The 142824-nt window shown below is 51.5% G+C and overlaps 2 protein-coding genes and 1 long non-coding RNA gene across 4 annotated transcripts; 1 reads left to right on the top strand and 2 right to left on the bottom strand.

The window, feature by feature from the left end:
* Positions 1–6511: 6511 nt before the first annotated feature.
* NCS1 (neuronal calcium sensor 1) lies at positions 6512–62175 on the bottom strand. Of its 2 annotated transcripts, none has more exons than XM_024999591.2 (8): positions 61829–62175; positions 35426–35450; positions 25535–25673; positions 24138–24216; positions 20651–20739; positions 20091–20168; positions 17473–17590; positions 6512–10162 (listed from the first exon to the last, which is right to left on the bottom strand). In XM_024999591.2, the coding sequence occupies exons 1-7, from the start codon at positions 61890–61892 to the stop codon at positions 17492–17494; spliced, it is 573 nt and encodes a 190-aa protein (XP_024855359.1). In that variant the 5' UTR covers positions 61893–62175; the 3' UTR covers positions 6512–10162; positions 17473–17491. The 2 variants fall into 2 exon arrangements, with proteins under 2 accessions (XP_024855359.1, XP_010808810.1); XM_010810508.4 differs by lacking the exon at positions 61829–62175 and adding an exon at positions 54415–54465.
* Positions 62176–77980: 15805 nt separating this feature from the next.
* LOC132346642 (uncharacterized) lies at positions 77981–79075 on the top strand. Its single transcript, XR_009496564.1, has 2 exons — positions 77981–78173; positions 78439–79075. It is a non-coding gene; the product is annotated as an uncharacterized lncRNA (long non-coding RNA).
* Positions 79076–89721: 10646 nt separating this feature from the next.
* Positions 89722–141948, bottom strand: GPR107 (G protein-coupled receptor 107; the record flags this gene model as incomplete). The annotated part of the gene is given in 18 exon segments (NM_001099164.1): positions 89722–89814; positions 93499–93620; positions 94557–94640; positions 96664–96713; positions 109837–109880; positions 113284–113414; positions 115561–115678; positions 116069–116142; positions 117719–117794; positions 122018–122151; positions 122663–122773; positions 125360–125416; positions 126878–126915; positions 128504–128643; positions 129821–129900; positions 130143–130193; positions 130512–130634; positions 141781–141948. Coding segments are annotated over 18 exon segments (1667 nt in total), but the record flags the coding sequence as incomplete, so codon positions are not given.
* Positions 141949–142824: the final 876 nt, after the last annotated feature.

Below are 142824 nucleotides of genomic sequence, written 5' to 3'. Positions count from 1 at the left end.
ATCTGATGCTTCACTGACACGGAAGCAGTGGCCACTAGGTCCACGCGCCTTCTTCCCTTCCCCTGTGTGGCTGTCTCCTATAATCCTACCTCTGCAAATTCACACCTGCTGTTTCCTGCCTGGGGCACCCCTCCCTCACCTCCTCCCCACTTCAGTTCAGCCGCTCAGTCGTGTCTGACTCTTTGCGACCCCATGGACAGCAGCGCGCCAGGCCTCCCTGTCCATCACCAACTCCCAGAACTTGCTCAAACTCGTGTCCATCAAGTCGGTGATGCCACCCAACCATCTCATCCTCTGTTGCCCCCTTCTCCTCCTGCCTTCAATCTTTCCCAGCATCGGGGTCTTTTCCAATGAGTCAGTTCTCCGCGTCGGATGGCGAAAGTATCGGAGCTTCAGCTTCAGCATCAGTCCTTCCAATGAATATTCAAAACTGATTTCCTTTAGGATGGACTGGTTTGATCTTCTTGCAGTTTCCCCATCTAGATCCTGCCATTCCTGAAGGCCAGCCCTGCCCCTCCTCCTGCAGGAGGCCCCCGGGTGACTGCAAGTGGGGAGAAGGGCTCGACCCCACCCCATGGTGAGGTCCTTGGTTGACATCACCCATTTGCAGCTGAAGTTTATGACCCTCTGGGGTGTGTCCTGCTTTTGAGGCCTGAATTTGTGGCTGGACAGTATACACATATGAGCCTCGGTTCATCCCTGCAGAAGCCGGACAAAGACTTCAGTCAGCCTGAGGCTGCTGCCTGGAAATCTCTCAGAAAACAGCCAGCGCTGGGTGAGTTGGTTTGAGGTATGCGCTTTGGTGTAGAATTCAGATCTCAGAGTGGACTGGAGGTTTTCCCTGACAAGGAAGATGGTTCCTGCCTGGTGATGGAGAGCCTCTCCCTTCTCCTCCCAGGCCAGGCCATTGCCCCTTCACCCCAGGTCCCGGCTCTGGCTCTGACATTGCACAAATCTCCTCCTAAAGCAAGAAGGTTTTTGGATGCTTAACATATTAATTGAGTCCTCAGGATCCTCAAAAATCAAAGCATTCCTTCCACAATATGGCAGAGACCTCCCCTCACCTCTGGGGCAACCAACATTCCAAAGATTAAAAGAAGACACCCTCGCCAGATGGCAATTCTCCACTATTCTTTCCTGGTCTCTAAACAAAGCTGTTTTAGTTGTTTATTTTTATTTATTTTTTTTGGCTGCGCCTCACTGGCTTTTGGGATCTTAGTTCCCTGACAGGGTATTAAACCCAGGCCCCAGCTTTGAAAGGGCAGAATCCTAACCACTGGACTGCCAGGGAATTCCCTAAAGCTGTTTTCATCACATCTGTTACCTCAAAGATCTGCTTATGTGATGGCTTCATTTCAGGTATCTAGGGAAAGGGAGGTGGGGGTTTAAATGGACTGTGAGCTCTGGTGCCCCCCCCAGTCTTGAAGCCCCTGGCAAGGTCCTTCCAGTGCCCAGTGTGAGGCCAGCCTGCATAGTACCCACCCTCACTGAGGTTTTCCAGGGAAATCCCAACTAATGAAGTCTTACAGGGCCTCCTGGCCCAGGCAGGGCTCTGCCCCACCCCCTAACTCCCTAGTCCTTCAGCAAAAGAAGGCACTTCTCCCAAGAGTCCTTCCCACTGGGACCCCCAGCCTCCTGAACTTGTGGAGGGGAGCACATCAGGAAAGGAAGAAGGGAAAGGAAGAGGGGGCTGGGAAGACACGAGTCAGAAGAGGCTGCATGGGGAACGTACGGCACTGCTGCTTTTTTACTAAATCGCTTTGGCAAACATTGAGAGTTTAGATGCAAACATTTGTAGGTGGGATCAGCTCATTTAAAATGACCCAGAGAATCACTCGGTGTATGAAGGTTGAATTAAAATGTTAAAATGTGGTTGTTGACACAAAGACCCTGGATGGCTTAATCATGTTGGAAGTGTGTTTATTTAGCTTGTAACAATCCCAGTGTAAATGACCCAGGGCTGGTGCAGCCCCTCCATGGGATCAGGGGCCCAGGCACCAAGAAATCTGTTTTGGAATTCAAAGTCCAGCCAGAGGTAAGGGAGGGGAAGGAAAGGAGGTTGTATTCATTGCTTTCTTTCCATTGGTCAGAACTGAGTCACATGGTCACATTCAGCTCCAAGGGAGGCTGGGAAATGTAGTTCTTTTGTCCATGCAGCCCAGGGCACAGCTAAACATAGGTGGCGGCGGGGGTTGGGGTGGAAAGGGGCCGGTAAAGGCTACAGGAATAAGCAGAAGTCTCTACCATACCTATGTGAGCTCACTTTTCCTAAACTCAGGAGGCCTTCAAAGCCTTTTTCCATGCCACTTCCCTGACCAGGCTTCCCTAGACCAGGGGACTAGAGGATATACAATTTCTATTCCTGGATGTGAAACACTCAAGGCAGGTCTGGCTCAGTCTCCTGTGGCATCACTGCTCCTTTCTCCTGAGTCCTGGTGTGCACAAGGTTTTGTTTGTGCCCTCCAAGAGTCTGTTTTCCCGGTCCTGGGGAAGTGCCTATCTGGGCCACCTGGTTTGCCAGGATGGCTCATACGCCAGGCCAGTATACTGGAGTGGGCTGCCACGCCCTTCTCCAGGGGATCTTCCCAACCAAGGGATCGAACCCAGGTCTCCCACATTGCAGATGGAGTCTTTACCGGCTGAGCCACCAGGGAAGCCCAAGAATACTGGACTGGGTTGCCATGCCCTCCTTCGGGGAATCTTCCCGACCCAGGGATCAACCCAGGTCTCTCACACTGCAGGAGGATTCTGTACTGACTGAGCCACCAGGGAAGCCCGGATGTGAAGCAGGCACTGTCATAGTGGGATGGGTACCAGTGACAGGCAGACTGCAGGGGGCACCCCCCCCCAGGAGGGTGGCAGGGAGGGGGCAGCCACATCAGGGCAGGGGTCTGCATTGCATTCTCCACCCTCCATCCCACCGCCCGCTCTTTTTCTCTCCTCTTCATGCCTAGTGATACCCGGAGCTCAGCTCTGGGAAGTAAGATTTAGGGAGATGACTCTGACTCATTTCTGTCATGCAGACATGAGTTTGGGGTTTACAGAGGGCATGGGGAATGGGGTGGGAAAAATCAGCCCATCTTGGGGGGTTCACCTATGCTAGTCTGAGCCAGCAGCTAGTCTGAGCCATCCTGGTAAACCAGGTGGCCCAGATAGGAAGGAGTTGGCCAGATCTGGACCTCTTTTGGGCCTCAACCCACAGGAAGTTGCCCAAGGTAGGCTGGGCCAGGGGGAGGTCAGTGCAGACTTCAGCATGACCCAGAACAAGAGATTATGACCCACCATGTGTCTTCAGAAGCAGAGGCTCTGAACCTTGTCCCTGTAGACACTTCCTAAGGTTACCTGGAAAAGACCAGAGCCAGCGACAGCTTACACTCACTGAGAGCTCACCATACTCTGGCATCATTGCCCCAGTTGCTTTCACACCAGGCCTTTGAACCAGATCCTGGGCTTCCCTGAGAGAGGGTGCTCTCGTGCACACCCTTACTTTCAGTGCTTCCGTGGAATTGTGGAATCGGAGCATGTGTGCAGGTGTCAATCACCTCCAGTCCCCACCCCAAAGACAGTCCCTTAGGATTTGAAACACCCCGCTTAGGAATCTGCTCTCCAGAAGGGGTCATATTAGCATTTTAAATATGTACTACTATTAAAACCTATACCCCAGAGTTGATTCATTAACAAAAGGATGCTAGAAATCATTTTTTGTAGGAGAAATATGAGGTGATAGAAATTAATGATTGATAGAAAGATCCCCAGAACTCTGCATCTCTGTACCAACTGGGAAGAGAACCCAAAGCCAGAGACTGTACTCTGGGGTCACTGGGGTCCTGAGTCCCCCAACTCCCTGGACAGACAAATGTTTTTAACCTTTCGCACCTGCTTGCTAGTACATATTTGGACATTTGGCAGAATTTGACCTAAAACTTGTTTTTGTTGTAACATTTCATCTGGTGGGAAGACTGCTGGGAAAGGGCTGTGGGGTCATCACCTACATCTAATTAGAGCCCACATTTTTACCAGAAGACCCTGTTAGTTACAACTTGTGCCCAATGTCAAACGGTGGCTGAGAACCAGGGCTAATTCTAGAACCTGCACCCCTAACCACCACCCCACACTGCCTTCACATGCTGCCTTTGATTCACTCCCCTAGGTCTGGAGGACGGCTTCCCAGGTGGCGCTAGTGGTAAAGAACCCACCTGCCAATGCAGGAGACATAAGCGATGGGGGTTCAATCCCTGGGTCGGGAAAGATGCCCTGGAGGAGGGCACGGCAACCCACTCCAGTACTCTTACCTGGAGAATCCCGTGGACAGAGGAGCCTGGCGGGCTACAGGCCATGGGTTCGCAAAGAGTCGGACGCACCTGAAGCGACTGCGCATGTGTCTGAAGGAGCGCTAGTGTCTTGAGCGAGGCTGGATGCTGGGTGCGCGGTGCGGCCACGGAGAGCGCCATCTTTGTACCCTCTTCTCTGCGGCTGCTTCAGCCTCCAAGTGGGAGTTACGTCGGGCCGTCCTCCAGCTTTGTCCCCCAGGTGGTGTTGGTCTGACGATTCCTTTCACAAAACCAACTCGGAACCACAACCTGTTTTTGCAGGTGGCGGCTCGTTCTAATGCTGGCAGCTTGATCTCGTCAGCCTACACGTGGGCATGTCTTTCAGGAGCCTAGAGCCCAGAGCGATAACGTATTTCTAACCAGCAGTTATGCTCTTAATGTGACATTGCCTTTTATCGTCCTCCTAATTAATGCTTCCGCAGCAAACTCCAGAAAGCAAAGACTGTCCTCTCCTCTGATCCCTCCTCCCCCAAACACCCGGCACATGAAGGGACCACGCTGTGTGTGTCCAGCAAACATTTGGTTACTTAACTAGAGGGGAAAGAGGGGTTCCTCCAAGATCCCAGGTTCCGGGCAGAGGGCAGCCATGCCGACCGCCAAGCCCTGGGGTGCCTTTCTGAGAGCCCCCATCAGGGCTACTTAGCTACCTACCTCCCCTCCCAGAACACTCCTCCACTCAATAAGTGACAAGTCTTTGGGCCCTTGTGCCTGACAAATGACAGGTGCAAAAGTTACACACAGGTGAATATTTAGCCTGAATCCCTGGCAAACGGAGGCTGGACTCCTCTTTAGAATCCAGTTGGGGAGTTCCCTGGTGGTCCAGTGGTTAGGACTCAGCACTTTCACTATCAAGAGCCTGGGTTCAATCCCTGGTCAGAGAACTAGGACCCCACGAGCCACATGACGTGGCCAAAAAAATAAAACAGAACTCAGCTGGTTGTCCCCCAGTGTCAACAGCTCCCCAGGGGTTCCAGCGTGTGATCCCAGACCAGCAGCACCAGCAGGGTCTGAGAACTTGTTAGAAGTACATTCCTAAGCCCCAGCTCAAACCCAGTTAATCAGAAACTCTGGTGGTGAGGCTGGCATCCTGGGTTTCCACAAGCTCCCAGGTGATTCTGACAACACTCAGTCCTGAGCATCATTTGTCCGGGCCCACGTTTTCAAACATTGTTAAACCCTGTCGAGACCTGCAAGAGATGAAACAGGTGGGAACGGAAACACTGGGAGTGACTTGTGGGGTGGGCTCGAGGTTCATGCTGCTGAACCCATGCCTTCCACAGAAACTCTCCTGGAAACACTCTGGTTTGCTCACCATACCCAAGGTTCTCACTCTGCACATTCTTTCTCTCGGGGCAACTGGGTGGACAGCACCCAAAGCAAGAGAAACGGTGTCACAGGAGGAAGAAGAAACCTACAGTGAAACGAAAAAGAAACAGACAAAGCAACAGGTCCACACAAGGGAAGCAAAGACAAGTCAGGAAGCGTGTTTAATTGGCGTGACACGGACAACATACAACGGGAGCAGGAGAGGAGGCCTGGGCATGCTACGTGGCTTCTGTCCACCCCGGGGTCACCCCACCCCCCAGGCGCACCACCAGGGCAAGGGCCTGCCCCTCCCCCAGAGACACCCACCAGCAGATTCAGACAGGACAGCACCCCGAAAGAAGTCCAGAGGGACTGGGGAGGCAAACAAAGGAAATCACCACCCAGGAAACATTCCTTTTCTTTTTTTTTCTTTTTTGGTAAGAGTTGTCCAAATGCCTTTCCAAAGTCACAGGCTCTGGGGGGGGGCACCATGACCATTCACATCTCCACTGGCCTTTCACCTTGACCAAAGGCTCTAATTGTTCCACTCATGGCTGCTCCCCACAACGGCCCTGTGATAGGGCTTGAACAGAGACTCGCTCCCATCTGACGGATGGAGAAACTGAGTCCCAGCAAGCAGCAGAGACTTGCCCAGAGTCCTGGAGAAAGCTGATCGCTGAATCAGACTGGGAGCTTGTGGCCCTCCCTGGGGCCGCCGGCTGTGGCAAAGGCACAGGGAGCACAGGATGCACAGCTTGGGTGGAGGGTGGGGGTCAGGGGTGGGTGCGTGGGAAGGATTCTGAGTTCGTCCCAATCCCGGGGAGCAGACAAAGCCTGAGATGCCTAGATGCCAAGACAGAAGCTGGGACCAGCTGTTTATTCAACAAAAGCCTTTTTATTCATTCAAAAATCAACCATTGGGTTTATTCCGCAGATATTAAAAAAGAAGGGGGTGGGGGGCAAGGCTTCCCATCACAGTGCCCTTATGCTAATTCACTTGCTACCCCTGGGGTGGACCTAGAAGAGGGGCGTGTGGGACACATGCTGCCAATGAGGTGGGGCTGGAAGCCCAGGCCTGGGTGAGATCTTGGCCCCCCTCCTCAAATCCCCATCTGCAGCCTCCTTCTCAAACCATCCCTTTGGCTGAGCAAGTCCCCCAAATGTCTTTACTGCTCATCACCACCAGGGGGCGCTCCCTGCATTCCCCTCAATCAATATTTAGACGCTGAAATCACTGGGAACCCTGTAGCTGTCACCTTGAACAGTGAAGCTGCCACTTCCCAGGAGACCCAGGACTCCCACCCACCACCACCCCCCAAACCCCGAGCGAAGAGACAATGTCCTCGAAAACCCAGGTGCATCCGTCATCTAGGAAGTGTCTGTCAAAATGAAAAAACATTTCAGGGGATGGAGAGGACACACGTTTGCCTTGACCTTACTCTAAACATTGCTTGGTTGAATACTGGAAACGCATGGCGTTCTAAGTACCATCAACGCGGAGCGGGGAGCGGACACTATGAGGAAGGAGCCAGGGCTGCTGCAGACGCGCTGCCCGAGGCTGATTCCTGCTCCTGGGCCGGGGAGCAGGGGGTGGGAGGGGGTGGGGGGAGGCGAAGAGCCTGGCTTCCAGCCAGTCTGGAAGCCCCGGAGAGCAGCAGCTGATGGGGTTGGGCCTCGGGTGGGAAACGGTGGCAAGGAGACAGGCCCACGGACTGCTCGGGGTTCCAGGGTGCCGAGGCTGGAGGCCTGATGAGAGGAGGCGACAGGCTTGTTGCTGTCCACAACCTCGGGCAAAAACGGCCAGTGTCCAGCACTCCCTGAACGGTCTCCAGGCAAGGACCCAAGGTGTCCTTGGGGCATGGGTCCACAGTACCTCCTGCTAAGCCACACCTGTGGCTCCACACTAAAGGCCAAAGGTGAGAAGGTGGGAGGAAAGTCTGGCACTCAGATCTCCCCAGACACCTGGGTATCAATGCCTCAGCTGGTGGGACCCACATGCTGAACCCTGGAGAATTCTCAGCCACAAGCCCTTTCCGTGATGCCCTCGGGACAGTTGCACAACCGCTCCTGACCCCTGGACGAGAGACACAGATCGAGTCTCAGAAGTCATCTGACCTCCAGTCCCAAGTCACCAAGCTCACCTCCCACCCTAGGCCCCCAGGTCAGAGCCAGGACGAAGAACTGCAGGACTTGGTGATGAATCCCAGGGCCTCCTGAGTCAGTGGCCTGAGCAGGAAGGGGACTGCAGGATCCCCAAAGAGCCCAGGTTTCAAAGTTCCCCTTGAAAACGGAACTACCGATCCCACTCATGCAGGGTCTGTCTGGGGGGCTTCCAGGGGAGGCGGAGGGTCCGCGAACGTCAGGAGGGAGAGGTGGGAGCTGGCTGAGTGGTCCAGCCTAGGGAGTGGACGTGCAAGGCCCACGCTGGCAGAGCTGCTCTCTGGCAGAGCGTCTGGTGGCTGAGGACTAAGGAGCAAGGGAATCTCTGGCCTCCTGGGAAAGTGAAAAGTAGAGGGTGAGGGCAATTCCCAGTGGGGGCTGAGCGCCAGCTCCTCATCTCCTGCGGCCAGGATAAGCAAGGAAGGGGTCAGCTGCTGACTGTGCAAAAAAGAAGCCGGGATTCTAGACTCCAGCCTGGCCCTACCACAGGCTGGGAGGCTGCTTCTGGCCCCCGAAGCCTTCCCTGGGGGAGGACAAATTCTGAGCCTGGAAGCTGGCTCAAGAGCCCAGGAGGACCAGGAAACTCTGCAGGGAGGGACAAGGCGTGTCATCGGACCCCACGCAACGCCACCAGGGGCTGCCGTGTCCCTGAAGAAATGTGCCAAGAGATGAGATGGTGGCTCAGACGGTCCCCGTGTCTGCTGGGGTCTGGAAACTTAGCCGCGACCACAGAGTCACAACAGCCGGAGACCCGGGCTTAGAATTAGACGGTGTCGGCAGGGATGGAGAAAAGCCTTCATATCCTCCAGCCCAGCCCCACCCCCGGGTCTGCAGCGACGGTGGAAGCTGGGGCCCAGAGAGGGCAAGGGGGTGCCCTCGATCACAGAGCAAGGGCCAGCCTTGGGCTCCCAGCCTCTGCTCCAAAGTCATCTGACTCTGGGGTTGCTCTGTCTCAGTGGCAGGCAGAGCTAGAAACTTCCGTGAGCACAGGCAGGTCACAGCTGGAGATGCCACCTGAATGGGATTGCCTGCAGCTCATCTCTCCCTGCCCCCTCCACCCTTCCTGGCTTTTCAGCTAAAGGAGGGAAGGGTACCGTGGTCCTCTGGACGAGGCAGACAGGGAGGCAGGAAAGCAGAGTGATCGGCGATTCTCAAAGCCCACCGAAGAGACAGAGTACCAGCCCTTAAACGCTGGCTCACTCCCTCATCACCTCTCCCAGCTTTGCGGTCTACCCCCCTCCCCCACCGGCCCACCTTCCTGGCTCCCAGTCTCAGCACAAACCTCGCAGCAGCAAACACCAGAGCGAGAACCAAGAAGCTCAGAGCTGTCCCCTGTCTGTCCTCAGAAAAGATGGGATGGACCCCGAGGAGGATACAGGACAGAGAGGTGTGAACTGGGAGCAGAGAATAGAGATCCAGAGAGGAGGCATTCGGGCAGAGGAAACAGTGCATTAGCCGTTGAAGAAGCCCACCTTTCCCCTCTCCAAACATCAAGCAAGCACAGTATCTAAATTTTAAAATTAAAAAAAAAAAAAAAAGATTTTTGGCTTCTCGGCCGCTGCAGGCCACCATCCTCCCAAGCGTGTGGGCAGGTGGGCGAGGGGTGCACACATGTAAACGGTGGGCCCCGCATCCCTGGGACCGTTGGACACACAGAAGCAGCAGCAACAGTTAACAACCAATAAATAAAAGATATCAATTATATATGTATATATATATATAAAAAAAAACCTCACTTTCCCCACCAAAAGCACAATACTGTTATCACAGAAAATCAGCATCATCGTAATTAACCATCCTAGCCAAGCAGGCGGTCTTGCTGCCCGAGGAAGGGGGGCGGCAACATCACATTACCCCCCACGCCCTGAGGCCCCGCAGCCGAGGCCAGGACTCCCGGGGCCTCTCTGGCTGCAAAGGTCAAGGTGGGAGGCAGGGTTCTCCGAGGCCTTCTCCCCATCTGTCAGTCGGAATCTTCTAGAACAGAAGGTAGTTTTGTTTTGTTGTTTTCTTTTTCAATGTCTGTTTGAAATAAAAAAAAAAAAAAAAAAAAGCACACACGCAAGGAGGGCAGGAGAGACCGAGAGGCCCCTCCTGCGAAGCAGACGAGTCCTGGGTTCTGCAGAGGGCCGGAGCCTTTCCCATCCGTGTGGTCGATTTCCGGACAAGCAGAGATTGTTGGCGATCGGAGCCGGTGGCTTCAGGCGGCAGGTGGGTGCGGGGAGGGGGGGAGCCGGCCTCGCGATTCCAGGGCAGCTCGGCTGGGCGTGGATGTGGAGGAAGGCTCGGTGGACATGGGAGTCGGGGGCGGGGGAGTCAGGGCGGAGGTGGCCTCATGGCACGGGAGGAGGTGAGTGGTTCCCAGGCATCTGGAAGACACAGGAGGCGGGGCGGGCTCAGTGCTGGCTGCCAGGGGCACAGAGCGGGCGGGAGTCAACTGGAGGGGCCGTCCCCAACCCTGTTGGCACCAGGAACCGGTTTCATGGAAAACAGCTGCTCACTACATGCTGTGCAGCCCGGTTCCTAACAGGCCACCGACCAGTACCAGTCCATGGCCCAGGGACTGGGGACCCTGGAACTAGAGAATGAGGTGACGAGTCCTAAAAACGTGCACGCCCTCCGATCCCCACATTTGGTGCTAAAGTATGTGTGCTTAAGAAATAAACGCGATGCTTATGACAGTATCACCTGTAACAACAAAATTAAACAGGAGAGAACAAACAGTGTCCACGAGGGAGGGACGGGTTGGATCAATAAAGACAGAACCATGCGATCGCAACCGTTAAGAACAAAGTGAGCAGGGGCCAATAAGCACAGGAAAAGATGCTCGACAGAATCAGCCATCAAGGAAAAGCAAACCAGAACCACAAGGAGGAACTGCCCTGGTGGTCCAGTGGTTAAGACTTTGTATTTCCAGTGCAAGGGGCCACAGGTTTGATCCCTGATCAGGGAACAAAGATCCCCACGCCTTGAGAAGAGGGGAAAAAAAAGAGAGAGAGAGAGAGAAAGAAACACCACTTCACAAATACTAGGATAAAACCTAAAACTAACAAGCGTTGGTGAGGGTGTGGAAAAATTGGAACCCTTGATCATCACTGGCAGGAACATAAAATGATGCAGATACTGTGGAAAAGTTTGGCAGTTCCCCCCCCACCCCAAAATAAACTCATCAAATGCATTTAAATCCCTAAACTCATAATTACACATATTGTTTTTATAAAACATCACTGGTCACTTCTAAAGGATGTGGGAAATCCAAATTGTTTTGAAAACTGATAAAGAATCGAGTATCCATCCTGCCCTCCCTGTGAACACTATACCCTGGGGATAACCCACGAGTGGATGAGGGGACATCTCCCTTTATAGAAGTGACGCAGCCAGCCATGAAGGAAAGACACCGGTAGGACATCACCATTTTGCACGACCTGATGAATGGATGCGGGTGGCAGTCAGCAAGAACTGCTGATGTCACCGACATCACGGGTGCCTGCTGGACACACACAACCCCAGACACGAGACGGTCTCACCAAAAGTGGACCAAATCCAGTGGGAAGATCAACTGCCGTTTCCAGGAAGAACAGGAAACAGGAGTCTGTAAGCAGCACGCCGGGGCACCGTTAGCAAACCCCAGACTGTGGGGACCCAACAGAATGCGCTTCTCAACAAACAGTGAGATGGAAAGGGATGGGGGAAAACTTAGAGATGAAAATAAACTTAAGAGGGGGCTTCCCTGGTGGTCCAGTGGTTAAGACTTTGCCTTCCAGTGCAGGGGCTGCAGGTTCCATCCCTGGTCAGGAAGCTAAGATCCCACATGCCTCTCAGCGAAAACAAAAACAAAACCCATGAAACAGAAGTGATATTGTAACAAATTCAGTAAAGAATTTTAAAATGTTCCACATAAAAAAATCTTTAATAAAAAAGATAAATAAAAGAGACCTACCAACCAATTGCCATCTGTAGCTTTTATTCCAATTCTGACTCCAATAATCAAAGTAAGAAAAAAACTGTGAAATAATGGGAAACTGGAATTTAAATGCTGATGGGAGTGTATTAAGGAATTACTTTTTTCTTGGTATTATGGATTTTTTTAAAGAATAATTATGTTTTAGAAATACATTTTGAAATATTTATGTATTAAATGATATGATGTCTTGAATTTTCTTCAAAACAACCCAGCTTGAGTGGTGTGTGGGGAGGGAATAGATGGTCAAGATTGCTATGAATTGGTGATTCTGAAGCTGGGTCAGCCCTGGGTATTCATTGGAGGGACTGATGCTGAAGCTGAAACGCCAATACTTTGGCCACCTGATGAGAAGAGCTGACTCATTTGAAAAGACCCTGATGCTGGGAAAGAGGAGAAGGGGACAACAGAGGATGAGATGGTTGGATGGCATCACTGACTCAATGGACATGCTTTTGGGTGGACTCCGGGAGTTGGTGACGGACAGGGGGGCCTGGCATGCTGTGGTTCATGGGGTCACAAAGAGTCAGACACGACTGAGCAACTGAACTGATTGATAGGTACATGGAGTTACATATTCTCCACTGTTGCCTGAGAATGTTTCCATAATTAAAATGGTTTTAATTCATCCTCAAATTTCCAACAACCTAAGTCTCCCATACCACAACACTGGTTAAAGTATGGTCCAGCCATAAATGGAATACTATGCAGCTATTAAAAAGGATGATCTCGAGCAAGATTTAGTGATGCAGAAAATATGCATGATCTCAGTTCCTGAATAATTCAATGAATTATATAACAGTAATTTATCTAAGAATTATGATACATCAGGAATCTCAGAAGGCAAATAAATCACAAAAATGACAGAACACAAGTTGGATGTAATTACAATCAGACAGGATCTGGGAAAGCCTGAGAAGAAATAGGAAGGGCAATTTTCGAGAAGAGCTTTAGAAAAGTGAAACTTGTCACCCTGAAAAGCTTGTCACGGAAATAAAGTTACACTGTCTTGGCCAACGCGGGAGGGTGAGGGTAAGATATATGGCTACGTAAATTGTGTTAAGGAAAGCCAGTGCAGACAAGCTGGATAAAACACGTTACAAACCTCTTGGTGTTGAGTCTCTAAAAGAAAAAATAAGTGTTTCCTACAAGTTGTTCTTTGAAAACACAAAACAAAAAAAAGAGAAAAACAGCCAACAGCATATGGCTATGCACTCATTGTTGTTGAGGAAATATGTATATATATATATATTCATAGAAAACTGTGAGGCAAAAACAAATAAGGTAATTCAAAAATAATCACACGCTTTAAAGAAATGAATTACACTGTACAACTTGTCCTTGGCGGGGAATACATCAAAACCCATGTTTGCGCCACTTTTCCATGGTCTGGAGGAAGTGAAGCAGTTGTTAGGTGGCAGTTGCTAAGAAGGCCTCTGGTGGTAATTCACAAAAAGGGACTGTGGAAATTAGACAACAGATCAGGATGTGCTCCAGGACCCAGAGCTGCATACTGAGCGTCTCTAAGATTACAGAAATATCTGTCACAGTTCCTTTACAAATTGGTTTGATTATTATGTTCCTATGTGACCTAGTTACTGAGCATTAAGTTTCTGTAAGTGTTCAATTCTTTCTGAATCATTCTAGACACAAAATGTTCACAGTGGTTATTTCTGGGCTATATGTGTGTATGTTCAGTCACTCAGTCGTGTCCAACTCTTTGCAACCCTTTGGACTGTAGCCCGCCAGGCTCCATTGTCCATGGGATTTTTCAGGCAAGAATACTGGAGTGGGCTTCCATTTCCTCCTCCAGGGGAATCTTCCCGACCCAGGGATCAAACCTGCATGGCCTATGTCTTCTGCATTGCAGGTGGAGCCCCCACTCACTGAGCCATCAGGGTTATATATGAAGGTTTTTTTTTTTAATAATAATTTTTAATGGAGGTTTTCTTTTTAAACATATTTTCTAATGTCCCTTCAATGAAAAAGGATTTAGTATGCAAAATAACATTAGAAGTTTCAAAACAGGCCTCCTAAACAAAATATCAGCAAATCAAATCTGATGATACATAAAAGCTTATCATGAGTGGCTTAGCATGCAAAAATCGATTGGTGTTAAGTCAGAAGGGCCATCGTCACAAAATCCACAAGCAATAAAAGATGGAGAGGGCATGGAGAGAAGGGAACCCTCCTACGCTGTTGGTGGGAAAGTAAATTGGTACAGCTGCTCTGGAGGACAGTATGGAGGTTCCTTAAAAAACTAAAAATAGAGCTACCGTATGATCCTACAATCCCACTCCTGGGCATATATCCAGAGAAAAACATGGTTCCAAGGGATACATGCACCCCAGTGTTCATTGCAGCACTGTTGAAAACATCCATCAACAAATGAATGGATAAAGATGTGGTGCATACACACAATGGAACATTACTCAGCCGTTAAAAAGAACGGAATAAGGCCATTTGCCGCAACATGGATGAACCCAGAGATTGACTGAGTGAAGAAAGTCAGACAGAGAAAGACAAATATCATGTGGCCTCACTTATATGTAAAACTGGAAAAAAATTATACAACTGAATTTATTTACAAAATAGAAACAGACTCAGAGACTTAGAGAATGAACTTTCGGTTACCCGGGGGTAAGGCTGGAAGGGAGAGACAGTTAGGGAGTTTGGGGTTGACATGCACACGTTTCTATATTTAAAACAGGTAACCAAAAAGACCTACTGTATAGCACAGGGAACTCTGTTCAATATTATATAGCAACCTAAATGGGAAAAGAATTTGAAAAAGAACAGAAAAAAAAAAAAACATAGACTATCTAAAAAACATAGAATATTTAAATAGGCAGGACTCCATGGATGAGCCACACAATATATTCACACACACACACACACACCCATCACCTGGTGCAATTCATCGTCTTAACAACAAAGAAAGACAGAAAAGTCATATACGAATATTGATAAATGCAGAAAATTTTGATAAAATTCAACTCCACTAATGATTAAAAAAAAAAAAAAAACTCCTAGAAGAAGAAAACTTCCTAAATCTGATCAAATCTATCTAACAACCTAACTAATAACAAATAACCTAACTAATGGGAAACCACTGAAAGCTTTCCCCCGACAGTTAGACCTTCATCACTCCTGTGTGACGGGAGGGCCCAACCAGCAAGGAAGCAGGAGAAAGGAACAAAGGCAGAGAGATGGGAAAGGAAGAAAGAGAATGGAAACAATCCAGAAGAATCTAAGGCAGAACCTAAGATTTAATAAATGAAGTTAGCAGGACCATGGTTATAGGATCAGTTAAAAAAAAAAATCACCTGAATTTCAATAAACCAGAAACAAATGGAAAATACAATTAAAATTACTACTTAAAACACCGTCAAAAACATCAAATACCTAGGGATAAATCTATTAGAGATGTGAAAGACCTTTTAGCTAAAAAGAGCAAAATGCTACGAAGACAAAAATTCAAAGGATGGCATCACCAACTCAATGGATGTGAGTTTGAATAAACTCTGGAAGTTGGTGATGGACAGGGAGGCCTAGCGTGCTGCAGTCCATGGGGCTGCAAAGAGTCGGACACGACTGAGCGACTGAACTGAACTGCACAGAAACAGACAGATATACCATCTTCATGGATTGGAACACCCATCATTATAAAGCTGCCAATTTTCCCCCAAGTTAAACAGTAGATTCAACTCTTGTATGCATGCTAAGTCACTTCAGTCATGTCCAACTCTTTGCAAGCTTATGGATGTAGCCTGCCAGGCTGCTCTGTACATGGGATTCTCCAGGCAAGAATATTGGAGTGGGTTGCCATGGCCTCCTCCAGAGGATCTTCCCGACCCAGGGATTGAACCCAAGTCTCTTACATCCCCTGCATTGGCAGGCAGGTTCTTTACCACTAGCAACACCTGGGAAGCTGAGATTCAACTCAGTCCCAATCAAAATCCAAGTACGTGTGTGTGTGTGTGCACATAGGCATTTATAAGTTGATTCTAAAATGTATATAGAAATACAAATAGCTTAAAGTAGTGAAGGCATTCTTGAGGAAGAAGCAATGGGATCTTGCTTCTCAAGATCGGGTTATAAAAAGACTGTGCTTTCACCTTGGGTTCTCTCCCTCCCAGAAATCTCACCCTCAGGGAAGCCAGTCACCATGCTGTTAGGCAGCCTTGTGCAGAGGGGCACGTGGTGAGGCTGCCAAGCCAAGTGAGTGAGCTTAGAAGTGGGTCAGCCCCAGCCACACCTTCAGATGAGACCACAGCCCTGGCCAACAGGGAGTGATCACTCTGGTTTACCTAACACAGAGGGGTTTCCCAGGACATAGGGCTTTCAGTGCTAAATTCAGGATTCTCTTGGGCCAACTGCGATGGGTTATCACCCTCCTGACAGCTCGGCTGTATCCTCATGACACACTTTGATCCGAAGGCACCAAAAAAAGCTGTATCCAAATTCCTGACATTTATTCTTTCCGGCTGCTGTTTTGCAAGATCTCAGTATGCAGCAACAGACGACTAAGACAGCACTGCAAATAAGGTGATGGAAAAATGGAGGATGCACGCATAAGCTTCCCAGGTAGCTCAGCTGGTAAAGAATCTGCTTGCAATGCAAGAGACGCTGGTTCGATTTCTGGGTCGGGAAGATCCCCTGGAGAAGGGATAAGCTACCCACTCCAGTATTCTTGGGCTTCCCTGCTCAGATGGTAAAGAAGCTGCCTGCAATGCGGGAGACCTGGGTTCAATCCCTGGGTTGGGAAGATCCCCTGGAGAAGGGAACGGCAACCCATTCCAGTACTCTTGCCTGGAGAATTCCGTGGACAGGGGAGCCTGGCAGGCCCAGTCCATGGGATCACAAGGAGTCTGACATGACTGAGCGATTTTCACTTTCACTTTCACATATGCCAATGTGCCCAACTTAAGCACTCATCAGAGACATGCAGAGAAAGATTACAACAAGCTATCACTACAGGCTCACCAAAATGGCTGAAATTTAAGAAGACAGAGAAGATCCAAGGCTGGCCAGGAAGTGGAGCACTAGGAGCACCCATACAGCACGAGTGGGAGTAGGGGATGGTACAACCACGTTGGAAAACTGTCTGGTAGTACCAACTAAAGCTAAATATATACACACATTCTATGTTCCAGCAATTCTACTCTTAGGTCTGTACCGACAGAACGCATCATCCAGGAGAGACGTACAAGAGTGCTAACAGCTGGACAAGACGTGGGGGTCAGTTCTCTGCCAGCAACAGAAGCCTCTGCAGGCTATCATCCAGCACTAAGAGAAACAAACCAAAAGCTTATGGGTTAAAAATAATAAGAAACCATGTCTGAGCTACTGATCAAGAGAGTCAGAAGCTGAGGTCTTCAGCCACCCTGACCGAGAAGGGAGGAGAAACTTCTATTCTCCTAGGCCCCTGGCCTTGACTGGGAACTGGGATGCTATTTCAAAGTGTTTTCAACCCAGGGAAATTTCTACTCAAGTCAAGTCTCTGGCTGAATCTAGGTATATAAAAACGACAAAAACAGGGGAGCCCTGGCTGATCTGAAGGCCCTGCCTCCTGGGCCTCCCCCTACTAGCTGTGTTTCACCTGGGCAGACCCCAAGGGCCCCTGAGAAACCCAGGCACTTATCTGCCAAACCCAGGTGTGCTCTGGCTGGGTGTGCCCCCTTGCCCCCACCCCACCCCCAGGCCCCCTCCACTCACCCCAGCTCTGGGCCTTGGACTATACCAGCCCATCATAGAGGGACAGTGCCTGCACGATGGACGGGTCCGCCTTGGATCCTTCCTGGAACTCCTGCAGCGTCAGCTTCCCATCGGCGTTCTGCAAGCAGAGAGGTGGGTAGAGGGGAGGGGGTGGCCAGCCTCCTAGGACAGGGGCCTTTGGCCCGGACCCTAAACACGCGCTCCCAAGCCCAGGCCAGGGCTGGTCCCCAGAGTGCTTCCCAAGTTAGGTCAGGAGGGAGGCAACGCCGCTCATTAGGTGGGAGGAGCTGGGCACAGACAGACCCGGGCACTTCCTGGCTGCCTCACCTTGGGTGGGCGACCCACCTCTCAGGGCTCCTGTTTTCGCATCTGGGGAGTGGAGAGAACTGCCCTGCTTCTTCGGGGCACTGGGTGAGCCATCCTTGGGCTCAAGCTGTTGTAAAGGGCTTGGCTGACTGGCAGCGCCCCTTAGGGCCATGGTTATCATCCTTGCTGCTGTTTGTCCCCACAAAGGGTGTAAATCCCACAAGGCTGAGGGCCTGATGCGTGTCTCTGGGGTCACCCTTGGAAGGGTGTTTAAGCCGTTCCCTGGGACCCAGAGATCGGCGAGGAGGCTGGGTGGGACCCACGTAAGAGGGCTTTGGTGGATCTCTTGTGGGAGGAAATGACTGGGGCCAGAACTCCTTCCCCTGAAGCATCTTTCAGGGAAACACGTGAGGGCAAAGGAGAAAGGCCTTGGAGGCACCCCCGACCCTGCCACGTCCTACACCCAGAGAGGGGAGGCGTGATGAGGGTTCCACAGACTCAGCAGGCAGAGCTCGAGGGGTGCCCACTGTGGGTCCCACTCATGCTACATGGGTGCTTGATCTAAGAAGAGGGGCTGGTCTTATCACCATCTTACCGGTGAGGATGCTAAAGCTCGTCACTGCCCAGGGCCCCCTGGCTGCTAACTGGGGAAGCCGGGTTTGCACCCAATCTGACCCCAGCGTGTGCTTTGCTTCCCAAAATAAGGGAGGCCTGACTGGGGGCGACGGAGGGGGATTTAACACCTTGCTGTTGAATAGCGCTGAACCTCTCCGCAAGAAACTAGGATTCTCAGCCCACGCTCTGTGGACGCGTCTTTTGATTGTCACCAGGAGCCCAGCGCCGACTGAGCCTCCGTGTCCGAGCCTCTCTGACATGAGCTGATCTCACTTTTTTAATTAAGGAAGTCAGGCCTCAGGCTCAAAGCTTTCAGGACAACTACCTGCACCCAACCAGGATGTAATCACAAGCCCAAGGTCACTCTCATTCGTACTCTTTTTTGAAGGCAAGCAGTCCTGGGTTTCCGTACCATCCTGCTATCCAATTACTATTTAAAAACAATGCTATTTCCGCTTTTAAAACTTTGGTATAAAGAAGGGTTTCTTATATGATATTGCTTATATGCAGAAGCTTAAAAAACTGATACAGATGAACTTATCTACAAAATAGAAACAGACTCACAGACTTAGAGAACGAATTTATGATTACCAGCAGGGGAAGGGTCGGGCAGCAATAGACTGGGAGTTTGGAATTGACACATATGCACTGCTACACTTAAAATGGATAACCAACGAGGACCTGCTGTATAGCTCAGGGGAGTCTGCTCAGTGTCATGTGGCAGCCTGGATGGGAGGGGAGTTTGGGGGAGAATGGTTACGTGCTGAGTCTCTTTGTTGTCCACCTGAAACCATCACAACATTGTCAATCGGCTATACCCCAATACAAAATAAAAAGTTAAAAAAAAAGGATAAGAATGAACTTATTTACAAAACAGACTCACAGACTGAGAAATGAATTTATTCCCCCAGTGACCAGCTGGGGGGTAGAGTGAGGGCTAGACTGGGAGTTTGGGATTGCCAAGGACACACTGCTAATATTTAAAATAGATAACCAACAAGGGCCTACTGTAAAAAATAATAATAAAAATAACAAACTCATTTTAAAAAGAAGGGTTTCTTAAACTGGGGTCTGTGGACAGAATTCAGCAGGTCTGTGAACTAAAATGGGAAAAAATGAGGCCATCCTTTTTGCTAACTTCTAACTGAAATTGAGCCCTTCCTTCCATAATGAATCTAGGTGACGATCCCCCACGGGACCGGAAGTACCTGTGACTTTGTCAACCGTGGGGATCTCGGCATTTTCATGACACATCACAGCTGCTGCAGGACCACCCGTACGTATCGCCCCGATTCGGTATTACCGGATGCTTAAACCCACCTCTGTATCTTATTATCCAACGTATTCATAAAGAAGCTCACATCACAAATTCTTTTTTAAAAAAGGTCTTGCCAGCTGTATTCCAAATAGCTCCCTTTGTAACCCTGTGGGTTTTATCTAATGCACTTAAAAATCATTATTCTGAGGAGTCCACAGCCAACTTGTCCAGAATGCCAACATCTCTGGTCCATGGCAAAAAATTTACAAGGTTGAGAATCTTAGTGGATCAAAGAGAAAGAGCTGGACAAATTTATTTAAAACGCTTGATGTTCAAAGGGGATGGCTGCCAGCCAGACCAGTGGACATCACACCAGTCATGACGCCTGCCTGGAGCTGGACCCCTAAGTGGTCAGTGGAGCCTATGTGAGGGGTCTCACCTTGTCCATCATGGCAAAGATCCGGTCCACCCTCTTCTCCGGGGTGTTCTCCTCCTCAGGGAGCTCCACAGTGTTCCCCTGCCAGGGACAGATGAGGTAGGGACTGGCCCCTGCCACACCTGACCTGGGGCCCCTTGTTCAAAAATACGCCCTCTCCCCCACCCCAAGACTTCCCACATGGTCCAGTGGTTAAGACTTCACGCTTCCAGTGCAGAGGGTGAGGGTTCGATCCCTACTCAGGGAACTAAGATCCCACATGACCTGGGGCATAGCCAAAAAAAAAAATATGCCCCCCAGACCAGGGCAGTTCCAGATGAGGCCTGCCTCTCCCTCCCTCCGATTCCCTACAATGCCCCCGCCATCTGTAATTCTGCTCCAGAACATCCCCTCCACCCCAGCCCCCATCTGCACAGAGCAACCCCGGGCAGTGACCCTCATCGGCCATCTCTTACCCCTGGCAGGAGAGCTGCCCCAGGGGGTGCTTCCTCTGGGCCAGGGCCAGTCACTAAATGTCATGTCCCTACGGCCTCCCCCCACCCCATACGACCCAAGCTTCTCACCACCATCTGGTAAATGGCGTCCACAATGTCCAGCATCTCATTCCTGGTGATGTAGCCGTCGTTGTCCAAGTCGTAGAGTTTGAAGGCCCCTGCAATCAGCCAGCCAGGACGGAATCACCCCTGGCCCGGGGCAGGGGAGCCATCCCACCCTGCATCTCAGCATGCAGTCCAGCCAAGAGCCCCATCACTCATCCAGTCAATGAATATCTGTTGTTTATTCGCTCAGACGTCTCTGACTCTGTGCGACCCCACGGACTGTAGCCCACCAGGCTCCTCCGTCCACGCAATTCCCCAGACAAAAATATTGGAGTGGGTTGCCATTTCCTACTCCAGGGGCTCTTCCCCACCCAGGGATCAATCTCACATCTCCTGCATTAGCAGGCAGATGCTTTACTGCTAAGCCACCTGGGAAGCCCATTGAATATTTACATTAACACAGATGGGAGGAGACAGAGAGACACACACACCAAAGGGACACAGGCACCATTTCAACCAGAGTTATTGAAGATATATATATGCAAAGGAGACACCAGGTCTGCAAGAGCCGAGGCCCCAGGAGGATCTCCCAAACCACCGCTCTCCCTCCCCACCCACCAGCCTCTGCCTGCTCTCAGTCACTCCCTCTCCACACTGATGCTGTATCCTGCTAGGGTCACCTTAGAAAATAAAATCATATGCCTGGGAGACAGGGAGGAGCTTCTGCATAAATAAAATCCTCTTTTATTCCTAAAAGAAACCGCTGCATTTTATTGGTGCCGATGCAAAGCGGTGAAGATGTCTCAGTGAGAAGTGGTGTTTAGTCACTCAGTTGTGTCTGATTCTTTGTGACCTCATGGACTGCAGCATGCCAGGCTTCTCTGTCCTTCCCATCTCCCAGAGCTTGCTCAAACTCATGTCCATTGAGTCGGTGATGCCATCCAACCATCTCATCTTCTGTCATCCGCTTCCCCTCCTGCCCTCAATCTTTCCCAGCATCAGGGTCTTTTCTAATGAGTCGACTCCTCGCATTAGGTGGCTAAAGTATTGGAGCTTCAGGTTCAGCATCAGTCTTTCCAAAGAATATTCAGGACTGATTTCCTTTAGGATGGACCAGGTGGATCTCCTTGCAGTCCCAGGGACTCTCAAGAGTCTTCTCCAACACTACAGTTCAAAAGCATCAATTCTTCAGCGCTCAGCCTTCTTTATGATCTAACTCTCACATCCATACATGACCACTGGAAAAACCATAGCTTTGACTAGACAGACCTTTGTTGGTAAAGTAATGCCTCTACTTTTTAAATACGCTGTCTAAGTTTATTATAGTTTTTCTTCCAAAGAGCAAGCGTCTTTTAGTTTCATGGCTGCAGTCACCATCTGCGGTGATTCTGGAGCCCGAGAAAATAAAGCTTGTCACTGTTTCATTGTTTCCCCATCTATTTGCCATGAAGTGATGGGAGCCGATGCCATGATCTTAGTTTTCTGAATGTTGAGTTTTAAGCCAGCTTTTTCATTTTCCTCTTTCACTTTCATCAAGAGATTCTTTAGTTCCTCTTCATAAGGGTAGTACCATAAGGGTGGTGTCATCTGCATATCTGAGGTTATTGATATTTCTCCCAGCAATCTTGATTCCAGCATGTGCTTCATCCAGCCCAGCATTTCACATGATGTACTCTGCATAAAAGTTAAATAAGCAGGGTGACAATAGACAGCCTTAACACACTCCTTTCCCAATTTGGAACCAGTCTGTTGTTCCATGTCCAGTTCTAACTGTTGCTTCTTGACCTGCATACAGGTTTCTCAGGAGGCAGGCAAGTTGGTCTGGCATTTCCATCTCTTTAAGAATTTCCCACAGTTTGTTGTGATCCACAGAGTCAAAGGCTTTTGTGTAGACAATGAAGCAGAAGTGGATGTTTTCCTGGAATTCTCTTGCTTTTTTCTATGATCCAACGGATATTGGCAATTTGATCTCTGGTTCTTCTGCCTTTTCTAAATCCTGCTTGAACATCTGGAAGTTCTTGGTTCACATACTGTTGAAGCCTAGCTTGGAGAAAGCGTGTGAGATGACTGCAATTGTGCGGTAGTTTGAGCATTCTTTGGCATTGCCTTTCTTTGGGAGTGGAATGAACACTGACCTTTTCCAGTCCTGTGGCCACTGCTGAGTTTTCCAAATGTGCTGGCATATTGAGTCCAGCACTTTCACAACATCATCTTTCAGGATTTGAAATAACTCAGCTGGAATTCCATCACCTCCACTAGCTTTGTTCATAGTGATGCTTCCTAAGGCCCACTTGACTTCACATTCCAGGATATCTGGTTCTAGGTAAGTGATCACACCATCGTGGTTATCTGGGTCAAGAAGACCTTTTTTGTACAGTTCTTCTGTGTATTCTTGCCACTTCTTCTTAATATCTTCTGCTTCTGTTAGGTCCAAACCATTTCTGTCCTTTATTGTGCCCATCTTCGCATGAAATGTTCCCTTGGTATCTCTAATTTTCTTGAAAATCTCTCTCGTCTTCTCTCTCGTCTTTTCTGTTCTATTGTTTTCCTCTTTCTTTGCATCGATCACTGAGGAAGGCTTTCTTATCTCTCCTTGCTATTCTTGGGAACTCTGCATTCAGGGAGGAGTGAGTTCTAGCCCATGGCCTTTATCTTCTCTCCAGAGTCCCTCACTCTCTGCTCTGAATCCTTCTCTTGACCCTCTTCAGGGCCTCGCACATGCTGTTGCCCTGCCACGAGCGCTCTTCCCTCCAATCTCTCCCAGCTCAGCTCCCAGCACACAGCAGGGTCAGTTCCTATCCAGTCAGCTCACATCTCGCGCTTCCTGTCTCGGCTGCAGTTTTCTGGGACCTTATGGATAACGCCCCCATGCTAGACTGACAGCCACTAAGGCTGTCAGGCACCTGCCTGTCTATCTGATGCTCCAGTGGGTCCCGGTCTCTGTCCAGTACTGACACGTGGCCATGTTTGGTCAGTATCTGTTGGCTGAACCAGTACATAAGTGAATGAATTAGATCTGTCATCAAAACAGCCTCCAAAGCAGTGGGTCCAGCCCTGGAAGTGGAGCTCTTAGCTCCTCGCTGTCTTGCCTGAGGTCCCATGTCTGTGTGTGTTAGCCGCTCAGTCATGTCCGTCTCTTTGTGACCCCATGGACTATAGCCTGCCAGGCTCCTCTGTCCATGGAATTCTCCAGGCAAGAACACTGGAGTGGGTTGCCATTTCGTCCTCCAGGGGGCCTTCCCAACCCAGGGATCAAACCCAGGTCAGATTGCAGGCAGATTCCTTTACCACTGAACCTCGCATGTCAGCACCTGCTCAAATGTCCCTCTGCTCCTGCCCCATCTGTCCACCCGCCTAAAGAAGCCACGTTCCTCCTGCCTGGGCACCCCTGGGAAACCGCCTCTGACCTGGAAGGACAGGACATCTGTGCCACTGTCAGCCCCGGGCAGATGGCCTGGGCCCGGGTGTTTGGCCTCCCTCCAGCCTGGGACCTCCAGAGAGCGAGACTTACACCGCAGCTTCTCATCCAGGGTTCCCCTCGAGGTCACCGACAGCGCCTGGATGAACTCGGAGAACTCGATCCGCCCATCCTGCAGGAGAGAGAGGGGCGGGCGTGGCCTCAGTTAGTGGTGGTCAGGCCCCTCCTCCGACGGGTGGTGATGGACGGACGGCAGCAGGTACCAGACGCCCAAGTGCAGAGCATGGGAGGGAAGGGATGAGGTTCGGAGAAGATGGGGAGGGGGAGGGGAGGACTAGAAATGGGACAGGCCAGTAGGAGGGACAGTGCCAGGGCAAGCCAGGGGGAGAGCCTGACTCCACAGCTGGTGGAAGGAACAGCCAGTGGCTCCATCAGCACAGCACATGGACCGCCAGGACCCCCTTCTCCTCAGCCTAGAACCACAGGCTCAGAGGCTTGAGAAGAAGGCGGGGCTCCGGACTGTCCGATCCTATTTGGTTTGCAGCTGAGGACACTGAGACCCCGGAGAGGCCACCGGAGCTCTTCCCAGGGCCAGGCAGCCTGCGGAGAAAGCCAGGGCAGGAAAGAGCAGAAACAAGCCTGAGTGCCCGACAGCGTGGAGCGTGGAAATAAGTGATGGGACATCCACCGCGAACACGGGGGAAGCCAGGACACATGCCGGCGTGGGACGGAGTCCAGAGGGCTGCAGACGCCCCGGCGGTGGGTACATGCCGACTGCCGGGCGGCCATCGCCTGGGGCGCAGGGGTGGACACCTACAACACGGATAAGCCTTGAAAATGTCATGCTCAGTGAAAGAAGCCAGGCACAAAGAATCTCATGGTATATGATTGTCAGTTTCCTCATCTGCTAAATGGGGGTAATTAAAAGGCATCCTTTACTGGTAGTCGATTGTAAGGTCTCAGTAAAAACAATGCACGTAAAGGGCTTAGTACATAGTAAAGGTTCAGTAAATGCCTGTTATGATTACAACTCCTATTATCATCCCTGGAGGCATTTGCCTTTCGTCCTTGTAAGAAAAGGGTCACAGCAGATGTATATGCGAGCATGTGTGTATACACACGTCTGTGCGGACGGTATGTGCGTGCCTACGTGGATCTCTGCGGGTGCCTTGTGCACACTGGAGCTCATGCAACGTATGCACGTGCATCATCTGTGTGCAATACGAGTGCACGTGTTAGTGTGTATATGCGTGCGTGTGTGCGCGTTTGTGTATAGGCGTGTGTGGGCTGCATGAAGCGAGTGCATTTGTGTGTATGTATATGTGTTTCTTCTCCAAAGGGAACATCAGCGGGTAAGCGTGGATGTGGAGACACCTCAGGAAGGAGGGGACTCTGGGCTGGTTGTGGAGGGTGGAGGGGACTCCAGGCTGGTTTTGAGGGGGTGGGAGGGGACTCCGGGCTGGTGTAGGACCCGTCAATCACCAGCTCACCTTGTTCTCATCAAAGACATTGAAAACAAATGTGGCGAACTTGGTGGGGTCCCCAAATGGGAAGAACTGCTTGTAGATCTTCTGGAAGCCCGCCGCATCCAGCTGCCCGCTGGGGCAGTCTTTGATGAAGCCCTTGTACCTGGAGGTAGAGACCAGGCGAGAGACGGTGAAGGAGACTCCAGCACCACCACCTGCTGGGAGCTCCTGCCCAGCGCCCTGGAAGCCGGAGGCCCTGTCCTGGGAAACTGTCACATGGGGTCGTGAGCACAGACCTGGGCATCACAGGCCTGGGCTCATCCCACCCCTGCCTCTCGTTAGCTGTGTGACTGGCAAAAGGTGGCCACATCTCTCTGAGCCTCATCTCTCCCAGTGGGTGAGAGTCACGTGTCCACCTAACACCAAACTCACACAAACAACCTCCTCGAAGCCTCACTCTTGCGCAAGGCACTCCCGCCTCCCCTACTTTCTCCACTGAGCCCCTCCTAGAGCCGGGAAGGCTGGCAGCGCTGGTGGGCAGAGCCACCATCTGGGGCCTAGCAGCTGGCTCCTCCCACATGCCTGCACCCCCTCCGGTGTGCACACACCCGCTCCCCTGCCTCTGTTCCCAGGAAACTGGGTAAACAACGCAGGAGGAGCCCAGCAATCTCCCAGGGCACCTCGGGGGTTTCCAACTGGATCTGTCCCCCTGCATTCCCAGGGCCCAGCACGGGACCCTCCAGACAGCCGGCCAGCTGATGGCAACGTGGCTTCGCAGCCCGCATCCTGGCTCTGCCATTTGCGGGCTGTGCATCCTCGGGCAAGCGGCTTCACTTCTCTGAGCCTAACTTGCTCCTCTACGAACAGGCACAGGTGTCACATCCGCCATGCAGGGACTGTGCGAGATGCTGACATAGCATCCTTGGCACAGGGGTGGACATAGAAAATAATCGATGGCAGGCTCTTTAGTATCATGACCTCAGTGCTCTTTTAAATCAGTTCACCAGCTGGCTCCTGCATGGAGCTTGGCAACTCCAGCCAGGACATACCTTCCTCTGAGAAGGATTCCCAGCACAAATGAGGGTAGAGAGACGGATCAGCTTTTATCGGCTACCAGCTGTTACCTCCGCTCAGCCACTGTCTGCTGGGAGCTTTGCAAACCTGATTCTCTTGGGACACCCAAACAGGCCCACGAGCAAGGTGTCATGAATTTGGCCCTCCCACCATTTCTTTTTTATGGTGTGGCATGTGGGATTTCAGTTCCCCGACCAGGGATTGAATCCCAGCCCTTGGCGGTGAAAGTGCAGAGTCCTAACCCCTGGACTGCCAAGGAATTCGCAAGGCCAGTTTAAAAATGAGGAAACTGAGGCTCCATCATGGAGAGATTTGCACGCAGCCTAGACTGGAGCTGAGGCAGGGTATGAAGTATCCACTGAGAGGGTCAGCTGCTCAGAGACACCAGCCCTGAAGATGTCCCCAGCTGCCCCACCCTTCTCCAGTCTTCTGGGGCCACTCTCCGATCAGGCCCTGGGAAAGTTACTGGAGACGTGTGACTGGGGGCCAACCAGGAGCCTGTGGGGAAGCCACAGTGCCCCCAGCCTTGGAGAACAATCTGAGGGGCTTGGGCTGGGGGAAGGGACGTGCAAGGCATAGGAAGGAGGGGGGCCTTGGCAATCGTGAAAGTGTTAGTCGTTCAGGTGTGTCTGACTCTTTGCGACCCCATGGAGTGTAGCCTGCCAGGCTCCTCTGTCCATGGGGTTCTCCAGGCAAGAGTACTGGAGTGGGTTGCCATTCCCTTCTTCAGGGGATCTTCCCCATCCAGTGACCGAACCTGGGTCTCCTGCACTGCAGGCGGATTCCTTACCATCTGAGCCACCAGGGAAGCCTGGGACCTAAGTGATTGAGGTCAGACATCAGAAAGAAAGCAAGACTCTTGCTAACATGTCAGTGTTCCTTCATGGGTGAAGGAGAGGCCGGGAGGAAGCCAGGAGATGGAGTAGGGCTCGGAATCCAGCTGGTGTGAGTTCTCATCATTGGCAGTGCCCATCACAAGCAAAGGGTCATAAAGGAGGCTGGGCCTCCATGTGCCCTCCCACCCACCCCCTGGGGCACCTCGAGGGGCCAGAGGCCCAGGGAGGCGTTCCAGGCTCAGTTGCCCTGTCTCATTACCTTTGACAACAGCCCCATGCTGCGCACTGGGCTAAGCCTTCGTGGACATTTCCTCCTGCAATCGCCACTCAGCCCTGCTCAGTGGGTTCAGTGACCCCACTTCACAGATGAAGGCACTGAGGCCAGGGCCCCTCCCACAGCAGGGACCAGGAAAGGGCTGGTCCCCCCCACAAAGCATCCTTCCCAGGTGTGTGTTCCAGGCACAAATCTCCACGCCTGGGCCAGGATGAAGAGCCAGGGAGGAGCATTTCGGAGCCGAGACCTGGTCTGTGACCCTCAGCTCTGGGTCAGGATGGGTCCCTGGGCATGAGGAGGGGGCAGGCCTGGCGCCAGGACGTGATGACCCACATCGGGGCACAGCAGGCCCTGGAGACCCAGATGGGGGCCACACTTCCCCTGGTGTCCCCCAGCGCTTCCCATTCCCCCCCAGGGGGCTGTGTGTTACTTGAGTGATTCTAAACGATTATTAAAAACAATAGAGGGAGACCTGAAGGTGCCCAAAGCCTTCTCCTGGCCGGGTCCCTGTGGCTGCCTGGCCCCTGGGAGAGGAAGGCGGGGCGGTGGGCAGGGAGCTGGCAGTGCTGTGTTTGCCTGCAGGGGGCGCTGGCAGCGGGGGCCCTGCAGCTTTCCTGGGGGTGCAGGGAGGCTGGCCTCAGTAGGGAACCTTGGGCTTGGGGGCGGGTGTCTAGTTTCCCTGGCAGAGACTGTCCCTGTCCCTGTGGGGCCCAGCCTCCTTGGTGCCATCAGCAGCAGCCCCACCCCAACCTGATGGCCCAGCCTCTCCTGCCCACTGTCCCCCCAAGGCCCATATTCCACACCCTGCGGCACTTTCCAGAGTTGTCCATGCCAGCCACCCCCCCGGTCTTCAGACCTGCAGGTTCCTGGGCCTGCAAAACACCTCCTTCTCCTCCTCTTCACCTGGCTAACGCACTCATCCACCAGGTCCCAGCTTCCCTCCAGGAAGTCTGCCCAGGCCCCCCCAGGGGCTGCATTGCTCATCTGCTCCCCCAGCCCTGGAAAGACCCCAGAGCAGCAGGACCGACACCGTACCTCGCATACCTTCAGGCTGTGTCCCCCATCCGACTGCGAACCTGACGCCACAGTGCCCCCGTGCCTGGCCCAGGGCCTGCACGTAACGGGGGCTCAGTAAATGTCCACTGAGCTCAATGAATGAATGAATGAATGAATAAACACAAATAAAATTAATAAAAAGAGCCGAGGTGTCGCGGGCATTCTTCCTGAGCCCCGGAGACCCTCGTCGGAATCTGAGAACTCCAGGCAGATGGTTAGAGAACTACAGGTACACTCCCACCCCGCCATGGATCGATGTGAAACTGGGGGCCCAGAGAGGGAGAGAGACGGGCCCAAGGTCACACAGCAGACACTGGGCTCCGTCCCGGGACTCCTGCTTCCCAGGCTTGCTCTTCATCCGCCTCTCCTGCGAGCCAAGCTGCATGAAAGGCAAGTGCTTGCTCTCCAAATACTGTAACCCCATCATCAGAAGATGGGGGCACCCCATCTCACTGAAGCAGAGAGGAGTCTGGGCCCAGACGCTCCAGTGGCCCCCAGGGCCCTGAATTTGCTCTTCAAGCCCTCATGGCTCTGAGACCAGGACTTCCTGCCAAGGTCCGGTTCTGAGGTGCAGCTCAGCACCCCTGGCTGGCAGAGCCGGGACACACACCCCAGGCACACACCCCCTCCCCACCGCGGGCACGCAAGGGAGCCGCTGCTTAATAACTGAGTTCCTGCCCAGGAATTCCATCCCAGGATAACAAGAGACATACGTGACTGCACCCCCATCCTCAGCCCTGGCTCAGGTTCCAACAGGCCCAGGGCCTCCTCCCTCTCCCCCCACCACCCCTCTCTCTCTGCTCAGACACACAGCTGCCTGGAAACCTGCTCCGGAGCCCGCCCTGTGCTCCAGTCCTGGCTCATCGTGTCTCACTGTAAGAGGGGCCCGAGGAAAGCCCTTTCCCGCAATCTCCCACAGTTTCTCTGCTGGTAAAATAAATGGCTTAGACTAGATCAGGGTTTTCCACCAACACTATTGACATCTGGAGTCAGATGACTCTCGGTCGTGGGGGCCTGTCCAATGAGATAGAATATTTGACGGCCTCCCTGGCCTCCCCCTGCTAGATGCCAGAAGCATCCCCACCCCAAGTTATGACAACCCAAGGTGTCTCCAGACAATGCCAACATCCCCCCTGGGGCAGAGCCACTCCAGGGGAGGACCAGAGGACTAGAAGGTCTCCGGGGAGCCCCACAGAGCAGAGAGAGGATCTTCCCCAGTGTCTGCTTTCCAGTGGTCCAGGATTCCTAACAACAGGGACCTGGGCTTCCCTGGCGGCTCAGTAGTAAAAGAATCCGCCTGCAATGCAGGAACCACAGGAGATGCAGATTTGATTCCTGGAAGATTTCCCGGAGGAGGGCATGACAACCCACTCCAGTATTCTTGTGTGGGGAGTCCCATGGACAGAGGAGCCTGGCAGGTTACAGTCCATAGGGCGGCAAAGAGTTGGACATGACTGGAGTGACTTAGCACGCATGCACAGACATGAGGCTATGTGATTTCCAGGCACCATTTCACCAAATCGTCCCAACAAACCCAGGAAGTGGGGACTATTACACCCATTGTATAGATGGGGAAACTGAGGCTGGGAATGGTTACATTTCCTCTTGGCTCAGGGCCGCCACATGGCATTTCTTCAGCCCAGCAGACTCCTTCCCTCCTCCTTCCCTCTTTTGTTCTTAGCTTCAGTGCATCTCCCCTAGAGAAGCCCTCTCTGCCCACCCCAGACAGAGCCAGGCTCCAGCACACACACTCACAGCACCCTGTCCCTGGCCTGGGCCTCGCAGTGGTGCCCGGAGCCTCTGTGATGACAGGCCAGTGAGTGCATCACAGAGTCTATCGAGGCAGGAACCCCACATCTTCTAGTTCACCCTGAATCTGCAGGGTGTTCTGACACACAGCAAAAAAATAAATATAGCGTTGTCATGTCCGACTCTCACGATCCCACAAACTGCAGGCCGTTAGCGTCCATGGGATTCTGCAGGCAAGAATACTGGAGTGGGTTGCCGTTTCTTCTCCAGGGGATCTTTCCAACCCAGGAACTGAACCCAGGTCTTCTGTATTGCAGGCAGATGCTTTACCGACTCAGCTACACAGGAAGCCCAAGACACACAGCAGGGGCTCAGTAAACGCCTAGCGAGTCGCACAGTGGGCAAACGGGGGGACCAAAGTGGAGCCCCACCACCACCTCTGTGTGCGGCCAGTCACCAGCCGTGGCCCCAAACCTCCACGGCCTGTTTTCCTGGGCGCCTTCTGCCTGGTTCCAGCCCAGTGGCGGAAGCGACAGAAGCCCTGGCGTTGATGCTGGTGAAGGTCAGGCCGGGGGAGGGGAGAGGCACAAAGCGTCCTCACACAACCTTGTCTCAGAGCAGGGGTCTTAGCTCCCTTTAGGAATCGGAGGAGAAGCCATGGAGCCGAATCCGGGACACAGCCCTGACCCGGAGCTCCGCACACGCGACTTCCAGCCACCAGAGCACAGGTGTCTGACGAGGCTGACTGTGCCTGAGAGTCAGCTCTCCACGACAGGGTGGAGACGAGCGAAGAAAAGCCTAGATTCGACAACTGCCTTCTGACGCCTCTTTAAGAGGGAAAGGGAAGGAAGAGAAATCTGTCATTTCATAAAAACACCGCAGGCTGAATACCACTTACAAAACACTCCTTCCTGTGTGCCTCCCACCATGGCACCAGCCTGTGTCTGCCCCCCACTGCGCCAGCCTGGGCCCCCGGGAGATTCCAGCGCCTCGTCTCCCCCAGCCCCTACTGCCTCTGGTGCTGGGAAGGTGCCTGGCACAGAGTAGGTGCTCAGTAAAGATTTATTGAATGAATGGACCAACAGATGAATGAATGAATGAGGGAGTGAAGGAAAGGGGGAGTGGGTGAATGAATGAAGGAACAAGGAAGTAAATGAATGAAAGTGAGCCAATGAATGAGAGTAGGGCATGGATGAGTGAATGAGAGAGTGGGCAAATGAACGAAGGTATAAGGGAGTGAATGAGAGTGAATTAATGAATGAACGAGTGGGTGAAGGAATGAGGGAGGGAGGGAGTGAATGAATGAGGGATGGTGAATGAATGAGTGAATGAGGGTGTGAATTAATGAATGAATGAGCGATGAGGGAATGAATGAACACCGGCCATGACCCGCGGGTCTGATTCCAACTCAGCTTCCCATTTTCTGCAGGCCCCGCGGCCCCAAGGCCACCAGGGCCTCATTCCCCAAGGCCCGGCCTTCCAGGCCTTCCTGGGATTCACTGCTCTCAGATCCCACAGAGCCTTGTTCTCTAGGACCCAGCTTGAAGCGAGTCCTGCCATACTCACCCACCTCCCTGCCAAGGGTTAAGTGTGGCGGACGCTGCCTTCTGCAGTGTGAAAAGCAGGAAATAAATAGGTGGAGGAAGAAGAAAGCATAACCCCCAGCTGCAATCAGCCAAACACAGCTGGGGCTGCCTACCGCAGCATCCCTGGCAAACGGTTCCCCATTATCTTTTCAAACACCTCCTTTCCCATGGCATTCCCCTCCCAGCTCCCTGGAGACCAGCCTTCAGACGATCCGGAGGAGGGGCTCAAAGACTTCCCTGTGGCTGGGGCCTCTTCCCTGCACCTCTCCCCTCCCCCTCCTAAGTCCTCCCACCCTCCCACCCTCCGCAGCCCTCAGCTTTGTAAGATTTGCCAAAGCCAGAGCCGGCAGGGCTGAGCCCCTGTACCCCTGGCCACGTAGGCCAGCAATCTGGACCCAGACTCCACACACACACCCACACACAGAGCTGGGTGACCCAGGCAAGTGTCTCAGAGCCTCAGTTTCTTCATCTGTAAAATGGGCTGCTCCTAACCTGACCTCACGGGATTGTTCTAAGCACCTGGCCCACAGGAGGCGCCCACAGATGTTAAGGAGAGGCAGCCTCCTGACCCAGGGCTGTGACTGCGGACAAGGATCCAGGATTGACAGCTGGCCCTTTCGAGCTGGCTGCAGAATTCTTCCTGCCTCGCCCACTGTCTCTGTCACAATGCCATCGGGCTATTTGGTTATCATAAACATAATAAAAAGCGTTACGGAAAACTTATAAAATAGAAAATGTGAGAGAAAGAAAATACCCATAATCCGTGAGGCCACCACCCCCAACACACCCACTACCAGCCTCTGGCCAGTTTCCTCCCCATCTGCTGTTCCCTCCGCACATTCTTCATCACAAAACTGTGTTGGGGGCACTATTTATGCCCTGTTGCTCCCATTCGGGATCATGTTCCCTTCACTCTCCAGGTGACCACGATGTCACAATCGATTGTAAGGCCTGGGGCCTGCTATGGCAGGGGTCCCCAACCTCTAGGCTGCAGATCGGTACCTCTGGTCTGGTCAGCGGCAGCATCAGATTAGAAATACAGCGCATGATAAATGGAATGTGCTTGAATCATCCCCAAACCATCCCCCTGCTTCCTGGTCCATGGGAAAACTGTCTCCCGCGAAATGGGTCCCTGGGGCCAAAAAGGTTGGGGACCACTGTCTGCGGTTTCCTATTCAGCCCCCATCGAGGTCTTCAATCTTCCATTGTGATGAATGGAGCTCAGGGCAGGAAATGAGATGGTCACGATGGTCAAGGGGATGGCTGTGGACCCAGACCTCACACCAGCCCCACCTCCCTGAGCCCCCAGCCTCCCTCTCTGAGAATACAGAGCTGGGGGCAGCCGAAGGGGCGACCAGCATGAAGCCATGTGGGTGGCGAGAGCCCACATGGCCCAGCCCAGCCTCGCATCACTGTGGCCTGGTTTGTGCTCCTGACCACCTGGGACCCAGGCCTGCCCGGGGGGACCTGGCACCTGCCCAGCTCTGCTTCTGCTCACTGCGTGGCCCAGGACCAGTCACAGAGTCACAGAAGACCCTGGGCCTGGCTCCTCTTCTGTGGAGCAGCTAGTGAAAGTCAGCCCCAGACAAGACCACCCTGGGACGGGCTGGAGAGACAGGGAGGGTGGTCAGTGTGACCTCTCCCACAAGGTGACGCTGCAGCAAAGATGCCAAGATCTGGGGCTGAGGGAACAGCAGGAATGGAGGCCCTGAGGCAGGAAGGAGCCTGGTATGGCTGGTGCCTGGTAAACCAGCAGATGAGGCCGGAGACTTCGGGGAGCCTTGAGGGCCAGGCAAGGGGTTGGGCCTTTATGTTAAGTGCAGTAAGAAGCCATGAGGGGCTTTTTAATATATATATATTCATTTGTTTGTTTGGCTGCCCCGGGTCTTAGTCGAGGCATGCAGGATCTTTGCTCTTCATTGTCGCATGTGGGATCTAGTTCTTTGACCAAGGATGGAACCCCCTGCCTTGGGAGCTCGGAGTCTCAGCCACTGGACCACCGGGGAAGTCCCCACAAAGGGGCTTTAAGCAAAAGAAAAACACAGCAGGAAGGCGGGGTGAGGCGATCCAGGAGGGTGAGCCTGGAGGATAACGACCTAGAAGCAGGAGTATTTCTGGAACGCCCACCTGGGGGAGTGGCGAAGTGGAAAATGAGGTCAGAGGTGGGTCAGGCCCACCTGTCAGGGCGGAGGACATGGGGAAGGAAGGAAGAGGCGGCATTGCTCCCGCCCACTCTCCATCCCTGCAGTCAGTTCACCGCCCAGGGGCTGCCCACCTGGCCGGGGTCTCTGGCAAGGGGTCAGCTGAGCTGGGCAGGGCAGCCACAGCTCTCCCCCTCTGCCGCCTGGACTCAGGGTCAGGGAGGTGTAGGCAGGGCTCCCCCAGGAGTCTCGGGGCCTGCGGCCTTCCCAGGTGTGGCCTCCGCGGCCTGCTGTGATGGAGTGCACGTCTGAACAGTGGACGGAAGACCACCGTCAACGGCTGTCAGCCCTTGGGCCCTGTGCTGTGACCTTTACAGGGACTACCACTGCAATCCCTCATTATTCCTACACAGAGAAACAGGCTCAGAGGCCAAAGAGATGGGAAGAGGCAAGGTTGGGACTCTAGAGTCCATTTCTAAGCCACCAAACTTTCTAGAAGGTCTCCAAGCTCCCCTCCTTGCTCACCTATCCACCCCCAACTCAGGTTCACCTAACAGTGAGCCTCCCCTGGGGGCTTCAGATTCACCATTCTCCCCTCCTCGCCCTGGGGCAGGCATCGCTAATCCATCACAGACCTCACTGATGCCTCACTGCAATACTTTCCATTTGCTCCATGATGTACGGCCTCAGAATCCTCCTTAACACACCACTCCAGGCAGCTACTGTGGACTGATCAGAGCTGGCATTCAAGAAAAAAACTATCTACCATCCTTGATCCAATCTATTCAATCACTTTACTAGAGAGAGTGGATGAACCCCAGAGAGGGGAAGAGATTTCTCAAGACCATGTGATAATCTAGTGACAAAGCTGGGCCTGGGATCCAGTCTCCTGACTTTTTTCTGGTTCAAACCCCTCCCTCGGGTGAGCAGCGTCTGAAATTAACACTGGTGGTCCTCAGAGATGCCATGGGGTCACCACCAACCCACCACCATCCCCAACCACAGTTCAACTGGATCTAAGTTAGTTCCTTGTGAACAAAGGAATCTGAACCCAAGGCTGCCTGGACCTGTTTGTGGATAAGCCCCTCTCAGAGGGCCCTCCATGTGCCCCTGACCTGGGCAGCTGGGCTGCCAGCCCATCAGCACGAAGCCAACACTCCCAACCCACCCAACAGTTTTGGGAAAATGCGGCTACTCACCACTGCTGAACTTCCTTCTCAGTAACTGCAAGAGAAAAGAGAAAAGTGGCCTTTTAGCTTAGGGAGGTGTCCTAGAGGACAGACAGACACAGGGGAGCCTCCTTCCTGCCCTCCCCGCCCCCACCCACGGCCATGCTGCCCATGTCTGGACATTTCTGGACACCAGCCAGCTCTGAACAAGAAGATGCCTGCAGCCCCCTGCTCCCAGCTGGTGAGCAGTCTTAGTCTGATCATCCTGACCCCAGGGGGTGACCATGGCCCATCCCTCCCAGATGTCCACTGAGCTGCTGGGAGGACTGTCAAGATCAGCTTCTTGCAGGCAGGGGCTGGCCTCTCCCTGCTGTCCTGGGCAGGGCAGGCAGGACTGCGCGCCTGGGCCAACACGGAGGATTAGTTGTCCCCATCTGGCATCCCTGGGGACAGGATGGTCAGAGAAGTCACTGGTGTCCCCAGGCACTCAGCCGCCCTGCCAGCACATGGAGGGCCAGGGCAGAAAACCTGAACCCCCTCCTCCGCCCTGGAAGCACCCAGCACCCTCCCCTCCTCCACCCAGCCCTCCAGCCCCTCAAAGCATTCAGCCCCAGGTTCTTTTTACAGGCAAGGCAAGAACGGAGCCATGAACAAAAAGCTAGAACGAGCCATATAAAGTAGCAGAACCTCCAGCCGAGCCCAAATAGTCATTCTTTACTGAACCGTGAAATAAACAACAAAAAAAAAGTTTTTTTCTGAAAAGTACTGAATCAGTTCAGGTTGGAACAAAACCAGTAATTTCTCTAAAGTCACTGAACAAGAACATCTAACCACCTCTAAGGCCTCACTCATTCCCAGGGTGGGGGGTTGACCTTGGGAGAACACCTCCAGCACTCTGCGCCTCAGTTTTCCTGTTTGTAAATGGGAATAACAATTACAGTGCCTGCCACACTAGCTGTCCTGGGAATTCAATCAGAACAGGTGTGAATACTCCTGAGCCCCCAGCACAGGGCCTGGCACTCGGATGTGCTCAGTACAGACTTGGAGAATGAATGGATGAGTGAACAGACAGGAAGGTGGGTGTTGGGTGCAGGTCAGGTGAGTAAAAGAACTGAAATCCCTTCCCAGCGATGTGGGAAGGGAGGCCCAAGGGGGTCCACCTCACCATGTGTGCCTGATCAGACTCGATCGAGGTCACTTTTCAAGAAACCATTCAGAGCAAGCTCGTAACAGCTGCCAAGTCCCGAGCGCCCACCACGAGCCTCGATCTGGAGCAGGGCGGGCCTCTGTGCTTCGGTTCAGCCGCCCTGACGATGCTCCCAGGGAAGCCGCCACTCTGTCCTGGTTGCTGATGGGGAAACTGAGGCACAAAGGGAGGCAGGACGTGCCGCGGGAGGGCGAGGGTCTGCATTCGAGTCTGTCGCTCAGCCACCCGCCCACAGCCGGACCCTGGTGGTTAGACTCCTGGGGCAGGTGGCAAGACTCCGTCAAGCCCCTCTGGTCAGCACTCTCCTCCCACAAGAGGCTGGAGGAGATGCCCTGTCCACGGGCACAACGCTGAGTCTGCCATACAGAGTCAGGAAAACGAATGTCATATATTAACACACACATGTGGAATCCAGAGAAATGGCACTGGTGAGCCTATTTACAGGGCAGGAATAGAGACGCAGACAGGAGAGAACGGACTTGACACGGAGAAGGAAAGGGAGGGACGAACCAAGAGAGCGGCGTTCACATATATCCACGACCGTGTGTCAAACAGACAGCTAGCGGGAAGCTGCCATGTACATAATGCAGGGAGCTCAGCTCAAGGCTCTGTGACGACCTAGAGGGATGGGATGGGGTGGGGGAGGGAGGTTCAAGGAGGAGGGGATACATGGACACAAATAGCTAATTCTCGATGTTGTGCAGCAGAAACCAACATAGCACTGTAAAGCAATTACACTCCAATTTAAAAAGAGACAGACAGCAAGGCAACAGTGAGAGTGTAGGTTACCAGGAACAGCCAGACCTGGTGTAAGAGAATGCAGTTTTCCAAGAGTTTTGGCAGAGGGTAGAGAGTCCCTTGGACAGCAAGGAGATCAAACCAGTCCATCCTAAAGGAAATCAACCCTGAATATTCACTGGAAGGACTGATGCTGAAGCTGAAGCTCCAATACTTTGGCCACCTGATGCAAACAGCCAACTCGTTAGAAAAGACCCTTATGCTGGGAAAGATTGAGGGCAGGAGGAGAAGGGGACGACAGAGGATGAGATGGTTGGATGGCATCATCGACTCAGTGGACATGAGGCTGAGCAAACTCCAGGAGATAGTGAAGGACAGGGAGTGCTGCAGTTCATGGGGTCGCAAAGGGTCTAACATGACTGAGTGACTGAACAACAGGAGAGTGGGAAGGGAATCAGGCAGGAGGGTGGCGAGGGAAATCGTCCCTGGTCTAACAGAGACTGGGCAGCCCTACACTCACCACCCATACTTGGTAGAGAAGGGCAGCGGGAGCCAAGGGACTGATCCTTAAATATTCAACCTGGAGACACAGGAGATCCATCATAGCATAGCCAGGAGCTTAGGGTCTCATACTCTGGAGCCAGAATGGACAGCCCGAGTTTAAACCTAGCTCCGCAGCTTACTAGCTGTGTGTCCCCTGGGTGAAGTACTTCCCCCCACTCGAGCCTCAGTTTCTTCTTCTGTCAAATGGGCTAACTGTGAAGATTAAAGTGCTTGGTGCTCTTCATAGGCATAAAATCCCATAGATAGGTGTGATCCTGTTTTCCCAATGAGGAGATTGAGGCTCAGGCAGACCTGCTTACTTGGCTGAGTTACCTGAGGTGGCTGGGTGGGGCCAGGGGCAAGGGCTATGCCTTCAGCGCCCAGGACGGATGCCCAAGTGTACGCCTCCCACTACTTCGAGTCATCCAATGAGCTGTGTGACCTTGTGTGACCTTGGCATCATATGATATAAACAGGAGGAGCAGGGTAGCAAGCGCTGGGGTGCTGGTCCACTGCTGACCTTAGGCGAGGCCCCCCTCAAGGTCAAAGGAGAAGACTTCCCTGGAATCTCCCAGCTCAGAAGTCCCGACCCTCTCCTGACCATACCCCCTGCCCATTCCCCAGCAGCAGCCCCACCCCAGGGCCTCTCAGCCTCCACCTCCTCCCCCGTGCCCTTCACCAGCCCCCGTACCCAATAAGCCCTCAAGACACAGACACAGTTGGCTGCCCTTTCCCCATTACAAGGGCCCCCAAAACAGAGCGCAGAGTGCTTAGCAGGCGGCCAAGCTCTGTGGGCTGTGAGCTGGGAAGGGGGAGACAGGCCCTGCCCCTGCTTTATGCAGCTAATTAACCAGGAAACAGGTATCCCCTGGCCCCATGCCAGGCCCGGCAGCTGCCACTGCTTCACTGCCTATAGCCCTGGGGTCTGTTGCAGGGCGGGTGAGCAGCAGGCAGATCTCAGAGGGGCTTGGCCACCTGCCCCCGCTCCACAAAGGTCAGGCAGGCCTGGCTCCAAATTCCAGCTCCCAGTCTAATCATGAAGATACAACCGGACAAATGCAGAATGTGGGACATTCGACAAGACAACTGTCCAGGATACTTAAATGTTGGTGCGAAAACGTAGAAAACAAGGCAGGGGATTGTTCCAGATTAAACAAAAAAAAAAGATTAAAGAGACAAGGCCATCAAATGCAACTCAAAATGCCTGGCTTGTGTCCTGAATCTGGAGTCAAAGACCAGCTACTCTGGGTGCAGATGACACCACCCTCATGGCAGAAAGCAAAGAGGAACCAAAGAGCCTCCTGACGAAGGTGAAAGAGGAGAGTGAAAAAGCTGGCTTAAAATGCAACATTCAAAAAATGAAGATCATGGCATCCGGTCCTATCACTTCATGGCAAATAGAAGGGGAAAAAATGGAAACTGGCAGATTTTCTTTTCTTGGGCTCCAAAATCACTGTGTACAGTGACTGCAGCCATGAAATTAAAAGACGCTTGCTCCTTGGAAGAAAAGCTATGACTAACCTAGACAGTATATTAAAAAGTGGAGACATCACTTTGCCGACAAAGGTCCATCTAGTCAGTTTTTCCAATAGTCATGTATGGACGTGAGAGTTGGAACATAAAGAACGCTGAGCACTGAAGAACTGATGCTTTCCAACTGTGGTGTTGGAGAAGACTCTTGAGAGTCTCTTGCACTGCAAGGAGATCCAACCAGTCCATCCTAAAGGAAATCAGTCCTGAATATTCATTGGAAGGACTGATGCTGAAGCTGAAACTCCAATATTTTGGCCACCTGATGCGAAGAGCCAACTCATTAGAAAAGACTCTGATGCTGGGAAAGACTGAGGGCAGGAGGAGGAGGGGACGACAGAGGATGAGATGGTTGGATGGCATCACGGACTCAACGAACCTGAGTTTGAGCAAACTCCAGGAGATAGTGAAGGAAAAGGAACCTTGGCGTGCTGAAGTCCATGGGGTCACAGAGTCGGACACGACTGAGCGACTGAACCACAACAACTGTGGGTGTGAGAGATATGATGGGGATGGTGGGGGAAGCTGCCCACAGGCAGGCACTCAGATGCCCGGACAGACTCACTGCTCGTTTCGTTAGGAGCAGCTACAGTACGGAGGTGAGTGTGGGACCGTGTCCTCTTCCCCTGGGATGTGCCCTGAAGTATTTAGGGGTGACAGTCAGGATGCCTGCAGCCTCCCTCGAGAGGTTCAGAAATACACATGCACATATTTAGAAAGAGACAGGAAGCAAACGTGGCAAATGCTGACAGCTGGCGCATCGAGACGACGGACACACAGGTGCTCACGGCCCCAGAGCCGCGCTTGAGCTTTCAAGACAAAAAGCTGGGGGGAAGCTGTGGCCTCATCAGCCCACCGCCTGTGTGCACCCCCTCACAGCGCCAGAAGAGCTGAGGGTCCTGCTGGGGGGCCACGCCCCGGGCAGCTCCAAGGACCACAGGCAGTAGGAGGGAGGAGAGGGCGAGGGGACAGTCATGGGGCCCCTCCGTCTTCGCTCTCTGCCCGGATACTAGAGAGACATTCCCAGGCTCAGGCTCCCTGCTTGGTCCCATCCCCCCATCCCTCCGAGTCTCCATTCAAGTGTGAAATTAACATGCGTCCACCGTGAACTCCGCAGGTCCGTGCTCAGGGCTCAGGGCCCAGGATGCATGAAGGTCATTTTCAGGGCGACCAACCCCCGGCCCCTGCCCGCCCCAGTCCTGTGACGCCCTCAAGCTTCTCTCATCGGTCCCACCTCCAGGCCTTTGCACCCGCTGCTCCTTCTGCCCAGAACCCTCGCCCTCACCTCTGTCACCTGGGTAACCTCTACAACACTTTTCAAGTCCCATCTAGGAAGTCCCCTCTTTGGGAACCCCCTTTGTGTGTGGAAAGCGCAGTTTACATGGAGTCTTGTCTTTCCATCAACTGTACAACAGAGGCTCAGACAGGGCGCTGCAGACAGGGCCACGCCAGGGAGAAGGGGTTACAGGACATTGGAAAAATAGGGCAGACCGCACAGAAGGCTCTGGCCGTGTGCCCCTGGGCGAATGAACTCACATCTCTGAGCCTTGGTTTGCTCATCTGCGAACGTTAAAGTGTTAGTCGCTTACTTGCGTCGGACTCTTTGCAACCCCATAGACTGTAGCCTGCAAGGCTCCTCTGTCCTTGAAATTTTCCAAGCAAGAATATGGGAGTGGGTAGCCATTCCCTTCTCTGGGGATCTTCCTGACCCAGGGGTCAAACCCGGATCTCCTGCACTGCACGGGGCAGTCTGAGCCACCGACGGGAGAGCAGCCTCTCTCTGAGAGAAGGGGTGAAGTTAGAGTGCTCGGTGTGACGCCTGGCACCCAGCAAGGGCTCATGAGAAGCCCTTTTCCCCCTCATTTTCCCAGATGGATGCTAAGCCCCCAGTGGTCAAACGCTTCTCCTAGCATCACCCTCAAAGCCCAGCCCCAGTGTCCCGACGTGGGAGGCAGAGAATAGACCCTGTTGATTCCCACCTCGTCACCACACCACTCGGCTGGGTTGGGAACGTGTCCTAAAACATATTTCTCACAACGTGTTTACCTTCACCATTACGACTGGCTCCGGCCAGTTTTAAAAACAAGCTTCCTTTCTCCAGCTTGCTCCCACCTCCAGGCTCATTAGGGAAACCGGTATTTTAAGACCACACGGCCCAAACTTGGAGAGGCTCTGGGTCAGCAGCCTGTCTCAACTGCTGGTAGACTGGCTGGCTCCAAAGCAAGTGACTTATCCTCTCTGAGCCTCGGGGTCCTCATCCGAAGGATGGGTACAGATGCCTAGCAGGCAGAGCCATCGGGAGGATTCTGGATAGAAAATTCCCAGCTTAGAAGACAGCTGGGTGTCCACTGGACTCCCTCCCGCTGACCTGCCCTGAGCACCGGGAGCAGCGGAGCTAGAACGGGCTGCTGGGGGCTCAGTGTGGAAGGCAGGGCCTAGCCCCTGCCCCCCAATCCAGTCTTCATCCCTGGCTGTGGTGGGGGTCCGCCCAGGCCCCCTGCTCCCCTCCCACGCCCAGAGCCATGTTCCCGGGCACTCCTCCTCCCTTGCCCACAGCTCTGTCTGCTGGGAAAGAACATGAGAGCCGGTCCCTGGAGTCCAGGATAAATGTTGAGTCTGATTTTGATTTCCCTAAAGCAAAATACCTCTCTCCTGATGGAAGCTCAGCTCAAACACGGTGGGAACAGACAGCAGGGGCTGCAGCCCCCACAGAGGCGCTTGGAGGACCCCCTGCGGGTGGCCTCCCCGGGCCGTTCTGCAGGGGTCCCTTTCCATCTGCAGGGACAAAGGCTGCAAGAATGTCGGTCATGCCTCCCCCGCCCCCACGGCGGCTGAAGGAAAACCCTTCAGCAAAGGGGCCTCCGTTTTGATTCACACAAACAGAGAACATGGGGGCCGTTTGGACCTGGCCACCCGCAACCCCTCATCACAGAATCCCACCCTCTGACATCACAGATCCTGCTCCTTCCGGAAGTGCACCCCACCCCAAAGCTCCCCCCCAGGCCCCGGGCCTCCTTCTTTGCTAGGCCTCCAAATATTGGGGTTATCCAAGTCCCCGCCTAGAGCCGTCCTCTGTGCTCTCTGGGGGGGTGGCAGCACATGCACCCCACACCCCTCCCTCCAGACTTCTAGCTCCTCTTGACAACCCAGGGACCCCTCATGGACCACATGGCCCAAATGTACCCCCATCCCAGACCAGACCTCCCCTCCTGGGTCCCCAACCTGTAAGCACTCCTTCTTCTTGCCTTACCAGGCAGTCCCACCCATCCTGGCTCCCTGAAGAACACAAGAACACCCCCACCATCCAGGGCCGACCCGGAGACCCCAACCCCAGCCCAGGGCTGTGCCAACCTTTTCCCATCCTCCCATCTGGGCCCCACCCGGCAGTGGCCAGAGGCCCTAATTTGGTCATATCCCTCCCCTCCCTGCAAAGCTTCTTCAGAGAAGGGAGGGAACGTGCTAGTGGGCCAGGTTGCAGCCCCCTGCACCGCCGCAGCCTGGCCCCCCCAGCCCAGGGTCACGGACGCCCACCCTCCCCCAAGGGGCAGTTGCCCGTAGGGAGGATGGTGGCCTTGGGACATTGTGGATTTCAGGGCTCTGCGGCTCCCTTCCTGAGTGACCTGTCACTTCCCAGGTCTGGGCCTCAGTTTTCCTGCCCCTCCTGCTGCTCACGGCAGCGTCACCTGCTGTGCCAAGTGTGAAGGGTGGCACCAGGGGTATGGGAAGACAAGAAAGAGCGTTCGATAAGGCCTCCGAGGTTTCCCACCGGAAGGGGCTGGCCGCCCGAGGGCTGTGTGAGCAGGGCTCTCTCTGATCCCCCAGGAACCACAAGCTCCCCGAGCCCCAATCACTCCCCACCTGAGCTGTCCCAGACCGATGGGTCACATACAGGTCCTGGGGTGAGCCCGCATAGACCCCATGGGCACATCCCGGTGCTCCAGAGAGGAGCAGACGAATTGTGGCTGCCCCCAACCTGGGGCCACCTGTGGCTTCCCCTCTGCGGGGGCAGGGGCGGGGGGGTGCTCCTGAGACCTCCACGCCTCCACGAGTCAATGACCATGGAGGCTCACAGGCCCCCAGGCAGGAGGCCCCATGGGGGAACACCAGGAGGGGGCTGAGAGGAGACTGCAGGGTGAGCACCCGCCCTGGAGCAGATGACCTGGTGACCTTGGCCAGGGGTGGCAGGCGGGCTCATCCGTGACACGGACCCTCCAGCAGAGCCGCCGCTAGAGGAGAGGTAAGGCGTGCCTCCCACTGCCATAGCCCTGCAATGAGATCGGACCGTGCCTCTACCGAGCTGGGCACAGAGAGGACCGGGTGCCCTCCAGCCCGCCCTGCACCTATTTTCCATAAATGCCCAGATGCAGGGGAGCTGGGCTCCAGGGCCAGCCTGAGTTTCATCAGGAAGGAGGCCTGGCCTCCTGCCCAGGCCTCCCGCCCAGCACTCCCGGGCGCTCCGGGAGCCCCTTGCCCTCACCCAGAAGGAGCCAGTCTCCCAGAGCCCAGCCCGCTCAGACCTCCCCAAGGGTGGGGGGCAGCGGCCCGGCCCCCATGGCTATTTCCACCCTCATTGGCTGAGCTCCGGCTGGTGGGGGCCCACGGCTCCCTGCAGGGCCCCCCTCCCCCGCCTGCCTCACCACCCTGCACCCTCTGTGCAGGCTCGCTGAGGGGGAGGACCCAGGGCCTCAGACTGTCAGCCCTGGGGAGATAAAGACCAGAGCCGTGAGCCACTATTACAGCCACCGGCCCTGCACCCTGCCCTCCACGTGGGACTCCGGAGACCCTCACAGAACCCCAGGCTCCTGGGGTGTGCAGGGAGCCACGTTTATAGTCACCCATGAGCTGACCCAGCTCTGACCGCTCCTGGCCCCTGCTCCTTACCCGCTCACGGTGCCCCCATCCTCCACACTAAGAGGGATCAGGGTGCCGGGTGGCAGGATGACTGAGCAGTCCTGGGGCTGCTTCGTCTGCCAAAGGGCCCACTGGGGGGTCTGGGGAGAGCGCCGGGGCCCCCTGACTTCAGGAACCCGGAGTAAATGTCAGTTCCCTGACCACAGAGGGTGGGTTCGGGCGGGGAGGGGCCCAGCCAGGCCCCAGGCTCCCAGACCTGTTCTTTGCTACCCTGAACTCAGGCCTGGAGGACCCTGACCGTGGCCCCAAAGAAGCTGGGCTCTCTCCCACTGCGGGGACGGGTCCACCCACTATGTGTGACCCCGGTCAGTGCAGTCCCCTCTCTGAGCTGTGGTTTCTTCCTCCATCACAGGGCTGCTACTGCAGCCAACAAGAAGAGGTTGAAGGCACTGAGCCCAGCAAGTGATGAGTGCTCCACATGGAGCCATGGACTCGCGTGCCAACAGTCACGGTATCGGCAGAAAAGTCAGGGGTCTCACTGCGGTTGTGGCAGGATGGCACAAGTGGCTAGCGGAGCCAGGCGGTGGGGCCTGGGCTAAGACTGGACGCAGAGAGGAGAAGCCCTCAAGGGAACCCAGGCCTGAGAGGCTGCTCAGGCCACTCAGATCCCAGTTCAGAGGCCCCTGATCCCACGTGGCCCCTCAGGTTCCTCCCTGAGCTCCAGACCACCCCACTGGCTGAGTTCTCGGGCTGTACCAGCCCTTATGCTGAGAGGTGAAGGGTCCCCAACAGCCCAGGCTTCACAAGAGGCAAAGGCCCTCGTCCCAGGTCATGTTCATGGTCAGTAGTGGAGGAGTGGAGGTGGGAGGTCAGGTCGACGTGACTCCAGAGCCCAAAGGTAAGAAGGCTTTAGCCTGGAGATGGTCATCTCCAAGAAGAGAGCCACCCACCCTGTGCCCCCAGGCCACAGCAAGCCTCCTGCAAGCACCTATTGAGGGCCAGGCACTGGGGTGCATGAGACTTGGAGAGCAGCAGCTCCTGCCCATCAAAGTGCCCCTTACCTCTCCTGGAGACTAAGGCCCCCAAACCCCATCTTTCTCCTGGATGTTGTAATCTTTCTGGCTTTCAGATTTCCCAAAGAGCTTGAATCTTTGTGATTCATTTCCCACTCCAAGCCTCAGTTTTCTCCTCTGACAAATGGAACAGGAATGTTCACTCGGACCCACTCACAGGTAGGTTTCCAAGGTCTCCCCAAAGGTGCCCTCCCCAGATCCCTTAAGGGAACAGGGCCAGGGCCCCCCACCCCAGGAGAGAGGGGCAGGGTCCAGGAAATCACCGAAAAAAGGTGTATCTCAAGTCATGTGTTTTAGTTCAAATTTTTCTTAGTTCAAACAGATTTTGCAGTCTATTTCATCATTTACAGATGTTTGTTTTGCTTTAAAATTAAAGTTTCAAAATGCACTGATTTTAATTTCTATGTAAGTTGAATAACTGTTCCCAAAATGTTCTCAAGTCAAACTGCAGGAAGATGTCATTTGTCTCGTGGCTTCCAGGAATAGCAAGATGAAAGAGCTGCCATATATCAGGCATGACTGTGTGTGTGTCCTAGACAAGGAACGTCTCATGCCTGAAGCTCATCCAGTGCCCAAATGATGCTGTGCGGCAAGGATTCTGAATATCCCCATTATACTGATCAGGAAACTGAGACCCCAGGGGAAAAGCCATTTGCCCAAGGACCAAAGTTAGCCTGCAGTGGAGCCGGAGCCAGAACCAGGGTCTGAGTGACAGCAGAGTTTGTCCGGAAGTGCGGTGTTTGAAACATTACACAGATGTATTCTGAGAATAACCTTGCTTAACATGCTGCCTGATTCCTGCACTTCACCATCTGTCCCCCTGAATCTTTGGCTTCTCTGAATCCCCAGAAAAGGGCCACCAGGGCTGGGAAGCAGAAGTCCATAGTATCTGCTGATCTGTTAATGACTTGCTTTGATGAGGGAACCAGACCAAGGCACACTGACACAGGTTCAAATCCCGGCTCTCCCGCGTCCCAGCTGTGCATCCTTGAATGAGTCGGTTAACCTCTCTGAACCTCATCTGAAAACTGAGCGTGCTAAAACCTACATACATAGCGAAGAGGCTAGAAGGAACTGGCAAAAGTGTTCACAACAGTGACATCAGAGAAACGGTACAAGGAATGCCTGTATCTTCCAAGTTTGTCCTTCCCCAGCGGCTGAAGCTGTGGGCAGGATCTGGGTCTGCCCACATCACAAGCATAGAACAGCATCCGACACACAGTGCACGCTCTGCGCGTGTTCGTCCTTGTAGAAGGCATGTGTTATGCTTGATTTAGGTGGGTAAGTTGGAAAGTAGACATGCCTACCTTTAGTGTCTGAAACTCAGTTATTTCTGGCCAATAATGGACTGACCTTGGTGACTACACATGTGTTCGCTCACTCTCTCACACACGCACACACACACCAAGGTAAGACTCCAATGACTCCCTGGTTCAAGTCCTCTCTACTGACAGACTCTGAATCTTCCAGAAGAGTGGTTGATCCTGAGGGATGCGAACCACACCTTCTGCTTCCTTTGAGACCTTGAGGAAAGGCTGACATGCGAGATTTTCTCAGGACTCCTGGGGGAGAACCTCTCAAACATTTCAGAGCAGAGTGGAGTGCTCAGGGATTTGGTGCAGCCCAATTTCACGAATATTTTCCAAGCACCTGCCAAGGTCAGGGGCTTCCCTTGTGGCTCAGCTGGTAGGGAATTTGCCTGCAATGCAGGAGACCTGGGTTTGAGGTCAGAGGCTGCAGGAGGGACTGAAGCACCTGGCCAACAGGAAGGGTCTATTTCTGAGTCGAGTAATTCATTCTTTAGCTCCTATGTGACCTTGAGAAACTGAGTTCACCTCTCTGAGCCTCAGTCTCCTCACCTGTAAAATGGGGATAGTGGTGGTGGTGCCAAAACCTTCCTTCCAGGGTGGTTAGAAGGAGCAAACAGGATTTCTCACCCCTTCGTTCATCCAGCAATTAATTTCTGAGCACTCATATGGGAACGCAACAGTGACCTAGACACCAGTCCTTGTCCTCCAAGGCCCTGAGGGAACTGTAGATTCCGACCTACAGCAGGGGACTACAGGGCTGTCTAATTATCTGTCATGTAAAGCAGGAAACTGACCCAAGTAGGGGTCAGGGTGTGCTCCCCAAGGACGGGGCCCTTACACTGACCTATAAAGGCAATCAGACCTCAGCAGGCAGAGAGAAAGGGCTTGCCAGCACTGGGGCTGCTGATGTCCAAAGTTCAGAGCATGGTGAGATCTGGGGACCACCAGAAGGGGCCAGGGAACATTCAAGAGGAACAAAGCACTAAGCCAGAAGAAGCACCATGGGACACACCTGGCGGTCCAGTGGCGAACACTCTGCACTCCCAATGCAGAGGGCCCAGGTTCGATCCCTGGTCAGGGAACGAGATCCCACTTGCCGCAACAAAGATTGAAGATCCCACGTGCCACAACTAAGACTCAATGCGGCCAACTAAATATTTAAAAGGAGAAGCCTATGATCCAGGCAGATGGAGCACAGCAAAGACTCCAAAATGTTAGCAATTGCTACTATCATTAATAAAGATGTCACAACACACAAAGGCAGGGCAGAACCAGGGCTGGTAACATGAGCGCCTGGGAGGGGAGGGGGCAACAAGAGCCACGGATAGCCACCCTCCGCCTATCCACCCTGTCCTGGGGCACATGGTCTCTGCCTCCTCTGACCCATAGCCCCCACTTACTTGCTTTGTCCCTAGTCCTGGGAAAGGGAGGGACATGCGGGCTGGCCTTCATCACAGGGGCCCCCAAGGGTTCCAGGGCACACATCCCAGGGCCTGCGAGGGTGGAGCCCCAGGAGCCCAGGGTTCGCGGCCCTGAGGATTCCGACTCCAGCTCTGGCCCTTTAAGAGCTATGAGTGGGTCATTCATTGTCCTGGACTCCGAGAAAGTCACACCCGCACACCCACCAGCCTGACCAGAACCCACCAGAGGCAGGACCATGCCCCTGAGCACCCGCTGCTGCCTCCTCGGCCAAGGCGGGCCCCCTTTCTCCTGCCCTGCACCCCGTGTCCTCACCGGTTCCCAAGGCTGGCCCCGCCAGTGTGGCCTCTGGGTGGAGCCCTGCCTGCTGGTCAGCTGCTTCCCGGAAGGGCTCCCCGATCGGCCTCTGGCTCCGGGGCACCCCCTCTATACTCCCACCCCTGCTCCTTCGGGTTTCCAGGGCCTCCAAGTTGCCACAGCTTGATGCCTCCGGACCCAGAACACACTGTTCCTTCTCTGTGAAACACTCCCAGCATCTCCCATAAACCACCCCTCCCCCCAGATCTCCCGTGGCTTCTCAGCTCCTACGTCTCCCTCGGGTCACACTGCCAAAGTGAGCAAATCAAAATTTAGATTTCACATAAACAACAAATAACCGTTTAGCATATCTGGCAACCCTCCCCTTGCTGTTCTTCCGTTGCTAAGTCCTGTCCGACTCTTTGCGACCCCCCGGACTGCAGCACGCCAGGCTTCTCTGACCTTCACCATCTCCCGGAGCTTGCTTAGATTCACGTCCACTGTGTCGGTGATGCCATCCAACCGTTTCATCCTCTGTTGCCCCTTCTCCTTGGCCCTCAATCTTTCCCGGAATCAGGGTCTTTTCCAATGAGTCAGCTCTTCGCATCAGGTGGCCAAAGTATTGGAGCTTCAGCATCTGTCCTTCCAATGAATATCCAGGGTTGATTTCCTATAGGATTGACTGGTTTGATCCTGCTGTCCAAGGGACTCTCAAGTGTCTTCTCCAGCACCGCAGTTCGAAAGCATCAATTCTTTGGTGCTCAGCCTTCTTTATGGTTCAACTCTCGCATCCGTACGTGGTAACCGTCCCTCCTAAAACACTGCCTCCTCCAGGAAGCCCTCCCAGGTGCACCCTAGACCCGGTGGACTCGCGTTGCATCGCACAACACTCTATCTTGTTTCCCTGCCAAACTGAATACCAGGAGGGCCAGAAATCCATCCATCCAATCTACCCTATGTCTTGGCACTCCCATGACTTTCTGGATTGGGGAGTGAGAGGTAGCATAGTGGCCCAGGGATGCCCTTGGCCAGATTCGCCCACAGGGGCACCCAGGGCCTCCACCCGTTCTCGCACGGCGGGCTGGCCCTCCTTCTCAGAGATGTGCCCAGAATGCTTCTCATGACCACCCAGCCCCCTCCACGGAGCCAGGGCAGAGGAAACACGAATCAAGGTGGGAGCAGCTAGCAGGCTCCTCTCCTTTATTTTGACGACTACTGTTGGTTTTAATTAAGATCCCATTCCGCTCAGGCCTAGCAAGGAAACAATAGCTGCCCAACGTGGCCATGTGGGCTAGCGAGCCATGGAGAGTGGCAGGGCCACAGGGGCCTGGGGCAGGACCCCCTCCCTGCCAGCAGAGGCTTTGAGCTCCGCCAAGCTCTCCGCCTGCCCAGCACACACACCATATATTTTTGAACAGAAGGGAAGCATTCGTTTTTTTTTCCCCCACAGTGCCAAAAATAGCCCCATCTCCTGCCTTTGAACAGGAATCTTGTGGTTCCTACAAAGAGACAGGGGCAGGAGGGGCCTCAAAGGAGGGGCTGAGCTGATTGGCTGGACCCCCTCCTTGTTTCCCCAGCCCCAGCAGGAGAGAGGGGCTGGGGTCCTCGCTAGGCCTGACCTGCTGAGGCCCAGCCTCCCAGCACCTACCTTCTGAGGCCCACCTCTCCCCAAGATGTGGCAAGCCCCCTATCACCCAGGCCAGGAGGTGGGAGGAGGCCAGGCAAAGGAATAGCGAAGACGAAGATGGATGAGAAGAAACGTCCCTCATCCACTAGCGTGTGAGCTGATGGGTTTGTTTCCTTCCTTTTGACAAACGTATTCCAGGCTCTGTCCAAGGACCAGGGATAGAGCAGTGAACTGTGAGACCAGACGCGGTCGCATCCACAAGGTGCCCACAGCCCGATGGAAGTAGGGTGGGTTACACGTGTTCTCATTGCCAGATCTGGGGCAGGCACTGGCTGGGCGCAGGGCACCTGTGTGGAGGGGACTTGGGCGCTGGTTTAAGCCGAGTGTGGGCGGGGGTGGGGGGTCCTGGGGTCAGAGGAACGAGACAAATGGAAGGGTCAGATGAAAAGCTGTCCTAGTGGGCACTCATCCCTGGCGAGGACCCTCATGTCACCTGGCTGCAGGCCCGCAGTGGGGGCCGTTTTCCCATTTTACGCGTGAGGCCCCCAGGACTCAGAGAAGGGTTTTCGAGTCTAGGATGTCCAGGCCCTCTGGCCAATGTTTTCCACCTTCATTTCATCCACCACCCCGGGAGGCGGGGCTATCGTCACCGGCCCATTTTACAGATGAAGTGAGGAGGCTCCATAAGAAAGGGCTTGGCCCAGATCGCAAAGCTGACGAGAGGAGCTGGGAGTTGTACCCAGGCCTGGCTGGTCCCTGAGGGGGAACTCCTGACACTACTGACAAGCCATCTCAAATCCTGTCCCCTCCCCCACCTCCACCAGGTCACTGGATCTCAGATCCTATTTCCTCCCCCACCCCTAGAAGAGAAAGCAGGTGCCAAGGTGTGAAGACCACAGGCCTGGGAAATGGAGTTGTCGTTGTCCAGTCGCTAAGTTGTGTCTGACTCTTTGCGACCCCATGGACTGCAGCACATCAGGCTTCCCTGTCCTTCACTACCGCCCACAGTTGGCTCAAACTCATGTCCATCGAGTCGGTGATGCCATCCAGCCACCTCATCCTCTGTCACCCCCTTCTCCTCCTGCCCTCAATCTTTCCCAGCATCAGGGTCTTTTTCAATGGAAACAGAGAACCGGGGATGTAAACCCAACCAACTCTGCCTTCCTCCAAATCCAGGGTCCTTTCTGGTTCCCACAGCAGCTTCCCAGTTTAAAAAAAAAAAAAAAAAGAGGCCACTTTTTGCCCCCGAAGGCTAGAGCAGTCGGGGAGCCAGAGGCTGAAGAAAGAGAGAATGGCACTCTGAGCCCACTTCCTAGCTGAAAACCCAAGCTTGGAATGAAAAAAAAAAAAAGCAGAGTGCTATTTCTGCCTTGGGTTAAACATTCCTCAAAGCCACATTCCTCTGCCCTCCTCCTCCTCCCCTGCCAGGGAGTCCAGAGCTCAGTGTGGCCCGGACGCCCCGCCAGCTTCCGGGGCCACCTCGTGAGAGCAGGACTGCCGGAGCCAGCAGCTGGCCCGCACCCGTCCCGAGCACCCCGCTGGGCTCCCGAGGTAGGGAGCACGGCCTCCTTGGGGGCACGGTCAGTCAGGCTTCCCTGCCGCTGAGAAAAGGCCCATCTTACTGAGAGTGCAACAGATGGGGAATGGAGACCCTGAGAAGCGCCACCCAAGGCCACGGCAAGTCATGGGCTGGAACGGGGATCCCAGACTCTGACTCCCTGGCAACTCCCCGCCCCCATCAGATGGCAGGGCTGGGGCACAGATGGGTCCCACCCGGGTCATCGGAGGAACAAAACAAAGCAACACGTGGACAAGCACGTTGGGAAAACCAAGCTTTCTCCAGAAGCACACACAGGCCTGCACTGTGCTCCAGGCTGGGCACTGAGCAAAGCCCTAAATCCACCAGATGTGTCCCAGCTCTCAAGTCGCAGACGGTGACCCAGGGCCCTGCGACCTGGCCTCCAGACCCCACGGTCCTCTGTGTCACTGTGCCTGTGAGCCCCCGTGAGGACTCCGCGTCTTCCTTGGTCCAACAGACACTTCCCAACGCACCCCACCCATGCCAGGCAGGGGCAGGGCAGGGCAGGGTGACCGGGGCACTCTGGGCCTCCACGGCCTCACCTTGGGCTGCCCCTCCTCAGGCTGCCCCCGATCAGCTTCCCAGCCCCCAGTCTGTAGGCTCCCTGAAAGCAGGGGACACTGCACAGTGGGGTGCTCTGCTCCAGAGCTCACAGGCTGGGAGGCTTCCCTGAGGTCAGCACAGGGTCCACACAGGTCAGAACCCAAGGGCCCCCCCATGGATGGGGCAGAGCTAAGAAAGCCTCAGAGACGGGGGTGCGGCTCTGCCCACTGCATGCACGCTCCTGGTGGGGCTCCCTGGACTCGTCCCAGCCCTTCTCCTGCCACCTGCCTGCAGGTCTCAGCTCTGCCCCAGAGGAAGCCAAGCGCAGCTGCCTCCAGTCCCCTGCAGAAATCAGAACAGCAAGACCAGTGGGGCTGGGAATTCCCTGGCGGCCCGGTACTTTGGACTCCACACTTTCACTGCCAAGGGCATGAGTTCAATCCCTGGTGGAGAAACTAAGATCCTGCAAGCCACACGGCACCATCAAAAATAAATAAGATCAGTAGGGCTGTGTGTGTTTCCAGCTGGAAGGATGCTACCACCACCCCACCATCCAACCTCCCATCCGGCCCAGGCATCCAGGAACACCTTGCAATGTCTGATACTCTGGCAGTTGCTTGAATGCCTCCACTGATGGGACGCTCACTACCTTCGGCAGCAGCTCCAAGGTTATAAGGCTCACAGAGATGGGATGCTGGCCCGGGGTGGGCAGGGCATGGCGTTGGCAAGACAAAGGTCTAAGTCTAAGCCTGAGCCCCATCTTGGCCGCTGACTGGCTGGGCGGTCTTAGGCATGTCCCTGAACCTGCCTGGGCCTTGTTTCCCTCATCAGTAAAATGGACACAATAGTTCTCACTGCAGTGAGAACACAGGAGGGAATTCTGTACTCAGCATGCTTGGCACTGAGTGCCCACTTGGTAAACAGGATGCATCCTTACTCTCATTCCTCCCAGTGACATTTCCCCACGGCTCGAGGGCAGGGGGCTCCCAGAGACCAAAGCCTGGAGGCCAGGGCAGGAAGGGAGAGACGTGGCAGCCACGTCACCTGGCCCTGGGGCAGGCAGTTGAGCAATGAGTTCTGGCCCAGCCCCAGCCTGTCTCTGCCTCCCACCCAAGTGCCCCCACCCCCACTCTCCTTGCACACCTACATCACAACCTGCTCAGACCTGCCTTCACACACACCGACATGCCGCTCACCCACTCCTGACACACGCCACGACCCCATCACTCACACTCGGTGCGTGCCCACGTGAGCCAGGGCTGAACACCCACTCCCAGCACCCACAGTCACTCACGCTCACCCACACCCGTGCCCTTAGCGTCTCGGCGCACCCCCACCCCCAGCCGCACAGGACCCCTCCTCCAGGCCCAGAGTCAATTTCCCCCACACCCCCCGCCTGCATCACTCACCAGGTGTGTGCCCTGGGCCAGCTGCAGTCCCCTCTGAGCCTCAGTTTCCTCATCTGTAAAGCGGGGACCACGTAGAGCTCCCAGGAGGAGTGGGTGACAAACATGTGAACCCTAAGCTGGGCCTGCATCCCACAGACGTGATTTAAGGCCCAACTCTTGCCGTGGCGACAGCTTCTGATCCCCACGAGTCACTGCTCACGGGCCCCCCGTCACCAGTGACGCACTCAGAGGGAGCACCGAGTGAGCCACCAAACTGTGTCTCTGCCATGTCTGACCTCACACACAACACCCTGTGTTATGGGGGGCTTATGATCCCCTGGTGGCTCAGAGGTTAAAGCGTCTGCCTAGAATGCGGGAGACTAGGGTTCGAACCCTGGGTCGGGAAGATCCCCTGGAGAACGAAATGGCAACCCACTCCAGTACTCTTGCCTGGAGAATCCCATGGAGGGAGGAGCCTGGTAGGCTACAGTCCATGGGGTCGCAAAGAGTCGGACATGACTGAGCAACTTCACTTCACTTTCACTTATGATCCCCAGCTCACAGATGAGAAAACGGAGGCATCAGTAGAGGAAGGACGTGCCTGTGGCCAAGCCAAGTCATCAGACGCCGGAGCCCAAGCACATCCCATCCCTGGGGTCCAGGATGGGGATGGGAGGCACTTCCCCAAAGCAAGTCCCACCATCCGGCAACCTGAACACCGTACAGAAAGGGAAACCAAGGCCCAGAAGGGGCTAGCGACTCCAGTCGCTGTCCAGGCTGCAGCGGTTCTGGGACAGAACCCCAGGCAGATGTGTCTCCAGTCCCCCCAGGCCCACGTCCACGCAGGATCCTAAAACCCAGCCTTCAGGAGCCGGCCTACCCTCCCGACCTCCCAGAACAATCTAGCCACCAACCTGCCAGGCCAAACACGGAAGTCTTCTGCATTTGCCACTTACTCCCAATTCAGTCAAGGGCCCGTGACACTCTACCCCGTAACCTCCCAGGGGGGTGGCCATGAACTGTCCCCTGATTCTGATGGCCAATCAGCTTCCATCCCGTGAGGTCAATTACTGGCACTTACTGGCATCAATTCCTGTGCCTGCTGATGGGCACACACCAGGCACCCAGAGCTCAGAGATACATGGGGAAACACAGCCAACACACGCTTGAGCCCTCACCACTCTGCTGTCCCATCCCTGGCTGGGAATCTGACCCCAATTTCACATTATCTAGAAATTTGAAGTGTTAATTTATGATGATCTCTGCCCCGGCTTCCCTTGTGGCTCAGATGGTAAAGAATCTGCCTGCAAAGCAGGAGACCCAGGTTTGATCCCTGGGTCGGGAAGATCCCATGGAGAAGGGAATGGTAATCCACTCCAATACTCTTGCCTGGAGAATTTCACGGACAGAGGAGCCTGGCGGGCTACAGTCCATAGGGTCGCAAAGAGTCAGACACAACTGAGCGACTAACACTCTCACTTTCTTCCCTGGTAGATAGGCCACATGCAATACCAACTATTTCATCTCATAAGGACAGTAAGAAGGAATCTCTTTTTAATTTCTGTTTGTTTGTTTTTCCTTACCTGAGAGCAAGAGAGATTTAGGACAAGATGAACCCCATCAAATTCAATGACATCCTCATCTCTACCCCAAAGGCCAACTCATCATGGCACCGTGGGAGGGACCCGACGGGAATGAGCCATCCTAGGTTCCTGCCCTGTGTATTTGCCACGTGGCCTTGGGAGAGATATTTCACCTCTCAGGTACCCGACTGGTCCGCTAGTAAAATGAGAACATTGAACTGCCTGACCCCAAAGTCTCCTCTAGCTCAAAGATTCCAGGATTTTATTTTATAGTAATCAAAGAAATGAATATTGAAATAGCGAGCTACTTTTTTCTTCATCAAGTTGGCAATTATTAAGAAAAGAATAATACTCGGTGCTGGCAAGAATACAGTGAAATAGGCACTCCCTCATCCACTTTTGCTGAAAATATAAATGGGAACATATTGATACTTTGTGGAGAGCAACTGAACAATTTTTCAATCAAAAGCCTTTTAAGATGTTCCCAGCCTGTAATGCCACAACTTCATTTGGGGAAATTTATCTTCAAGAAGAGACACGTGCAAAAATTTACTACAGAGATGTTTATGCCAAGATTTGGTACAAAGATGGTTGTCACAGCACTGTTTACACTGGGGAGAAAAGAGCAATCTACCTGTCCAGCGGCCTGGGATTAAATAAAATATGCTGCACTTATATGATGCATCATTTAAAAATCATGTTTTAGAAGAGCAGTTAATGATGTGGGCAAACATTCACAATTGTCAGATTTTTAAAAGTTAAAGAGTATATAATCTCAAATTCACAAGGTAATGAAACCTATGTACCAAGTCCTATTGAGTCTTCCTCCTAAATATATGTAGGATCTGTTTTAACACCACCTCCTCTGATGAACCCCCAGTCTATCACCACAATCACACGACTTTGATTGCAACCCTCTTCTCCAATCCACTCACTGATAAAAGGTAAAGATGCTTGCTCAGTAGCATCTGACTCTGCGATCTCATGGACTGTAGCCCACCAGGCTCCTTTGTCCATGGAATTTTCCAGGCAAGAGTAGTGGAGTGGGTTGCCATCTCCTTTCTAGTGGGTCTTACCGACCCAGAGATCGAACCCTCGTCTCTTGCATCTTCTGCATTAGAAGGCGGATTCTTTACCACTGAGCCACCTGGGAAGCCCTCCATTCATTGGACTATGTGCTAAAACCATATCTAAACCCAAATCTAATGTCTCCACCACCTCCATCCATGGACTCCCATCCCACCCATCTCAGAAAATGTCCAAGTCCCTTCCTATGGTCTTTGGATGAGGGATGGCACGAGCCCCATGCACTGGCCGGCTATGTCGGCCCCAGAGGGGCTCAGGCCTGGCCTTGGGAGCAGAGGAGGCTGGGTCCAGTCCCGAGGCTGCCACCAGGAGAAAGAGCTTTCCCTGACACTGTGAGATGTGAGATGCCAGAACTCTCTGGGGTGGGGGTGGCGCCAGATGGAGCTGGAGGAGGCAGAAAGCCGGAAGAGGTGTTTGGAGGTGGCCCGGGCCCTAGGGGCATCCCTGCCCCTCCCTGGCCTCTGTTTCTCTCATCAAGGGACAGAATGTAAACCAGTGAGACTGTCCCGCTCAGGAGGACAAGGACTTGCCTCCAAGGACCAGCTGCGTCCGGGAGAGGCTTAAAGGGTCCCCCCCAGAACCAGGCAGCGTGCTAAACCCTCTGACTCTGGGGCCCCTGTGATGTCTGTTTTTGAGAGGAAAGTGAGGCCCCAGGACATGAGGCTTGCCCAAGGAAAGGACCAGAACCACAGCACATCCGGCCCCTGGGGTCTACGGCCCTCTCGGAGACTCTGTGGCTAAACACCCCCCACTCCCCTCCAGCCCACGCTTGGACCTCAAAGCCCTCTCCCCTTTAGACCCACAGAGTCACTTGGGCAGATATTGCAGATGAGCAAACTGGGCTCAGAGAGGGTGAGCGACTCGCCCAAGGTCACAGAGCGTGAATGAGGACCCGGCCCCATTCTCCAGAATACGGAGTTTACAACGGACTTGATATTTCTTGCCCAAAGGCCCAGCCCAGCATTAAGAGTCTAACCTCGATTCCTCCTGCTGGTGCTCTGTTTAGTTTTCAGTGGAGTCAGGGAGCAGCCTCCTGGGTCTTACCCGCATGCACACAGGATGCAGAGGGTTTGCAGAAGCCACCTTCCTCCCTAAGGGCCTTCCTTGTCCTGAGTGGCTTATCCTTTGCCTGGTGGTGGGGCCCTCCACACCCCGACTCGCTCATTTATCTTAGATCCTGCCTTCCCCACGGCAATGTCTTGCTCTCTCTGGCCAAGCAGATTGGGAGGGGGAAGTGACCCTCAGAGAGTATCCCTTACCCTGTAGGAAGGGACCCTCTTGGATCCTTCCCAAAGCCAGAGAGACTGGTGACAACCAGCATCTCTCAACCAGACCTGGGATCCCCTTCTCTGCTCTGGGTCGCAGAGGCCTTAGCTGCTGGCTCCCCCAAAAGCCCAGCCAGCTGCTCCTCCCTCCACATTCTGGGCATCAGGGAAAAGGCCAAAGAGACTCCAGGCTGGCGACCAAGAATGGAGGGAGAGGTGACCTCCTTTGAGTCTTGGAAAGAGGGTCCATGGGGAGAGCAGTGAGCACCGTGAGGAGAGAATAAAGGGGGAGAGAGGTGGAGCTTTCTGCCTCTTGGAACCGGCTGGCCTGGGTCCAGAAGCCTTTAAATGGAGGCAGCTCAGATCACAACAAATGGCTGAGTCCCACAAGCTCAGATTTCCGGATGACCTGCCTGGTTTCCACCTGAGGGCAGGAATTACATCTCTCTCATTCACATTTCCATCTCTGGGCCTGGCACAGAGTGAGCATTCAGGGAATGGTAGATCAGGGCAGCCTCAAAATTAACAAGTGCTGGGGATGGGGGCAGGGAGACTGCTGCGGGTACAAGAACCTGCTAAGACTCAGGCCAACCAAAAGTCTCATCATTCTATGCCCCCTGAGTGCCAGGCACAAAGACCAGGGTCATGGAAGATTCCTCTGCAGAGAGATGAGAGGTACTTTGCCCACAAGATATATCTGCGACCAGTTCAGGATGAAGCTGAACTGTATAGTCAAAACAATGCATTAATTATGATCACTAACATGTATCCTTAAATCCTTGACAAGTGTGTGTCACATGTTAAGGAGCCAGGTGGCTCAGAGTTAAAGAATCCACCTGCCAACGCAGGAGACATAAAAGATGCGGGTTCGATCCCTGGGTCAGGAAGATCCCCTGTAGAAGGAAATGGCAACCCACTCCAGTATTCTTGCCTGGGAAATCCGATGGACAGAGGAGACTAGCGGGCTAGAGTCCATGAGGTCACAAAACAGTCAGACACAACTGAGCGATTAAATAGCAACAACCATTCACCTTGTATCATATTGTGTGTAAATTATCTTGTTGCCTTGTCACATACCCTCGGAATCAGGTACCATGAGCACACCCATTTTGCAGATGAGGAAACTGAGGCTCAGTTAGGTGAAGAGCGGGCCTGTCCCATAGCCTGGGCACACAGGGTTGACAACAGCCTTAACAACAAGCTGGACACGAGCAGGCCAGACCTCATAGAAACCAGGCCACTGGCCACACTGAGCACTGTTCGATGAGTCCCAGCTGGGCAGGGCCTGCACCTCCCGCAAACCCCCTGCTGCCCCTGGATGTGAACTGTGCCGGAAAGGGGTGAGGATTGGGTTACGGGGTGCTGATGACTTACAAATTCTTATATGCAGGGGAGGAAAAAAGTCTGCTTTGCAGTGTCAAGGCTGAATGATGAAGCGGTTCAGCTAGGCTGAATCCAGATGTGCCTAGGGAGGGCCGCATAGTGGGAGCTTCAAGACTGCCTCCTGCTTACACACATACATACACACAGACACACAGACACACACACACACACACACACACACCACCACCACCAAGATCGTCTCTTCCAAAAACAGGAGACTCCCCACCAAGGATGGCAGCTGGCACTGAGGCATGAACATCTGGGGATCCCCTGGGGGTCCCCTGTAGCCTTTGGCAGCGGGTTGTGGGTCACCCAAGGTGGTGACCTAGGCCACCAGGTGATGCTGACACATGCGGGGACCCCCAGAACCAGCTGTGGGTCTTGAGCCCGGAATCCTCGGAACCAAGGTCTGCATGACAGACACTCGTCAAGGAGACAAATGCCTGGGCCCAGCTCAGACTCTGAGAATCGGAAATCTGGGAAGCAACCAGATCCGGGCACCTTGGTATTTAACTGGGGCTCTCCAGGAGATTCTGACATTTGAGAGTCCTCCCTAAGTGCTCCTCTCTGGACCTGTACAAAACACAGAATCCCTTGAACAAAGAGCAGATGGCTCCACGCCCTGTCACCAGGAGGCCCAGCTGGGGGCTTTAGAACCAGCTGGAGGCTTTCTCTGCTGTTCCTGCTGGGAGGTTCTTCATTCAATAGAGACCTGTGGCCCTACTAAGTGCCAGCACAATCAGAGAAGGAAGGGCCTGCCCTAGGGGAGCGGACACCGGCAAGGGAGACAGACAAAAGGCCCGTGAGCCCACCACCATCTCCGTCAGCCCAAACCCAGTAAGAGATCCTGAGAAAAAGTACCCAGCTCATTCACTCCCTCAGCGAAACTGTTCCAGGTCTCCAAAGGCCTTTAAAAATAGCCCGGCCCGGCCCAGCACCACGGGGCTGGTTCCCAACAAGGCCTTGTTGACTCAACTTCTTCCGAACTTGCTAGATCTGCCCAGAGAGAGGGGAGTGGACAAAATGACCTCCCCAGGAACCTTCCCATCTGAGTCTACCAACATGAGCTTAGAAACCAGAAAGAGGAGAAGCGTCTCTGGATTTCTCAGGGTGAGTTTTGAGGTCTCTCGAAGGGCATAACTTGGGAGCTGGACAGCCCTGGGTTTGAGTCCTGGCATCGCCTGGTGACAGGGGTGCTGTGGGATCTTGGGTCCTGGGACCACTGTGAAGACAATGCATTAGCAAAGCAAGGAGCGTGCCGCGTGATGCGCTCCAGGGGCAGGAACCTGGGCTTCACTCAGCTCACAGGACCTCCCCGCTCCCCTTCATGACGGAGACACCCTGGAGCACCCAAGCCCACCCCTCCTTTGAAGCCCACTGTGCTCTCTGCCTGGAAAGACCCTCCATGCAGCCTGCCTGCTGACAGCTATGGGTCACATCCAGACGGAGCCTGCAGGAAGGCCCAGCAAACCTCACAAAACCGCAGCCGAACTGGAAAGGACCACCTGCCCAGCTCGGAAAGAGGATGAGAGGAATAAGGATGGAGTCCTCCAAGCCTCACTCCCTTTGAGGAGCAGCTGCTGGGATGTGAGCACTGTGCTGCAGAATTCCACTGGAGAAGAGCCAGTACCTCTAGCGGACGAGCTCCCACTCAGGAAAGCCCCCTTCATTCCAAGCACATGGGGACCAAGGGGCACGGACTGGAAGTGTGGGCTCCGGCAGACCTGCAAACGTGCTCAGAAGATCAACGGAATGGGGTTGGGGGGCGGGGAGCAGAGGTTGTGCAATGCACCACCAGAAGCGGAGCCTCCATCAACGGTGCAGCTGGTGGTCAGTCTGCCACCTCCAGGGACGGCGCAGAGCTGCCGGATCCACACAGCTGCCCAGGTACGGGTTCTGAATTCCAACCCAAGCCCAGAATCTCTGCCCCCTTCCCAGTCAGATCCAGGCAGAAGCCCTTCCCCACCCCTCAGCAGTCTTTCTTGAAAGCCCCCAAAAGAGAACCTCTGTGGGTCAGGACCCAGCGCCATTAACCCTTGGCGTGCCAGGGGTATCTCCCAGAGGCTTGCAGGGAAGGGAGAAGTCTAGGATGGAGAAACTGGAGATGTGAGTGAACTGGAGAGGTGTGGAGTCGGACAAGTGGAGAGAGACACACTGGGACAGACCTAGCAACATCTGAGATGGGCAGACCCTCCTCTCAGGGGTGCCCCAGATGGTTACAGGATGCGTCGGACCAGATCACCTGGGGCTGCAGAAACCCACTTCCCAGTCTGGCAAGTAGAGGTGGAAGCCAGGAAGATGAGACCAGGGCCAGAGGAGAGATCAGCGCCAGAGGAGAGATCAGCCTGGAAGTCCTGCAGCCAAGAGTGCGCCCAGGACCCTTCGCTGCCGCCACCTCTCTGGCAAGTCTCGCCCCTCCCCAACACCCCCCTAACACACGATCAGGGCCAGGGAGGGGGCGACAGGCCAACCTCGCAGCAGTGATAGCGGCAGTAGCAGCAGCGGCATCATGATGCATGAATCACCCGCCCCGCCGCCAGTCGGCTCAGCGCAGCCGGAGCCACCTCGCTAGCGGGCGCCCCCTCCGCGGCCCACCGCCCCTCGCTCGTGCCCATCCCTGCCCTTCTGGACAGCTCTGCTGGGAGGGGGCCGCGAAGGGGCCGGGGCCTGCCTCCCTTCCCGGGGGTGGCCCGGCGCACGCTGACAGGCGGCAGACGTCCGGGGTGCGCGTGGAGACGGGGTGGGAGGGAGGGGGTGCCCTAGAACAATAGGGCCAGGTGTGAGGCTGGGGGCGCGGCCGCGAGCTTCCGAGGGCCCCGGGGCGTTGGGGGGCAGAGCAGGGAACGGCCGAGGAAGGGTGGCTGCCTCGCGGGGAGCTGGCCCCTTGGGGGCGGACACGGGGGGCGCGGAGCGGGCTGGTGGGGGCGGGGGGCGCGCGTGGGGGGAGGGGCGCGAGGGGACGGAGGCAGCGCCCGGGGGCGCGGGGCGGGGGTCCCAGCGCGCGCACTCACAGTAGGTTTTCCTGGTCAGCTCCTCCACAACTTCAGGCTTCAACTTGCTGTTGGATTTCCCCATCCTCGGCGGCCGCGGCCCCCGCGCCCCGGGCCGGACCCCGTCGGGGCACCCAGCGGGAGCGGCTGGGCCGGGGCGGGGCGCGCGGAGTTGGGGGGGCGGCGGGCCGGGCCGGGCCGGGGCCGCGCCTTTGTCTGCGCCGGGCCGGCGGGGCCGGGGCGCGGGGGCACCTCTCGGCAGGCCCGGGCCGTCCGGCCGCCGCCCTCTCCGGGCGCCGCGGCGCGGAGCTGCGCTGGGCTGGGCGCCGACGCGGCCGCGCTGTCGCCGCGGTCGTCCCTGGTTACTGAGCTCCGCGGCACATGCTCGCTGCTGCGCTTTGCTCTCGCCGCCGCCCCTGCGCTCCCCGCCTCCCGCCCGCACCGGCGCGCCGGGGGTGGACCCGGAGCCGCCACTCAGCGCCCGGCGCCACCTCCCGCCCCGCACCCGCCCGCCCGGCCGGGCCTGCGCCGGCGGATCGGCGGCCCCGGGGAGGGCCGAGCCGGGCCCGCGGAGGGGCGCCCCCCCACCCCCGGCTTCATCGGTCCCCGGGCCGGGAGGGCGAGGTCACCCCCACCCCCGTCACCTCCCTGGCGGCGATCCGCGGCGCTCCGGCCCCCGCACCCAACCCCACCCAGGGCGGAGCCGGGCCGGGGAGGGCCCGGAAGATCTGACGTGAATGAGGCCGAGGCTCGGGCCCGGAGACATTCATTCATTCGACACGGATTTGTGGGGCGCTGGGGATGCCGTGGAACAAGACCGGCGCGGTCCCAGCCCTCATGAGGCGAGGGGTGGGAGAGGGGACCACAGGGCTCCGCAGGATGGCATGTGTGGTGGCGGGGGGCACCTACCTGCCCGGGGAAGGTGACCTCCAAGCCCGGAGAAAGAGAGGGGGGGCAGGGTGGCTGGGAACGTGTTCAAGGCCCCGAAAACCTGGAGGAGGGAAGGAGGCCTGAGCCCCAGGAAGAGCGCCTCTCGGGCACATGCACATCCCGGGGGTATGATGAGCCAGAAGGGCGAGGGCCGGTGGGGACAGGCCTGCCCTCTCACCAAGGAGCTGGGCCTCCGCGATTTAACAGGGTCAAATCTGCCTTCTCTGCATCTCCGGCCTCAGTGTGGAGGGGCTCTCTGGGCCTGAGCTGAGGCCCAGACCAGTAGCCAGGGCTCCACCTGCGTGGACAGAGGCCACGGATGCGGTGGGGGGAAGTGAATGGTTAGGGAGCATCTACAGGGCCTTCCCCGGCCACCTCATCTCCAATGTCAATGTGATGGGATCTCTCCTCTCCCTTCCCCAGCTTCATCTGTTTTTCTCTTTAGCAACCATCACAGATTTCATTAGCAGATTTTTTTCATCATGGTTCGCTGTCCCCTCTGCTAGAGTACCATCTCCGCGCCCCCTGCCCCGCACCCCCCCCAGGGAGTCTTGTCTTACCTGTAAATGTATCTCCAACACCTAGAAGGCCCCTGACTTGCAGTGGCCATTCCGCAAAGCTCTGTGAAGGACGGAAGGGCTTTCGGAGGAGGGACACCAGTGCTGGGGCCTGGGGGTGGACAGAGCGAGGCAGGAAGTGTGGCCCTCCCTTAGGCCCGAGGGGATGAGGTGGTGGGCTTGGTCTCTTTTCATCCCCCTGTTGCACAGTGTTCAGACCTCAGGGGATCCGGGAAGCCCAGAGGAACTGGGGAGACAGAGAAATCCTGCTTCCCAGCCCCTCCAGTTGCTTCCTCCTCCCTCCAGATATGTCCAATCCAGCTTTTCCCCTGAAGGCCTTGCCTGGGTCTCTGGCCCAGGAGGACTTGCTGGCCTCCTGGAGTTCATTCTGTCAAGAAAGTGGGGAGGGCATGGACCCCAAGATCTGGGCCCACAGTTGGAGGCACCTGGGTTAGACTTGGGAGCAGGATGTCTCAACTGCAAGGCCTGGCTCAGAATGGACCCCAGCGAGGGGCTCGGAGCTGACCAGCCCAGCCCGAGTGTCCTGTCTGGGAGGAGGGGCAGCCAATACGGGGACCAGGGGCAGATCAGGATGGCAGTGACAGCTGTAGCAGTTAAAGAACTTCCCCTGGTGGTCCAGGGGCTAAGACTCCACGCCCCTACTGCAGGGGGCTGGGGCTCCATCGCTGCTCATGGAACGTAACCCCACATGTTGCAACTGCGAGTTTGCACGCAGCAACTAAAATTCCCACGTGCTGCAATCGAGACCTGGAGCAGCCAAATAAATACAGAAAAATAAATGTTAAAAAGATATCGCTTTACTGGGGGGAAAAAAGTACTCGATTCAGGGGAAACCTGTGGTCCATTTCCTCAGGGAGCTCAGGGACCCCCTCCTCCCCTGCCTGCCCCACAGCGGTCCCCAAATCACACTCATAACGAATGCCATGAAAGGACGTGAACCAGGCACAGAAATGCCTGTGGGGGCAGGGAGGCTCCTGGGGGCTTCCCAGATTCACAAATGGTCACTCAGCAAATATTTACTGAGCACCTATTATGTGCGGGGCCCCACAGGATAGAGACCAAACTCTTCCTGTTGGGGAGCACACAGTTAACGAGTACTTTTCTGAGCTAAGTCGCTTCAGTCGTGTCTGACCCTTTGCGACCCTATGGACCATAGCCCACCAAGCTCTTCTGTCCTTGGGATTCTCCAGGCAAGAATACTGTGGGTTGCTGTGCCGGAGAGTGATATAAACATAAAATTCATGAGTGAAATATATAATGTCAGAGATGAAAACATAATAAGGCAGAGAAGGGAGATGGTAAGTGCTGGAGCGGGAAGTCAGGGGTGTTCACTAGCAGTGAGGCCTCACTGAGGATGCGCTGTTTGAACAAGGACCTGAAGGAGGGGTCTCCCTGAAGTGGAGCCCAGTCGGCCTCTGGGTGGCCTGGCAGGGGTGCAGCGAGGTGAGGCTTGGAGAGTATAGAAGAGGCAGGAGATGAGGTCAGACTCAGAAATCTGTTGATACTCACCTGGATCCCTGGGCTGCTGAGCACTGATGCCAGGCAGGCAGGGTGAAAACAGGGACCTTTGGGAGGTCACAGTCATCAACGGGGATGGTGGTGGGCGGGCCTAGCGCGGCGGGGAGGATATGGAGAGAACTGGTTAGACTCGGTTATATTTTGGAGGCAGCGATGGTGAGATAGCTGAATAGATTGGGTGGGGGTGTGAGACAAAGAGAGAAGGGAGTCAAGGTCCAGGCTTGGGATTTGATCTGAGGAGTGGGGAGTGGTCGGGTTTGCAGGTGGGAAGAGCAGGAGTCTGGTTCTGGACGCTAGAGGTATGAGATGTTTCTTAGATGCCCAAAGCAGAGATGCTGAAGAAGCAAGTGATACAGGCACCTGTGAGCAGGCCCAGGCTGCAGGGAGTAGCTGAGGAGTCCTGCTGGCAGAGACGCAAGTTAAAGTTCTGTGACAGGATGGTCAGTAAGGGAGCTAGTGTTGTCAGAGGACTGAGCCCCAGGGGTATAGGCTGGGGAGACAGGAGATGTGGGCAATGAGGTAGGAAGAACACCAGGAGCCTGGGGTGTCCCACAAGTCACCAGAAAGAGGGAAGAACACGTATTAGGAAGAGAAAGAGAGATACACAGGAGCTGGTCTGGGGCGAGGCTGGGCAGGGTGTTCTGGGTCCTCATGATGTGGGAACACACGTGGGGAGGTGCTGAGTCTTGAGGCCAGCCTTCCCCTCTTTCCTAACCTGGATTTGGGCCCAAAGGGTCCCCGCCCACACCCAAATGCCTTACCCCGAACCATGCTAGACTCAGCACTCAGATTCACTCTCTGAGGCCCTGGTCGTTCTCACGAGAGCACTGGTTCCAGTTCTTTCTGCCACAGGAATTTGGTGTTTAAGGTGAAGAAAAATGTGTAGCTGGGCTTCAAACCAGGATTTCACGACCAGATTTCCACCTCAGAGGTTCCTCTCTGCTGCTATGGATTGGAGGGGGCCAATGAGGGACAGAGGCCAGTGAGGAGCCAGGGAATCAGGCCCACTGATTAGATGGGGGTTGGGAGTGAGAGAGAGGAAGGGACCCAATGGATCCCTGGTGGAGGGGGAGCCCGGCAAGGAGCAGGTCATAAACCAGTGCATATAGAATAATCAAATTAGTTCCATATACCCATGTAGAAAGCGGTCTGAGGGGTATAAGGAGGTGTGTGTGTCCGGAGAAAGTCCGTTCCATTCCATCAGTCAGGTGGAGGCCAGTGAGGGCTGCCCAGGTACAGCCAGCTGCTAGGAGCGGGGGTATGCTGGAATCTGGCCCAGTGGAGGGGGAGTGGAAGGAGGGGAAGGGACCCACTGAACCCCCAGCCTTGAGCAGGCATCCTGAGGCCCAGCCTCAGGCCTGATCACGTTCCTTACGCACCACTCGAAAGTGTGTAAATGTTAGTCGCTCAGTCGTGTTCAGCTCTTTGCAACCCCATAGACTCTAGCCCGCCAGGCTCCTCTGTCCATGGGATTCTCCAGGCAAGAATACGGGAGTGGGTTGCCATTTCCTCCTCCAGGAGATCTTCCTGACCCAGGGATTGAACCCAGGTCTCCCACATTGTAGGTGGATTCTTTACCGTCTGAGCCACCAGGGAAGCCCCACTCACTGTGACTTTTGCAAATCATTTCCCATCTCATAGATGAAGCGGATCTTCTCACGGGAGAAGGATTTACAAGCATCAAAAATGCTTTGTACAGGCTCACAACAGAGTTAATATCTCTAACCTATTAAGAACTTTGAGGGGCTGCCCTGGTGACTCAGTGCAAACAGTCTTCCTGCCAATGTGGGGGACAGGGTTCAATCCCTGGTCTGGGAAGATCCCACGTGCCAGAAAGCAACTAAGCCGGAGCCCCACAGCTATTGAGCCTGTGCTCTGAGGCATGGGAACTGCAGCTACTGAAGTCCTCCCGCCCTCGAGCCTGCACTCTGCAACAAGAGAAGCCACTGCAATGAGAAGCCCAAGCACCTCAACCAGAGAGTAGCCCCCACTCGCCACAACTAGATAAAAGCCCTCGGAGCAACAAAGACCCAGCACAGCCAAAAATAAATAAAATTTTAAAAAAGAACTTTCAGAACTTCCCTGGTGATCCAGAGGCTGAGATCCCAACACAGGGGGCACAGTTCAATCTCTGGTCAGGGAACTAAGACCCCACGTGCTGAGAGGTATGGAGGCCAAAAAAAAAAAGAACTTTCAAGCTAATAAGAAAAAGATGAGCCCTCAAAACCTCCATAGAAATTGGGACTGCATATATATGGAATCTAGAAACGTAGTATGGATGATTCTACGTGCAGGGCAGCAAAGGAGACGAGAACATGAAGAACATAGCTTTGGACACAGTTGAAGGAAAAAAGGGTGGAATGATTTGAGAGAACAGCACTGAAGCATGTCCATTACCATATGTTAAATAGATAGCCAGTGGGAGTTTGATACATGATGCAGGGAGCCCAGAGCCGGTACTCCGGATGGGGTGGGGAGGGAAGAGGGATGGGCTTCAAGAGGGAGGGGATATATGTATACCCATGGCCCGTTCATGGTGATATATGGCAAAAAGCATCATAATATTGTAAAGTAATTATCCTCCAATTAACAAATAATAAAAAATAAAGAAATTGGGGGAAGGGCTCAAAGAGGAAACAGGAGGACAACAAAAGCTGTCCCTGACAACTCATCAGAGGCGCACAAAACCAAAAAAAAAAGGAGTCAATGCCCACAACCCCGTGTTGGCAAAGGAGTGAGAAAGTGGGCATCCGGACACTGCCAGGCAGGGTGTGAGCTGGTACAACCTTTCTGAAGAACATTTTGGCAGTAAATAGCCATATTCTCTGACTCAGCAATTCCACTTCTAGGAAATTATCCGAAGTCAACAATTAGAGCTCTGTACAAGTGGTTAGCTGCAAAGACGCTACTGTGGCAGCATTTCTAACAACAACAACAACAAAATGGAAACAACTTACAAATCAAAAAAAACGAGGCATTCATTTATCCATACCATGGAATCCTGTCCAACGACACTAAATTCTAGCATGAATGGAAATCTGCTTATGTGAGACAGATCAGTTAACAGCACAAAATTTTCAAAAATCCTAGGATGATGCCAATTGTGAGACCGAAAAAAAAAAAGTGTTCCTCATTGTGGGTTTTTTTTGTTTTTTTTTTTTGGCCATGTCGTGTGGCTTGTGGTATCTTAGGTCCCCAACCAGGGAGCCAACCCATATCCCCTGCAGTGGAAGTATGGAGGCTTGGGCTTTCTTAATTAAGTAGTTTTTAATCATATTTTAAATTGAAGAAAGTAGGGAAAACCACTAGACCATTCAGGTATGACCTAAATCAAATCCCTTATGATTATACCGTGGAAGTGAGAAATAGATTTAGGGACTAGATCTGATAGACAGAGTGCCTGATGAACTATGGACGGAGGTTCGTGACATTGTACAGTAGACAGGGATCAAGACCATCCCCGTGGAAAAGAAATGCAAAAAAGTAAAATGGCTGTCTGAAAAGGCCTTAGAAATAGCTGTGAAAAGAAGAGAAGTGAAAAGCAAAGGAGAAAAGGAAAGATATAAGCATCTGAATGCAGAGTTCCAAAGAACAGCAAGGAGAGATAAGAAAGCCTTTCTCAGCAATCAGTGCAAAGAAATAAAGGAAAACAACAGAATGGGAAAGACTAGAGATCTTTTCAAGAAACTTAGAGATACCAAGGGAATATTTCATGCAAAGATGGGCTCAATAAAGGACAGAAATGGTTTGGACCTAACAGAAGCACAAGATATTAAGAAGAGATGGCAAGAATACACAGAAGAACTGTACAAAAAAGATCTTCACGACTCAGATATTCACGATGGTGTGATCACTCACCTAGAGCCAGACGTCCTGGAATGTGAAGTCAAATGGGCCTTAGAAAGCATCACTACAAACAAAGCTAGTGGAGGTGATAGAATTCCAGTGGAGCTATTTCAAATCCTGAAAGATGATGCTGTGAAAGTGCTGCACTCAATATGCCAGCACATTTGGAAAACTCAGCAGTGGCCACAGGACTGGAAAAGGTCAGTTTTCATTCCAATCCCAAAGAAAGGCAATGCCAAAGAATGCTCAAACTAACACATAATTGCACTCATCTCACATGCTAGTAAAGTAATGTTCAAAATTCTCCAAGCCAGGCTTCAGCAGTACGTGAACTGTGAACTTCCAGATGTTCAAGCTGGTTTTAGAAAAGGCAGAGGAACCAGAGATCAAATTGCCAACATCTGCTGGGTCATCGAAAAATCAAGAGAGTTCCAGAAAAACATCTATTTCTGCTTTATTGACTATGCCAATGCATTTGACTGTGTGGATCACAATAAACTGTGGAAAATTCTGAAAGAGATGGGAATACCAGACAACCTGACCTGCCTCTTGAGAAACCTATATGCAGGTCAGGAAACAACAGTTAGAACTGGACATGGAACAACAGACTGGTTCCAAATAGGAAAAGGAGTACATCAAGGCTGTATATTGTCACCCTGCTTATTTAACGTATATGCAGAATACATCATGAGAAACGCTGGGCTGGAAGAAGCACAAGCTGGAATCAAGATTGCCGGGAGAAATATCAATAACCTCAGATATGCAGATGACACCACCCTTGTGGCAGAAAGTGAAGAGGAACTAAAAAGCCTCTTGATGAAAGTGAAAGAGGAAAGTGAAAAAGTTGGCTTAAAGCTCAACATTCAGAAAACTAAGATCATGGCATCTGGTCTCATCACTTCCGGGAAATAGATGGGGAAACAGTGGAAACAGTGTCAGACTTTATTTTTGGGGGCTCCAAATTCACTGCAGATGGTGATTGCAGCCATGAAATTAAGATGCTTACTCCTTGGAAGGAAAGTTATGACCAACCTAGACAGCATATTGAAAAGCAGAGACATTACTTTGCCAACAAAGGTCCGTCTAGTCAAGGCTATGGTTTTTCCAGTGGTCATGTATGCATGTGAGAGTTGGACTGTGAAGAAAGCTGAGTGCCAAAGAATTGATACTTTTGAACTGTGGTGTTGGAGAAGACTCGAGAGTCCCTTGGACTGCAAGGATATCCAACCAGTCCATTCTAAAGGAGATCAGTCCTGGGTGTTCATTGGAAGGACTGATGTTGAAGCGGAAACTCCAATACTTTGGCCACCTCATGCGAAGAGTTGACTCATTGGAAAAGACCCTGATGCTGGGAGGGATTGGGGGCAGGAGGAGAAGGGGACAACAGAAGATGAGATGGCTGGATGATTCCCAACCCAGGAATCGGACCTGGGTCTCCTGCATTGCAGGCAGATTCTTTACCAACTAAGCTATGAGGGAAGCCCACTTAAACTCCTTAAACCTCAGCTTCCATATCTGGAAAGTGGACATAATAAAAATACCACCTCCCCATAGAATCGTTAGGAGAATTACGTGACGTATGGAGATACTTAGTGCTCCTTAGTAAAGACGGGCTATTATTATCTTGTGCGTGAGTCTCTAAGTTGTGTCCGACTCTTTTGAGCTCATGGACTGTAACCCACCTGGGATTTCCCAGGCAAGAATACTGGAGTGGGTTGCCATTTCCTCCTCCAGGGGATCTTCCCGACCCGGGGAGGGCAGCTGTGTCTCCTGTGTCACTTGCATTGGCAGGTGGATTCTTTACCACTAAGCCATTTGGGAAGCCATTATTATTTTTGATGCATAATAATACATGTTTTAATAACATTATAGCTATTGTTATTGACAAAGGAAACGAGAAATCATTTAATGCCACTATCAGTGGAAAGGACCCTGAACCGAGTGTGAATGCTGGTCGTAGGGTCGGGCCCAGGGCCCCTCTGAGCTCGGTCTCCTCACTCGTAAATTGGGATGGTGGTGCCCTGGGGAGCCTGCTGCCCCTCAGGGCTGCTTATGGGCCTTGCAATGGGCTTCCCTGGGGCAGAAGGCGAGGCTGTCTGTCTCAGGAGCAGCTGAACGAGTGGGTCTGTGAACAAGAAGAGGGTGCAGAGCTCACCGGCCTGGGGACAGAGGTCTCCCTCTCCGGTTCTCATGGGCGCCCAGGGAAGTGAGAAAGGAGCTCTTTGCTCCCGCAATGCCTGTTGCTCCTGCTCGCCATTGACAGGCAGTGTTCTAGTCCTCAGAGTCTCTGCCCCGCGAGCTTGGGAGACATACCTTCTCTGAATCTCACCTCCCCAGGAAAGCTTTCTGTAAGGGTCTCAAGTGAGATGCTTCTTACAAGTGGGCAGCTAGACACACACACACACACACACACACACACACACACACACACACACACACACTCCTACTGTCCCACGGTGAGCCTCATGCCCAGGCAAAGGGGACCGGTCTGCTGGCTGATGCTCCCCTGCCCTTGCCAACCACACTGAGGATTGGGGTCAGGGGAGGGTCAGAAATCCATGCTTGTCCCCAACCCAGCTGAAGCGAAACGAGCACTTAGGGCACCTCATGGTAAGGGCAGCCTTGGGGCAGTGCTGGTTCTTCACTGACATCCCAAGCCCCCAGATCCCAGAGACTGAAGCCCATTGATGGTAGCAGAACCAGCGATGTCTGTACACACAGAAGCGCTCAAGGAACTAGGGCAAACGACCAGAGACCCGGCTGCGGAGGGGCAGGAGCCAGAGTCTCCAGGGTGTGGGAGCTAGCAGCAGAGACAAGGAAGCCCTGTCTCCAGGCTGGGGTGTCCTCTGGCCTCTTCCTCCTGCTCTGCAGCCCTTTGTGCAAACTCCAGTCCCGAGAGAGACTGTGTGATGGCCACATGGGGGTTCTGGGGACCACACTGGGTGGGGGATGGGCAGGGCAGCTGGTCGGACAGCTCTCCCACTCCAGGAGGGAGACTTAGGTCTCCTTCCTAAGTAAACTGGATACGTTTTCCAGAAGAATGGGGTTTGGGTTAGCAGATGATGACCGGGACCCTGCTTCTCAGGGGGATGTTTCTGCCTCTGCTGACAGTATCCCCTGTGCCTGCTGCCCAGCTCAGCCTTCTATTCCCTCCTGCCCACCAGGCTGAGTCACAAAGCCCAATCCCGGGAGAGGATCTGATGGGCTTGTGTGAATCAAGTATTTGCCTGGTCCAATCAGCCCTGGCCAGCAAGGTTAGGTCCCACAGTTCCAGCTTCAGAGGTCCACCCTCCAGGAAGGGGAGCTGGACAGACTTCCCGAATGCCAGTGACCACTGCACTTGAAAATCCTCAAAACTGGGAGCCTCTATTTGAAGCTCACCAGGTCCAACGTGCCCACCTTGTGGATGGGAGAAAGGCAGACAGAGGCTTGCTTCTCTCTGCGGGGCGGGAGCTGGGTCCTGTGGCTTCTGCCCGGCATGGTGAAGCCTTCAGACACCAGTGGGCTCTTCAGGGTCAAGCTCGGACATGCTCAGAGCAGAAGTGGGAAGAGGGACAGCTCTCCTGGAGGCACAAACCCTGGAGCCCGTGATAACCCTGGGTGCCAGCAAGCTGCCCACCCCCTGGCCCACCCCCAGCACATCAGTGAGATGCCTGTTGGTTTCTGAGCCAGGCCCAGCCCCTCTTTGTCCTCGGGAGTGCCAGAGCCAGTGTCAGGACCCATGACTCCTGTGGGCAGATCCAAGAGACACTTCCTAGGAGAGGGCCTAACAGTCGCTGGGGCCTGGCCCAGCTCTCCCAGGGTCCCGGCCCCCATGCAGCAGTTATCTCTGTGCCAACCCAGCAGCCGCATGAGGGCACCAATGCTTGAGTCTTGTCACTGCTGCCTGGCCAGGGCCCAGTCCAGCAAAAGCTCAGACCACGCTGAGGAATGGGGGTGGTGACTCTTCAGCCCCTGATGCCCCTTCGGCCATGATGTTAGATCAATCCATCTCCTTGAGGTTGACCATGCACTGAATACAATAATGCCCAGGCTGGGCTCCAGCCCACCAAGCTCCTTCCGGTACAGACTTGGACAATCGCTCTCGCTCTCCGGATCTCAGTTTCCCATCTGTACATTGAGGGGCTTCACGGTCCCTTCCGGCTGTGACACTGGATGGTGTAACAGTTCCAAGTTGGGGCTCGGTTCTGAAGCATCGGAGCTGACCAGCGTGCAAGCGGGGCACGTGGCCATCTCATAGAGTCCTTCAGCAGCTCTTGCATTCAGACTTGAACTTGGTGAAGAGCAAGTCCTGCAGTATCAGTGGCAGCTACCGCTCACTGCGCTGCTGCTGTGTGCCAGGCTGTGCGCCAGGTGCTTCCGGAGTGCCAACTCATGGGCCTCGGCAAATCCTGCGGGTTAGGCAGCCAGGCCTAGAGAGGTTGAGGAGCTGGATCTTAGTCACACAGCTCTGGCCATAGGGATTCAAGTCAAGCTTGTCTGATCTCTGGCCTGTGAGTTCACTATGTGGTACAGAAACATTCTGAAATCTGGGAACTCAACCAGGGGGCTTTGAAACAACTCAGAGCGGCTGGATGGAGTGGGAGGCGGGAGGGAGGTTCGAGAGAGAGGGGTTGTAGATACATCTATGGATGATTCATGTTGATGCTAGGCAGAAATCAACATAATTATTCTGGATAATTGTGTTGGATAAAAGATAAAAACAAAAAACAAACAAACAAACAAAAAGATAAAAACAATAAGGATAAGGCTAAAAGCAATTATCCTTCAATTAAAAATAAATACATTTAAAAATAAATAAAAATTTTAAAAATCCTGAAATCTGAGTACAAAGACACATGTGCTTTGCAGAGACCCATCTTCTGTAACTGCTTGGCTTTAGGGCTCACCAATGCTGGCAGAAGGCAGGGCATCCACACGATTTGGGACTACCTACTAAGGCATGGTAGGTCATCCCTGTAGCTCAAATGGTAAAGAATCTGCCTGCAATGCAGGAGACCCGGGTTCGACCCCTGGGTTGAGAAGATCCTCTGGAGAAGGGAATGGCAAGCCACTCCAGTATTCTTGCCTGGAGAATCCCATGGACAGAGGAGCCTAGTGGGCTATAGTCCGTGGGATCGCAAAGAGTCGGTCACGACTGAGCGACTAACACTGCCACTGCCACTAAGGCATGGGGGCTTTCCAGGTGGCGCTAGTGATAAAGAACAAACCTACCATGCAGGAGACATAAGAGACGCGGGTTCCATCCCTGGGTCGGGAAGATCCCCTGCAGGAGATCATGGCAACCCACTCTAGTATTCTTGCCTGGAGAATCCCATGGACAGAGGAGCCTGGTGGGCTACAGTCCACGGGGTCACAAAGAGTCCGATATGACTGAAGCGACTTAGCATGCACACGTGCGCTGAGGCATGAATAAGTGAGCACCGCCACCTCTGCAAAGCCTCTTCCTCCAAAACTCCTGGGGGGCCAGGAGGGCTGCATCTGTTTGGCCTCTGACGTTTCGGGGAGGCAGCCTGACATCACCTCTTGGGGTCCAGCTAGCGGCAGACAATCATCAGCTGTGCATCTTGAAAGCCCTCAGTCTTCACGGCCGCTGGGTCATCACTAACATGTCAATGTGCAGACCACGCGCCCTCTCCCCCGGCCACGTTCCCTCACTGACCACTGGCCGAGGATGCCTGACCCAGGGCTCTATGCCCAGCACAGGATCCTTGCCTGCCCTTCGAAGCCCAACCCACTGGGCAGGGCAGGTGGAGTCATAGGAGGTCTTTGGATTCTGGGAACAGAGTGGCAGAATGCCATACATTAGGATGTAGGACCAGCCACTCTGGGAGGTGGGGGCACAGGGCCGAGAGCTTGGAGGTGGAGCTCTAGAACTGTCTTTCCTGGGCTCCCCAGCCCCCATCTCTCTGCACCTTCATTTATAAGAGAATGGCCTCTGTTCCTCCTAACTCCGAACTGCTTCTAGGGCTGACATCCAGCCCGCCCCCTGCCAAGCCCCAGTGGGTTAAATATGGGCTGGGGACATCCCTTCTCCCCCCACCTCCACTCCAAGACTGCGTCCAGCAACATACCCACCAAGCACCACCTCGCTGGCAGCTGGATGGCTCCCAGGCTGGGGGCGGGAGGGCAGAAAAGACCCGCGGGCCCATGGAAGTGGCCTCTCTCACTTCCTGCCTAGCCCAGCAGCTGCTGCTGCTTGTGGTTCTCTGCCTCCTCTCTCTACCTGAAGGACACCTGCCAACATCTAGCTGATGGCAGGGCCCTGCCGGAGTCAGAGCGCCCCTGGAGCCTGGGGCCTGGGGACAGACTGAAGGCAGCAAACCAGAGACAAAGGGAGGTGTCACTTTCGGCTCCTCCTAAACGGACTGCCGGCTCGGGGGTCACTTGTCTCCAAGGGCGAGGTTTGGCCCTTAGCCTGAAAGACCGTGGAAGTCAGCACAGTCTAAGGGGCGGCGGGGGAGGCCCTGTAAGGACTTGGCCCCCGACTGCCCGTGTAGCCCGAGGTTCTCCCTGGTCTGCTGCGTGGCTGGGTTTCCCGGCAGGCCGCTCTGGAAGAGTAAATAAAGCCTTGTTAATAATTCTGTCTGAATCACCTGGCATGGCCTCTGGATGCTCTGTGCTAAGAGTGGTTCATAGGGGCCTGGAGAGACTCATTACTGGGAGGTAAAATGATTGAACATCCACGAGGCCACCTGCTAATGGGTTTTATGAGGCCTGGACCAGGCAAAGGTAGGAGTCCCACTACTGAGGGCCACCGATATGCAGGGTGGGCAAAAGAGCCTGCATGCGAATTCCGGAAGGGGTAAAATGAGCTTTATCTCAAAACCAAGGACATCAGTTTTAAAGATCAAATCAGTCAATCCTAAAGGAAATCAACCTTGAATATTCATTGCAAGGACTGATGCTGAACCTGAAGCTCCAATACTTTGGCCACCTAATGCAGAGTCGACTCACTGGAAAAGATCCTGATGCTGGGAAAGACTGAGGGCAAAAGGAGAAGGGGGCGACAGGATGAGATGATAGGATGGCATCACCAGCTCAATGGACAAGAGTTTGAACAAGCTCCGGGAGGTAGTGAAGAACAGGGAAGCCTGGCATGCTTTGGTTCATGGGGTCGCAAAGAGTCAGACATGACTGACTGAACAACAACAAAACGGGCTAAAGCATAAAGGGAACTTTATTGACCCATGCAACTCAGGAATCCAGCAGGATCTGCCTTCAGGCAACGCTTGATCCAGGTGTACAGGCTCTGAGAGGATCCAGGTCTCCCCTCTCCATTTCTGGCTCTGCATCCTCAGCACTGAGACCATTCTCAGGAAGGTTCTCCAACCTGCTGCAGGGGGCAGTTTAGGCGGCCCACTTGGTGTTTGCATCTTGCTGAAAGTGACCTACTTCCTCCCCTGCTAGCCAATCTATGTGGTGGGGTGGGGAGACAAGGGATGTGCTGACCAGTCTAAACCAGTTGAGAGCTTCAAGCCTAGAGTGGGGAGTATGGGGTCAGTCTCACCTGCACCACAAGTCTGAGAAACCTGAGGTTCCAGTGTGGGATAGAGAAGAGGAGATAAAAGTGTGAGAGGCAGCAGCAAAGTCCCTCACAGCGCTCCTTTGTGCTGTAATTATCAATACACTGATGTGATCCGATACACAGATCTGGGTGCAGTCTGAACACGTTCAGTTCAGTTCGGTTGCTCAGTCATGTCCGACTCTTTGCAACCCCATGGACTGCAGCACTCTAGGCCTCCCTGTCCATCACCAACTCCCGAAGTTTACTCAAACTCGTGTCCATTGAGTCAGTGATGCCATCCAACTATCTCATCCTCTGTCATCCCCTTCTCCTCTTGCTTTCAATCTTTCCCAGCATCAGGGTTTTTCAAATGAGTCCGCTCTTCACATCAGGTGGCCAAAGTATTGGAGTTTCAGCCTCAGCATCATTCCTTCCAAAGAACACCCAGGACTGCTCTCCTTCAGAATGGACTGGTTGGATCTCCTTGCAGTCCAAGGGACTCTCAAGAGTCTTCTCCAACACCACAGTTCAAAAGCATCCATTCTTCAGTGCTCAGCTTTCTTCACAGTCCAACTCTCACATCCATACATGACCACTGGAAAAACCATAGCCTTGACTAGATGGACCTTTGTTGGCAAAGTAATGTCTCTGCTTTTTAATATGCTATCTAGGTTGGTCATAACTTTCCTTCCAAGGAGTAAGCGTCTTTTAATTTCATGGCTGCAATCACCATCTGCAATGAATTTGGAGCCCACAAAAATAAAGTCTGCCACTGTTTCCCATCTATTTGCCATGAAGTGATGGGACCGGATGCCATGATCTTAGTTTTCTGAATGTTGGGCTTTAGGCCAACTTTTTCACTCTCCTCTTTCACTTTCATCAAGAGGCTCTTTAGTTCTTCTTCACTTTCTGCCATAAGCATGGTATCATCTGCATATCTGAGGTTATTGATATTTCTCCCAGCAATCTTGGATGAATGGATAAACAAAATATGGTATGTGTGAGTATGTATATAAAATGGAATGTTACGCAGCCTTAAAAAGGAAGGAAATTCTGAGACATGTCACAAACGAACGTTGAAATTATTACGTGAAGCCAAACGCCTATTCAGATCTTTTGTGCATTTGAAAAATGGGTTACCTTTTTATTGAGTCATATGAGTTCTTCATACATCCTGGAAACAAGACCATTCTGAGATATATGATTTGCAAATATTCGGGCTGTCTTTTCAGCTTCTTGATGATGCCCTTTGAATAAGTTTTAATTTGCATCAACTCCAATTTACCTTTTCTTTGTTGCTTGTCTCTGGTGTCATACATAAGAAACCATTGCCTAATACAGGGTCATAAAGATTTACCCCATGTTCTCTTTTAAGAGTGTTATAGCTTCAAGTGTATGATCCATTGAGGTAATTTGTGTATATGGTGTGAGGTACGGTTACAAATTTACTTTCTACATGTGAATGTCCAGTTTTCCTTAGCAGCATTGGTTGGGGAGGAAAAAAAGATCCTTTTCAGATTGAATTGAATGGTTTTGGCACCCTTCTCATGAATGCTTGGGTTTATTTCAGGACTTTGTATTTTATATTATTGAGCTATACATTCATACTTATACCAATACCACATTCTCTTGATCATGACAGCTTTGTAGTATGTTTTGAAATTGAGAAATGGGAGTCCATCAGCTTTGTTCTTTTTCAAGATTGTTCTGGCTACTGTGAGAGTGTTAGTCACTCAGTTGTATCCAGTTCTTTTTTTTTTTTTTTTTTTTTACAGGCCGGGGTCTGGATCCCGGGGCACCGAAGGGCCGCGGACTCTCTCGGGGCAGCCCCGCGCTCCGCCCGCTGGGGCCCGGCCAAGGCGCCCCGGGGTCCCTTCGCCGCCCGCACCCCCAGCGCCGCGCCGCTGTATCCAGTTCTTTGTGACCCCTTGGACTGTAACCTGCCAGGCTCCCTTGTCCATGGGATTCTCCAAGCAAGAATACTGGAGTGGGTAGCCATTCCCTTCTCCAGGGGATCTTCCTAACCCAGGGATTGAACTCTGGTCTCCTGCATTGCAGGCAGATTCTGCTACTATGAATTCCTCAAATTTGCACATGAATTTGAAGAACAAATGGTGAACTTCTGCAAAGAAAGCTGCTGGGATTTGGGCAGGGATTACATCGAATTCTAAGATCAATTTGGGGAGTACTGTCCTCTTTAACAATATTGTTTCCTGATCCATGAGTATGAGATTGCTTTCTATTTATTTCAGCTCAGTTCAGTCGCTCAGTCGTGTCCAACTCTCTGCGACCCCATGGACTGCGGCACACCAGGCTTCCCTGCCCATCACCAACTCCCGGAGCTTGCTCAAACTCATGTCCATCAAGTCGGTGATGCCATCCAACTGCCTCATCCTCTGTCATCCCCTTCTCCTGCCTTCAATCTTTCCCAGCATCAGGGTCTTTTCCAATGAGCCAGTTCTTCACATCAGGTGGCCAAAGTATTGGAGTTTCAGCTTCAGCATCAGTCCTTCCAATGAATATTCAGGACTGATTTCCTTTAGGATGGACTGGTTAGATCTCCTTGCTGTCCAATGGACTCTATTTAAATCGTCTTTCAGAGCTTCCCTGGTGGCTCAGCTGGTAAAGAATCCCCCTGCAATGTGGGAGACCTGGGTTCCATCCCTGGGTTGGGAAGATCCCCTGGGGGAGAATGGCTACCCACTCCAGTATTCTGGCCCAGGGAATTACATGGACCGTATAGTCCATGGGGTCACAAAGAGTCGGCCATGACCGAGTGACTTTCACTAATTTCTTTCAATGCTTTCAGAGTATAAATTTTACACTTCTGTTAAATTTGTCTGTTTTATTCTCTCTGATGCTATTGTAAATGGAAATGTTTTACTTTCATTGTATGGACTGTTCATTCCAAGTGTATAGAAAGGGTTGATCTTTGCATATTGACCTTGCATCGCCCTTGCTTTTGCGTCTCCATGCTTTACACAGCAGGCAGTCACTGTGGCAAAGCCTGCGGGTGGGGCAAGACTCGGGGCCAGGCCGCCAGCCGCAAGGCAGCAGCTGATGTTGTAATCCAGGTGACAGGTGTGCGTGGCTGGCCTGGCAAAGTGGGGAAAGAGAAATGGGTGGGCTGGAGCCACAGGACTGGGATGGGGTGGGAGAAAAGGAGTTGTCGAGGATAAGGCCCATACACCCCACTACATATAAAATAGGCAACAGGGAATGCTACTCAGTACTCTATAATGGCCCATACGGGAAAAGACCCTAAAAAAGAGTAGATATGTGTGTATGTATAGCTGATTCACTTTGCCGTACACCTGAAATGAATACAACATTGTAAATCAACTATATGCTGATAAAATGTTTTTTAAATGAACAACAACAACAAAAAAAGGGTAAGGCCCTAAGTTTTTGGCCTGGATCACATTTACCAGGAATTTCATTTTGAAAATGTGGCTTTGAAGTGCCTTTAAAACAAGCCAAAGGAAGGGAATTAATTCCTGGCAGTCTAGTGACTAGGACTTAGCACTCTTTCTGCCAAGTACCTGGGTTCAATCCCTGTTGGGGAACAAAAAAGTTCCATAAGCCACAAGGCACAGCGAGAAGAAAAAAAAAAGCCACCAGTTCCAGAGGCAGCTGAATAAGCCATTAGTAGCTCAGGGCAGCTCTAGGCTGGAAATAAAATCCCGGGTGTCAGAGAGTGGGAAAAGACAGCTGGGCAGTGGCCGAGAAGCTAACACCAAATGCATGGACACAGGAAGCCAGCTGTGGCCAGGCAGCTGAAGAAAGCTGGGGGTGAAGCCTCCAGGGGGAGGGTCCCATGGTGCTGTAAGCTGCTGAAGTCACAGCAGGTAGTAACCCAGCCTCAAAGACTGCAGGAGACTTCAGCCAATGGAACCCAGACTGCACTGAGATGGGTGTGCGTGCGTGCGTGTGTACACACACTCAGTCGCATCCGATTCATTTCTGACCCCACGGACTGTAGCCCACCAGGCTCCTCTGTCCATGGCATTTTCCAGGCAGGAATACTGGGGTGGGTAGCCATTTCTTTCTCCAGAGCATCTTCCTGACCCAGAGATCAAACCCGCACCTCCTATATTGGCCGGCAGATTCCTGAACCTGTGCCTGGGAGGGAAAGCAGACCTAAGAAGCTTGCCCTGTAAGTTGGGGGTGGGGGCTGCTGCTTAGCCTGGGGAGACTTAGTTTTTTCCCCAAGATTTTTGGGAAAAACTTGAACAAGCTGTACTGCTGGTGGGAAGGGGTCAGTTAAACTGGAAAGGGTGGGAGGAAAGAGGGGAGGAAGTAGGGGCAGCGGTCATGTGCTCAACTCTGCCCCATCCACCCCCATTCCCTGCCACAGCTCTCTCATCAGGCAGTGGAAGCCAAACTATTTATACTCTAGTTCTGCAAATACTAGTGTATTACATGCCTTCAGCCCTTATTGAGCTGAAGACTAGAGCCCAAGACCTGAATGAGATGCCTGCTACACACATAATTGAGAATGGCTGATGCAGAGATTCAAGTTCAGTTCTGCATGTTCTCATGAGCAGTTTCGTTGGTTTTTATGAAGGTCAGCATCCCTGGCAACTGGGAAGGACTGGTGTAGGGTGTGGTTCCTGCAAGGGGCACGACCCCATAAAATCCAGCCCCCAAACCGCACAGGCAGCTGCTCCCCATGTGCAGGGCCGGACCAGCGTGAGGGCTGGATGGATGTTCAGCAGTGCCCGCTGGGCACGCAGCTCAAGCCGGGGACGGCTCAGGTCTGTAGGAAGTCAGCGCTTTCTCACCCCACTTAGCAGCCGCGTTGTTGCACAGCCTGAGGGACTGTGCACCTCTCCACCTGCTGACCTGACGGATTCCAGGGAAGGGAAGGGCGTCCGGAGGAGGTGGCTGCCACAGGGAAGCAGCCCACGTGGGCACCAGGAGGACTCCATGGGCTCCTGGGGGTGGTGGGCTGCTCTCCGCCAGCAGATCTGGGTCAGCCCTGTATGACCAGCTCGTTAGAGAAACCAGAAGGCAGCTCAGACCCACTGGCACGGGCCTTCCTGCCCGAGTGGCACCCCGAGATAGAGGGTCCAGGTAGTGTCTTCTGCAGCCTGTGAAGCTCGTGTGTAGTTGACTCAGATACCTGTGATTCTAACCGGGGAGGACGAAGCCTCCTTGTTCCAAGGAGGGGAGTGGTTCAGCTGGCACCCCAGCCCCTGCCTGTACCCTCCTCACCCGATTACTGCTGCAACCCCGCCAGGCGGGCCCAGAGGATGCCAGCTCACTGCTGTGGGTCCAGGAGTCTGCATGGGTGGGCACTCAACACAGCCCGTGAAGTCCTGGGGCAGGTCTCAACCAGGGAGCTGGGCTCTCGAGGTGTGACCTGGCACAGCTGAGGCGGCATTGCCTGGGAGCTTGTTAGCCATGCAACCTCTCAGGCCTGGAGGAGACCTACTGAATCACAAGCCCTGGGCCCTTCGGGGGACTCACGCTTGCTCAGGTCTGAGACGGTCCCTGGGTCCTTCCCGCACCTTCCCTCAGCTGTCCCCTTCCTGCCTCAGCACCTCGCGCTCTTGACAGCCTCACCTGACTCCTGAGCTGTCCACTGTCAGAACACCCTGTCCCCTCTCCTCAGGCTTCATTCCACAGATACCCCTGATAACCCAAGGCCTGGGTAGAGTCAGGAAGGCGCTGCGGGCGAGGCATGGCCAGTAACTGGAAAATCTGGGCCAGAGGACAAGGACCTGAGCTTCTGTGAGACAGCGAACAGAGGGTCATCCGAACGTTCCTATCAGCACAGCAGCAGTGCCTGAGGCCCGTGACTCTACCTTCATTACCCCAAGGCTGGAGTCAGGAGACCCGGGTTCTCCTTTCGGCTCCGACGCTCAGCAGGTGGGCGAGGTGGAGGGTGGGACACAACCTTGTCCAGGCCCCCATTTTTGCTGCTTTACAGCCAGGGATCTAAATGGACAAGTCACAGACATCTCCTGATGGAGGAAGCCATACACCCAAGTGGGATCCCATGCACGCGACCTTCCAGAATAGACCAAACCACGGCATAAACATCAGAGCAGCAGCTGTGGCAGCTGTAGAAAGGGGGTGGTGTAGATCGACAAGGGGCACAGGGGACCTTACGGGGTCGTGGAAATGTTCCACCTCAGTTATGGGAGAGGCTGGAGCTGTTTATACACACTTAAAACTCATCCAACTGTATGTCTGAAAGGTAAATTTTACTGTATGTAAGTTAAACCTCCATTTAAAACATTTCTAGTAAAATAAGGGATTTGGAATTAATGACTTCCAAAAATGCTCCAAGTCTAAAATCTTGGATATCCTCTGATTTGTCTTTTTAAAACCATTTTTTCACTTGGGCCGTACTGGGTCATCACTGCTGTATGCGAGCCTTTTCTAGCTGTGGCAAGCGGAGGCTCCTCTTCACTGCTGTACGGGGCATCTCACTGCGGTGGCTTCTCTTGCTGCCGAGCTGGCTCCAGGTGTGCGGGCTTCAGCAACTGCAGCTCGAGGGCGCTAGGGTGCAGGCTCGGCAGCTGTGGCCCCCGGGGTTAGTTGCCCGAGGCACGTGGACTCTTCCCAGACTAGGGATGGAACCTGTGTCCCCCTGCCACTGGCAGGCGGATTCTTAACCACTGGACCACCAGGGCAGTCCGGATTGTTTGGATTCTGATGTGGGATAACTAGCAGGGCTGATGTGGGATAGCCAGCCTCGAAAGGGGGCAGACCTAAGCCTGTCGAGGTGTCGGCTTTGCCCCAGGTCTCTGCCGTCAGAGCCCCTCCAGGGGCAGCAGCGCGCAGGACCGGGCTCAGAAGGCACCCCCACCCCGTGGAGGCAGGACCCTCGTCAATGACAGCTGTTCTTCCATCTGTTCTAAGACACGGCCTCTGGAGTTGCAGCCACGTCTGTGTTTCGGTAGCAGCTGCACAGATCCGCTAAGACACAGGAACTTCTCTAGTAGGTGTCACTATTGTCAGCAGGAGTGAGTGGGAGGCATTCACTAATTTAATGAACAAAAAGTCACAAAGGAAAAAATGATGAGGGAAGTGGAGAGACAGCAGTCAGGAGTTGGCGACTTGGCTCGGATCACAAACATACATTTCCGCCATAGGATCTTTATTTTACATGTTTGCGTCACAGCAAGAGAATCCATCCTCTATATCACCCTGATCGGAACCCCCACCCGTTATATGTTTACGTAAATTCTCTTCAATGATCATCAGCGTTTAAAAAAGAAAAAAAAGTACTGACAACTCCCTCTGCATCCCAAACTAACCCGGAAAGCAAAGAATATTTACAGACATTTTCTCCCCCAAATGAAACTTATTTTCTGGATTGGATGTGTCTGAGTTCTTTTGAGGTCACATGACCAGGCAAATCCAATTTTACGATCTGCAGAAGCTGCTTAAGGCGTCAAGAAACCCCCTTGTACAGACAGGATTTTTGGATCCTTTTGTAATGAGTATTTTAAATGCTAAGAACGCTGACAGCTGGCTCCCTGACTGATCTGCCTGCCCACCACCAAACCTCAGACCCTGCCTCGAGAAAAGCTTGCTGTCTTGGGAGAAAGCTAAGTTCTCTGTCTGATCTTGACCTTTACTGACTTCATCGGGGACCCCCTTCCCAAACGGCCGGAAGCCCAAAGGTCCCTGGTGTGACAACGAGCGAATCCTGGCTCCAGCATCTCCCTGTTCCTCCCCTGGCTGCGTTTTTCACACAGCCCCGCAGGGGAGGTGCGTGTCCATGTCCCAGAAACACTATCTGTCAGGCACACACCGTGCAGAGTGGGCGGGTGCATTGCCAGGCGAGAGGAGAGGCCCCGGGGGAAGCTGGAGAGCATCCCGCTTGCCAATCAATAACTGCGTTCCAGGTGGAAGTGACAAGGACTAGCATCAACTCAGGTGAAGCTCTTAAGACCTCCTGCCCGAAAACACCGGGAGAGAAGCGGAGTAAAGGAGCAGATCTTCTAGAAAGTCTGGTGTGGTTTGTTTCTGATATACCAAGAGGTATCAAGACAAAATCTAATTTAACTTCTTCAGTGGGAAAACCATCAATTTACTGAATTCTTAAGAAGAAGAAGAAAAAGCCGCAGGCCACAGCACCCTGGACTCAGCCGATTCTGAATCTGCTCAAGGTTGGGGTGGGTCAGGGAAACAAGGGTGAGGCGTGGCGTGTGGGGCAGGAGGAGGGGTGGGCAAGGACCCGGCTCCTCTGAAGTTCAGCTGCCAGGCAGCAGGAAGCACCAATGGCCCCAGTGCTCCGTGGGGTGCATGGGGCAGACTGTCTCAGGCCCCAGGAGACGGCCAGAGCCGCTCACAGTGAAAACCAGCATCTGTGACAGGGCTCCTTGGTCGGTGAGGACTAAAACAAGACATCCGTTTCCATGTGGGGGCAGAACACCACACACGGTCGAAAGCGATCAGACATGCTCGGGATGAAATTCTCCTGAGCTTGGAAAATACATCCTTCTCACAGCTGCTGGCAGAAAATGATGCAATGCACCAAGGGCTTCAGCCTGTGTTCCCAGGCTGAGCCCACGTGGGACTGACAGGCCTGGGCCAAGAGGGGGGGAGGGGGAGGGGCATGTGGGTCGTGGGGACCCACAACGTGGGAGCAGACCCCTTGCCCTGACAGCCCTACAGAGTGGCATTATGAAGAGACTGGGTGCTGCCTTCACTGGCTGGATATGTCCAAGGGCAAAAAAAAAAACAACCCTGTAAATTTTACTCTAGAGTGGTTTCTGGAAAGAAAACTGGGCTCAGGCTCTGATCTGAGAAACCATCTTTTACACTAGAACGAGCTTCTCCTCACGAGAGCGCAAGCCCCCAGGGGTGCTCAGCGGACGCACCGCTGCTAAATGTCACAGCACCCAGGGACGGAGAACTAGGCTAGTGGGGTCTTTGGCCACTGCTAAGAGCCAGGGTTAAGAGATCAGTGACTTCAATCTGGAGAAGGAAATGGCAACCCACTCCAGTATTCTTGCCTGGAGAATCCCATGGAGGAGCCCGGCAGGCTACAGTCCATGGGGCCGCAAGAGTCGGACTTGACTCAGTGACTAAACCACCACCACCACAAGAACATCGTGACCTGACCACGCCCTGACATCAAGAACAAAGACTCTGACCCCAGAAGTAACCAGGCCACTCCCTCAGCTTTCCTAGAAAAGCACTTTGCTGAGTTTTCTGGGTGCTCAGCATTTTTTGTTTGTCTTTTCTCCTTGTGTGGCCCTGCAGGAAGGCTTTCTCTCCTCAATGTGTGTTAGGAGCACAAACTTGTAATCAGTACCAAGATGATATTCTAATCAATAATAGAATCTGTTTTTATTCTCAATGTGTTAGATTTGTCCCTCCTCACCCCAAAATGTTTACTATCAGCTATGCTTGGGGACAGAACATTTTCATTCATATAAATTATTTTCATAATCAGAGAGGAATGTGTGAGCCTGAGATTCAATTTTTGAAATAAAATGTTTACTCTGAAAAGCCAGACTTGTCCATAGGCTCACAGTAGCAGTTGGACAGTGGCAGTTGGACTCATCCTGTGCAGAGTTCAATTAATTCTGAAGGTTCTGTGATGTGTGGTCACCATGGTAATGTGGTGATACACATTCCACATTCAGTGTGTTTGCGAGCTGAGAGCTTCATGTATGGTGGCAAAGAGAAATGGGTAACCTGAATTGTTTGGGAGAATGTCTCATCCAGAAGGCGAGAAGAAACACCCCTCAAATGTCAAGAAACATCAAGAACCAGCTGGATGAAGAGAGTTTGTTTTTGGCCACATAATAGGGTGCACCCTTTAACTGACTCAACTGAAGAGCTCCCAGAGGACCAGCTGGAGGAGCTATCCGTTTCAACGTTGGAGGAAGAGGCTCTGCCCAACTCCACAGCCTGTGAACAAGCCAGTGAACACGCTCCCCAGGAGGACATGGCGGTGGAGCCGCCTCAGGCCGGGGCTGAGGACGAGCCTCTGAGGACGGTGGACGAATCCGGGGAAGCCTATGAACACGCTCCCCAGGAGGATGTGGTGTTGGATCTGTCCCAGGCTGGGGCTGAGGAACCGCCCCTGCATCCCCTGGAGGCAGCCGGAGCAGCCAATGAACACGGTTTCACTGAGGACCTGCCAGTCAACCCAACTTGTGACAAGACCGAAGAGACTCCATGTGTCTCCAAGGTGGCCCTTTCAGAATGTGAAAGTGACTGCTTCCTGGAAAATATTAGCAACAATGATGCAGAAGAGAACTCAGCCTCTCCATATGACTGCTGCCCTCAGACACCAGACGAGTACATGGCAGATAATGAAGATTCAGAGATGATGTCAGACAACTCTCTAATCAGCTCTTTGGAGAATGGCAAAAATGTCATCAGTGATGATGAAAAAGACCAGGAGGAAGTGTGAACGCGGGGCCCAAGTTGAAAAGGCTCTCGTCTGAATCCCTGAAGACCTGGACCCGGACCCCATCCTGGACCCGGACCCCATCCTGGACCCCAGAGGCGGTGGGGCCCACACAGCACAAGGAGCCTCATTTGGATCAGATTAGGGGAGGCCTCACTGCTTCTCTCCTGAGGGCCCTCATTTAGTACAGCTTCAGTTGTTTTGTTGTATAGATTTAGTATTAGTTTTATCTAGTTTTATCTACAAGTTCTGTATGTATCTGTATGTTCAATGTTTATAGGTAAGGTTTTTCATTAAAGTTTTAAAGTCTAAAAAAAAAAAAAGAGATCAGTGACTTCAAAAAATAAAAAAGGGAGAGATCAGCGATTGTTCTTACTGTCCAAGTACTTTTCTATCAAAATACACACAGCTTATTAAAGGAAAACAGATCCTTTACCTCCTAGAATCTCGCAGCCAGTGGCACTTCCGGTCCACAGCCGGTTTCTCAGAGGAGGCAAGGGTGTTTCTCGCAGGCAGATACGGGGAGCAGGGGCAGAAGGCGAAGCTATAAATACCACTGATCACTCCTGACACGCACAATCCTCTCTGCCCGATCCTCCAACACTGAAAGGGAGGGTTTAACCGCCCCGACAGAGCCCAGCACGGGCTGCGCAGGCTCTAACCGTCAGGCTGCAGCGAGCGGCTGTCAGCTGGGCAGAAGACCTGGCTCTGGACCCCAACCCCCATCCTCACTCCAGGGTGAGAGCTGAGCGCTGCTCACAGCTATTCAAGCGACAGAGGGACAACCACGTGTTTATGGAACAGGACGAGGAGCTTAAATAATTTTGAAAACACTTGCATTACCACTGCCCGGTCTCAGACTGGGGCCTTGATTTTCCTTGCTCATCGGCCTGACTTCAAACCTTCTTGCCAGTTACAACACAGGAGGTGGGCAGATGACCTATTTGTTAGGAAGGCCGCGGCCTGACTTTCACTTCGGATCCACTACCTTCTCTCACCCATACCGTCCTGGTCCTGAAGGGTCAGGACTGTACAACTGCAGCCAACTCAGCCCTTCCGTGAGCCTAGAGGTGCCCAGAGAGGGGGACACGGGGGTTTGAAGATGGTCGAGCCTGGGGGCTCCTGCCCACCTGTGACTGCGGGGGGCCAGGGCCTGCCCACACCTGCGCCCTCATCTGCGTGTACTGTCGTCCCTGTTTCCAGGCCAGGAACTGAAGACACCTCCATGGAGACCCTCAGGGTGGCAGGGGTGGGGGCTGGGGAGAGGAGGGGGTGTCCCTCAAACCTTTGGTTCCTGCCAAGAAGTCTATGGCCTTGTCAAGGACAGCAGCTCGCAGGACAAACAGCAAACGTGTCCTTCGGAGGGGAGCACCGGAGGGGGTATGGGCCACGGCAGGAGACACGGTCCTGAGGTGCGGGGATGGCGTCTACACACAGGCAGACAGGAGTCTGGAAAAATGTCCCTGTTCTCCGGGCCACTTCCTTCTGTCACACGGCTCCGAGTTAACTCAAAAAGAAAAGTCCCTTAGATAATACTCAGGGCATATTTCCTGGCTCCTGAAGACAGGAGAACACACAAACCTCCCCGAAAATATCTGTGGAAAGGCAAAGGGCAGGGTCAGGCCAGGGGCTCGCTCCTCTCCACACTGGGCCGGGACCGAGCCCCGTGGAGGTCTGCCAGGAGAGCACAGGGGGATATCAAAGAGCGCAGAAGGGCACGCGTCCTCACGGTCAGCTGGGAGGAGACGGGCACAGGGGAGGGGAACCACTGTTTTCTCAGTAGAGACTCTTCAGGTTCCTAAACCGGGGATGCTGAGCGGCACCCCTAAATCTTGTGGCTTCTCATCGACCCTTCCAGGCCAGCGGTCTGAGAAGCACCCCCAGCCGCCGTCACCGTCTGGCACTCAGGAGGCGAGGGAGGGCTCAGGCTTCTGACACACACGCGGGTGCTGGGAGCCACCTGCATGGCCAGCACCCCACATTCCTGACACGGTGTCTCAGTCCCCGTCTCGGGCCCCGCTACGCCCCGGGTCACGGTGGACCTTCTGGGCTTGCCCCGTTATTCAAAGGCCTCGGCTCCGAGCGGAGCGGCAGTGCCGTTCCCACCCGTGCTCAGCCCCACGCTCTGCAACTCACTGAGATTCCTGAAAGGGGCTCCCCACCCCCAGACCCCGAGAGTAAAACCACTCAGTCACACTGGAACACAGGGACGAGGTCCGCGCCACTCCTCCGTTCCTAAGTCCTGCCCGGCTCACAGGGAAAGCTTGCTTAGACTAAGGGTTTGCTTTAACAGGACCCCTCCTGCCCCAGGCTGCTCCTGAAGGAAAGTCCTTCCCATTCCCCCGCTTCTGAGCACACAGAACAGGGGCAGCTGTGAGAGGAGGGCCAGGGCCGCCGGAGACGGCGCTGCCCTGGGCTGCTGGGGAAGCCAGGGAAATCCCAGCAGGGGCGGCTTTTCGAGCTTAAGAACACAATTCTGTCGTCCATCAGGCAGCAAACCATTTGCCACCAGCAGAGCCCCGATGGACGGTGACACCACGGCCCTCAGACAACCGCTGCCCCTGGTCACTTTCAGAATTCGGGACGAAAGTCTGGGGCGACACCCGGGGCCGGGAACCCTGGGGCAGGCTCCTCATGCCTCACTGAGTCTCGACTTCCTTAGTAAAGTAACCTCATCTGTTTTCTCCCCATGGACGCAGCGACACTTGTCCCCCGCCCCCGCCCCGGCCTTCTCTGTGAGTCCCTGAGCCCCCTCTCGACAGCGGCTCGCCTCCTGATGCCCCTTCCCGGGCCGGAGGGCTCCCCCATCTGCCAGCGCTCCCTGCTACACACTGGGTCCCAACTGCGTCTCCCTGAAGAGCTCCCCAATTAAAAAGCGGAAATAGAAATTAAAAACAAAGGCTTCCTTTCCCCTGCCTCCTCTTACACTCCCTCCCCGCCACTCCCACCTGAAGGAGAATGCGAGCTGCCTGTCACCAGCGCGCACCCGGCATCCAGAAAAGAGTGAAAAGTTGGGTCTCCGTGGCGCTTGGCTCCAGCCGCGAGCTTTGCGGTGTCGCCGTCGCGAGGGGCTGATGCTCCCGCTGACCAACCGGACTGCGAATAAATTAGAAGTCTCTGCCAGCGCCCCTCCAAGCCGCTCCGTCACGCGCTGCCTTCCCAGTCGGCCTGTGGCTCCACCGAGCCATTGGTCACCTTCTTGACTTTCTTCATATTCTCCATTACCCCTGATGTCGTCACTCTGAGTGAGGGAAAAAACAACAACGAGGGAAACCTCAGTCTTTGAGTGAAAGGCTGCCCGCACTGCAGCCCAGCGGCAACCAGGGGTGCAGGGTGTTGGCTCTGAAGTCGGACAGACCCAGGTTCAAATCCTGGCCTGCTTGATGCGAGCTGAGCTGTGTGAGCGTGCCTGGTCACGTGACCCCGCCTTGTGCTGCAGGATAAACATGATCCTGACTTCCTAGAACTGTCATGACAGGCAGCCAGGTGCTCTGCTGTGCTGAGTCACGGCACGTCAGCTGTTAGCACAACCAACGTTAATCTCTCTCTCTTCCCGTCACAAAGTTATATATATATATATATATATATATATATATATAAAAAACTAGTCACAATTATGACACTATTATCTGTGTCGTAATTAACATTCTGGGGAAAAAAAGCTAATCAGCTATAGATACTTTATACTAAACAGCCACAGTGGCTCACTTCTGAGACCTGGGACAGAACCACGGGTTTGGAGGAACCTTCTGGGCCCAAAGACTCTTTGATGGTTACAGAGACTAGGAGTGAATCACGACATCCCTTGAGGAGGTAGGGTCCAGGAGAGGACAGCCTCCTGCCTCACAAAGTGGGAGCCAGACAGAGCCTGAGGCTCTCCGTGTTCACGACGCAGCCGCGTGGCTCCACCACAGGAACACCAAGCAGACACGAGCTCCCCCGGTCGGCGGAGCCCGGGGGACTTCAGGGCGCCGCAGCGACGCTGTACGCCTCTGTAACGGCGGGTACACATCTGTCCAAACCCGCAGAGTGCGCAACACCAAGAGCGAGCCCTGCTGTAAACTACGGGCTGGGGTTACGATGGTGAGTCAGCGCAGGTTCATCAGTTGTAAGGAAAGGGCCCTGTGGAGGGGATGCTGCTGATGGAGGAAGCTACGCACATGTGGGGTGGGGGGCACACGGAGGGAATATCTGCATCCTCTGTTCAATTCTGTTCAATGTTATGAAGCTAAAAACGTTCTACGAAAGAGCCTTAAAAACAAACACCCCGGCCCAGCATCTCTGAAGTACTCTAAGAAACATGAGGCACCTCTGTCCCCCATCGTGGACCAAGAGGAATTTCCTAATCAGTGAAGTAAAATTCACAGCCAACCCAGCACTCTCTCTCCAAGGACCCTTCCCATGCCCCCACCAACTCCCAGATCCTGTTACCTACAAATGGCAACTCAGTGGCTCTACACAAGGCACATCTAGTGTCTGTCCAGCTGGATCTATACAGTAGACAAACGACTGCACGTGGAGTGAGGAAAGAGAAGTTTTTCTCCCTTCTTTTCTGTTGTCATGTTGCTGCTGTGACCAAGCCTCGGGGTCATGCAGTCCTCCCCCAGGGCTGGGCTTTTCTCTTGGGTTATCTGTACTTCTGGTAAAGCCACGACCGGGAGGTGGTTCCTGTGGGAACCGAAGGATTCCTGCAGAGGCTGCTGGTGAGTGTAAAGTGTTGGTTCTGTGGCTGCCGCACCGTGTTAAGAAGGCAGAGGAGCTCAACACATGCGGACGCCGAGGGCAAGGCACCAGGCATCACAACCCAGGGATGGCTCAGACGGCAGGCTTGGGACAGCCTTTCCTCCCTTGCTTTCCCATAGGAAATACTCCTTGCCACATGATGGCCCAAATGAGAAAACCACATTCCCTCTATCATGACAGGCCTGGGGTGAGAACAGAGAGTGATGAAGCTGGAACTGGTGCTCTCAGGGGGCCTAGTGCCCAGCAGAACGGACAGTCTTTCAGATGGACACGCAGAGCCACCCCAGACATACAGGATGGAAGTGCCAGGACGCAGGCCTGATGACGGCCCAGGATGAGGAACCACCTCTACCGGGGTTGGGTAGGGGACGGGGGGATGCTCTGAAGCTTGTATTGAAAGATGAGGAACAGCAGCAAGATGCAGGTGGAGGGAGGAGGGCAGGGGAGTTTCTGAAAAGCAACCTAACAGGAAGAGGCGTTTTGTAAAATGTGGTCCCAAACAAATTACAGCAAAAAATAAATGTATACTTAACTCTGGGCTCCCCAGGTGGTGCTGGTGGTATAGAACCCACCTGCCAATGCAAGAGACATAAGAGACGCCAGTGCGATCCCTGGGTCAGAAAGATTCCCTGGAGGAAGGCATGGCAACCCACTGCAGTATTCTTATCTGGAGAACCCCATGGACAGAGGAGCCTGGTGGACTGCAGTCCACAGGGTTGCAAAGAGTCAGACACGACTGAGCAACTTAGCACACACGCATGCTCAACTCCAGGTGGACTCTCATCTGTGCCTTTTCAACCAGCGGTCCTGGCTCGGATTCTGTTACTTCTAGAAAAGGTATATCTGGCGGTTCCCCTGCGCTCCCCTCCACAGGGGTTTCTTCCTCTGCACAACAGGAAGCTGGTGTTTGGGGCCCAGAAGTAGGCTCTGCTTCCAATTACTATTTCCACAGAGGAGCTGAATGCATCCTACGCTGCCCGACCTGCCCGCCAGCCCAGCAGAGCCTGCCGTGGGTCAAGGCTCAGCCTCTGAACTGGGAAGAGAGAAAAGCTGCCTGTGCTGGAGGCCACACACTTCAAAGAGTGGACAGGGAGGGAGGAACTCAGCCGCAGGCGCGTCATCAGATACAACTGCGGACCTAGCCCATCAGAACTCATCAGTTTACAAGCAAATATTCTCAATCACTATTCACTTCTCTAGAAAATGACTGCCCCTTCCCGGAAAACAGGACCCTAGAGTCACTTAGCCTGTGACTCAGAAAAGCTCTTTTTACAGCTCAGATATAGGTCAAGTCACTGTGCTAACTGGGAAAAGCCATCAAGTTATCTGACAATGAAGGCCATGCGAGGATCATTAGCAGACCTACAGATGACTTGGACGATTACACTGTCAGACCTGAGCTTCCACCGGCAGGCCCAATGGGAAGTGGGGCTACGCATCCCCAGTAGTTCTGAACAGGCCAAGGATATCCCCAAGATCTTGCTGCTAAGTTGCTGGCAGCAGGCTCCAAGGATGCCTCAGATGATGGCAAGTTCTACTTCCCCTGAAAAGACTAAGTGATGCTTGGCAGATACTGGACCTCAAACTGAATACACAAGCCTGGGGCCTGAGTGTCCATCTCCTGCACCTAAACGCAGAGGGACCAGCTCTGGAGTGATAATCTGCAGAGAGCAGCTGCTCCCATTCACACCACGCTGCTCAGTGAGGCAGGCGCGAGGCCGGGGAGGGAAGGAAGGGGGGCGATAATCTGCAGAGAGCAGCAGCTGCTCCCGTTCACACCACGCTGCTCAGTGAGGCAGGCGCGAGGCCGGAGAGGGAAGAAAGGGGGGCAATAATCTGCAGAGAGCAGCTGCTCCCGTTCACACCACGCTGCTCAGTGAGGCAGGCGCGAAGCCGGGGAGGGAAGGAAGGGGGGCGATAATCTGCAGAGAGCAGCAGCTGCTCCCGTTCACACCACGCTGCTCAGTGAGGCAGGCGCAAGGCTGGGGAGGGAAGAAAGGGGGGCGATAATCTGCAGAGAGCAGCTGCTCCCGTTCACACCACGCTGCTCAGTGAGGCAGGCGCAAGGCCGGGGAGGGAAGAAAGGGGGGCGATAATCTGCAGAGAGCAGCTGCTCCTGTTCACACCACGCTGCTCAATGAGGCAGGCGCGAGGCTGGGGAGGGAAGAAAGGAGATTCTTACACAGATTCCATTTCCAAGTCATCTTCTTCCTGAGAAAGTTGTAGGTATGGGTTGTCTGAAGCTGGACGGAACTTATACCCCGTGAGAACAAAGAACACCAGCGTGGCCATTTCATCCAGGAGCTGCGAATTTTAAAATCACCACCAAGTAAAGGGATTAGAATATCGCTCTTCAGAAAGCAGTGAAACCAAACAAACTGCCCCCCACCCCGCCCCCCAGTAACCCACCGCTCACTGATCTGCCACTCAAACGCAAAGCTGACCGTTGGGGACCATGTTCCTTAGGGGACTTGCTGAAGCCTTCTGCCTAGAGAGGGCTTCCCTTGTGGCTCAGCTGGTAAAGAATCCACCTGCCACGTGGGAGATTCAATCCCTGAAGGTTCAATCCCTGGACTGGGAAGATCCCTTGGAGAAGGGAAAAGCTATCCACTCCAGTATTCTGTCCCACAGAATTCCACTGACTGTATAGTTCATGGGGTCGCAAAGAGTCGGACATGACTGAATGACTTTCACTTCTTCCCAGAGAGGACATTTGAGAGTCCTTGCTTTAAGTCTTCACTGGCATCTTTGAAGAGCTCATTATATACATACATTTCCCTATAACGTCCAAAGCACCAAGTGAGAGCTTCCAAAAACTAGTCTCTAAATCATTTGGTGACTATCCAGTAGTTAAACTAGCTCTAGAATACTACAAAGACAACTTTATTACTGAAATAATAACAATAGGCAAGAAGAAGGGAGGTCTGGATTCTAAGCTATTCTAAGCCCTATAACTGAAGGATTGGGCCCCATTTCATTGAGGTTTGAATTATACTGGGCAAGGCTTTCTCTGCCTGGGGTTTTTTTTCTCTTCAAGGACTTTTAAAATTGAAAACTACATCAGTTCCAGATTTCTCACGTAATCCAGCAGCTTTCCTGGACAAACACATCTTAACTGTGGACCAGAAGAGACAGACGGTCTTAGTGGCCACTGCCAAATAAATCTGGAACCATCTCAAGTTACCCTGAGACTTCCTGCTCAGACACAAGTTCCCTGGCACTGTCCCCTGAGCCGCATACCTGGTAGAGCCACTTCCACTGGAACGGAACAGCGAGTTTGAGGAGAAATGCAATAATCCTGGTGAAGTATATGTAACATACGATCTAATGAGGAACAGAGAGACAAGAATAAAGTCAGTGCAGAAATCATAGCACTGCTTTCTTCCAACCGTCTGCTAAGGGGAAAGCAGCTACCTGAAGAAAATTATTTGACACTTACAGTGCTAATTAATCAGAGAAGGCAATGGCACCCCACTCCAGTACTTTTGCCTAGAAAATCCCATGGTCAGAGGAGCCTGGTGGGCTGCAGTCCATGGAGTCACGAAGAGTCAGACACGACTGAGCGACTTCACTTTCACTTTTCACTTTCATGCACTGGAGAAGGAAATGGCAACCCACTCCAGTGTTCTTGCCTGGAGAATCCCAGGGACGGGGGAGCCTGGTGGGCTGCCGTCTATGGGGTCGCACAGAGTCGGACACGACTGAAACGACTTAGCAGCAGCAGCAGTGCTGATTAATAAATCAGCAGAGAGAGAAACTCTCCACTACTTGAGAGGATGTCCTCTTTTTCTCTAGGTGACTAAGATATTGATAACAATCACTTTCGTGAACAGGATATTTTGCTCTTAACTCCTGAGTAACCTCCTTCTCACCTAATTCTCATACATTTTTGGTGGTGGTGGTATTCAGTTGCTAAGTCATGTCCAACTCTTTGTGACCCCGTGGACTGCAGCATGCCAAGCTTCCCTTCACTATCTCCCAGAGTTTGCTCAAACTTATGTTCATTGAGTTGGCAATGCCATCCAACCATTCATCCTCTGTGGCCCCTTCTCCTTTTGCCCTCAATCTTTCCCAGCATCAGGGTCTTTTCCAATGAGTCAGCTCTTCTCATCAGGTGGCCAAAGTATTAGAGCTTCAGCATCCTTCCTTCCAATGAATATTCAGGGTTGATTTCTTATAGGATTGACTGGTTTGCACTCCTTGCAGTCGAAGTGACTCTCTCAAGAGTCTTCTCCAGCACCACAATTCAAAAGCATCAATTCTTCAGCGCTCAGCCTTCTTTATGGTCCAACTCTCACATCCTTACATGACTACTGGAAAAACCACAGCTTTGACTTCATGGACCTTAGTCGACAAAATGATGTCTCTGCTTTTTAATAAGCTATCTGGGTGTGTCAGATGTCCTTTAAAGGAGTAAGTGTCTTCTAATTTCATGGTTGTAGTCACTGTCCACAGTGATTTTGGAGCCCAAGAAAATAAAATTCTCATACATAACCCACCGATTTCCAGCCCCAAAGGCTAACAGTTTTTCAGTCCCAGGCTTTGAGAAATGTTTTCCAGCAATAACAGCAAAATAAAACCATACGGGGAAAACAATGGCTTTTAGTCCCTTCAGGAGATCCTGTGAATGTTCGAGGTCTACAGTCAAGAGGAAGGACCAGTCATCCTAAGTGCCCTAGAAAGAAGGCCATGACAAGGATTCAACATGTGGACCCACCGGAGCGGACAGCTCACTGGGCTGTGCCCAGGGCAGACAGACAGGCTTACGGGGAAGGGACTGTGCAGAGTGACAGTCAGTGCCAAAACCACAGATGAAAACTACTCTGAAACTTTCGTCTGGAAGTAGGCAAGCAAAATTCTAGGAGATCCATAGCTTATACATTCCGGGAAATTATGACCCTAATATTTTATAGCAAGTTCTCCTTTTGGTGGTACGCTTATATGGACTTTTTGTGTTCACTTCAGTCATGTTTTTAGACATGATCCCAATTTTGTAAGCCAATTTTTTAAAAAAGTTAAAGGAACAGCTATGCATGGCGTTCACCTGTACATGGCATTTGCCTAGAAAAGAATCTAGAGAAATAATGACTGAACTGTAAACTGTAATACCTGGGGGAGGAGTAAGAAAAGGGAAGGAACAGAAGGTTCAGGGTCATAAATGGCTTTCACTGTGTTCCTGTCATTCTGCATTTAAAAACTATCAAGCATGTGTTACTTTTCTGAGTATGTAAAGCCAGATGTAAAACTAAAACCTAGTAGTAAGTAACTCAGGTACTCCGGGGAGCTAGTTCATTAGCTCTATTTCTTGAATTGACCTTATTCACAGACTTAGGGATTTTTTACTCACCAAGACGTAGTAATGTCTGAAAAGTTTCAGCTTCGCTAAGTTAATAGCAGCTGGGGAGAAGAAGACAACACCATGAGAGGCTGCTGCTTTTCTCATTTTTAAAGCTTGTCACCAGCAAGCACACTCGCGGTCCAGAGGCCGAGGCTAATGCAGATGGGGGCACCACCAGGGGGCACCTCTGTGGTTCTGGACATGAAGCCTGGCAGGGTCTCCCCCCATCTCCAGGAAGGATCTGGGAGTCGTGGGGGCAGCAGGCTGGCGCCCCCAGCTCCAGCAAACCAGCGCTCCTTCCCGTCCCGGGTTCAGAAGCTTTAAACGGCCTTCCTGGGAGGATAGTGACACCACAGAAATTAGCAGACACTATAAATCCCGACTCTTCCAACCCGCAAAGCCATCATTAAACATTTCAGCTCTGCCACTGCGGCTACAGAGCTGCAACTCTACTAGGAATGGTCTCAGGGGACTCTCCAGCTAACTGAGGGTGTAAACCCAATTAACCCATGGGTGTGTGTTGCAAATTTCACTTAGGTTTTCACTGTGTCTTGTAACAAAACCCTTTAAAAACGACCTCCCCAGCTTTGTCCTACCTCCCAGAGTGCTCAAGGTCAGGGAGCCAGGAACAGCTAACTTCCTGCCACCACCAACCGCCATGAAATATTGATGACCACAGAGGGTAGCCTAGCTCCCTCTCCGATTAGCGAGCCTTTCATTCATCATCAACCTTCCGGCAGGAGGCAAATTAATTTTGCTTAACGGCATTTAATTACTGGTTCCCTTTAGGAATGGAACTGTGGATGGTGACGGATTGACTTCCCGTCTCCCTCCTCTGGCTCGTGATTAGTGGGGGGGCAGTTGAGCTTAGGTTCCCAAAGAGATTCCTGAAATCCTAAATTAACCTTCAAGGTGATCACCAACTAACAGTATCTGTAAGAACCTGCTCTGAGAAACAGAGTGGGCCGATGAGGTTCAAAAAATCTGGGCAATTCTAATGCCCCAAACTGAGAGGCTCTGACACCCATGTCTACAGCGCGATGGACTCACGCATTCATGTAGCACCTGAAGGAGCTAAATGAAGGAGCCAGATAACCCAGAGCTCTCTTATCGAGCAACCCCTCTGGTGGTCCTGCTGTTATTATGTCTCTCTGGTTCTCTGTCCTTTTTAATCTACGCTGACTCTGGGCTGGGCCCCGGGATGCAGCGGTGACTGCAGAGCCTGCCCCAGGGGCAGCGGCTTCCATCCCTCAGGGAAGGAGAGGCGCTGGATCAGGGCCGCCCCCTCACCACGCCTGGCCCACAGAGACCCGGGCGGTGCGGTGTGGGGTCAGGGACTCCCCACTGCCTGCAGGACAGGAGAGGTTTCACTGAGGACAAGATGTTTACACCAAGAAGTGACAGATAACTGTGTCACCAGATTTAAAACTCTGCACGTTTGTATAAAGCAGTGTTCCTCCTGTGCATGTGCACGAATCTGCTCACGCCGGCAGCGGTCAAAGAGACGGCTGGCTCGTGCTGCACTCTGCCCCACAAATCCAGGTGGCCTCTGAGACCTGGGGCCCTTCCACACAAGCAAATCGCTCCTACATTTGGACGTTTAATCTGCGTCATCGTGAGTAATTGAGAAAGAATGGCACCAACAATCGGACCATTTAAATGATGAAAACGCTTTAGAAGTCTCTTCTGAATTTTGCTTGCTGAAATAGATCCTGGCAAATGAAACTCCTGCCTTTGCTTCAGCAAGAACCCAAAGGAAAGAAGCGGCGTGTTTCTATTCCTGGACTTCAAGGTGCTGTGCCGGGATGTGCATGGTTGCCATGGCCACCCCCAATGAAGGGCTCCCGAGGCAGACCAAGGGGACAGCGGGGAGGGTCAGGATTCCCAAAGGAGGTGGTGTCCCAGCAGAGGCCTGACTGGGGCTCAGGAGGGAGTGAGAGTGGAGAGGTCGAGCCAAGAGGACGCTTGGGAGGAGCAGGCACCCAGGTCTGGAGGTGCCAGAGAGGCAGGGGACTCTGCTGGGTGGAGGACAAAACCCGAGACTGAGTCAGACACAGACCACAAGCGGCCCTCCTTGAGGGTGCCAAGGCCCCAGGGAGCCTCGAGGGTCTCGAGCAGGGCAGAGCCTGGATCACATTAGCATTTTTGAACAACCTCTTTGAAGAAAGGATGGAAGAATTAAGAATAAGAGCCCAGGGAGTTCCCTGATGGTCCAGTAGTTAAGACTGTTCTTTCACTGCCAGGGTGTGGGCTCAATCCCTGGCCAAGGAACTAAGATCCCACAAGACATGCGGTGTGGCTCAAAAAAAAAGAAAGAATAGAATCCAACTGAGAGCAAAACCTTTGAATTTTTGGAGGTTCCTCTAAGATGTGGTGGGGTCCCTGTCAGTGCAGAGTGGGGAACAAGGTGACCTCGTCTTAGTGGCTGGGGAGCAGGGGTGACATTGAGGATACCGGAGAATTCTTCAGGGGAAGTCTGAATCCACCCCCCTTCCCTGCCGCCATCACAGGGAAGGAAATCAGGGGCAGAGGCAGAGCTGACCAAGAGGAGGCAGGGGGTTAGGACACTGCGGGTCTCGTGGGGGTGAGAGGAGAGGAGAGGACAGGAAGGCACCACATTGCTACCTCCCTGGGACGCGTGCCAGCAGGCTGCCCATCAGACACTCGGAAGAGAGGCAGGCCAGGAAGCACACGACGAGTGAGCCTGCACACCCACGTCCAGGCCCTACGGGGAAACACCAGCGTGGGCAAGGCCACCAGGCCATCCCAGGGCTGTGCGAAGATGAGTAAATGGACCTTAGGAACAATCAGCGGTGACTCTGACAGACGCAGTCGCGACGCACAGAGCTCAAGTTTGATCTGCAAACCCACCCGACACGACGGACGTCACTTCCAGTCACGAGAAAGACATCTGTTTGCGAGACTGCTGCTTATGGGATCAGGCTCCGGGGTCCCATAAGGTGTTCTTGCCACAACCCAGGCTGCGAAGGCAGGAATGAAGCTCACTTACTGTGAGAAGTAAGTGGGTAACAGCACAGGCCGCCCAGCTGAACACCTTGGGGTCAAATTCCATCTGTGCTGCTCACGGGCTGTGTGACCTCAGATAAGTCGGCTGACTTCTCTGAGCCTCAGTTCCTTCACCTGTAATACAAGACCACCGCCACCACCTACCACTGGGGCTGTTGAGGGATGGATGAGGCGGTACGTGGAAACCAAACAGCACACGGGTTTAAGCAGTGGAGGAGCGTCTGATGTTAAAGCACTAGGATTATATTAGGATTAAGTTGATCCCTGAGCAACACAGATTCGAGCTGCTCCGGTTCAGGTCAAACATGCGGATTTCTTTCCCCGATGGTAAATACTACAGCACTACAGGACCTGCGGTGTGTAGGGTGTAGGAACAACAGTGACGGAGGGCCAGCCGAAGCTGTACTTTGATTTTCAGCTGCGCAAAGAGTGAGCACCCCCAACTCCTGTTTTGTTCAAGTGGATGCAGTTCCAGTCCGGTAGTGACTGCGCTGCAGCAGCTGCCACCTCTGGCAGGAGCCCAGGCTCTCCTAAGTGACTGGGAACCAGCGGTGGCCCCGGGCTCTCCTGGCAGCGGGGCAGCCGTATGCACACGCTGCGTCAGCCTGCTGGGCGGGGGAGGTACCGGCTCCGAGGGGGGCAGCCTCGCCAGCATGATGCAAGGAGCAGTGATGGAGCAGGTCGCAGCCTGGAATCTCAAGCCTCCCTTGGCTTTCCTTCCAGAAAAGCTTTCCCGGCAGTTAAGGACCACGGCGGGGCTGGGCTCCCGCGGGAGTGTAGGCTCCCCGGGTCTGGGCTATTTCTGACCCACCACGAGGAGCAGCAAATATGGTAAAAGAATGAGTGTGGTGGCAGGAAAAATCCCTCGGACAGGAGCCAGGAGACCTGCACTCCGATCCCTGCAGCATCAGAACACCGTAGGCCTGTGCCCAGTCTGCACTGCCTTCTCTGGGCATCAGTCGCCTTCATGGGAGAATTTCTTTACCGTGGGTTACAACTTCTTCCCGGCAATGGCTCTTAACTAGGGTAAGCACCAGAATGCCCTGGAGGGCTTTACCGATAAGACAGATGCCCAACTTGCCCCCGACTCTTCTGGAACTAGGCCGGGCTGGAAGGTTCTGAAAAGCCTCCCAGGGATCGGGGAAGGACAGGGATGGGAGGCAAGGAAGGGGAGCAGCCCAGCCACTTCAAGAGCTCCTACAAGGCTATGGCTTGTGGGTTCCTCTCCCTCCCACTCATGCTCAGGAAAACAGCCTTGACTCTGGGTTCTGGCAGACAGTTTTTACCGATGGGAACAGAACAGGTGCCCGCCAAGGCAGGAGGAGCCCAGGCCTCTCACATGCTTAACAAGATAGTCCTCTGACGCAGCAGCACATGAGCAGATGTAAGCCGTCCAGAGGAAAGGCCACCCCCTCCCTGGACCGTCACCTCACCTTCCCTCTTTACACCACAAGGTTACTACACAGGCTGGCAAGAAGACAGACCGTGCCCTTACTCCCCAAGTGGTCTTCCCTGATGGTCCTGGAACCGGGACCATGAAAAAAACAATAGGGCTGGCTGTCACAGGGCTTCTCTGGTGGCTCAGATGGTAAAGAATCTGCCTGCCAATGCAGAAAACACAGGTTCGATCCCTGGGTCGGGAAGATACCCTGGAGAAGAAAATGGTAACCTACTCCGGTTCTTGCCTGGGAAATCCCATAAACAGAGGGGCCTGGCAGGCTACAGTCACAGGGTTGCCAAGAGACACGACTGAGCAACTCAACAACAAGCTGGTCGTCACATCTACTGAGCAGTAACCAGGCACCAGGCTGCGCACCCTTCAAGCTTCATCTCATGTGATCCTCACAAGAGACTCTATGAGGGCAGGGGCATCGCCTCCAATGCCTCATACGTGAAGGATTCAGGCCTGTAGGGTTCAGTACATTACCAAGGTCACACAGCTTGCAAGTAAGGAGGGCACCGCTTAAACCCAAGACCCTCTCTCCAAGGACCAAGCTTTTAATCCCCACACTTTGTGCTGAAAGAAAGGCAATTCACAGCCTTGTAAATTCACCAGTAGCCTGGGGACATGATGGTGGCTTGAAATGCTCATCAATGCCCGGGAGCTGCCAGAGATCCATCCTGAGGGGTTAATACGGGTAGATCTATGGGACACACAGAGGCGAAGGCCCACAAGAGTCACCTACAGGTGGAAAATTTCCCAAACAATCCTTTCCCAGAAAGCCTCGAGGCTTAAACACATCTGCCCTACCCATCAGCTTTTTCCCTGCTTCCTCCCTGCTGCTTTGGAGGAATTCTGAGTCAAATACAAAAATTACAGAAATGAGTGTGATGGCAAAGCCAAGCCAGTGGGAGACTCGGGCTGACTCACTCTCAACAGTACGGGCTCCACAGTCTGCCTCCACTCTGGACGCGGGCCTGCTCTGGGCGGGGGACAGACCTAAGAGAGCCTGGCCACTCCTGACCTGGGACCACCCTGCTCCGAAAGCATCCTTTCTGGGGAGCGATTAGCTCACAGGGCGCCTTCTGGCCTCATTAAGAAGAGACCCCACTAACCTATCTCACAGAGAAGGTATCAGGAACCAGGGCAGGAAAGGGTCTGCTAAGAAAAAAGGACTCCTAACAGGATGAAATTTTTGACCTTCACTCTGTTGAGGCTCATGTGAAAAAGTGGTGCAAAATGTTTCCAAAATCCACTTAAAACATCCACTCCAGTGACCCAGGAGTGATCAAAAGTCACTGAACAGTTATGAGCTCTGCGCACATCTCCTTGTAAGCAAAAGCTTACCTTCAATGACTAGTAAAAAGAAACAAGAATGGCCCCATAGAGTGGCTGACAGGAAAGTAACTCTGCGAAGAGCTTTGCTGAGTCAAGCATGCTTCTGCCTCTCTCTTCCCTTCTGCTCTGGAACTGCACCAGAGAAGCCCCTGCTAGGGGCTGAAGGTCCTCAGGGCCGAGCAGTCTCCGCCTCTGCTGCGGTCAGCACTCACCCCATCACAGCGTCTCCAGCAGCCACCATGATGAGCTGCGCTGAGCAGCATGTCTGGGCCCCACCCTCCCCACCCCCAAGGCTGTGCCCACGGCACGTATTCAGTCCACTGCGGCGAGGAAGATGGATAGACATCCTACTGCTTGAAGACACAGCCTGGTCAGCAGCAGACAACGTCTCTGCAAGAAGAGAACCTGACCTCCCTGAGCGCTGCAGCAGTCGACAAGAGCTGCTTTCAACTGTGTCTGCCTCGAGACCCGGAGTCAAATGCGTGCTGATACCCTCCAGACAAAGAACCCAGATGGCTGAGCAGGCCTGCCGGGGGCCGAGGGAGGGACCCCTCAGGCAATTACGTCCCCAATGTTTCAAAGACCTAATAAAACACAGGGGCTTCCCAGGTGGCATAGTGGTAAAGAATGCCAGTGCAGCAGACCCAAGAGACATGGGTTCGATCCCTGGGTCAGGAAGATCCCCTGGAGGAGGGCATAGCAACCCACACCAATATTCTTGCCTGGAGTATCCCATGGACAGAGGAGCCTGGTGGGCTACAGCCCATGGGGTTGCGAAGAGTCAGTCAGACACCACTGAGCGATGGAGCGCACACAGGCTAAAAACCGGCGGTGTGTCCGTGACGAGGCGGGTTCTCAGCCTTGGGATGTGAGAGGCCCCGTTGCTTTCCGCTGTAGGTTACACATACTCAGGGTGGTATCCCCGGTTAAGTGACTATTTCAAAATGTTGACCAGAAGCTGTGACCAGGATGACGACAGAGAGGAATTTTGGGTGATCTGAGATGGGAAAGGTTTTGGAGTTTAAAGAAATTAAAAATCACTGTATTAAGCCAATCTCAAAAACTAGATATTTTTTTTCTCTCATTCTCTCTAATGACAGTCTACTTAGCCATAGTTTTCACCCTCCCAAGGGTCACAGACTTGTTTGAAATTTTGCTGAAGGCCACACAACCCTGCCCACACCTGTGGTGCTGGGTGCCACATGCCGGGGTAGGGCATCACGGACGCCACGGGACAAACAGCAGAGTCAGAGGGTTGCCACGTGCTTTGGTAAGGCAGCCCTGAGCACAGGATGGAACCCTCCAAAGGCTTGACCCATGCCCCCTCACCTCACGCCTGACCTACGCCACCTCACCTCACACCATAGGAGATGCAGGCGTTTTATGAATGCTTCTGTCACACCACCCAGAGAGAGAGCCATCGGGTTACTTAAAGAAAATCATGGATTCCCATTAGAGTAACAGGTTAGGAAAATATCAGGGCAGAGGATGACATAAAAGTTATTGTTCCAATCAAACAACAAACACACAGTTCTGGACACAGAGCTGGAGTTCAGTAAATAGTTAAAAGCAGTGTGAGCTTTACAGTTTTCTCAGTGCTCAGTACAGAGTGAAGTCAGTCAACACCGCTACACTGTAGGTGTGGTTTCTAAGACAGTATCTCTTGAATGTCTACAGCAGCCAGGAGCCGGCAAACTCTTTGTACGGGCTGGAGAGCAAGTGTTTCAGACCCTCTGGGCCGGGTGGTCTCTGCCACAGCCCCTCAGCCCTGCCACCGCAGCACAAAAGCAGCCACAGACCACAGACGTACACAGGGACACAGCTGTGTTCCAATAAAACTTTATCTACAAAAACAGAGGGTTATTTCTCTCCCTTTCTCAGCAGTGGGTTTTTTGTTTGGCCTATTTATATGAATAAACCCAAATAAAACATTTCCCCCCGCCATTAATTGTCCAGAATGAACAGGCATCTTCGTCACAAGAATATGGCCAACTAAGTCTGAAACAGGCTCAGCGGGCACAGGAGCAGAGAGCCAGGCAGCCTTCTGCTCCCGCTCGTGGCCCTCGTGACCAGCAGAGCCTCAACAAGTCTCATTCCTAACACACAGCTCCCAGACTTTTGGTCTCGGGACCCCTTCCCACTTTCAAGAGCTTCTGTTACTGTGGGTCAAGTCTACCAGGACCTACCGTATTAGAAACTGACACAAGTTTTTTAAATATTTAATAATTCATTTATAGGTTAACAAAAATAAATCCATTATGTGTTAATATAAACAATGTTTTCCTCATAAAATAGAAAACTCAAATTTCAGGAGAAGAGTAAAACTGTTTCCCATTTTTGTAAATCCCTTTAACGTCTGGCCTAATAGAACAGAACTGGATTCTCATATTTGCTTCTGCCTTCAATCTGGTGTGAGGGAGTGTTCTGATTGAAGTTTATAAAACAAACAAAAAAATAGGGCCTGATCAGAGGCAGGCCTTCTCAGAGAACTGCAAACAGTCGTCTTTGATTTTGCATTAAAGCTTGACAAGTGGTAGCTTCTTAAAGATAACTAAGATGGGAAATCTGAAACTGTAGCAATGAACTTTCACAATGTCACAGTAAAATCCGCTGGTCCATCTCAAACTTTGAACAGATCTTTTATTCATGCATGTGTAACATGCATTCATCAGGTGGAAAATATTCTCACTGAGTTAAAGGAGATCTCTAAAATACTGAAACTCTTCATCATAAAATATTTACATTTATTAATATCACCTCTGTTCATATCAGATGTCTGTTAAAAATTGGGAAGCCGTCAAGTTTACAGGGGTAGATTCTACGTTTTCCTAAATTAAAACCTGTGTTTTTAAGCGAAAATGAGATCACTGACAACATATACTTTTTGTTTTCCTGAAGTGACATACACACTTCATTCATTTTCAAGAAAATGTCTGTCAAAAGCCCAGGCCTGAGTAACTAGTCTGACCGTCATCATTCCTTCCCTGGGCCTTCCATGGTTAGGAATCTGCCTACCAACGCAGGCGACATGGGTTGATTCCTGGGTCTGGGAAGATGCTACATGCTGCGGGGCCTGTGTGCCACGACTACTGAAGCCCGTGCTCCCTAGAGCCCGTGCTCCACAAGAGAAGCCGCTGCCACGGGAAGATCTCACACCCCAACCAGAGAAAGCCCGTGCAAAAGTAACAAAGGTCCAGCACAGCCCAAAATACGTCCTGAGAGAAAGCAGCTAGCGGAGCTCACAGCTCACACAACTGCACACGTGCTTTTCCTCAAGATGACCACCACGCTCCAGATGGAAGCAGAAGTGCTTCCTGGGCGTGTCCCATTCCACACGGAGCGGTGAAAGACATAGTCCAAGGGCTGCGATGTACCGACGTTAAAAGTTTCTCCTAACTCATCAAGGGCTCTCTTCAGTGACATGCGCCTTCTCCACCCCTGCGAGGAGGTGAAATGAGAAGGCAGCGGCCACAGCAGTTTGGTGCCCCGGCCGTGCAGCCTCCTGAGGCTCCAGCTGGTTTACCCACCAGTGCTTCTGCGCCGTCAGTGCAAAGATCAACAGCAAAGAAGGCTGATGACGTCACACTACGAAGAAAGTTCTGACCCCGAGGACCCTCTGGAGGACGGTTGCCCTGACGAACCGCTGTGACCTCTCAAGGTCACAGCTACTTTCGGAACATGGCGGTGGCTGGAATGAAGCCACTTCTCCACTCCCCCAGCAACCAGCCAACCACCATTTGTTTCAGGGCTTTTGAAGCTTATATGAAGGCTAAGATTCCCCAGAACGCATCCTCTGAAATTTTCCTCAGAAACTCAAGGGGGTGGGGGGGAGGGAGATGCTCAGAAGCAGAGACTGTTAATTAGACACAGGGTGTGTATCCCCAAGGCACCCTCTGAGGTAATGACACTGGAGAAAGAGAAGGGAATAGGAAGGCAGGCTCAAGGGCAGAGACGGCGATTCCTGGCAGGCTTGAAACGCAGCGGCAGCAGAGTCGGACGTGCCTGTGAAGACTCCGTGAAGCCGCCTCTCAGAATGCATCGCAGCAGTGACTCTAAATGACAAAGGACGTGAGAAGAGCCACCGTGTGTGACAGAGGAGACAAACGCATGACTTCAGGACAGTGGGCAGCTTCGCCCTTCATGCTTTCCTTCATACTCTCTCAGCTTCAGTCAGAAGGAATCCAGAGACGAAGAAGTCAACAACTCCAAACCCACCTCTCTGAAAGCACCGTGAACCCCAAGTGCAGGGAGAACGACGACAAGCAGCGCTTCCCCCGCTTGCCATCAGTCAGCCTGGACGGCACATTCTTAAGAAGCTATCATTCTTAAGCCAAGTCACTGTCAAGGTCATGTAATTAGTCAGTGGAATAATGAGCCTAAGAATAAGAATCAAAGTGTCAGGCTCCATCCAGCGAAAAGCTTCCAAATCCAGTAGGAGATGTTATCGTCTACGGGCTTCACTCTGTCAGCTGTCTCAAGGATGGGCAAGATCTCAGGAAGGGCGAACGGAGGAGCAGAGGGGCAACACCGAATTCCAGACCCAGGGGCCCACGGGCGGTGTGCTCATTCGAGCCTGCCCGTGCCGCCTCACCGCTGTCCTGGGCGGCAGAGCGGGGCACGGCCACTCAGCAGTCACGCCTGAGGAGGGCCTGCCAGCACAGCCAGCTGTCCCTGAGTTCTCTGCAGGGGAGACATCAATCGCAGGGACACAGCTGCCCTGACTCTGCAAGGGTCATAGTTTTCAAAGTACAGAGTGAAATATGCATCTGAAGATGAGCTCAAAAGCATCCCCCAGCCTAAGTCAGTTCAATGAAAGAACTCGGACCAAGAAGACACCCCTATTCTCATCTACTCTGTCCCCCTTTCAAAGGGTTTGAGATATCTGCTGATAGGAAATGGGTGCTTTCTTAATGGCCTGTCCCCCTGAGAATGGTGGACGCGAGCCCTGGTGTGCCCTCACGACTTCCGGCTCTCAGACTGGCCCTCCACTCAAGAGGCCCCTTGCTGTCACCTGGTGGAAGGAATAGGAAACTGCCTCGTGTGCCCTCAACGATGACAAAAGCATGCCTGCTCCACGATGCTTCTCTTCACTACGGATGTGGGCGGACAGGGGTGACCCCTCCTGGCTGCACCATCTACCCCACGGAGAACACTTCACTGGATGCTCAGCCAACGGTCAACTTCTCATGAAATAAATGGTCACAGAGATAATTAACTGCCACAGTCACCCTTCAAGTCCTCTAAAAGGAAGGTGGAAAAGGCAGAGAGGCGTCAGAGGGTCAGGACGGCGGAGAGAACGGGAGCAGGCAGCGCTGAGGAAGAGCCAGGAACTCCCCAAGGGGAAGAGGAAGACAGATAAAACTGAACTGGAGGACATTACCCTTGGGGTTTTTAGACATTTTCAGTTGAATAGTCAGAAAAATGAACCCAGAACCACAAGTGTAAAAAGATTAAAACAAAAAAGTTAAAATGTCACATCTCAACACATTAAAGTCAGAGAAAGATCTATTAAGTTACAAAAATAATAAAACAGGACTCCCCTGGTGGTGTGGTGGGTAAGAATCCACCGGCCAACACAAGGGACACAGCCCATGCCTGGTCCGTGGAAGCTCCATGTGCCCCGGGGCAACGAGGCCCACAAGCCACAAGTACTGAGCCGACTTGCTGCAACTGCGGAGGCCCACGTGCCTCGAGCCCACACTCCAGAACAAGAGAAGCTGCCGCAGTGAGAAGCCCACGCCCCGCGACTGAAGAAAGACCGCGAGCAGCAACAAAGATCAAACCCGACCAAAGAATAAATAAGTAAATAAATACAGCAGTATGTACACGTTAAAAATAATAATAAAACTAACTTTACATACAACATGCATAGAAGAAGGAAAAAAATAAAGTCAAGAAAACGCCCAAACAATACGTATTCCCAGAAGGTGGGTTTTTTTTTCTACTTTGGATTCTCTTGTTTGTGCCAAGATGCTTTATGAAGACTCTCATTTGTGGTTTGTTTTCTGTAGCTTTCCTTTATCCATTGAGAGAAGGCAGGAGAGTTCTCTGATATCCACGGCTCAGAGGAAGGCTATGTAGCCAGGCTAAAAGCAAAAGATTTCTGCAGAGCACAGTCCAGCTTCAGCTCACTGAAAAGAATCTATCACCGAGGGCATTCCAGAGGGAGAAGGGAACCCAGGGCCAAGAAGACAGTAAAAAACACAAGAGAGCTATTTCCTGGGACAAGAAAGAAAATGAGCTGGCACATTCTGCGAGGGGTGGGCCTGTGGCCCCCGGGGGAGCCGAGGGACCTTGGGAGCCTGGAATCTGAGCACTGACTGGGGCTCCCAGCCTGGCATGACCCTCACACACCAGGCTACCCACAGCAAGACCCGGATAGCAGGAATCTCAACAGGAACTACTCTGGGCCCCGGACTGTGTACTGTGCTCTCAGTAAGAACCCCAGATTGTGCCTGACACTGGTGGGAAGGCTTGAAGTCAGGTTAATTCAAATTAGAGAAAATGATATGATACTCGTTGTACAGCAAGTGTGAAGGAGGATTCCTACCTACTATTAACCAAATTTTCCAAAATGAATCCACATTACTTTTACAATCAGAAAACAGATCGACAACATATTTTATCTAACGACAAGTGAATAATCTGCCTTAAAGAACATTAGTACAGCACTGGGTGTGTGACTTCATGGATCCAGAGGCAGGTGGGACCTTTGCGAGTCTGGCTCTTTGACCCCTGTGGCCTGAAATCCCCACTTGGCCCACGGCACCCTGCAGTCCTGGACATGATTCAAATAAGCCCAGAGACACACACAACACTTTCTCTGTGGTTTCTTTTCTGACTTAGGAGGCCGGGTCGGAAAACCAAGATGCAGGAGGGTTCTAACTGCACGACAACTTAAAAATCAGAGCGCTTTAGAGGTTCTTTCTGGCATCAGTCTCTTTTTAAATTAATACCGACACATCTATTTTGAAAGTGTGTTAAGTCAGCAGGAAGGGACACTTTACACATAGCCATCCCAGATCCATAAAACCTTCTGTTCGCACGGGGAGGTGTTATCTGGTCCTTCCAAGACAACGTTTGCTCCTCCTGACTCAGTTTTGAGAAGGTGAGGATCACACTCACGAATGCAAATGCGGTGAATCATCTGGTAAGCAGTCACCCCCAAGCCTTATACAGCTGGGCTCAGCAACGCTCCCCACCTGCCTCGCGACCCAACAACCGGGCTGCTCTTACAAAGCCCCTGCCCACCCACCCCTCCCCACAGGAAGTCAGCATCGTGGGCCCCCGCCTTCCCTCTCCCCCTCCGCAGTGCCCAGGCACGAGGCTTTAGGGAAGGCTGGCCAAAAGAACAAAAAGAACACAAAGGAACTTGCCTTTTCCATCTGTGGCTGATGCTTCTTGTAAATGCCTGATTGACCTAAAAATAAACATTTGCAGAACAAAAGGTTAGCTAATGAATTTGCATTCCTCTCCATTTTCAGAGCTAGTAACTTGAGGCCTTGAATTTCTCCACAGAAACTGAAAGGCTGGAATGGATGACTTTATAGAGCACTCCCTAGACAGGGTGATGGTTGACAACCAAGCCTCAGGCATGTGTGGCTCTCAAGCCTGAGAGTTAAAGACGCCCTCTGCTGGCTGCAAGAAGTCTGGCAAGGGCCTGGTGTGAGGGGAGAGATCAAAACACAGTCGTGAGCAGTCTGCATCTTCCGTTGCTGCTAAGTCGCTTCAGTCGTATCCGACTGTGCGACCCCATAGACGGCAGCCTACCAGGCTCCTCCATCCCTGGGATTCTCCAGGCAAGAACATTGGAGTGGGTTTCCATTTCCTTCTCCAATGCGTGAAAGTGAAGTCGCTCAGTTGTGTCGGACTCTTAGCGACCTCATGGACTGCAGCCTACCAGGCTCCTCCATGCATGGGATTTTCCAGGCAATAGTACTGGAGTGGGGTGCCACTGCCTTCTCCATTGCATCTTCTGTTAGGTCGGTGCAAAAGTAACTATGGTTTTGCACTGTTGAACTTTGCTGTTTGATTTTGGAATACATTCTTAAATAAATGTGGTTATGTTACACATCACTTTAATGCACATTCCTCGCTTTATTACTTGCTGTTTATTTTATACTTATTTTAAACTAGGGAAATGACTACCATTCCTTCAAGCATCTTGACAACTTCTTGCAGGGAAAATGCTTCCAGAACCAGCAGGAGGCAGAAAATGCTTTCCAAGAGCTCGCTGAATCCCAAAGCATGGGTTTTTATGCTACAAGAATAAACAAACTTATTTCTCGTTGGCAAAAATGTGTTGATGGTAACGGTTCCTATTTTGATTAATAAAGCTGTGCTTGGGCATAGTTATAGTGATTTAAGGGCTTCCCTGGCGACTCAAACAGTAAAGAATCCATCTGCAATGCAGGAGACCTGGATTCAATCCCTGGTTTAGGAAGATTCCCTGGAGGAGGGCATGGCAACCAGCTCCAGTATTCTTGCCTGGAGAATCCCCATGGACAGAGGTGTCTGGCAGGCTAAGTCCATTGGGTCGAAAACAGTCAGACATGACCGAACAACTAAGCACACACAGTGATTTAAAATTCACGGTCCAAAAAAAAATTTTTTTTAAATAAATAAATAAAATAAAATAAAATAAAATTCACGGTCCAAAACTGCAATTACTTTTCACCAGCCTAATATCTAATCTCAGTCCCACAGCTATACCCGCACCCCAAACGGACTAAAACAATGCAGGTTCAGGGAGCTCACCTGCCACCTGGAGAGAACGGACCCTATAAGGTCACAGGCCGACCTCTAAAGCCTAGATCTGGGGGCTGTGAGCACAAGGATTCATGCAAACTTCTAACTTTGCTGAAAAAATGCTGGCCTCCAAGGAGTCTTTTCCAGCTAGGAAGTGCTGGCAACTAATTACCATTAGTACAGTTCAGACAGGGGAACAGGAACGTTCTTAAGGAAGGTGTGGACCAGCATTCCAGGCAGAGCTGAAAGGCACGGAAGGAGGGACTGTCTGAGAGGAAGGGCACAGAGCGAGCAGACCCGCTGTAGCGGGAGGGCCGGGGTCTCATGGACCTGGGCTGCAGACCTAGCCCAGCCAACCACTCTCGACTGGACTGTGCGTAAGTCATTCCTCCCCAAAACCCTGTAGTCTGCCCACCTCGGAGAACCGAATGGCACAACACGTGAAATTAAGGAGCACAAAGATGACGCAAACCGATGCTGGCTGAATCTGAGTGTCCAAAAGAAATCCTGAGTTTCTTAAATTACCTCTCCAGTACTTGAGTTTTTCTCATTTTACAGCAATTTTCAGAACACCTACCGTGAAGAATCTTGCCATTTGGCATCTGCTCCTTAGTGTTGCAATCAATGACCAGCAGGAAGTGACCCCTTGTAGCTCCACAGTGCATCTCAGCCTTCCTCAATTTCCCAGGTCCCTTCTTTTTTGGCCGCACTCTGTGGCTTGCAGGATCCTAGTTCCCGGACCAGGGATTCCAACCGGAGCCCCCAGCAGTGGAAGCTCAGAGTCCTAACCACTGGACCACCAGGGAACCTCCCCACAGGTCCCTTCTATGTTAGTGTGCTGAGGGTGACAGACGTCAGAGTGGGGGCTGAGGCTCTGTTCCCTAGTAGGAAGACGCTCTTTCCAACTGGAGACGATGCTAGTCGTCCTGTTTCAAATGTGTGGGTCGCTATTCCTAAACAGGATACGGGGCGGTTGTGGAGACTAAGAAGACTCATTTATGCTCTCTCCTAAGCAGGCAGCTGTCTGCTGAACTGATATGTGAACATGTGTGATGTATGAGTTAGGTTAAGAGTGAATCTAACATGCTTGGGACTTTCCCGGTGGACCAGCAGTTAAGACTCTGTGCTCCAAATGCAGGGGCCCAGTCTTGATCCTTGGTCAGGAAACTAGATCCCACATGCCGCAACTAACATCCAGTGGGCCCCAATAAATTTTTAAAAAGTGGATCTAACTGACTGAAACGAGGATTACACTCCACTGACACCAGGTTCTAAATAATCGGAATAATGAACGACCCCATCAACTCCAGGAGCATAAAAATACTAATTCACTGTGCGGGGCACTGCAGTATGGGAACATCTCACTTCTGAGAGAAGACAGCTAAGTCTATTTTTTAAAACTTTATTCTAAAAGAACCGATTGCTTTCAAGTGGCCACAGAACTAGATCATAATGAGGGCGAGCGTCTGATTTCTGTGAGCCTTTCTTTCGCTACTTTCTTTCTTCCTATTGAAGCAAGAATTTCCTTCACTTGGATGCGCTCTGAGGATATTCTTCCTCTTCAGTCGCTGACTTGGCACTAACACGTCTTTACATAGTCAAAGCCCAGCACATGCATCTAGTCTGCCAACCCCAGGAGTGCAGCGAGTCCATCTGACGACACCACGTCTATGAGCTGAGAACTGCCCCTGGTTTCATGTGATGCACTTCCTCAGTTTCCATCTAACTTGGCAAGAAGAGGCCATCTGTAGGCTTCCTTCAACTTCAACTCCCTTTCCTTCAAATTCACACGGCTGTTTTATGTTGCTACTGAGTTCTCGTCTCCAAACCCTTCTCCAGCATCTGAAGTGCTAAAAGTCGGTGCCAGGTGAGCACTACTGCAGTCCCCTGAGGAACCTAACAGAGACACAAACTCCCCGGTCCAGCCTGGAGACTAACTCAGGTCAGCCTGGGACCCAGGAAGCTGTCGTGGGCCCCGGGTGACTCTGACCAGTTTGGGTTCGGCGGGTCCAGCTGCCAGGCTGGATGGACATGCCCGTGGCGCAGGAGTGGCCTCCCCGCCCAGGGGTACTCACCACACCACCGGGAAGAGGATGGCCCCGCAGCACAGCAAGTCAACCAGAAACAGGGAGTCCTTCCACAGGCCGTACTCTGTCGTCCCCTCCTCGGTGGACTCTATGATGATGTAGGCCACATTGGCCAGGACCTGTGGGACACAGGAAGTGTGGACAGATCTTTGAGACAGAGCCCCGGGGCGGTGGACACCCGGGCCTACAGGCTGGGCTGTGCTGCTCCATCCTGTCATTAAGCGATTAGCATGCTATGAAAAGTCCCTCGGCTGGTCAGACAGAAGGCAACAGTTTAAAACCTGTGACACCTCTGAGCACAAGGGAAACACATCCGATGAACTATTCTTCGGAAGATTATCACTAGGTAAGAAAGCAGAGGAACCCCACCTCTGCTCCATGCAAAGTCCGTGGTCCCAAACACTCTGCTTCACTGCTCTCCAGGGAATTCTCCATAGTGCCACAAAAATGGGAAACCCGTCGTGCTATGACTTAGAAGGGTAGTTTCTCTTTCCGTCTAGGACATATCAGTTAAATCATCACTGAAGCCACACTTAATACAAATGCAAAAATTAGCCTGAAATTTCAGTCTCCCAATGACACCCAGCCTCTGGGCTCCTCCAGAAGCCTGGTCCGTTGTACAGGTCTGCATCTGTGGCTCCGTCTAAGAAGGCAAACCGGGAAATAAACAGCTGAATTCCATTTCGCCCTCAGGTCGCACGCTGGACACAAGGCACGAGGGGTTCCCGAGGCACTGGTGTGGGACCCAGCGCCAAGAGTGCTCCTGAAACGCGTGTCTGCTTCGCCCACTCCCTACTCAGGAACGTGCACTGGCTCCCATGACCAGAAGGAAACAGTTTCAACTTGTCAAGGCTGATGTTCAAGGACTTCCCAGACCAGCCCCTGCATTGAAATACTCGTAACTTCCTTGTATTTGACTGTCTAAATGGCCTTGCTTCCTCAGAGTGACCTGCCTTGTAACCTTGTGTTTTGTTCCTTCTGGGGAACAGAAGAGGGAAAGCTGGGAAGAGCCTCCATTACGTCACTCCGGGCTGCGTGAAGAAGAGTGGGGCTGAAGGGGAGGGCAGCCGCTCCTGGGCGGAGGGGGAGACGGGGCAGGACCCCAGCCACCGTCTCCCAGCTCTTGAGGCCTTGGCAGGCTGGAGAACACTACCCGGCAGAGAAGTGGCCGTGGTGGCTCAACAGCCAAGGCCCGTCCAGCGCCTCAGCCTCTCCTGCTCGCCCCACGTTGTCACGTTTGCCTCCGTCACGTGCCCTTCCTTAAAATCTAGGCCAGGCCCATCTCCACCAGACAGCTCTTCCAGATCATCTGAATTGAAGTGAATACTCTCTCGTTGGAAACCTACAGAGACCGGTCTGTAGCATTTACGTGGCACTAACACATGTCTGTGATGATTGAAAGTGAAGACGGTTTTGCCACAAACACTGCCAAACCATCAATCACCAGGTGAGTGGGCTGCCCTGGGTGCCTGGGGAGTGGCACCACTCCAATCCTCACCCGCCACACTTGCAGTGGGCCCCAAACGATCACGGGCGAGAACGACTTTATCAATCAGATGCTCTCTGGCCAAGCAGAGCTGAGGAGCTGTGTGTCCCTGCCGGGATCTGTTTATCATGCATCCTTCACGTCCAGCTTCTACCTCCAATAAGACTGCTACGCGTAAGACAAAGTTCCTCTCCTGAAGGGCTCACAGTTTTATAAAGCTGGCCTCAGTCCAAGGCCCCAGACACATGCAGCTCTTAATAAACATTTGCCCCAATGTCTCGTATTCTACCTTGTGGAAACTCACTGGTATCATTCACATTTTACAATAATTTGCTGGGAATTTCCTGGTGGTCCAGTGGTTAGGACTTAGTGCTTTCACTGCCATGGTCCAGGTTCAATCCCTGGTTGGGGAACTAAGATCCTGCAAGCCGAGCAGCACAGCCAGAAAAAAAAGAAATCGTTAACCAAGTCATGGTGTACCCAAGCTTCTCTGCTAAGAGGACCATCAGATGCAGAAAAGGCAGCAGTACATTTCCCTAACTTCTCAGCAGCTCCCTGTTCATGTGCTGTTTAAAGACGACGGATGGTGGAGCATCTCCCAGTGCAAGAACCTGAGATCTGGGTCCATCAGAATCCAGAAAGACAGGCCCAGGCTTCAACCCCAAAGGCAGAGGAGGGGGTTTTCCAGGAGACCCAACTCCCTCTCCCCAGACAGGCCTGGAGCTAAGCCCAGCAAAGGCTCGAGAGAAGGAGGACGAGCAGGGTTAGGGATCCTTTACCTGCAGCGGGATGACAACCATGAAGACCTTCTTGTCTTTATCAGAAAGGATGTGCTTAATGAAAGCCCAGCCAGTGCCGATGAGCGCAATGGTGATGAACAGCAGTGCCCCCTTCAAGCTGCAAAAGGGAAGAATGAACAGACATCAACGGGTCTCTTTAGCCTTTCACTCTGAGTCACAGTCTACAGCTCATTCTATGGTTTCATGCACTTCCTCCAAAAGACAGATGGCCAGACATAGGGAACGCACGTCAGTGAACAGCGTTTCTTTTCCGGCACAGAAATAGTTAGCTACACGGCCCATTGCTGTGCTGGAAGGCCCCTTTGGGAACATGCTGACAGCCCCAAGTTCTCCAGTCAGGACAGCCATCCACATGCCGCACGACGGCCCTGGAGGGCGGGGCCATCTCCCTCGCCCTGGGGCAGGTCTCCTGCAAGCTCGGCTCCCCAGCCTTGCCCAGCCATTACGTCACAGGACGGGTACTTCCCGAGGCGCTCTCAGTACTCACAGGTGAGTGATGTAGTACACCACAGCCCACCCTTCAATCGGGAAGCCCTGGGAGGAGATGTAGTGGTAGTCGATCTGCAAGAAAACAAGTGCGTCTCAGAAAGGTCGTCTACCAATGCCTTACCCACAGGAAACGCCACCAGAGGCCCTTGTGACGGGGATACCCGCCCCCACTCCCTAACCCTGCACTTGCGGACGCACAGTGAAGCGTGTGAGTGCACTGCGAACGGCAGGGAGCTTGAGAAACTAGAGGAGGGCTCCACGTCACTAACCCCTAGTCCAGGTCCCTCTCTTTTTTTTTTGGCCCCACTGCATACCATGTGGGATCTTAGTCCCTGACCAGGGATCGAACGTGCAGCCCCTGCAGTTGAAGCATGGAGTCTTAACCTCTGTTCCGGCAAGCAAGTCCCAAGGTCCCTCTCTTGAGGCAGATGATTCACTCTGGCAAATGGCTGCCTATTCTCTTCTTATAAGAAATCTCCAAGGGAGTCCCTGGTAGTTAGGAGTCCAGGTTTTCACTGCTGGGTCCCGGGTTCAATCCTTGGGCAGGGAAACTGAGATTCCGCAAGCGGTACTAAATGGCTAATTAATGAATTAATATATAAAAGTAAAGATGTAAAAAACCAAAAAACAAAAAAATCCTCCAAATGTCACAGGTATTTTCAATCCCAGGCAACAGCTTTCTCTCTCATAGCCTTGCTGCTTACATAAGAAATAACTCAGTTAAAAAACCTATGTGGAACCACCCAGCTTCAACTCTATTTTCTTTGGGGGGAAAAAAAGAACCAAACCTGTAAATTTAGAGCTACCTGAAGCTACCAATGAATTTCCACTAAAGTGGCCAGCTTCAGTAGTGCCCCAAATGCTTGCAGGCAGGACGCCCAAAGCTGACATCAGTTCCTTCGTGCACCTTTCATTCCTCCTCACGTGGCTGTCTGGATATGAAAGTGACCCAAGAATCCCATGACTCGTCATCTGCATGATTCCAGAAGGAATCTTTTTACCTTAATCCAAATGGGAAACTAGCCAAATAATCGTCATTTCTTGAAACTACAGCTGGATACGTTATTACTTTTTCTAGGACAACATTTTTAAGGGCAGTAGGCTCCTGAGAGTCTGGAGACTGTCACCCTCACAGATGGGGCCCACAGATATCTCGCAGGCCTACAAAGTGGGGAAGCTGTGATTGTCTCCCACAGGCTGGCTCATTTCAGTCTGCATCGGCACTAAACATTCAGAGCTTGACTCAATTCTTATGCCTCAATCTTTAGAGTGTCAGTTTCCTCTCAAACAAGTATGCTAACAGTGAATTTCAAATCAAATGGGAACATGGGGGAATATTTCAAAAAATAAAGGAAGCTGTGGAAACAATTCATGAGGTGGCCCTCTAATCTCAAGAAATGACTAGAAGGGTGAAAAAATAAACACCTACAAGAGAAAACTCTGAGTCTGTAGATAATATCTAAAGATGTCTTAAGTCTAGCACTAGGGAGGCTATGATGATTTATCCCATGACCAGCCCTTCCTGGACCAAAGGAGGCTTCATGGCAAAGGCATTCTTTTATCTGTTGTTGGATGTAGCCTGTCTTCCAACGTATTTTCCCTGATAGTATAGGTATTTCATAAATGACTCCAAAACATGAATACGTACTGCGTGGAACACCAAGGAAAGAGACTTGGTGAAAGGAAGGGCAGCCATCAGCCAGTGAATTTTAAATACATCATTCCTATAAAACAGAAAGAAAAGAATTTAAGGACAATTTTACACTCCCAAAGGATAGCTGAAGCCCCACCCATCATATATTTATAAGGAAGTCGTAAATATGATCTAAGCAAACCACAAACACAAAGCTTTTTTAAAAAGTGGTTGCTGCCAGCAGAGAAGGCGTGGAATGGGGTTCCAAGTCATCTCTACCATGTAATCCAACTCTGTGAATGGAGCCAAGTTATGCACAATGGGTTCCCAGGCCTGATAAGATAGAAATCTAAACAGGTTGCCAGTTTCCTCTCCGGAAACCACCCTGGAAAGCCCACAGAGGCAAGAAAGAGGCAGATGGATCTATGAAAATGGCACAAAATCCCCAAGAAGGCAGAGGTGACTGGGCACAGCTCTAGGGAAAATTGCTAGCCCAGAGGAGAGGTGGGCTTGGTGCTAGGTAGCAGGGATGGTCAAAGACCGTGCCCCTCTCTGTCCCCTCAAGGCTGGAACCTGCCAAACACACCAGGCCAGTGAGACACAGCACCCACTCCCCCCCACATCCTCTACGGGCACTAGTCCACCCTCAGGCTGCCAGACATTCAATTCCTCTACCCCTTCCCGCCTCGCCCTAGGAGTTAACCTGTGAGACACACAAAACCATGACAGAGAAAAAGTTTTAAACCCTATGAAAGAAAGCAAAGACTTGAGGAAGAGCGACAGGGGGAATTCCCACTCTCTGATATCAAGACAATCTGCAAAGATACACCAGTTAAAATATGGGGGACAGTGAGCATCAGAGAAGTAAACCAACAGAACAGACTAGAAAGCTTATGGATAGATTTGTGCATGTATGGAAGCTTAATATTTAAGGTGACACCAAGTCAATGGGAAAAGAAGAGGCTGCTTAATAACTGGCACTGGAGGAAAAAAAAAACCAACCTCAGCTCAAACCTATATAATAAATGAGGAAAGCTGACCTCAGCTTCACACTTACCTATACCCCAGGGGGATTTGGCTGCTAAACAGAAAATAGACATTTTGTGATCTGGAGTAGGAATGGGCCTCTCAGGATCCACGAGGCATGACCCAGAAGGCTACAACTACATGGCCTCGACTCCATCAACGTGAAAGATTTTCCCTCAACAATTCAACTGGGAAAAGAAATCGCCAATGTCTTAAGACATACGAGGGACTGAGACTCCAATGTGCACGAACTCAAGCACAGCAACCAGGGACAGACAGCAAACCCGGCAGAAGGATAATGCAAACACGGGCCGTCACACGGGGAAGCCCGGGAGGCTGAAGACACGCCAGAGAAAACCAGGCACCGGCTCAGGTGTCAGTGCTGGCGCGTGCAGGAGCAGCACCACCCGCCCAGGCCCTGCGGGAAGCAACCTGGCAGCGCTCGGTGAAACTGAAGAAGCGCACGCCCCACGCGCAGCGCGCCTCCTTCCGGAATGAACCTCAGAGGCTGCCCAAGCCATCTGGGGACAGGCAGGCGGGCGGGTGACAGGGTAGGGGAGCAGGGAGATGAGAACAAGCTAAGGGTCCACCACGAAGGGGGCGGGCAAGCAAAACGGGGCGCCCACTGGATGACACGGAGGAGCTGAACAGCCATGAACTGGGCGCACATGCAGCGATGTGCCTGCATCTTAAAGAGGATGTTACCAAGTGAAACAAGGTACGAAAACAATACCTACAGACAGGACAGTTCATATAAATTAAAAACACATTCAATACCAGTAAACGTGATTTGTTTATCAAGATACACAAATACCCCAAAACACAAACGAAACACATTTGGGCAGCTGGCCGTGGGTGGGAAGGAACGAGAGAGGGGACAGGAAGTCAAACAGGAGAGGGCCTTGCACAGAACGATAAGGAGGGCGGGTCGTGAGTGACGCACACCAGTTTCCGGGCTGGCTTCCTCCCTGGTTCTTTCCTGCTCCAGGGCCTACCTACTTGAAGGTCGAAAGGGAAGTCAAGGCCAGAGGAGTCTGTCGGTCCTCAGTAGCCACGAGACTCACCCAGGCTGCAGAGCCGGCAAGGGCTGGGCTCACCCTCACGGCCTGGCCCTCTCGACCTGCAGCCTGGGGGACAGCGGCGACGGGAGGTGAAGGCAGGCAAGAGTTCGAGCTCTGGGGGGGCAGCGACCAGGCTCACACACGGGCTCTACCCTGACCACCCTCCTCTCACGAGGCCTCAGAAACCTCTGCTGAAAATGGCACCACCACACCCAGCACCGTGCTGGGCGGAGAGCGGCTCCAAGCGGGCCAGCTGTGCGTGTTCCCTCCCCGGCTCCCCATGCTCCGGGGCCACGACAGAACTCGCAGACGTGAGAGAGGCCACGACGGCACAGCAGACCAACGTGGGCCCAGGCCAGCTGTGCCCGGGACGCCAACTGTGGCTCTCACCTCCCCTCTCGAGGCCTCAACAAGCCAAGGCCCAAGTCTCTCAGCTCCCTCCAACTCTAGGGGCTGCAAGTCTCTCAAAGAGCCCTGGAGGCACATCCGTGATGTGACTCAAATCACCAACCCCCTGTGGCTCAAGACTCCTGGAAAAACATCGGGGGTGGGGGTGGGCAGAGGGCCAGAATGACATGTTTCTGGATCTACACTACACTTCAACAAGAAGTTTAAAATACACTGCCCAAAGCAGGTCAGCCTCATTTAACCACAGGTTTTAAACTGTCATCACGGTTTTATATAAAAGTGAACCAGTGACAGTGACTGTTGCCTCGCTAAATAAAGGGAATTTAAAATACCAATGAACATCTGGCTAAGCTATTTTGCATGTGCCTCATCTTTGCATAGCACTCTGATTTGCAAAGCCCTCTTGTACACATCATTTCAGGGGAAATCACATAAGAAATCTGAAGATCTAAGACTTTGAGAGGAAGGCAGATTATGGCACATTATGACTGTTTCAGTTCTGCAGATGAGGAAAAAGAGAATTACAGAGTGAAGCCAGGTACACTTCAATCAGTAGCAGCAACAGTCAGCATTTACATTTGAAAACCAGGTTTCCAACTCCTAGTTCTTACTTGTCTACTAAAGGTAAGAGCAAAACCTTAACAACAACAACAATAAAAACCACCCTCCACCATCTTTTACGGCCTGAATTTGCAGGATTCTTTTTTTCTTATTAATGGTTTCCCGATCTCTAGTCCAAACATGATTATGTAGAGTCCTTCACAAGCAAACAAGACGTTCTTTGCATCCAGTGGGTGTAAAAGACTTACAACAAACAGGAAACAGCAAACCGCACCCAGCAGAGCCCAGTATTCAAGCTGAGCCATGTCCACTAGAAGACAGGCAGGCTACCAGGGCTTAGAGGTCTCCATTTCTGGCCCACTGCTCCAGAGGAGGCATCTGGTATTTGGGGTACTCATTTATTGTGTGAATTTAAATCTCTATTATGATACTGTATTTCCATACCTTCCTTTACACAGTTTATGGACTTTATAACAAACACTATTCTTTAACTGAAAACTAGCATTTCGTTTCCACTTTGGGGAGGGACACAGAATTAATCACTAGTTCCACTCATACGCTGCTGCTCCCCTCAAATACCAAGAAGAGGAAGTTAAAGCCTCGGGGGTTTCAGGAGAAAGGCCAAGAGTCAGGCAGGTAGGCCTTGAAGAGGTTTTCTCGAGCTTCTGGAGGGCAATGTCTACCCTGGCTGGGCCTTCAGAGCTCGGCAGCAGCTCCAGGCTCCCACCAGGCCCTGGGCCACGGTCACGCCTCTTGTCTTAAGAACAAATAGCCCCTGAATGTGACCAATGCATTCACTCTGAGTCCTGAGCTGGGGTGTCCTTGCTATGGAAAGTGAAGTCGCTCAGTCGCTCAGTCATGTCCAACTCTTTGTGACCCCGTGGACTCTAGCCTACCATGCTCCTCCGTCCATGGGATTTTCCAGGCAAGAGTACTGCAGTGGGTTGCCATTTCCTTCTCCAGACCTTGCTATGGAAACACTTGGCTTATATATTTTACTTCGATTGTATATTACTGAAGTATTTGGATTTGCTTTTTAAACCAAGCAATAGGAAGTAAACAAACATCATGGCATGCAAAGGCCTCCCACACTGTAAGGCTTCTGCAGAGTCCCCCTTGTTTCAGGGAAGATGCCCTTTGAAGAGGATGGGACTGCTAGTGACAAGGTCTCCTGGTTGGGAAGACAGCAACAGGTGAAACTAAACAAACACATCCCCAAACCCTGGGGGCTGAAGGGCTCAAGAAGGTGACAATTTACCGTCGTTTTCGAAGGATGTGAATCCAGATGGTCCCAGAGAGAAAGAAGAAGAAGGCCATGGAAATGTATAATTTGGGGAGAGGAATTTCTCCTGCTGAGAGGTAGCTGTCAGGATTCTTCTCTGTGATCTCGATCTGAAACCAACATGAGACTATTTTCACTTTTCAGAAACAGATCATCCCATATTCAGTAATTTGGAATCTCTGCTATTTCACAGAAGCTCAAGAAAGTGAGTACCGGAAGGTAACAACCATATTCTTTTAGGAAACAGAGCATAGATGACTTATAGACGCTGTGACACTTTATTTTTTGGCTGCACCCTGAGGCGTGTGGGGGTCTCAGTTCCCTGCATCCCCGCCTTATTAGTGCAGAGTCTTAACCACTGGACCACATAGGAAGTCCAAACAACCACATTCTTAATGCACAGGCTGAAGTGTAAACACATCCTAATATAAATCCCTTATATTTCCTTTTGAAGAATCCTCTGCTGAAGTATGCTGGCCACTGGCAGAAATGTTATTCTGGCCATGTTTTTCTCTAACTCTGCTTAAATGTTCTTAAAACTGCTCTTAGAAAGAAAAAAACCATCTTGCATTTTACACAGCTGACAACATCTGTGTGGAGCAGTTTTCATATGGTACTCACATCAAGGCTGAACGAAAACTTGTCATTAGACCAAGCGTCACTTCCAAGACACTTATGAAAATAAAGACTGTAGAGGCCTTCTTGGTCATCAGTGCTGATGTTAAAGAAAAACTGAAAATGAAGAAAAAAAAAGTTTAAGGATATCCAAATCCTCAGCTAAATTTTTAAATCTCAGAAAGAAATCATGAATACTACGAATACAAGAAAACAGACCGTTTACTTAAGTTAATCAAACTCTCCTAGAGCAGAGTTCCAATACACTTTTTCTTATTCTATGATACCCTCCTAATATTTTAATGATTTTCAAGCGAACAGAAAAGTAGACTGGATTATACGGTCAACAGCTATGTACCCACTACCTAGACTCTACACTTTACTACACTTCCCTTATCATGTATCTATCCATCAGTGATGGGTTTTTGCCAAAGTCTGCAGAGCTAACTTAAGATGCGGTTACCTAGCTTTCAAGCCCACACATTACTGTTTTGCCCTTTAGGTAAAAAATACTTCTAAGAAAGAAAGGAGGTTCTTCTGGTACTTGAAAAACTAAAGGACCAGTATTTCCTCATCAAAATGTACCTGTATGATTTTAGACAACAGTAACAGAGGCTACATCTACTATGTTTAGAGATTTTTCTTTGTTTTTCAATATATTTCATGTATTCAAGTGAAGCTTAATGTAAATCAAAAAATGTTATTTATATATATACACACATATATATAATCACAGAATGTGACTGCTTGATCAATTCTAGGGAACATTTTACTGCAAGTCTAAAATATTAATATACTGTTTAGGGCTACATATACAAGTGGTGAACAATGAAGAAAACAAGGAAATGGTTATGGTAACATCTTTCATGACAGGAGTCACTCTAAAGAACATGAGGGACACAGGCATGGTAAGCATGGTCTAGTTCCTGTACCAGGTGATGGCTATGAAGGTGATTACTGATAATCACATGTACTCAAGGTAAGTACGATACACTCTTCTATAGGTACCGTACCTCAAAATTTTAAAGAAGGGAAAAAAAGAGACATCTGTAAAAGGGGACTAATACAAGTACCGACTTTCATAGCTTGCTGGGAGGATGAACTGAGACAAGGTAAGGTGTGAGTACTTAGCAGGATGTCTGACATTCGTTCATACATTCATTCATCTCAGTAATTACTGATAGGAAGACTACTAGGGCCAGGCCCAAGATAAGGAATTTCACACAGAGCAGCAAGAAAGCAGACAGAAATCCCTGCCCGTATAGTTACCTTCTAAAGACAGAGAAACAATAAATATAACAAATACAGTATGCTGTACGCTGGAAAGAAGTATTAAGGGAAAAGGTAGAGCCGGGGGGTGGGGGGTGGGCTGCATTTGAAACAGTGCAACCGGAGGAAGCTTTGCTGAAAAGGTGACATTTGAGCCAAGACTTGAAGGAGGAAGAAAGTAAGCATGAAGACTCTGTGGACGAGCTCTTCCCCAGTGGGGGCTGCAGGAGCAGAAGCCAGGCTTCACCTTCCCCAGGAGAAGCCAGGCTTCACCTTCCCCAGGAGCAGCACGGCGGCCGCTGTGGCTGCAGCACAGCAACACACAGAGCGCGGGGAGGAGACAGGACTGAGCTCAGAGTCGACAGCGGCCAGACCAGCGTGCTCGGAGACCAGCAGGAGGACTTGGGCTTCTACTATGAGACAGAGGGGAAGCTGCTGAGGGTTCAGAGCAGATGAGCACCCCATAAACTCTCAAGTCAGCTGTTAATACTGATGGCTACTAAAGTTAAATAACATCAACACTGTTACAGCAGCAAAAGAATCTACGGTGAGAACTCAGACCTGCAGATGCAGGGGCGGGGGCCTTTCAGAAGTGGTACAAATACAGAGAGTCTTGAGCACGGGTAAGGGCAGGGGTGCAGGCCATTGTCAGAAATGACAGAACCACACACTCAGGAGCTATGCATTTCACTCGAAGTAAATGATGCCTCAATGAAAACTGCTTAGAAAAAGAGGTAGTTATTCTTACAAGTTAATGGTAAGAGACTATTTGTACAGTGCTTTACAAAGCACTTTTATTTTTAAAAAATGATACACCTAACCACCCTGTGAGATGGGTGTCATCATTTTCCATTTTCAGATGATTAAAGAGTGAGGTTCAGAGGTTAAGTGAGTTGTCCAAGGTCACCACCTAGCATGTGGGCTCTGAGATCCAATTCAATGTCCTACCCCACACCCCACACACAGGCTGTGATGCTGCATGAACACTCGTGTGCAGTTAACGACGGTGACGGCTGAGCAGCTCACTCAGGCCTCTAAGTCTCAGTGAACTCGTCTCTGAAATGACATCATCCAAAAGATGACAATCATCCTTTCAGGTGGAGAATTCTGGGTTTCTGACACACTCTGAATGGGAGGCAGTGTGGGATTAGACAGGCAGAGTTGTGGAGACAGCCAGGGAGAACCGGGTTGGAACCTGGGCCTTGATGCTCACACTGGATACACAGTTATTCTCTCTCAGAGAAACATGGTTTGATAAGCAGCGGGTAACAATATCCACCTTGGAGGTTTGTTACGGAGAGAGTTCCTATATTCAAATGACTGGCACACAGCCTATGTAAGTTGTTATTCCTAAATTGAAAGTTTCTTTAAAAATTCACCCTTTTACATGGCAGAGATAAATTCTACAAAGCTTGACTCAAAGAGATTACGTACCTGGAATGAAACCGCCCCATCATTATTATGAACAGAAAAGGATTTCTCTCCTGTTGCCTAAAAAAGACATTAACAACCTATTTTAGATGAGACCATCCAAAAAAACATGCTAGTAAAAATAAAAATTTAAAAGCTCCAAAACATTTTTTTCTAAAATCCTAGATTCGCTGGTCTTCAAAAGCTCAATGGAAAAGAAATTCACCATCTTTTCAATATGAATGAAATCCTGTTTTACAAAAAAAGGTAAACCTTTACCCGTTTCCTTTTCTCAGCTACGTCTCCTGTCGCCCCAACAGCCCCCTGCTCCCCGCTGAGCACCTCTCCAGTCTTACAGCTTTAGTAAGACAACGGACGCCAACCCAGGCCACGCCTCCACGCCCAACGTCAAACGACCGACATGCTGCCGCGGGCGCAGCGGACTACAGCCAAGTAACAGAGAGGACTACTGAGACGTGCGACGACACAGGAACCTCAGAGACTCACACTCCACGAGAGCACCTAGGGACAGGTCAGCGGCACCTCAGGACAGGAGGGGACGGATACGCTGTGGTGCTGGTTTCACAGGTGCACGTCAAGTCAGAACTTACTCAACTGCCACTTCAATTACGCACAGTTTGTAGTCTATCAATCTTACTTCAATAAAGCTGTTACAGTGAAACCCTGCCATCTGGATGCTCCATCACTCAAATATTAAGATAACCCAAACTAAAACTTTCCCACGTGTCTTTCTGTTATTTCTGTTCCCCACCTCGCTGGGGGCAGGAAAGCAACCCCCTCTTCTCCCCGCTCCCCGCCGCCCTGGCCTCCCAGCCTGCTGCTCACTTCCTCCACATTCCGAAGCTCGGCTCTGGCTCAGATGCTCAACACCCGAAACCTGCACGGTTACGACGGCACTCCTCCTGGTCCCTCTCAGGTCCCCGGCCCCCTCACCACCGCCACCCTGCACGCTCCTTCTGAACAACGACTTTCCCTTAACATGTTCGGTATCACGTTCCATCCTGACCAAGGACACACGATGACTTCCTGTTTTCTGTGCATCGATATTTTCAATTTTTTGGCCCTCTATAATCTAAGATACCTCTCTCTGGTCCCAAATATATGTTATGTTTTACTTTCGGCAGGCCAGTGCCCAGCACTCGTCAGTGCTCATGTCCACTTCCAGTCTTTGCTCATGATGGTCTTCAGCCCCTTTCTTCTCATCTTCTTCCCCAAACAATCCACCACACTTCAAGCCCCAGTGACATCTCCCTCCAGGCGACTCTCAGATACCCCACTTCCCTCTCCCCTCACCATCTGAGCTTCTATCACATAAGGGCTGTGTAACTCAGCACTCAGTCTTACTCTGAAATTATTTCAGAGCATCCAAGTTCTCTCCCCAAACAGAAGGCAACCGCCTGCAGACTGAGCATGCAGATGTGTGTGTGTGTGTGTATACATATGCACAAGGACAGTCCTACATGCGCGTGAGCACACACACCTGGAAAAGCTGAGAGCGCACAGGTTGGGGTTAGTTCTTACCTTTGAATCCACGGTACTTCTTTTAGACTTTCCACTTTCTAAAAGAAGAATCATTTAAAAGATATTATTGCATGATTCAGCTCATAAGTATAGTACGGTATCACTTTATGAGACTCTAGCTCATCTAACATCAAATAATTCAAACAAATAAACAAAATGGTGAGGCCACATGCCATCTTACAAACTTGCAATTCCTCAAAACCCCAAACACTCTTGAGCTGTAGAAGCCGCAAATTGGACATGTTCTATTACGAACACAATTTAATAAATGGCAACACTCAGCATCAACGAAGGAAATCGTCTCTAAATAACCTAGTGCATGTAACTGCCAAAGACACCACATGGAATGACTTTCTTTTTTTCTAAGTAATGACACTTGAAACCAGATCACTGTTTAAAATATATACGTATGAGATTTATTTACATATGTAGAAAAAACAGCAAATATTACTAGCATAAAGCATACTTTTTTCTCACAGCAAGGAGTGTAAAGATTGCTAATGATTTCTTTCAATGAAAAGAGAGGGCCTCTGTGTCTTATTTTTACTTAAGTCGTTCTTTCTGAGGAAGAAACTCTCAAACTATATAGGAAGGGAGAGAGTTTCAGAATAAAAAGAAGGACGAAAATGTTCTGCCTAGGGAATGGTCACGTGAGCTCAAGGAACCTAGACGAGGAGAAGACGGTGCACATACATGGAGCCGCACCATCACACACGTGGAACACTCTGCACGTCTTTTAGTGTGTGTTAGAACGTTGACAAACTGAGAAAATAATACATAAATAATACTGTAACTAATAAAGTTATCTTTAAAGACCTCATATAAATTACTAGATAAACCTGATGGTCAATAAAAGAGGTGATAAATCTAAACTGGTAAATCAACATAGGGAGAAAAAGTGCGATCTCAGTGGTAAGAGTGACTTCAAAACCAAGGACACCCCTTTGCCTTTCACTTTAGGATTTAAAAAACAAACACAACCAAAAACCCACTGCTGGCTAGGACTTGGTGATGTGGGTGCTATGATTATATATTTCCTAAAAGGAGTATAAATTCACACAACTCATGTGGAAAGGAATGAAAATATGTATCAATGTTCCCAAAAGTATTCATATCTTTTGAACCAGAAATTCCAGTTCCTGGAACTCAGCCTAAAAAAAAACGTTCTACATATGAAAAAAAAAAAAATCTACAAATAAAGACGTCTGATGCACCAATGCTTTATAATAGCATCAAAATGGAACTATGTCTCTTTAAGGGAAAATGCCAAGCAAACTATAGTATCCATTTAATGGGGCATCTGATAAGTATAAAAAAATTTTTAAGCTGAGTGAACAGGGATCTTATAAAATTATAAGATGACTATTAATTTTTAAAATCAAATGTTCTAGACTTAGAAAACAAGTTTAGAAGGAAATAGAAATTACTGATTATTCTAACATGGAGAATAAGGAAAAATGACTATTCTTTCTCCATCTTTCCTGTATTTTTCTTTGTTATGCATTTTTATATCACCTCAAAAGTAAAATAACGCTAAATAAAATCATGTTTGTTTTTAAGTAGGAACAAAAATGGATCTAGGAAGCAAGGTAGTGAAGGAAAGGCTAGTGTCTACCTTACAGTTACCTTGTTCTTTCGGAGCCTGGCTGCCTGATGAGACAGGGTTAACACCAGGCTCCTGGCTCTGACCAACAACCTTCTCATCCTTGGTAAAGATGATCTTTGGTAACTGGGCACCAGCTTCTGGTGGAGATCTTATTTTCACTCTATATTCAAGTAAGACAGAAGAAAAAGAGAAAGAGATCAAAGTAAAGCTTACGGCAGGTAGGTGTTGTCAGTTAGGTGTTGTTTCCAGCTCTAAGCCCATCATCTCATGCAGTCCGTGATGGACTGGATACAGATTCTATTATCTGCCTTTTACAGATGCTGAAATGGAAGCTAAAAGGTTAAAGAACTTGCCCAAGAGTAGCAAGCTAGTCAGCAGCTGGGGCAGCCCCACTCCAAAGTTTGAGTCTGTAGCAACCATTTGATTCTGAGGTATATATTTCCTCCCTAAGTATGTGTAATGTGTTCAACAAACTGATGATGATCAAGCTGAATGAACAGGGACGCTTATAAAATTATAAAATGACTATGGATTTTTAAAATCAGATGTTCTAGACTTAGGAAACAAGTTTAGAAGGAAATATAAATGACTGAGTATTCTAACGTGGGGAATCAGGAGAAATGACTATTCTTTCCCCATCTTTCCTGCACTTTGTGCACACGGGAAAAGGAACAAGAGGTTAAAAAAACCCAGTAAGACGTTAAAACAGGCCTCGGGGAGCAAGCGAAGGGCAGAAAAACGACTCGCAGCCCATGAAAGGTGCATGTCCTCCCTCTCCCTGCTGACCAGACCCCAATTGTGTGAGACCCATCCCGCCTGAGGAGGGGCCCGCAAGTTTCGATGCCGGAGTGGACACGTGCCCTCAGGTGGCACTATCGCACATGTCAAGGGGAGCACGTCCAGCATGGGATAGGCAGAAACCTCCCTCTTCCCCTTAGCTGGCGCGAACAACACACTCACTTCACTGAACACGTGCCATGCTAGCGCACGCTACTCTGCCTCGGTGCAACACGTTCTCTTTGCTGGGAATGCACTTCCCTTTCTTATTCCTCTGCAAAGTCTCCTCACGAGAAAGCTGGCTGCGCCAACACTTCTCTGAAGCCTTCCCTTCCTGCCCACAAACCACCGTCCCTCTGCCCTACTGCTCCTCCAGGTTGCTGCCACCACTGGTATCGCTGCTGTCTCATCTAGAAGCTCCTCCAGGACTGCACCTCCACCTGATCTCCAGCACTCGGCAAAGTATTTGGCGTGTGGCAGATGATACGCGTCTTAGCTTAACTACCGAAGTCCCCCAACTTTACTTTAGGGTTGAACTGAAGGATCTTAGCATTACTTACTCACTTCTGGAGATGTCTAGGATTAAAAGCGTGACAGAGGCAGACTGCTTCTTTAAAATACAGTAATTCACATCTTCATCCTGAGAAAGAAGACCCAGTTACACATCATGTTATTCAGTCACACTACAACAAGAACAAAAGGTTTACATGAACAAAGCAAGTAAGTGGCCCAGCCTCCACTCAAAAGACACAACTGCGGCTGCTCAGACGCCTGGAAGTCGAAGCTGCCACCTCAGGAAGCAGCGCTGACAGGGGCAGGGCACTCCCACCCAGGGCTTGGGCGCAAGTGCAGGGGGCGTCAGGTCACGCACTCGATGCTCACCAGATACGAAGAAAAGCCATCGTTCTTTGTTCGGTCTAGGCTGAATCCAATCTAAGAGGAGGTGAAAACGGTAGAAGTGAATTACCACTGATGCCCCGACGTCCATACCTTTCTTAGCCCAAGAGAAGAAAAGGAGATTATTTTGGCCTGGCCTTCCTCTCGGTTTTCTTAGCGTGTATTTTGTAAGAAGGATCAGCTGTAACTGAAATTATTCAAGAATTGTAACTTCAGTGTTAAAAAACAAAACTACTGCTGTCTGCTCACAAGTTTAACTTTCTACATATTCTAATATTCCATGTTTAAAAATGGGGGACGCTCTTACCTGAGCAACAGAAAAGGGTTTACCCTTGCTCCTGGAAAGGCACTTACAGTGAAGTCCTTGTCTGTGGCTCCTTTAGGTTCATTCACTGAAAGGCTGCTGACATTCACCTTCATGTACCCATTCTTGAAGAATCCAAAGGTGTTCAGATGAACCTTATGCCTCACGTCATCCTGAAAAGATGTGCAGTAGAAGAATTAGTGATCTGGAGAAGTTGATTAGTAAACCTATTCATTTGCTTGGAAAACTGCGATATCTAGTTCCTTGTCAGCTAACCAATGTCTCCATATATTCAGTAATACTGACCACTGTGGGACTTGATCTTGCTCCAAAAGCTGAAGAAGACTCATCAGAAATTCATATGACAGCAACAATTTTGCAGAGGGAAACACACAATAGATTCGATTCAGTCCAGTGCATTTGGAAGGGTCCCGGGGGCAGACTCGATGGCCTGCTGGAACGTGAATTCCAGGGAAGGAAGAACAATGTTTTAGTCATCCTCCTATCCTTCCTTCAAGTACAAGGCCTGGCATCCAGCAGGCACTCAAAACAGGGAGGGGGGTGGTGAGGGGGAAGTAGCCAAAGCTGCTCCAAGAATACACTTGGCTCCTCCCCCCGAAGAACAACAAGAGACACCTGCCCATTACTTGAAACTGTCTCAGAGTTGTGACTCCAATCTCAGCTCAGTCCACAAATTTTAAGTCCAAGAGAACAATGGGATCAGTGGATACTCCCAAAGCTGAGGTTCCACAAAGGCACTTCACGTTGTGTAAAGTCATGAGTTTCATATTGGGAATTATCTGCCCAAATGTTCAGTTATCACATAGATCCTAAATACAAAACACTAGGCTAAGTATTTTTCTAAAACTTGGATTTGGTTCTTCCCCAAATCCACACCATTATTTTTGCTAGTGTTTGTTTTCCGTTTGTATTTTAAAATTCTGTTCATTGTTTCTTTCACTTTGTTGTTCAGTCGCTCAGTCACATCTGACTCTTTGCAACCCCAAGGACTGCAGCACACCAGGCTTCCCTGTCCTTCGCCATCTACCAGAGTTGCCTCAAACTCATGCCCATTGAGTTGATGATGCCATCCAACCATCTCATCTTCCATCATCCCCTTCTCCTCCTGCCCTCAATCTTTCCCAGCATCAGGGTCTTTGCAAATGAGTTGGCTCTTTGCATCAAGTTGCCAAAGTACCGGAGCTTCAGCATCAGGCCTTCCAATGAATACATGAATATTCAGGACTGATTTTCTTTAGGCTTGTAGACTGGTTTGATCTTGCTGTCCAAGGGACCACACTTCAAAAGCATCAGTTCTTCGGTGCTCTGCCTTCCTCATGGTCTAACTCCCACATCCATACACAACTACAGGAAAAACCACAGCTTTGACTGTACAGACCTTTGTTGGCAAAGCTATGTCTCTGTTTTCTAATATACTATCTAGGTTTGTCATAGCTTTTCTTCCAAGTAGCAAATGTCTTTTAATTTCATGGTGGCAGTCACCGTCCACAGTGATTTTGGAGCCCAAGAATATAAAATCTGTCACTGTTTCCACTTTTCCTCATCTGCTTGCCATGAAGTGATGTGACCAGAAGCCATAATCTGAGTTTATTGAATGTTGAGTTTTAAGCCAGCTTTTTCACTCTCCTCTTTCACCCTCATCAAGAGGTTCTTTAGTTCCTCTTTGCTTTCTGCCATTAGAGTGGTATCATCTGCATATCTGAGGTTGTAGATATTTCTCCCAGCAATCTTGATTCCAGCTTGAGAGGCATTCAGTCCAGCATTTCGCATGATATACTCTGTATAGAGATTAAATAAGCAGAGTGACAATATACAGCCTTGACGTACTCCTTTCCCAATTCTGAACCAGTCAGTTGTTCCATGTAAGGTTCTGTTGCTTCTTGTCCTGCCTACACGTTTCTCAGGACATAGGTAAGGTGGTCTGGTGTTCCTATCTCTGGAAGAGTTTTCCAGTTTACTGTGATCCACACAAAGGCTTTAGTGTAGTCAATGAAGCAGATTTCTTTTGGAATTCCCTTGCTTTCTCTATAATCCAAAGAACACTGGCAATTTGATCTCTGGTTCCTCTCCCTTTTCTAAATCCAGCTTGTACATCTGGAATTTCTCAGTTTATGAACTGCCAAAGCCTAGCTTGAAGGATTTTGAGCATTACCTTGCTAACATGGGAAATAAATTAGTACATGGTCTTTGTTAGGAATCTGTATTTTCTAAATTCCTAACAAAGACCATGTACTAACCTATAATCACTAAAAAATAGTTATTTTCAACAATTATTATTTGCCAGCAATATATTAATTGCAGGACCCTCATCTAACCTTGGAGAAGGAAATGGCAACCCACTCCAGTGTTCCTGCCTGGAGAATCCCAGGGATGGGGGAGCCTGGTGGCTGCCGTCTATGGGGTCACACAGAGTCAGACACGACTGAAGTGACTTAGCATCTAACCTAATTTCCAACACTCCCTTTTAAGCGATCATGTTACCACATCAAATAAGATATACGTAAAGAAGGCACTCTGTAAACTGTATTTCACTATACAAATAAAAGACACAAAATTTCAGATTAATAGGAACCAAGAAAGTCAAACACACTAATCACTCATTCAACTTTGATTTAATTCAAATGTAAATAAACCAGTATTTACAAAATGCCACTAATGACTAAGGCCCGAGAAGTGATAAAAGACTCAACTCAAAAAAAAAAGTCTCCCAACAGCCTTCTTACAGTCCAGGAATAAGGAAACCTCTTCTTCCACCACAGGGAAGCCAGAAATCTCCCCAAGGACAATCAATGGTCAGCGAGACAAGAGAGCCCTTTCCCCCAGGAGGCTCAAAATCCCCTTCACTGTAGAAAAATAAAAGGAATAACAACAAATATCCATCTACCCACTGCTCACAATTACGACGTGTCTACATCGAAGCTGCTTCAGAACCATCAGAACAGAGAGAGGGCAAGGAGCAGGAAGAGAATAAATTCTGTTCCCCTCGACCATCCCTTCCCAAGTTCATATCCATAACCATAAACATCAATACAGTATCATGATGTTTTTAAAAGTTTGATAAACTGTGTTACAATGTATGTGCACATCTGGCAACGTGCATTTTTCAGACAGCATTGCATTCTTTGAGGCCCTATCTGTGTTGACACATTGAATATGCTCTGGTTCCTCATTTTATCTGCTTGTGTTCCATCGCATGTACATCTATTTCCCCAAAGCATCACCTGGGCATTCAGGTAAAGCCCAATCATTCCTGGGCATTCAGGTAATTTCCAATCATTTGCTGTGACAACACTGTTACGAGAATTCCTTGTACATATCTTTTTTTTTTTTTCTTTAAACTGTGCTATTTTTAAGACGTATTTATTTCTCTTATGCTTTGGCTGTGCTGGGTCCTCACTGCTACACACAGGCTTTCTCTAGTTGCGGTGCACAGGCTCCTGCCTGCAGGGGCTTCTCTTGCTTCGGAGCATGGGTTCTAGGGCATGCAGGCTTCCGCAGCTGCAGCAAGTGGGCTCAGCAGTTGTGGTTCTCGCGCTCTAGAATGCACTCAGTAGCTGTGATGCACAGGCTCAGCTGCTCCGTGGCATGTGGGACTTTCCCCGATCGGGGATCCAACTGGTGTTCCTTGTATTGCAAGGTGGATTCTCAACCACTGGACCACCAGAGAAGCCCCCCTTGCACATACACTATGTATTATCTGGGTGGGGATTAAGGGTATATACATCTAGATGGAAAATCCTAGGACACAGGGTGTGCACATTTTCAATTTTAGTAGAAATTGACAAATGAATTTCCAAAGTATAAGAAAGTTTCCTTACATCCTTACTGAACCTTGATGTCATTAGACATTTCATTTTTCCCAGTTTGGGGGAAAATCAATATTGATGATTCAATTTGCATTTCCTGGTACTTCATGAGTTTGAGCACCTCATCTAGGTTTATTAGCCATTTGAGTTTTTGTTTTGTAAAATGCTTTTTTAAAAACATATCATAAAAAAAATTAAAAAATAAAATTGTTTTTCCCCCCGCCGCCCAAAAAAACCCCATATCATATGTCAGACTTCCCCAGCAGTCCAGTGGTTAAGACTTTGCACTTCCAATGCAGGTTCCAACCCTGGTTGGAAAAGTTAAGATCCCACACGCCAGGCAGCGTGGCCTAAAAAGTAAAAATTTAGAAAACTAAATAAATAAACATCATATGTCCATTTTCCTTTTGGATTTTTTCCCTTAAATTCTTTATATATTCTGGGTACTAATTTTGACTTTGATGCTGCAAGTATCTTTTCCCGGTCTCTTTTTTAAACTGTGGTATCTTTCGTTATACAAGTCTTTTTATATTTTGTAAGAGAAAATCTATTGATCCTTATTCCTGACAGTTTTCATCTTCAAAAAAATCTATCAGGGGTGTGGGGGAGGGAAGTACTGAAAGTTTGGAATTAATAGATGCAAACTATTATATACCATAGGATGGATAAACAACAAGCGCCTACTGTATAACCCAGGGAACTGTAGTCAGTACCCTGTGGTAAACCACAACGATAAAGAATACGGAGAAGAAAATATGTATACATAACTGAGTCACTCTGCTGTTCACAGAAGTTAACACAACACTGCAAATCAACTATATTTCAATAAAATTTTTAAAAATTCAATGTTTATTCCTGATAACAATTTTAAATGTCTTTTAAAAAACGTCCTTCTCTACCTCAAAGTCTAAAATATTTGTGATAGTGAAAGTCGGTCAGTTGTGTCCGCCTCTTTGCGACCCATGTATAGTCCATGGAATTCTCCAGGCCAGAATACTGGAGTGGGTAGCTTTTCCCTTCTCCAGGGGATCTTCCCAACCCAGGGATCAAACCCAGGTCTTCCACATTGCAGATGAATTCTTTACCAGCTGAGCCACAAGGGAAGCCCAAGAATACTGGAGTGGGTGGCTATCCCTTCTCCAGAGAATCTTCCCTTCCAGGAATTGAACCGGGGTCTCCTGCATTGCAGGTGGATTCTTTACCAACTGAGCTATCAGGGAAGCCCCAAAATATTCACGATATGTTATTCTAGAAGTTTGAGAGTTCTGTTTTCACATTTAGTCTGTAATTCACCTCGAATATATTTTGTTTGTGGGATAGCATCTCTTCCCCCAACCCTACTCCCATGGAGACCAGCGAGGTGTCCTGAGGCCACTCCAGAGCGATCTGTCCTAACTTTCACTGCCCTACGGTGCCCCCTCTGCTGCACATCAAGTTTGCACTAGGATGAGTCTCTCATCCGCGCTTCCCATTCTGCCCCATAGATCTGCCTGATCCCCACTACAGAGTCACATGGCATTATGGTTCAAAACTGAGCAGGATAAGACCTTGCTCCTCCTCCTGTTTTGATGTGTGCTGGGTATTATAAGACTTTTAGTGACTGGGAGAGACAATCAAGGGGGCTTCTGGGGTATTAGTAAAGTCCTTCTTCTTGACCTGGGTGCTGGTTACCTGGGTATATTCAGAAATTTAAAAAATTCACCAAACTGCACACGTATGAACTAAGAAACTAAAGAAAGGCAGAGCAATGACAGCAGAGAGGAGACTGGCACACAGACTGGCAGTCGGAGGACTGAGAGTTCCCCCTCAGGGGCACAGGGTGCCACCAATGGGCTTAAGGGGAAAATCACGATTAGCTTTGGCTTTTAGGAAGATAAGGCTACAAAACAAAATAGGAACTAAGATAATGCTAGGAAAATGGGTATGAGGAGACCTCCCTGGTCCAAGGATGGCCTAGACCTAACAGTCAGAGTGGGGATGTCAGCAGTGAATGGATTGGAGAGCTTTGTATTTAGAACACAAATCTATGAATGTGATGAGAAGATAAGAATAAAAGATTTCTGACTTAAGAAAATGAGCAGCTGGTGGTCCCAGTTACTAAGAAAAGAAAAACTGGAGAAAGAGTACGTACAAATCAGGGGTGAAGGGTGAGGATGTTTCTAACATACAGAGATGATTATGAGCCACTTAAGTGGAAATGGAGGTTAGAAAACTGGATACACTTGTCCAGAGCTCAGAAGAAAGGGTAGATCTGGAGACAAAACTAAAAAAAAAAAATTCCCATAACCCTTATAGACAATTACTATATGTTTCTCCTTTTCCCCCTTATTTTAGAAAGTTGTTTTAAACTTTTCACTAAATATTGGAATATAAAAAATGGTTTATGTTCCTCAGTAACTTCACATTTTAGACTGCTTTCAAATATAAAGCAAGTGGGGTAATGATACGTCAATTTAGTTTTTCTCACAAACTGAATTTTAGAAAACAGAGTAACATTTAACTGAGCTAGCTTATGGTCACCTACCTGGCCACTTCTTTATTTAAACAGCTCCTCAACTGGCGGTCCACTGACTATGCTGGCCCACAAATGTGCTACATGTGGCCAACACAGTGCTTTGTTTTTGTTTTTAAATTTGAGTTTGAGCTAGCTAGTTTCACTTGAAAGCTTGGATTTCTAGTTTTTCTTAAACACACATAATCCAGCAAATCTAGGCCACACAGGACGGAAGCATAGATGAACATACTAAACTACACTACAAGGAAATAATCAACAAAATCCAGGACAGGGGAGCTGGAAGGAGTGAGCCGCACCCCCCCCCACCCCCGCAGATCAACACAGACAAAGAGGTATATTAACCAATCATAATGTGAGGACACTATTTCGATTCTGATTTTTAAAAAGTTTAAATCCATTTATGACCAATGGAAATCTGAACCTGATTTGGTATTTCATGATATTAAACATTATCTTTCTTTCTGTTAAAATGACATTGTTGTCGTTGTTGTTCAGTCACTCAGTCATGTCTAATTCTTTGCGATCCCATGGACTGCAGCACACCAGGCTTCCCTGTCCTTCACCATCTCCCAGAGCTTGCTCAAACTGGTGTCCATTGAGTCAGTGATGCCATCCAACCATCTCATCCTCTGTCATCCCCTTCTCCTCCTGCCTTCAGTCTTTCCTAGTATCAGCATCTTCTCCAGTAAGTCAGTTCTTCTCATCAAGTGGCCAAAGTGGAGCTTCAGCCTCAGCATCAGTCCCTCCAATGAATATTCAGGATTGATTTCCTTAGGATTGACTGGTTTGATCTCCTTGCAGTCCAAGGGACTCTCAAGAGTCTTCTCCAACACCATTCAAAAGGATCAATTCTTCAGTGCTCAGCCTTCTTTATGGTCCAACTCTCACATCCATACACGACTACTAGAAAAACCACAGCTTTGACTAGACAGACCTTTGTTGGCAAAGTAACGTCGCTGCTTTTTAATATGCTGTCTAGGTTGGTCATAGCTTTTCTTCCAAGGAGCAAGTGTCTCTTAATTTCATGGCTGCAGTCACCATTTGCAGTGATTTTGGAGCCCAAGAAAAAATCTGTCACTGTTTCCATTTTTTCCACAACTATTTGCCAGGAAGTGATGGGACCGAAAGTACTTAGTTTTTGAATGTTGAGTTTTAAGCCAGCTTTTTCACGCTCCTCTTTCACCTTCATCAAGAGGCTCTTTAGTTCCTCTTCGCCTGAAAGCCTTATGGCTGAAACCATAAGGGTGTCATCTGATACTGCAGTTACGTTTTTAAGAGTCCCTATTTCTTATAGGTACATACTGAAATATATACTGAAACATTTATGGATTTTAAGGATCAAACAATATGATGACTTTGATTGACTCGAAAATAATATGAGAAGGACAAATGTTGGCATATATGTTGAAAGCAGAACCCTCACAAATTGCTGGTAGGACTGCAAAATGGTACTGTTGCTTTAGAAAGTACTTTGGCAGTTTCCTAAAAAGTTAAATATAGATCTACCATGAAAAAAAAAGTGAAAGTGTTATTCGCTCAGTTGTGTCTGACTCTTCTGTGTCCCCATGGATTGTAGCACGCCAGGCTCCTCTGTCCATGGGATTTTCCAGGCAGGAATACTGGAGCAGGTAGCCATTACTTTCTCCAGGGGATCTTCCCAACCCAAGGACTGAACTCCAATCTCCTGCATTGCAGGCAGATTCTTTACCTTCTGAGCCACCAGAGAAGCCCAAAGAATACTGGAACAGGTTGCCATTTCTTACCCCAGGGGATCTTCCCAACCCAGGGATCGAATCCACATCTCTTGTGTCTCCTGCATTGGCAGGTGGATTCTTTACCATCTGAGCCACCCGGGAAGCTATCTACCATATGACCCAACAATTCTACTCCACTCCTAGCTATCAACCCCCCAAAACGAAAACATGTTTCCCAAAGACTTGCATGTAAATGTTTGCAGCAATATTACTCACAACAGCCAAAAATGGAAACCCAAACTTCAAATGTCCTAGTAAATGGCTGAGCATAGGTGATATATTCATACAATGAAACTATTTGGCCATTAAAAGGAATGAATTGCTAATACACAGTACAACATGGATGAACCTCAATAACATAAGTAAAAGAAGCCAGACAAAAAGGACCATATACTGTGTGACTCCATTTATTTGAAACACTCAGAAAGGGCAAATCTATAGAGACAGAAAGTAGATTAGTGGTTGTCTGGGGCTGGAGGTCGGACTAGGAATTAACTGTAAACCAACAAAAGAGCTCTTACACGGGTGATGGAAATGTTCTATGGCTGGATTGTGGTGACAGCTGCATAACTCAGTCAATTTACCAACAAGCACTGAATTGTGCGTTTACAATGTATGGATTTTAATGTATACAAACTATGCCTCAAGAGTTTCCAAAAGTTAAGGAATCTAAAAAACAAAAGACAAGGAATTTGAGAAGACTAGAAGAATAATGGGAAACGTAACATGGAATGAGGAAACGGAATAAAGAATGAAAGGGGGACGTCTCTGGTGACCTGGCGGTTGAAACTCTGCCTTGCAGTGCAGGGGATGTCGGTTCGATCATGGTTGGGGAACTGAGACCCCACTTGCTTCAACTAAGACCAGAGGCAGCCACATAAGTAAACACATTAAACAGAAAAAAAGATTTGTTTTCTAGTTAAAAAATAAAGAATGCACCTGAGCAGGGACGCATGTGGGGATAGAGCAGAATTAGCCATTGGTTAATGGTTACAGCTACATGGGAATTCACTATACTATTCTTTCCATTCTGGTGTGTGGCTGAAATTCTCTCTCTCAATCTCAAGCAAAATAAGACAATCTAACGTTGCTGCTCTGACAGGCTCCCTTCAGGTGACTTCACTTTCTTGGGCAAAATGTCAGACTGTTTAAGAGGCGAGAAACAAGTACAATACTGATTATGGAACAGGCACCTAGTATTTGAGAAAACAAAGATGAAAAACATTAAGCAATGTAGCTTACTCCTTGGAAGTAAAGTTATGACCAACCTAGACAGCATATTCAAAAGCAGAGACATTACTTTGCCAACAAAGGTCCGTCTAGTCAAGGCTATGGTTTTTCCAGTGGTCATGTATGGATGTGAGAGTTGGACTGTGAAGAAGGCTGAGCGCCGAAGAATTGATGCTTTTGAACTGTGGTGTTGGAGAAGACTCTTGAGAGTCCCCTGGACTGCAAGGAGATCCAGCCAGTCCATTCTGAAGGAGATCAGCCCTGGGATTTCTCTGGAAGGAATGATGCTAAAGCTGAAACTCCAGTACTTTGGCCACCTCATGCGAAGAGTTGACTCATTGGAAAAGACTCTGATGCTGGGAGGGATTGGGGGCAGGAGGAAAAGGGGACGACAGAGGATGAGATGGCTGGATGGCATCACCAACTTGATGGATGTGAGTCTGAGTGAACTCTGGGAGTTGGTGACAGACAGGGAGGCCTGGCATGCTGCAATTCATGGGGCTGCAAAGAGTCGGACACGACTGAGCAACTGAACTGAACTGAACTGAAGCAATGTAGCACAATATGGAGAAATCAATCACCAGAATTACACCAACTCAGGTTGCTTCTCCCATTGAGGGTAGTATATTTTTCCTTCTATATTGTTAATATTTACCTAATGATGCTGGCCATCTGACATTTTAATTCTAGACATGCCTAAAGCCAAGAGACATGGTTCAGTGCGTTCAAGGTTCAGTATTAGTTTTGTTCTCTAATTTATAAGCTACAAAAACTCAGTTACATGATTTCACCTAAGACTCAAGATTCTAAATTATAAAGTGAAAGAATTTTAGGAGTTCATCACTTGGAGTCACAGGCCTGGGGACTAAGACCTATGGATAAGCTTTGGCGGGATTACAAAGCCCTATAAATTCCAAGAAGTTTTGCCTACATTTCTACCTGCATTTTCTGGGAAGAGATTCAATATCTTTCAGCATATTCTCAAAAGGAGCCAAGACTCACTTCTCTCCCTGCAGTTGACAACCATTTTAATCAGGATATTTATTGTTTACAAATAACAGTATGGGTCTAGTCAGGTTTTTTTAATCCAGATTCTGTATTCTTTAAACTATAGTCACAAAATACATTGCTTTGTTAATGTACTGGGTTTTAATAAGATAAACTTTCTCACTGCTGAAACCTCATTCTGCTAAGAATACCTTACAGAATGAAAATTATGTACAAGGTTTGGGGTCACAACGATTTATTTTTCCTGGTGTCATATATTAACCAGCTAAATCGCCTGGAGGCATGTTTTGAATTAAAAAGCAGGATACAAAGGGTTCAGTCTAGGCCTATCGTAAATTTCTTCCCTAGACAGACAATGACAGAAGCGAGGGATAAAAAGGGCCTCTAATCAAAAACATATTTTCATTGCTGGGCTTAAATTTCCGGTAACGGATTTCAAGCGAGATTTGAAATTCCTCCTGGAGATGCTCACTTTGCTCAGGCCAGAGACCGCCACGCCCACCAGGGAAACTGAGGCAAAGGTTCCGCGCACCTTCCAACTGCCGCGCACCTTCCAACTGCCAGGCACCAGGGGGATGGACCAAAGGAGACGGCGGACGAGCGAAGTCGGGGGTAGAAGTTGGAGATGAAAGGGAGGAGGAAGATCAAGTTGCTCTAGGCAAGGAAGTCAGGGAAGCCAACAGGACTGCAAGCACAGCCCCCTGAAAGTCCTTCGGGGTTACACCGCAGTTCGGCCCCTTTCCCTCTCTTAGTTCGAATCTTCCTACCCTTTCCAGACCGACCGAGGACTCCCGCCATTCCCACAGTTCCCAACAGACCCCTATGAGAGGGAGGCCGCGACTGGGAATAGAGGCGGGAATCCAATCGCTCATAGACAACCCCCCGACCCCCGCTTCCCCTGGGCCAAAAGTTGCCCCTCGGCATCAGGGAGCGGCCTCGGCCTCTGTCCCCCGCCCTGGTCTTGCAAGGCCCTGGTCGCCCTTACCTTGAGCGCCAGGTGGTGGACGCGGCCCAGGCCGGGCTCGGCCAGCAGCTGCAGCAGCCCCAACAGCGGGAACAGCCGGAGGCCGGAGGCTAGCCGAGGACTGCGGGAGCCCGAGAGGCCAACGGGCGCCGGGGCGGCCATATTTGTTCCAGCATCACCAGCTGCTTCCTCTCCCGCCCACTTCCGGGGCTAAAGAGCGGCGGCTGCCGGAAGTGCCTGAAAGCGGGCTCTCTGCTGCCAGCGGCGGGGAGATTGTAGCCTTTTTCCTGGAGTTTGCGGTCCCGGGAGCGGGGCGGGTACACTTCGGGGCCGTTCAGTTGGCCTCTGCTGTGAGGACTTTTCGGTTTAGCCAGAAGAGGTGCGCCCGCAGTGGGTAGCCGTGGCGGTTGCCATGGTAACATTCGCTGGGCTGCACAAACCCCAGCGTTGCCTCCGCCCCGCGGAGCTTGGAAAGCGACCTTGGGCCTGCGCGGCCGTCGGCCCACCGAGGGACCTGGCGTTCCTAGGCGGGGAATGCCTCCTGGGTGCCTGGCGGTTGATGGGACCGATTGCCCCGAGCAGCCTTCAGTCGATAGAAAAACCAAGTTCGTGGCTTGTCATCAGTCCTTGGGTGGTTTTCTTTTTGTGTTTTGAGGCACTTAACGCAAATTTTTGATGAGGTGGTTTTAGTAATTTATTGCGCCTTTATGAGGTACTTCTTCCCCAGTGGCTCAGCGGTAAAGAAGCCACCTGCGGTGCAGGAGACACAGAGACTCTGGTTCCATCCTTGGGTTGGGAAGATCCCCTGGAGGAGGAAATGGCAACTCACTCCAGTATTCTTGTCTGGGAAATCCTATGGACAGAAAGGAGCCTGTCCATGGGGTCGCAAAAGAATCGGACATAGCTGAGCGACTAAACAAGGACAACGTATCAGGCACTTCGTTAAGCCTTTTGGGTGCATTTTTGCATGTAATCCTTGGAACAGTCTGATGAGATAGGAGGTAGGTGTAAGTATTAACCTCCCCGCCCCCCCTCCCCCCACACACACACATACACACACACTTT

Source organism: Bos taurus, chromosome 11 (genome assembly GCF_002263795.3).
Source record: "Bos taurus isolate L1 Dominette 01449 registration number 42190680 breed Hereford chromosome 11, ARS-UCD2.0, whole genome shotgun sequence".
NCBI lineage: Eukaryota > Metazoa > Chordata > Mammalia > Artiodactyla > Bovidae > Bos > Bos taurus.
Note: the sequence above shows the minus strand (reverse complement) of the source record. Positions and strands in the feature narration are given on the sequence as shown.

Bases quoted from the DNA above. Each gene is read 5' to 3' on its own strand.
- NCS1 (XM_024999591.2), bottom strand. From the start codon at position 61,892: ATGGGGAAATCCAACAGCAAGTTGAAGCCTGAAGTTGTGGAGGAGCTG. The intron at 24,217-25,534 runs GTGAGCTGGTGA...TCTCTCCTGCAG, and splicing joins ATGTCTTTGATGAGAACAAG to GATGGGCGGATCGAGTTCTC. The intron at 20,169-20,650 runs GTGAGAAGCTTG...TGTCCCTGGCAG, and splicing joins ACGCCATTTACCAGATGGTG to GGGAACACTGTGGAGCTCCC.